At 38.4% G+C, this 144,179-nt stretch overlaps 1 protein-coding gene, 1 non-coding gene and 1 pseudogene across 4 annotated transcripts; 1 reads left to right on the top strand and 2 right to left on the bottom strand.

Moving 5' to 3' along the window:
• The first annotated feature begins 71,632 nt into the window (after window positions 1-71,632).
• Window positions 71,633-143,147, top strand: CLINT1 (clathrin interactor 1). 3 transcript variants are annotated; one of them, XM_053566597.1, is made up of 12 exons: window positions 71,633-71,878; window positions 110,862-110,966; window positions 111,528-111,624; window positions 114,451-114,559; window positions 115,510-115,674; window positions 119,298-119,475; window positions 123,491-123,734; window positions 126,192-126,261; window positions 133,955-134,032; window positions 137,753-138,045; window positions 139,609-139,813; window positions 141,410-143,147. In XM_053566597.1, the coding sequence occupies exons 1-12, from the start codon at window positions 71,838-71,840 to the stop codon at window positions 141,754-141,756; spliced, it is 1,932 nt and encodes a 643-aa protein (XP_053422572.1). In that variant the 5' UTR covers window positions 71,633-71,837; the 3' UTR covers window positions 141,757-143,147. The 3 variants fall into 3 exon arrangements, with proteins under 3 accessions (XP_053422572.1, XP_053422573.1, XP_053422574.1); XM_053566598.1 differs by having other exon boundaries at window positions 71,651-71,878; window positions 139,663-139,813; XM_053566599.1 differs by lacking the exon at window positions 133,955-134,032 and having other exon boundaries at window positions 71,668-71,878.
• LOC128568749 (chromosome transmission fidelity protein 8 homolog) lies at window positions 104,626-105,055 on the bottom strand (annotated as a pseudogene).
• LOC128569385 (U6 spliceosomal RNA) lies at window positions 119,881-119,986 on the bottom strand. The gene has a single exon (XR_008375346.1). It is a non-coding gene; the product is annotated as a U6 spliceosomal RNA (small nuclear RNA).
• Window positions 143,148-144,179: the final 1,032 nt, after the last annotated feature.

The following is a 144,179-nucleotide window of genomic DNA, read 5'->3' as shown; positions in this document are numbered from 1 at the left end:
TCAGCAAATTTAAAAGAATAGAAATTATTCCTTCCATCTTCTCAACCACCATGGAATAAAAGTTGAACTCAGTAACAAGAGGAATCTGCATACTCATACAAAAACGTGGAAGCTAAATAACCTTATGCTGAATGATAGCTGGGTCAGAGATGAGATTAAGAAGAAAATTGCCAAATTTTTGGAAAAAATGATAAAGAAGACACAAATTAGCACCTCTGGGATACCGAAAAGGCAGTCCAAAGAGGGAAATTTATAGCACTGCAAGCCTTCCTCAAGAGAACGGAAAGAGAGGAAGTTAACAACTTAATGGGACATCTCAAGCCACTGGAAAAGGAAGAGCATTCAAATACCAAACCCAGCAGAAGAAATGAAATAACCAAAATTAGAGCAGAATTAAATGAAATTGAAAATAAAAGGATTATACAACAGATCAGTAAATCAAAAAGTTGGTTTTTTGAAAAAGTCAATAAAATAGATAAACCTTTGGCTAACCTAACCAGGAAAAAAAGAGTAAAATCTCTAATTCCATCAGTCAGAAATGGTAATGATGAAATAACAACAGACTCCTCAGAAATTCTAAAAGTCCTTAATGAATATTACAAGAAACTTTGTTCTCAGCAATACGAAAATCTGAAGGAAATTGACCAATACTTGGAAGCACATCACCTTCCAAGACTTAGCCATAATCAATGGAAATGTTGAACAGGCCTATATCAAGTTCTGAAATAGCATCAACCATACAAAATCTCCCTAAAAAGAAAAGCCCAGGACCAGACGGCTTCACGTCAGAATTCTACCAAACCTATAAAGAGGAACTAGTACCTATATTACTCAACCTTTTCCAAAGTATAAAACAAGAAGGAATACTACCCAACACATTCTATGAAGCAAACATCACCTTGATCCTCAAACCAGGAAAAGACCCAAAAAGGAAAGAAAATTATAGACCAATATCACTAACGAATACTGATGCAAAAATATTCAACATGATCATAACAGAATCCAGCAACACATCAAGCAAATTATACACCATGACCAAGTGGGTTTTATCCCAGGGTCTCAAGGTTGGTTCAATACATGTAAATCTATAAATACAATTCAGCACATAAACAAATTAAAAAACAAACACCATGTGATTCTCTCAATTTATGCAGAAAAAGGTTTTGATAATATCCAGCACCCATTCTTGATCAGAACACTTAAGAAAATTGATATAGAAGGGACATTTCTTAAACTGATAGAGGCCATCTACAGCAAACCCACAGCCAATATTGTATTGAATGGAGTTAAATTGAAATCATTTTCACTCAGACCAGGAACCAGGCAAAATTACCCATTGTCTCCACTGCTTTTTAATATTGTAATGGAAGTCTTAGCCATCGCAATTAGGGAAGAAAAGGAGATCAAGGGTATCCATATAGGATTAGAAGAGATCAAACTTTCACTCTTCACAGATGATATGATTGTATATCTGGAAAACACCAGGGATTCTACTACAGAACTCTTAGAAGTGATCAAGGAATACAGCAGTGTCTCAGGTTACAAAATCAACAGTCATAAATCTGTAGCCTTTATATATACCAACAATAGCCAAGCTGAAAAAACAGTCAAGGACTCTATTCCATTCACAGTAGCGACAAAGAAGAAGAAATACTTGGGAGTTGACCTAACAAAGGACATGAAAGATCTCTATAAAGAGAACTATGAAACTCTAAGAAAAGAAATAGCTGATGATGTTAACAAATGGAAAAACATACCATGCTCATGGCTGGGAAGAATCAACGTTGTTAAAAATGTCCGTATTACCCAAAGCAATATACAATTTTAGTGCAATCCCTATTAAAGTTCCACTGTCATATTTCAAAGATCTCGAAAAAATAATACTTCATTTTATATGGAATCAGAAAAAAAACTCAAATAGCCAAGACATTACTCAGAAATAAAAACAAAGCAGGAGGAATCACGCCACCAGACCTCAGACTATACTATAAATCGATAGTGATCAAAACAGCATGGTACTGGCACAAAAACAGAGAGGTAGATGTATGGAACAGAATAGAGAACCAAGAGATAAACCCAGTTACTTACCATTACTTGATCTTTGACAAGCCAATTAAAAACATTCAGTGAGGAAAAGATTCCCTATTTAACAAATGGTGCTGTGTGAACTGGCTGGCAACCTATAGAAGACTGAAACTGGACCCGCACCTCTCACCATTAACTAAGATAGACTCTCACTGGATTAAAGATTTAAACTTAAGACATGAAACTATAAAAATACTAGAAGAAAGTGCAGGGAAAACTCTTGAAGAAATCAGACTGGGCGAGTATTTTATGAGGACAACCCCCCGGGCAATTGAAGCAACATCAAAAATACACTACTGGGACCTGATCAAACTAAAAAGCTTCTGCACAGCCAAGAACACAGTAAGTGAAACAAGCAGACAGCCCTCAGAATGGGAGAAGATATTTGCAGGTTATGTCTCCTGACAAAGGTTTAATAACCAGAATCCACAGAGAACTCAAATGTATTACAAGAAAAGAATAACTGATCCCATCTCAGGGTGGGGAAGGGACTTGAACAGAAACTTCTCTGAAGAAGACAGGTGCACAGCCTACAGACACATGAAAAAATGCTTATCATCCTTAATCATCAGAGAAATGCAAGTCAAAACTACTTTAAGATATCATTTAACTCCAGTAAGATTAGCCCACATCACAAAATCCCCAAACCAGAGATGTTGGCATGGATGTGGAGGAAAGGGAACACTTCTACATTTCTGGTGGGAATGCAAACTAATACATTCCTTTTGGAAAGATGTTTGGAGAACACTTAGAGATCTAAAAATAGACCTGCCATTCGATCCTACAATTCCTCTACTAGGTATATATCCAGAAGACCAAAAATCACATTACAACAAAGATATATGTACCAGAATGTTTTTTATAGTTCAATTCATAATTGCTAAGTCATGGAAGAAACCCAAGTGCCGACTGACCCATGAATGGATCAATAAATTGTGGTATATGTACACCATGGAATATTATGCAGCCTTAAAGAAAAATGGAGACTTTACCTCTTACACGTTTACACGGATGGAGCGGGAACATATTCTTCTTAGTAAAGAATGGAAGAAAAATTATTCAATGTACTCAGTCCTACTATGAAACCAATTTATAGCTTTCGTATGAAAGCTATAACTCAATTATAGCCAAAAAAGAAGGGGAAAGGGAGGGCAGGGGAGGGAGGAAGATGGGTGGAGGGAGAGTAAATGGTGGCACCACACCTATGGTGCATATTACAAGGGTAAGTGTGAAATTTACTAGGTGTAGAATATAAATGTCTTTACATAATAACTAAGAAAATGCTGTATAGGCTATGTTAAACAGTTTGATGAAAACAGTTCAAATTGTATATAAAACCAGCACATTGTACCCCGTGATTGCATTAATGTACACCACTATGATTTAATTAAAAAAAAAATAATATTGAAAAAAATTGGTATAGATGTAGAGCAATCAGAGCTTGCTTACACTGCTGGTTATAGTATTAAAGGGTACAACCACTTTGGGAAAAGTTTTGGCAATTTCTTATAAAACTAAATATGCCCCTCCCCTATGACCCAGAAATTCTATTCCTAGGTATTTACTCTAGAGAAATAAAAACATATGTTCACAAAAAGACTTGTATAAGAACATTTATAACGGGCAGTGCCCATAACTCAGTGGGTAGGGCACTAGCCACATACACCAAGGCTGGCTGGTTTGAACCCACCCCAGGACAGCTAAACAACAATGACAACTGCAACAAAAAATAGCCGGGTGTTGTGGTGGGTGCTATAATCCCAGCTACTTGGGAGGCTGAGGCAAGAGAATCACTTAAGCTGAAGTGTTTGAGGTTGCTGTGAGCTGTGACATGATGGCACTCTACTGAGGGTGACATAGTGAGACTCTGTCTCAAAAAAAAAAGAAGAAGAAGAAGAATGTTTATAACAGCTTTAGTAAAATAGCCCAGATATACATCCATAGGAGAACAAAAATACAAACTGTGGTGGACATTTAAACCACCCTCAGCCCATTACTGGTATGTGCAACAGCCTAGAAAAATCTCAAAAACATTATGTTGAGTAAAAGAAGGCTTGCACAAGAAACTACACACTATATAATTGCAATTACATGTCGTTGTTTAACAGGCAAAACTAATCTATGCTGGAAAAAGAATGAGAATATAAGATGCCTCAGGAACAGGAACTCACTGGTCTGAGGGAATTTACTGGGGCGACTACAATGTTCTGTACACATACCTTTATAGGGTTTAGGCTGCACAAGCGGATACATTTATCAAAACCCACTAAATAGAAGCTAGGATTTGCGCATTTCATTGTAAGTAAATCTTACCTCAAAAGAAAAATAGTATATAAATACTGAATTTTAATAATACACATGATGAGGTATTTGGGGAAAAGCATACTGATATCTACAACTTACTTTGAGATGCATCAAAAAATGAGATGAATAGGCCAGGTACAGTGGCTCACACCTGTAATCCTACCCAGCACTTTGGAGGCCAAGGTGGGAGGATCACTTGAGCCCAGGAGTTTAAGGTTGCTGTGAGCTATGATAATGCCACTGCACTCTAGCCTGGGCAACAGAGCGAGACTCTGACTAAAACATAAATATATACATACATACATAAGATGGATAAAGAGAGGAATGGATAGAGGGATGATAAAGGAAGGGTTGTGAAATGTTAATTGAAGAATCAAGGTAATGGTTATACGTATTTACTGTAAAAGTCTTTCCAATTTTCTGTGTGTTTGAAAATTGTCATAATAAAATGTCCAAAGGAAAAGTGAAAAAGAAGTATAAAATATAGAAATCTCAGAAATTTCAAAAAAATAAAACTCAAAGCACAATAAAAACTGCCCAACAACAAAAACTTAACATTTTAGGGATTTATATCTTTCTATTATGAAGTAGCATTTTATCATTTTCCCAGCTTGTTAAGTATTCTTTAAAAATATTGTGTTATAATTTGTTTAAGCATGTTTTGGCTATTTCAGGTTCTTTTTCCCTGCTATAAATAACGCCGTGACAAATATTCACAAATACGCATTTTCACCTTCAGGCTTACAGCCACCTAATTCCTTTACCAAGAGGAAGTACTTTTCAAGGCAGTATGGCATCGTGGTTTGATGACTATACTCTGAGGATTTAATAAGACAGCACCTTGGAGGTGCCCACCTGCATCTGGCACATAGCAAACTCCCAAGATGTGGCAGCTAACCTTATGTCACTCAGTCAAGTACTTTCACACTGTGACCGCTAGTCCAGAGTATCTCTGCCAAAGGAAATACTCAAGGAGACATAGCAAGTCCACAGGCATAATGAGAAGTATGTCTAATTTGACTCACAATCACTACTTGTTGCACACTTTAATCATGTAAGATGTACTCAATAAGAGTGAGCTGAATAGACCAGGCATGGCGGCTCACGCCTGTAATCTTAGCACTCTGGGAGGCTGAGGCAGGAGGATCACTTGAGGTCAGGCATCTAAGACCAGCCTGAGCAAGAGTGAGACACCCATCTCTACCAAAAATAGAAAGATTAGCTAGGAATGGTGGCAGGCACCTATAGTCCCAGCTACTCAGGAAACCAAGGTAGGAAGATTGCTTGAACCTCAGGGGTCTGAGGTTGCTGTGAGATAGGATGACACCACCACACTCTGCGCAGAGTGACAAGAATCTGCCTTAAAAATAAGTAAATAATAAATAAATAAATGTGAGCAGAAAAACTGAGTGAATATATAAATGACAGAGTAACTACCTAGCTTTAATTCATCCATGCATAAGGCCAGCCACAACCTCCATTGTAAGCTTGGCCTGCCCTTATCCCTCTGGAAGCAGCTGATTAGCAGGAATTATAATGAAACACCTCAACTGGGAGACCAGGGTTCAAAGTCTGGTTCTATTTCTAACTAGCTGTGTGTCTTTTCAAGGGACATAGCATGTCATTATCTCCCTGTTTCAGATGAGGAAACTGAGGCCCAAAGAAGTGAAATGATGTTTAAATTCCCTCTTCCAGACCAAGAAGCCGTCCAGCAGACTCCCTCCACAGTTCTTCCAGCTCTAAGGGTCTTGGTCTACAACGTTTCCTTCCCACCCCGTCCGGGCTACACAGCATCCTCCATTCTTTCCTCTGGGTTCATTCTCTGCCCTGCTCTCTTCCCCTCGTTCCGCTAGGCTGAGGTACACATTTTTGACAGCAGAGGGGGCTGCTGAGCCAAACGGAGGTTTCTCCAAATAAGGAAGAGCGCACTATTGCCTGTCTGCCCCGATGCGGATTCAGAAGAAATGATAATATTTTAGATAGTGGTTTAAATAAAATATATTATTAAAATTAATTTTACCCATTTCCTTGACTTTTTTTAAATGGCTACTAGAAAATGTAAAATTCTTTGCGTGGCTTGCATTAGTGTCTTTTAAATCCTCAGTTCTGTGCAATAGTACTAAGTTTTCTAGGATTCTGTAGCATAAAATATAAACCAGGAGGAGTATGTGGTCGGGTTCTAGCTTCTTCCGATAACAACTTGTCACCCCAGGCAAGTTCCTTCATTGAAATGTGAAAATTTTTAGCTTAGAGGCTGTCAAATCTGGTAGCACATAGGAAACCCAAGGGCTGCTTATTAATAATACACAATGGGGAGGGAATCCAGACCAATGGGCATTAAACTTGAATCCCAAGGGTAGAACCTAGAAAGCTATAATTTTATATTTTAAAATCCCAGGAGTTTCTAATGAACTCTATGTTTACAAAACACTGAAACTAGATAAAATGAAATTTCTTTTTTTATTCTAAGATTGAAAACTCAACGTGTTGATCCCTCTCCGACTCCCATGAAATACTAGTGCTTTTGTTTCTGTTTTACTAATGTCTGCTGTCTACAGAATTATCTTATGCAGGATTTAAAAGACACTAATGCAAGCCACGCATAGAATTTTACATTTTCTGGTAGCCATTTAAAGAAAATTAAAGAAATGGGTAAAATTAATTTTAATATATTTTATTTAAATGAGCATATCCAAAATATTTCGAGTTGTAATTGATACAAAAAAAAAACTACTAATGAGATATTTTACATTCTTTTCTTGTGTGCTGAGTCTTCATAAGCTGGTGTAGATTTCACCTACACAGCACACCTGAATTTGGACTAGCCACATTTCAAATGTTTAATAGCCACGTGTGAGCAGTGGTTAACACAGCACTGTTAGGCCGTATCAATAGGACAGTGCAATCATCCATTGGCAATGATGAGCAGAGAGTTGGAATGGAGATATGTGTGCCACACAGTTGTCACCAGTGGATAGTGAATACCAGATGACCTAGTTTCTAGTTCTCTAGAGATTAGACAAAAAACAGTTCAAAAGTAACTTGGCTTAGGACTCATTCGACATGCAGAGGAGACAGGAAAACCACACTAGTAGTTAGTGGTTAATAACACTCCAATTGAGTGTGACATATTTAAAATAAATTTTAAAAAGATTTATACAGAGATGGTGGTAGAATAGGTCTAAGCATTGGCAAAGAATATAAGTTGAATTTATTCTAAGAAAATAACCTTCCTAACTCAAGGTCAATATAATGAGCCTACTGAAAGACTACTGATTGATTTATAAGGCGTCATTCATGATATGGTTGAATCTCCACTATGAGAGATAGCCAGCTGATACATCGCAGAAGTGGGAGGAGGGTACTTATGGCCACTAAAATAATAATGTGATCTGCAATAATAATAGACCACATTTAAAATTTATGACTTTAAAAAGCACTTCATTATCCATTCTCATTTGTACTTCCAAGTAATTCTGTGAGGCAGGCAGATGGAATGCATGTCTCTGTTTTAGACTAGGGAACTGAGGTTTATTGAGGTTGAGTTAGCTTAAATTTCATAGCCAGTGAGTGAACAGCATAGTTTCTCCACATGAAACTCTCTGATGCATATGGGAATTCAACCTTGGCCTCATTACCAGCAAGCTTTTGCTAGCTACTTACCTGATGCAGCTATAAATATCATTAATTCACTTTTCAAAGGCCTTTCCTTTTCTAATAGATTAAGTTCCAGTTAGCCTCCTATCCACTCCCTCCACTGCAGCTGCCTTTTCTAATCATGTGTTTCCCTGGAAGGTGTAAATGCCTTTGCCTCGGGCAAGGATGCCTTTTCCACAGCACCGTGTGGAGCTGCAAGCAGCTTTTAAAGTGGGAGTCACGCTTTTTTGCTGGATGAGTGGGAAGAACAACTTGCAATGTCTCTCAGAAAGACATGCAAGGGTTTTGAGTGGGAAATGTGATGTGATTTGATGTGATGAGATGGTGTGTAAGACAGGAGAACAACTGAAGTGGAAAGAGAGAGAAGGAGAAGATAATAATAATAGAATAACAAATATCAGCTGCTCTTGTCACTCACACTGTTACCAGTTCAGCCGACCTAAGTAGTCACCCTATTACTGTTAGATTACCTACCACCCTTTCATTTCTGCATAGCACGTCAGTATCAAATGTTTTTGGTTGTTTTTACCTGTCCCCACCCCATGTTGAATATAAGCTTCACAAATGCACAAACCGTTTGTCTGGTTCACTGTTCTATTTGTAGATCTTACAACTATACCAGGGTCCATAGTAAATACACAATAAACATTAGGTGAATGAATAAGTCAGTGAGCATTTTTCTCTGTGTTAGTGGATAGGCCAATTATTTAACACAAGTTACAAGTTATACCACTGAATCTTCACACTAATCCAAGGAAGTAAGTTTCTTCATCTACATTTTACAGGTTCTCATGATCTAGGTGTGGGGTGATAAATTTCTAATCTGCATATTGCAAAGTCACTAATGATTTCCTAATCCCCAAATCCAAAACCCTTTTCCCAGTGAAATCTTCATTCTTTCCAGCCTTGCTTTAACATTGGAGACTATTGACCCTGGGTTCCTCTTAGAAAATCCATCTGGAATTCCATTCAGTCACCCAACGAAGGTTTGTTGAGCACTAACCATGTGCCAGTCACTGTCCTGAGTGTGCAAAGGTTTGCTGGCCATGCAAAAATTGGAAAGGGTCACAATACACTGATGCTGGTTTTCTCCCCACCATTTCTTCTCAACCCCCTAACTGGTTCATTCCCATCTTTCCTCAATTCTCCAAATATGAGTGCCCTAACGTTCCCTGTAGGCCTCTCCCTGTGTACAGTTCCATCTGAAGGTTTCAACTATCATTCCTTCTTAAGCAGGTACCGATATGCAGATGCCTTACTAATCTATATATATTTTTTTTTTATTGTTGAGGATTCATTGAGGTTACAAAGAACCAGGCTATACTGATTGCATTTTTTGGGTAAAGTCCCTCTTATAATTGTGTCCTGCCTCCAAGAGCTGTGTCACACACTGTGACTAATCTATATATTTTTTTATGCTAACTTTTCACCTAAGTGCCAAACTTGCATGTCTTTTCCACCAATACATACCACTACCACTTCATTTCAACTCAACAGTTCTAAAATGAAATCCATCATGTACCCCACCCTCCCAAATGAGTCTGAATTCAGGGCACCTATTTCTCAAAGGAATTTAGAGGAGAAATCAAAGATACACAATTGTCAGCTCATCTAAGCCTGTAATAACCAATTGAAGCATCTGTTTTCTACCAGGCCACTGTCCCTGTCCTCCTTTCCTTTAAATGTCATTGCAATCCTTAAAAAAATAAGTTTTCTACAGTTCAGCAAGGAGAAAGTACATGGGATCAGCCCAATGGGTCTGAAACAGCTGAAACAGCAACCTAGTGGTGAGAGAACTGAACTCACAGGGTGACCAGCAGATGGGAGAAGTAGTAGAGTGGATTGGAAATAAGGAGGTTTATTCTCAACTCCTAATTCTTCTACTTAACTATGTGACCTTAGACAAGGTGCCACCTATTTGAACTTTGGTTACATCACTTGTGAAAGGGGAAAAGGGTAATTTCAGTCCCACCTATTATAGCAAATAAGTAATAATATATTGAATAACTAGCATGGATGACAAAGTTATTTGGAATGGAAAATTTAGGAATTATTATCAACATTGATCTGGTTGTAACTGTTCTTGGAATTGTAAATATTGGCTCCCTCTGAATGGGTCCCCTCTGAGCAGAGGATGAGTTCACTGTAGGTTATGCAGCCATGGCTTCAGCATCAGGGCTGTCAGTACGGTGGATACACTCTCAGCCTCACCTACCTGAAGTGCAGCAAAGGGCTTGGGGTAACTGCTACCTAAATGTTAAAACACTTTCAACTAAGTTATTATAGTCTGTTTAAAGCCCGTATTATACTGATTTTAATTTGATCCCCTATCAGAGATGGACTAGAGTCCATCAGGAAAGCTTCTTAACACTTTATTCTTACACAAATTCAGAAGTTGTCCATTAAACTTGAGTTGAAAAAACAAATGGAAAGTCCTTGACCTTTTGTATTCAGGTGGAAGGAATACAGAGATTGACATATTTTAAGAAGAAGAATGTTGCAAACCAACTCAACCCCAGAATCATAGGTGGAGGAATTCTCCCTATGGGAGGAAAGAGGAACTGAATTCATTCAGGGCCACTGCTAACAAAAAAACCAGTACCTGTACGTATGTTATTTGAGAAAGAATGATGTAATTGATTAGTGATTTCTGCCAAGGTGGGGAGAGAGACAAATGCAAGGTAATAATGGGAGTATTTGCCATCTCAAGTGTTCAGTCAGTTTTTAGATGTGGTCTACTAATCATAGCCGACAAAGATCAGCATTTTCTTTTTGTACTATTCAAAAATATGGATTTAATTCTGCCCAAACAAATTTACTTGAATCAAGCTAAAGAGAAACTGCTTCCAATACTATATTTCTAATGTCAAAGCTATGAGTTCAATACCTCTGGGCCAGTGAACTTTGATCTGTTGAGCAATTCTTGATTTCCTCCTTTGTCAAAGTCATACATTTACTTATAAATGTGCGCTACTCAGTTATGTAGAAACCAAATCAAAATGGAATGCATTCTCAATATTAAGCTGTCAATTCTCCCCAAAATTCATCTATAGATTTAACTCAATCCCCATCAAAATCCAAGTGGATTTCTTTATAGAAATTGACAAACTGATTTTATTTGTATAGAAATGCAAAGAATACAAAAAATAATTTTGGAAAAGAAGAACATATTAAGAAAATTCACACTGCCTGATTTCAGGAGTTGTCATAAAGCTATCATAAACAAGAAAATGTGATACCATTGAAAAGACATGATTGTAGATCAGTAGAACAAAATAGAGAATCCAAAAACTGGTCCACTATTACATGCTCAATTCACTTATGATAAGTAAGTCAAGGTAATTAAATGGGGAAAAGATTATCTTTTCAACAAATGGTGCAACAAAATAAATCTCACCTTTACTTTATACCATAAACAAAAAAGTACTTAAAATTAAACATAGAGTGAAACATAAGAACCAAAACTATAAAATTTCTAAAAGAAAACATAGGACACTTTGTGTAATAGTTAATTTTAGGTGTCAGCCTGACTGGATTATGGCATACCTAGAGAACTGGGGAAGTGTTATTTTTGTGTGTATATGTGAGGATGTTCCCAGGGGATGTGGGTTTTGGAAGAAGTGGTGAAGATCTGCCCTCAATGTGGGCGAGCACCATCCAATTGACTGGGGACACAGAACAGAAAGGCAGAGAAAAGACAAATTATTCTTTCTCTCCCTCTCTCTTTCTCTATATCTTTATTTCTTTCTCTTTCTCTATCTCTCTCTTCTGGCGTTAAGACACTCTTTTCCTGCCCTTAAACACCAGAACTCCAGGCTCTCTGGCTTTGAAATTCAAGACTTACACCAATGATTCCCCAGGCTCTCAGGCCTTTGGCCTGAAACTGAAATTTACACCATCAGCTTTCAGACTTGGACTGAGCCAAGATACCAGTTTCCCTGTGTCTCCAGCTTGCAGATGGCCTTTTGTGGACTTCTCAGCCTCCATGATCATTGACACAGTTCCCCTAAAAAATTCCCTTTCACGTATCTGTATGAGTATATATGTACATATCCTACTGGTTCTGTCTCTCTGGAGAACCTTGACTAATGCTCTTTGAGATAGGCAAACATTTCTTAAATGAAACCCATGAATTCAATAAATTAGACCTCATCAAAATTAAAACCTTTTGTTCTACAATAAAACACTATTACGAAAATGAAAAGATAAGTCCCAGAGTGGGAGAAAATGATGGCAAAAATAGAAATATGACTAAATATTGTAATTAGAATATGTAAAAGACAATTTTTTTAATTTTTAGATTAATATACAAGTACAAACAATTAGGTTACATTGTTTGCATTTGTTAGGTAAAGTCCAAGTTGCAGATGAGTCCTTCACCCAGTAGGTGTGCCATATACCCCCAAATTGCACCTATTGAGAGCTTACCAAGCCTCTTCCCTAAAAGACACTTAAAACTCAATAATAACAAAACAAACAAACAAAATATAAAATAAGCAAAATACTTGAACAGACACTTCATCAAAAAAAGATATACTGATGGCAAGCACACAAAAACATACTCATCATTATTGGTAATTAAGGATGTGCAAATTACACCACAATAAGACATCATTACACAATTCTTAGAATGGCTAAAATTAAAAAGGCTGACCATACCAAGTATTGATAAAGATGTATAGCAGCGGATATAGACTACTGGTAGAAGTACATAATGATAGAACGACTTGGAAAACAATTCGTCTGTTTCCTAAAAAGCCAAATATACACCTACCATACAATTCAGGCATTCCTCTCCTAGGTATATACCCAAGAGAAAGAAAGCATAGGTGTGTACAAAGACTTGTATACAAATGTTCATGATAGCTTTATTTATAATAGCCAAAAACTAGAAACATCTCAAATGTCCATCAATAGGTGAATGGATAAGCAAATTGGAAATTCATACAATGGAATGCTACTCAGCAATAAAAAGGAACAATCTATTTGTACACACAACAACATGGATAAATTTCAGAATAATTACACTGAGTAAAAGAAATCAGACAAAAAAAAGACTACGTACTATACAATCCCATTTATATAAAATTCTAGAAAACATAAAATATTTTGTAGTGAAAGAAAGCTTTCACTTTCTCCTGGGGAATGTAGTGAGGAGAGAAAAGAGGGCATTATAAAGGGCCTATTTAATGAAGTCATTGTTGATGCTCTGACCAGAAGCATTCCTGACTCTTTTTTTTTTGTTTGTTTTTTTAAGGGAAGCATGGAAACGAGGTTTATTGAGGAAGAGAAAGAGAAGTTTACAGAGTTAAGAAAGTTTATAAAACAGGATTTATTCATCACAGATAGCAAACAGGTCCCTGTTGCAAAGGACAGTAAGCAAAGAAGCCCCTCACTCCTACTGAGAACTCTAGTCCAAAAGAAACTAAAGTTGTGAATCTCTGCAATTCCTCCAGAAATTAAATATTGCTTTTGGTTTACTACTGTGGATAGATGCAATTACATGTACTTCCACCTGGTCTCCTATCATAATAACTCCTATTCCACAGTCAGAAAATCAATGTGGGCGTTCTTACAGTTGCCTTTAAGGGCAAAGGAGACAACCAAAGGGTAGTTTTGGAGACTACTGCACACTAATTCTTGGAGATACCAATTGTCACTGTGATATACCAGTTAGGAAGGTTGGCTTAGGGCTTATGTTCATCTCACAGAGTCCGGTGGTTCCCCAGTTCTACCCCAGGTGGAATACAAAAATTTCTGCCTTGTGTACCCAAACAAATGTTTGGCTGAATCTTGTGAAATATTTCTTTTACTCTCACCCACTTGGATTCATTCCTTTATATATTCCCTAGGTTTCTGTCAATATAGATTGGCAAAATAGTGTGAAATTTTTGGAATGTATAGTAATCCACCTCATGAATTATACTTTGTGCTTGACCCCCTGAAGCCAGGACTGAGTCTGGCTTAAGTCTGTAAGCAGAGAGAATGAATAGTGGGTGGTAGGTGTTGAGGAGGAGCAGCATTCCACGGTAAGAATGTAGGTCTAAGTGTAAAATGCTACCACCTCAAGGAAGGCCATTCTCAAACATAAAAGCACACTGCTGCTTTGGCCAAAGAGATTCAGCAAAATTTGGTGGTTCAAGGTTTCAGCTTCATTGGAATCTGACCATATATCCCCATTCTAATTTTAAGGATGGCACGTCTACCCACTCAATGCCTAAATTTAATGTAAAAGACCCAGTGAATCTCAGAATTCCATTTGTGTTGTATTTTATCTACCTATAGGATTAGATGTTGGCCTTGATTTTCAAAAATATAGAAGTAGCTAGCCAACTCTACAGTCCTCATTTCTCTAATTCCTCCAGAAATTAGATATTGCTTTTGGTTTACTACTGTGGTAGCTAGATGCAATTATATACACTTACACCTGGTCTTCTTATCATAATAACCCCCATTCCACAGTCATTATTATTGTCCCCCCATTCTTTATTTCTAACACACTGTTCCATGGCAGCAGCTCCTTGGTTACAATGTGGACCATAGATACCCAGCTCTAGGTAACTACAGGTGGTGATTTAAGTAAGTGATTTGCCACTCCTATATATTACCATTGTACTATTTACCAACAGCAATGGGGTTATTTATGCCTTAAAATTAAATCACATCAAATAACCAATTTCAGATGCCCAATTTTTTTTTGTTCTATTCCCTGGCACCATTTCCAGTACCAAAACTGTGTCAGAGAGGGTTCAGTCATGAAAAAGAATCACCATAAATATATGAAATAAAGGATTTAATTTAGAAATTGGACCTTACAGGATTATGTAAAGAGCTGGGAAATAAAGGGAAATTAGGGAAATCTAGAAGATCAGAGGAGCCACTAATCTATCCACCTGAGAAGCCAAGCACAATTAGCCACTGAAGTAGAACCACAAAAAGGAGCTTGTGGGTGGTCCGGAGCTGTGGCTCACACTTGTAATCCTAGAACTCTGGGAGGTTCTGAGCTCAGGCAATCCACTAACCTCAACCTCCCAGAGTTCTAGGCTCAGAAGCTCAGAAACAGCCTGAACAAGAGTGAGACCCCTGTCTCTAGTTAAAAATAGAAAAACTAGTCCAGTGTTGTGTCAAGCATCTATAGTCCCAGCTACACGGGAGCCTGAGGCAAAAGGATTACTCAAACCCAGGAGTTTGAGGTTACTGTAAGCTATGACTCCAGAGCACTACTATCCAGGGTGGCAGAGTGAGACTGTGTCTCACTAAATAAATAAATAAATAAATAAATAAATAAATAAATAAAATATTAAAATTAAAATTAAATAAGTAAAAGAAAATAAAAAGGAGCTAGTGGAAAGGTCTATGGAAACCTATTGCTCTGTGTTACTACCATCTCTGTGGATCCACAGCCAAGCAGCTGGTGTGGGTCTGGGACCCACGTTTAGGAAGACCTGAGGAGAGTACCATGGACTAATTGGAACACACTGGACATTTCTGCATCTGTCTGTCATCAAAACTGACCACAACAGCCCTCTGAGAGTAACAGCCACTTCTTTTCTTTCACCCTCCCAATCTCCAAAAATATCCTCTTGTGATCAACTTCAGCACAAATCCATACAGGGAGGGAACTCTGGGAAACAATTCCCAGCTGAACCAAGTTGTCCCAACACAATCTCAAAGGTGCTGTGTACTATTATATAGGTGTACCATGCTTTAGTTCTTTATTCCTTTGTTGATTATATGTATTTAATTTGCTTTCATGCATTTGCTATTTAAAATTATTGGAATAAATATACTTGACTGTGTGTGTGTGTGTGTGTGTGTTAGATCTTTGCACATTTGCACCAGTATTTTTCTTAAGATAAATTCCTAGATATAAAATGTGGGATCAAAGGTTATACGCATTTGAAGCTTTTATAGATGACTCCAAATTGACCTCCAAAATAGTTGCATAAATTTACACCCTTTTTTTCTGCCTTGCATCTTTGTCAACACTGAAAAGCATTTGCCAATATGATAGAGAGAAAATAGTGTCCTGCTTCCTTTTGCATTTCCTCGATTATAAAAAGATTTAATCCTTCATATTTTTCAAATGTCTAATGGGGGTTACATGTCTTCTTCCTTGGGTTGCCTGTTCATATTCTTTACTCTTTTTCTACAGATTTGTTTGCCTTTCCTTGTTGATTTTAGTAGTTCTTTATCTTTTAAGGGTGTGTGTTAGGTAAATATTTGCAAACATTTTCACCCAACCTGTGGTTTTCTTTTTAACTTGGTTTTCCTTTTAATTTGATTTATAGTACTTAGCTGTTTTGTTTGGTTTTTGAGACAGAATTTCACTCTGTTCCTCGGGCACAGAGTGCAGTGGCAACATCACACCTCACTGCAACCTCAAACTCCTGAGCTCAAGCCATCCTCCTGCTTCAGACTCCCAAGTAGCTGGGACTACAGTAGGCACCATCACACTCTCTGCTAATTTTTTTCTATTTTTAGTAGGCATGGGGTCTTGCTCTTGCTTATGCTGGTCTCAAACTCCTGACCTCAAGCAAATTTCACACCTTAGGTTCCCAGAGTGCCAGGATTACAGATGCAAGTACCTGGCTTTGTTTGGCTTTTGTTTCATTGTGTTTTGTTTTGGGTCATAGCACCTTATTTTATAACCAAAATTTTCAGTGAGTGTTGTGTTACTGGTCATAGTAAGGACTTAGTGACAGCGTGAATTTATCAGTATAAGAATCTCCTACTTCTAAGGCCTGGTGCGGTGGCTCACGCCTGTAATCCTAGCACTTTGGGAGGCTGAGGTGGGTAGATTGCCCTGAGCTCACATGTTTGAGACCAGCCTGAGCTAGAGCAAGACTTCATCTCTAAAAATAGCCAGGCATTGTGGTGGGCACCTGTAGTCCCAGCTACTTGAGAGGTTGAGGCAAGAGAATAGCTTGAGCACAAGAGTCTGAGGTTGCTGTGAGCTATGATGCCACAGCACTCTACCAAGAGTGACAAAGTAAGACTCTGTCTCAAAAAAAAGAAAAAGAATCCCCACTTCGAGGAAAACCACAAATTGTGTATCTCAATGAGACAGGTCAGAAGCAAAGCCATCCTATATAAAGTAAAGAATTATAGCTATTTTCCTGCTCGGGAAAAGTCTACAGAATCCTAATTTTTGAGAACATTTCACTGACATTCACATTGAGCATAAGGGGTTTTTGTTTGTTTGTTTAGAGATAGAGTCTCACTTTGTCACCCTTGGTAGAATTCCGTGGCATCACAGCTCACAGCAACCTCCAGCTCTTGGGCTTAGGTGATTGTCTTGCCTCAGCCTCCTGAGTAGCTGGGACTACAGGCACCCACCACAACGCCCGGCTATTTTCTGTTGCAGTTTGGCCAGGGCCGGGTTCGAACCCACCACCCTCGGTATATGGGGCCAGCACCCTACTCACTGAGCCACAGGCACCACCCCAAGCATAAGGATTTTGATTGCAATTTCTTAGAGCTCGCCTACTCAAGCAAGGGATGCAAGAACGAAGCACCCAAGCCATCATCACCACCATTACCCTTTTTCTTCACCCGTGGTAGACGTTGCTAGTGTCATTCTTTCTTCCACAGCCCAGATGTGATCTAAAAAGTGTTCTCTATGGGTCAGTCCAGGGAGCTGTTACCAACCCATCAACACCAGCATGTAAGATAAAACCTGTTTTGTTATCCTGGTTCTAGTCCAACCTCCTACATTTAGAGGAAGAAATGAGGGCCGGTTGAGAACGTGATTTACACGAAAGTATACAGTGAGGTAGTTTTAAAACTAGAGCTCCAACCAGCCTCCTGCCTCTCGGTCTAAGGCTTCTTCCTCAACAGCACTGCTTCCTGCCTCTGCCACCACCACTAGAGGTGGCCCTCTATAGAACATGTGGACAAGACCCTTTCAAAGAGTGAATAATACATACAAATGTTTTATGTTTTAATCATACAAATGTTTTATATGTGTCAATAACATCTTGATAGGCTTAGAGCTGGATTAAGAAGGGCTCTTGCAGGGCGAAGCCTATGGCTCAGTCGGTAAGGCGCCGGCCCCATATACCGAGGGTGGCGGGTTCAAACCCAGCCCCGGCCAAACTGCAACCAAAAAATAGCCAGGCGTTGTGGCGGGCGCCTGTAGTCCCAGCTACTCGGGAGGCTGAGGCAAGAGAATCGCTTAAGCCCAGGAGTTGGAGGTTGCTGTGAGCTGTATGACGCCACGGCACTCTACCGAGGGCCATAAAGTGAGACTCAGTCTCTACAAAAAAAAAAAAAAAAAAGAAGGGCTCTTGCTGGGCCATCAATGGGAGTAAAAATCTGTAAGAGGCACTGAAACACAATGACAAGAAATTATCTCAAGATAACCCTCAATGGCATTGAATGAAATATCAAATAAAGTGCTTGCAGAGTGGGAAGGAAAGGCTGCTTCAAGGAGCAGACCCAGTACTAATACAGTCTCTAAGCTGGTGGTCTGATTAACTTTTGTTTGCAGAGTGGAGTAATAATAAATTTGGGGGGGAAATAAAGGAGAAACTAAAGGCTGAAAAAAGCCAGCCTCTTCTTCTGTTTGTCCCCTGTCTCTATACCAACACTGGCAAATATCTAAGGACTATAAATTTAAAAGATCATCATATTATTGGCATGTTCTGAGCACCAAATTATTCATCCTCAGCAGGTTCTCACATGTCTCCAAGCAGCTTATCTACCCCCACCTCGAATGGCACTCATCCTTCCATTTCACCTACTCTAGAAAGACTTCTCTGACCCTTACCTGCCCACAGCTACCTGTTTCTTTTCTTTTCTCTTCTGTACCCTGATTAGGCTCCAGGAATGTGCTAGATGTTATCAGCAAGTATATCTCTACAGAAGTACAACCTGCTTCTTCTTCTTAGGCACAAACTGTGCCTTTTCCTTATTTATATGCCATGCAGCACCAGGTTGACACATCATTGCCAAAAAACATTTGTTGATTAAGTAGCAAAAAGAAAAATTACAGTAATTTCTGGACTTGACTTTCAAGGGATTCAGGGAGACCTTTGAAGCACACAGAATTTCTTTTCCTCAAAGATCTATCTGATAGGTCCTATGCTATTCATAGAAGGATTCTGCTTACAGAGGCATCTTTTTGAATTGCTGCTGTGGTTTGAATGTGTTCCCCTAAGTTCATGTGTTGAACAATTAATCCTCAGTGCAACAATGCTTAGACGTAGAACCTTTAAGAGGCGATTAGGTCATGAGAGCTCTGCCCTAGTGAGTGGATTAATGTCCTGATAAAATGCCCTTCCTCCACCCCATCTTTCTCTGTCTCTTTCTCTCTCTCTCTTTTTTTTAAACACAGAGTCTCACTTTGTCACCCTTGGTAGAGTGCCATTGTGTCACAGCTCATAGCAACCTCAAACTCTTGGGGCTGAAGCAATTCTCTTGCCTCAGCCTCCCAAGTAACTGGGACTACAGGCACCCGCCACATCGCCCGGCTATTTTTAGGGATGGGGTCTTGCTCTTGTTCAGGCTGGTCTCCAACTCCTGAGCTCAAGCAATCCACCTACCTCAGCTTCCCAGAGTGCTGGGATTACAGACGTGAGCCACCTTTCCTGGCCTGTCTCTTTCTCTCTTGCACAGGCCTGCACCACCTCTCTCTTGCTCTTCAGCCTTATGCCGTGGAATGACGTAGCAGGAAGGAGCTCACCAGGTACCTGCACATTGATAGTGGACTTTCCAGCCTCTGGAACTGTAAGACAGGAATTTCTTTGCTTTATAAATTACCCAGTCTGTGATATTATGTTATAGTGGCACAAAATGGAATAAAATAATTGCCTTAGTAATTTTATTTTGTAACTGACTGCCATTTTATCAGGGTATTATGCATATAGTAACAGTGTGTTTCTACTTCCTCTCACGCCTAAGGCTAGTAACAATTTGTGGTGAGACCTGCATGGAATTTACGAAGGCTGGAATTAGGGAGAGAGGTTGGAAAGAAGAAAAGTGGGGCAGGAATAAGAGAAAAATGAAGTCCTTGATAATGTGAGTTCACTAATAAGTACAAATCTTTATCTAGAAGCATAGTTCCTAACTGTGGGGGAAGAGTCCCCCCCAACCCACTCCATATATTGGCAGATTTTATGTAGTTTATGTAGTAAATTCATACACTAAAAAATTATTCATTGTTTCTCTAAAATTCAAATTTAAGACATCTTATATTTTTATTTGCTAAATCTGGCAAACCCCCCCCCCCAGGGGGCATGTGGCATGTCTGGAGACATTTTTTTTTTTTTTGGCCAGGGCTGGGTTTGAACCTGCCATCTCCAGCATATGGGATCAGTGCCCTACTCCTTTGAGCCACAGGCACCACCCTGGAGACATTTTTAATTGTCACAACTTGAGGGTTCTACTGGCATCTAATAGGTAGAGGCCAAGGATGCTTCAATGCACAGGAGAGGCTCCCCACAGCAAAGAATGATCTGGTCTGAAATGCTCATAGTACTACTGTTCAGAAAGCTGATTTAGAAAGATAATTGTATCACTACAAAGTACCTAGTATCACAGTAGGAAAACAGTACACATATACATGTTTAAGCACGTACTTGAGAAAATGTGTTTGCAAAATTTCTTTCTTTTAAACCTACAAGTTATTATGAACAGAGTTTTATGATGCTAATTTCCACTATCCTGAGGAAATATGACAAAATTCACATCACATTTGGAAGGGCGGGGGGAACCTCCGAAATATTAAGTGATTTTCCATGATCCCACAGAGCCCCAAGGAAAACAGAATTAAAACTCATACCTGCTAAACACATTGTTCATTTCAATAAAGCCAACCTATCTCTACCTCTGCTACTCAGCTCTCACCATGCTTGGAATAAGGCAATTGCAAAGGGTTATAGTTTTCAAGAGGCGATCAAAAGTTTTCACAACTGATTAGCATCCAGACAGCACAGCCTCCTTTAACCTTGAGATGCAAATAGCCCAAGATTGTCAAGGGATCCAAGGGCTGGAGGATTTGATGGAAGATCAAATTCCTGACATTTCCAGGGCAATTAGTTTCACATGCAAAGTCACAGGAAGGTGCTGCGTGTTCTCCACAAGCAGTAAAGCTGTAACAAGACTCTGAGCTTTACGAACTCGGACTAATTGGCCTGCACCCACCCAGCACATTTTATTATCATTATCCCCATTTCATAAAACAGAGAAGGTGAGTAGAAATCTTTTCACTTCACCACTAGGTAGGCCTGGACCTCTTGAATATTTCCCACTTCAAATCACTAAACATAAACTCCAGGTACCAAAAGTTGAGTTTGTTGTGCTAATTATTCATGTGAGTGGCAGGGAAACATCTGGAATTAAGTCAAATCTCTTTGCAGGCACCTATTAAAATTCCACTTGAAAGTTAAGTCTTGTCTTCAAAATATTTAAAATGGCTCAGCACTTTTATCTAATGGTTAAGGAAACCAGGGAGAAAGTTGCTGTCAATTCTAGCCAGGACTATGGAGCATGAGCTAAATTGATTTTGAAAGATTTGATTGATAAACCGCTTTCCTCCCACTGGCGGCCCAGGCTGCAGCCACGGCTGACTTCTCCAGATATGCTGTGGAGGTCAAGTTCTAGCCAGGTGGCAGAGTACATTTGGTGACTCAAATGCAGCCCATTGTCACAAAGGATTTTCCACTTGGCAAATGTACAGCCGTGCATGTCCTTTGTCATTGCATGAGCTCTCTGAGGGGCAGCATGAGTCAGGATCCTCCAGGGTCCCTCAGTGCTGGGAAATCTTTAGGAGGCTCTGCCTGACTGATAAGTTGTATGCAACTCCAGACACTAGGGTTTTCACCTCCATGTTCCTATTGGCTAGCACTGACAAGGTTTGCTCTTATTTGAGCTGGCAGCCTGCTTTGTCACATCGACCAGAGGACACTGGCTGCAAAGACTTGCCCCAAAAGAAGGCAGCTGACCAGAGATGCTGGTTGAATCCCACCTGGCAGGACCAATTCCCAACTGAAAGGTTCGGCACAGGCTTTCCCCTCTTCAGGCTGTTCACTAACCTTTCCTGGAAAAGATGGGGCTGATCACAGGCAGCCCAGGCCCTACAAAACTTTCTGAACCCCTTTCATCTTTGGAGCAATTGTAAGCAATAATAAGGTGTGGTGATTAAGAACCAGGGTCTAGGCAGCACCTGTAGCTCATTGGGTAGGGTGTCAGCCACATACACCCGGGCTTATGGGTTTGAACCCAGCCCCAATCAGCTAAAACAATGACAACAGCAACAAAAAATGGCCAGGCAATGTGGTGGGCACCTGTAGTTTCAGCTACTTGGGAGGCTGAGGTAAGAGACTCACTTAAGCCAAGAGTTTGAGGTTGCTGTGAGTTGTGACACCACAGCACTCTACCCAGGGCAACATAGTGAGACTCTGTCTCTCTCAAAAAAAAAAAAGAACGAGGATCTAGTCTCTTCCACTTTACTAGCTTTGTAACCTTCCACAAAGTTATTTTTTAACCATAGTTTCCTCATCTATGAATGTAGGATAATGATTCTTAGACTGTGTAGAGTTGTAAGAAGCAATAAATGAACCACCAGTGCATGGTAAGGGTTCAATAAATGTGACCCCACCTACTGGTGTTGGTGTGGTGTGTTCTTCCCCTGTCAAAGTCAGGGGCAAATTCAAGCCTTCAGCCTATTCTGTGTTATGCCCAAACTAAATACCAAAAGAAACCCATATGAAGAAATAAAATCCAAGTTGCCTCATTCTCTTGTTTGCTTTCTGTTGCATTTTAAAACCTTTATCTCCACCCAATTTCAGGGCCCTCCTGCTGCTGTTTTTACCAAAATCTGCACCACCCCATTGACCTTGATGCAGACAGCCCTCCCACATGCACCCTGGCACACAACATTAAAGTCCTGCCGCTCATTACATTGAAATTCCCACTGTCTCTGTTGCATTGGTCTCTTCTGCCCGGCACAGCAGACATGCTAGACCAGCCCTGGGCACGAGCAGATCACACTGCTACCTTCAGAGGATGATTCAGGGAGGCCAAGAAGGCCATGCACATCCAAGGATTCCCCCCACTGGTCTGCTGCAGAGCCTTTCTTTGATTCGTACTGGCTTAAAATGCCCAGTGTGAAACCGCCAGTTTAAGCAACAATGTCCCCCATAGGCTACTATAGAGATGTTCATTTATTACATGGGCAGCAAAGGAAAACCACTTTCCTTACTAGAGACCCAATAAACCATTAGTTTCCCCAAATTGATTAGATGAAAGCACTGAACAGACAGCCATGTGAGAGAACTGGGCTTGCGATGGTGAAGTTTTGATGGAACTGCAGGGAGAAAACATTGCATGGAAATCAGGCAGTTCTGGGAGCCATAATTATTGGGGAAAGAATGAAGCCAGGAACTCAGGGAGTGACATGTCCAAGGTTGTATGGCACAGCTTTAGAAAGGTCAACTCCTACTTCCCCTTCTTGCAACCTGGGCCCTGCCTTCCTAAACCAGAAGGCTACAGCTGTCAGCTGAACATACATATTCATGGCTGCTGCAGACACAGCAGCATGACTATTTTAAACCTACATTTTCTGTTTCTGTCATAAGCTTGAAAACTTTTGCAATCAAACTGTGGAAGGCAGGAAGTTCAGGGAAGAAATCATTACCTTCTTGGGCTTAAAGAGCCATAAAAGTTTTCATTTGCAGGGACTGTTGGGCAACTGATATCAAGGGTAGGGAGTGTCCCGTGTGAGGCTTTATCATGCCCCCACAGTGGGTCACCTTATATGGGAAAAGAACCAACGGTAGAAAGAGCAATAATAAAGGCAGAGCAGAACAGCCCAGGCTTCTAAAGTGTCTCAATTTATAAAGGTATTACTTTAAGTTAGCTGAAGCACTTGAAGTATCAACTGCAATTTGTATTGACTTCCATGAATGCCATTAGCATTTGGTATATACCTTCTCGGTGCGTCCACACTACAAATAAAAAGAAAGAAGAAAATAAGGTAGGCAGATATATTCAGATAACAACTTTCCCCCCTCCCAAATCTCAGTTGCTTGAGAGATAAAGGTTTATTTCTCATTCTATTGAAGTCCAATGTGGGACAAAATTGTTCAGGTGCCCAGATCTTCCTTGTGGGTTCTCTGTATAGAACCAGTCAATAGGGAGGAAAAAGGGAACACAACGAAAGCTCTCTTGCACTTAACAACAGGTGACTCGCCTCACTCCAGCTGACATTTTCATTGATGGTACCTAGTCTGTTGCCCAAACTTTAGCACAGTGTCTGGAAAAACATTTAGTCCAGCATGTGCTGAAAATGGGTTGTGGAAGAGAACATGGACTGATGAGGACCTGACCTCTCCTACAGCAAGCAGGATTGACTGTGGCATCTAGTTGGTTTCACATTTGGTTTTTCTCTTCATTGGCACAACGTACAATGCAGACATGGCTGAGCTGAGCAAGATTGATATTCCTGTGAGCCAAAGAATCATCTTTCCCTAGATTGGCACGTCTTTGGCAGGCTTGTTGTCACTTCCTATTTCCTAATCATGGCAGACATAGCTAATTTTTTTTTTATTATTATTGTTGGGGATTCATTGAGGGTACAATAAGCCAGGTTACACTGATTGCATTTGTTAGGTAAAGTCCCTCTTGTAATCATGTCTTGCCCCCAGAAGGGATGGCACACACCAAGGCCCCGCCCCCTCCCTCCTTCCCTCTCTCTGCTTTTCTTCCCCTCCCCATAACCTTAATTGTCATTAATTGTCTTCATATCAAAATTGAGTACACAGGATTCATGCTTCTCCGTTCTTGTGATGCTTTACTAAGAATAATGTCTTCCACTTCCATCCAGGTTAATACGAAGGATGTAAAGTCTCCATTTTTTTTAATAGCTGATCATGACATTCCTTCCCTACACTGTCACACAATCCTTCTCGGCATAACTAGAGACACTTGAGATCAATGGATCAGAGTCAGCCTGTAAAACAAAACATCTTTGCATCCCAGATTCTTTTTACCCCTTACATTTTATAGATGAGAAAACAGAAACTCAGAGAAGTAGAATGACTTCATTCATTCACTGACAAAGTTATACTGAGTTCCTATTGTACACTAGACCCTATGCTAAGCTCAGGCAATGTTGCTTCAAACGAGATACAGGCCTGCTGTCAGGAACTTAAAGGAAAGTAAGAAGTCAAATGAGTGCTCAGAATATAGTATAACAAGGACTAAGAAGCAATAAGAGAAGAATACTATGGGAAAGCACAACAGCATAAAAGAATAAAATTATTCTGATTCTGGTAAGGAGGACATCGTTCAATAGACTATTTTTAAAGGGCTTTGCAATAGGGAAGAGAAACTGGGCACAACTCCAAATACAACAAGGAAAAGTGGAGATTTATAGCCAAGAAGCTGGGTGGAGGCATCAATGGATGGGAAATTACTAAGAGGGTAGGATAATTCTTACTACACTGACCTAACAGGATTCTTACTGAAGGTAGGCCAGGGTAATCAGACAGCAAGAGGAGAGATTATTTCTAAACTGACTATCTTAGTCCATTTTGTGTTGCTATGACAGAATACCACTGACCAGGTGATTTATAAAGAGAACAGGCCAGGCACAGTGATTCATGGTTGTAATCATAGCACTTTGGGAGGCCGAGGCAGGAGGATCACTTGAGGTCAGGAGTTCAAAACAAGCCTGAGCAAAAGTGAGATCCCCATCTCTACTAAAAACAGAAACATTAGCCAGGCATGGTGGTGGGTCTCTGAAGTCCCAGTTACTGGGGAGACTGAGGCAGGAGGATTGTTGCTTCAGCCCAGGAGTTTGAGATTGCAGTAAGCTATGATGATATTAAGAAAGAAAGAAAGAAGGAAGGAAGGAAGGAAGGAAGGAAGAAAGCCTAGTTTCTTACAGGTCTAGAAGCTGGGAAGTTCAAGGTGAAGGAGCCCACATCTGGTGAAAACCTTCCTGCTGGGTCATTCCATGGTGGAAGGCAGAAGGGCAAGAAAGCATGAATAGGAGAGAGTAAGAGGAGGCCAAATTCACTTCTATAGTGAATCCATTGCAAAGATAATGGCAGTAATCCATTCATGAGGACAAAGCCATCATGACCTAATCACCTCTTGTCAGGCCCCATTGCCCAACACTGTTCCATTGGGGATGAAATTTCCAAAACATGAACTTTGGGAGACACATTCAAACCATATCACTGACTTGAGATTCTTGCTAAAACTGGACAATTAAGGCCTAACGAGGATGAGCATTAGAGGTCAAGGCCTAGTGGGCTAGAGCAGCCTGAGTAGAGTTAGGTCAAAGAATGAGTCTTTACTAGTGGTAACAGCTAACCTAGTCATAATAAGAGGTTAAGCAAAACCTTCTGGGGAAAGACATATTTATGCTGAGTCATAAAAAATGAACAGGATTTAGCCAACCAAAGGGTGAAACTGGAAGATAAGAGCATCTCAGCCTTAAAGAAAGATGGAGACTTTACCTCTTTCATGTTTACATGGATGGAGCTGGAACATATTCTTCTTAGTAAAGTATCTCAAGAATGGAAGAAAAAGTACCCAATGTACTCAGCCCTACTATGAAACTAATTTAGGGTTTTCACATGAAAGCTATAACCCAGTTACAACCTAAGAATAGGGGGAAGGGGGAAAGGGAGGGGAGGGACGGTGGAGGGAAGGGGATGGGTGGGATTACACCAGCAGTGCATCTTACAAGGGTATATGTGAAACTTGGTAAACAGTCTGTGAAGCTAGTGAATGATGCCCCATGATTATATTAATGTACACAGCTATGATTTAATAAAAAAAAAAAAAAAGAGCATCTCAGGCAGAAGAACCAACCTGTGCAAAATCTAAAAGGTGAAAACGAAAATGGCATATACAAAAAAACAGCAAGAAATTTAGACAACCAGAGCTAAATAGATAGAATCAAGGGTGTACCGATTAGCTACTGCTGTGTAACAAACCACCCCCAAATTCAGTGGTTTAACATAATAACTGCATTCTTACTACTCATGAGTCTATGAGTCAGCTGAGAAGTTTCAGCAAGACTCATTCATGTATGGGCAGTCAGCTGAGTGCTGGACAGGGAGCTTTCTCTTACATGTCTGGGCTTCAGCTAGCTATTGACTAGTCTAGTATAGCTTTGGCTGTGACAACTGGGCTGTCTTTCAAATAGACTCCCATTCTCCAGCTGGCTAGCGTGGCCCTGTCCACATGGCAGTGGCTAGATTCCAAGGGAAAGCAGAAGTCCTCCAGACCTCTTGAGGCTTAAACTCAGAACAGACATAGTGCCACTCCCAATGTATTCAATAAGTCATAGCAAGTCACAAAGCCAGCCCAGAGTCACAGCATAGGGAAAAAGACTCCACTTCTTGATGAGAGAAGCTCCACAGTCTTTTTGCAAATCATGTAAACTCAAGGAGGGAGAATTTGGCCTTTTTTTTTTTTCCTAAATCAATCTACCACAGAGGCAAGGACGAAACCTGGAGAGACAGATAGGCCCAAATCGTGAAAAGTCTTGTTTGCCAAACTCAGGAGTCTGGAGAGGCAATGAGAAGCTGGGGAAGAGTGACATGATCAAATATAAACTCTAAAAAGGTTTTGCTTTAACCCAAAGATAGTTGATAAAAGCTTCAAAAATGGCAGGAGAGATGGAATGCAAGACTCCAGAGATCACCATGGACATACTACCTATTGTGGGAAAGAAGGGAAACACCTAAGGTTACACAGCTGGTGAATAGCAGAGCTCAAGTAAAACAAAGTCTTCTACATCCCAATATGATGTCATTCCCATTCCTCTTCTGGGTATAGTATGGTAAGTCTAGGGATTTTTTCCACTCCTCCCCTGCTAGTTGCAATGTTTCCTGAATCCATACCAGGAAACAGATATACCAAGTCCATTCTAAGTAAACCCCATCAAGATATAAGGCCTGCTTTATCACAGCTAGCAGTCAGAGACCTAAAGCCTTTAGAGATAAAGGAAATAACCAAAGACCTAATGACTAGCATGTTTACCTCGTGTGCCTTGGACAATCTTTAACTATTGTTAGATAAATAAATCATGGCTGTGGCTCATCCAGGAGCATGCTTCTCAACGTTGTTTATGTGAGAAGCAGCTCAGTTGCCAATCAACACCTGCCATTATTAGCAGCATCACCCTTTTGACTTTCAGTTTGGGCTCCTATTTGAAACCAGTTTATTCTGTCTGCCCACAGCATCTTAATCCTTTGGCACATTCTGCCAGCCAGAAGTCTGTGGGCCTCATTTCAATTTCAGCTGCTCTACTGAATGATTCTCCAGAGCTCCACACAGTGAACCACATGTATGCCAAACAAATATTGCCTGTGTTGTGTCTGACCATTGCAAACACACTTCTAAGTCACATTAAATCTACCCAATTGATTGTGTGCATCATGGTGACAAACAAAACTACTTGTTTATTTACAGTGGAAATTTGCACCTCTGCTTTCACTGTACCCTGCCCTTTTCTGCAAAGTGGCTCAAAACACTTCATGACTATTATTTCATTTATCATTGCATCCTTGGAGTTAGGTCTGAGCCAGATCTCATTATTCCTTTTTATTCAGGTTCAGTGTGGTAGTTGGTTTGCAAAGATGGCCTCAATAATTCCACCCAGCTCTTACATGCACGCAGGTACAATCTCTTTGCCTATCTCTTGAATCTAGTTTGGCCTCTTCACTTGCTTGAAACAATAGAATATGACGTAAGTGATAATCAGGCAACTCAACAGGCCTTGCAGTTTCTGCTGTGGCCCTCCTGGAACTGCTGCTATGTTAATTAATGAGAACCTGCCAGATAACAGTGACAACCTGTCCAAGCCAGTCTTCTGGAGAATTAAAGGAGTGTGTGTGTGTGTGTGTGTGTGTGTGTGTGTGTGTGTGTACTGAGACCCCAGCACATAGTAGGTATTACAGTAAATGTTAGTTTCTTGCCTCACTTTCTATCACAATCAGTTTCTATCTAGGGAAGGCTGAAATTAAATTAATAACTTTTGTATTTTTTTTTACAAGAGTAAGAGAATAGTTTCTCCCTTTCCCTTGTTCAGAAACGTATTTAGAATCTGACGTGATGATGGCCAGTTGAAGTGTGTCAAATATGATTACCATCTGAAGGACAGCAGCAGGGTTCTTCAAAACCCCTGTGCCCCTTACCGGGAGAAAGAGTTCACTTTGTAATACATTCGCAAGCAATGAGAACAGAGAGTACTTTGAGTTCTGAATACTAAGTATAGTTCAAAAATCCAACTCATTGGAAAGGAGAAAGGAAAATCACAGGTTTTACAACAAAGTCACTTTTCAGGTTCTCAGAATCACTTGAAAGACCTATTTTACTGTTTGCCTGCCACACTTGAGTTTTTGTCCTGTGACTGCTAACCATACAGGTCTCCAGGGCCTCTTAAGCAGCGGAGGCTGGGACTGGGCTGCAGGAAAAACCAGTTAAACTAGTGGAGGATAGTGCAGCATGTGGCAACTTGCTCCTTCCTGGGAAGTCCCTTGAGGTTTACAAGGAGAAAGGGCTGTGAGGGGTAGAGGGGGTGGCAGAAGGGGTGCAGTGACATTCTTTTGCCAAGACGATGTGTGATGGTAGCAGCGACAGCAGAGCTGATAACAGTCCAAAATCTGGATAGCCATTAATAGAAAAAGATATGGGGCCTGCTAAAATATCCTGACTACCACCAGGAAATCAATAATCTAGGGGTTGGCAGCCTTTCAAAGCACCCATCAGAGACTCAGATACATGCCCTTCCATTCTCTGGAATTTAGGTACCAGGGACTGAGAATAGAGAAGGGAGGAAGTGAGAAAGTCCGATGTTTTAGCTGGGGTGATAGGGTGGGAAGGTTACTCTTACTCTAGTTTTCTTTGGCATATGAATTGGAATTTGCCACTATGTGCACTGTATAAATGGAGGCCTGTGTAAAAGTTTCGTTAGGCTCATGTAATCCTAGCCCTCTGGGAGGCAGGTGGATCACTTGAGCTCAGGAGTTTGAAATCAGCCTAGGCAAGAGTGAGACCCCATCTCCACTAAAAACAGAAAAACTAGCCAGGCTTTGTGGTGGGCACCTGTAGTCCCAGCCACTCAGGAGGCTTAGGCAGAAGGACCACTTGAGCTAGGAGCTTGAGGTTGCTGTGAGCTATGATGACATCACAGCACTCTAGCCTGGGCAACAGAGTGACACTCTGTCTCAAAAAAAAAAAAAAAATATATATATATATATATATCTTTAATGAGTAAAAGTTGTGACTCAGTACTCTTGATTTGAGCAATGTCACATTTTTATTTTTCTAAAGCCATCTTCCAGCCCCACACAGTGAGGCCATGAAGAAACCTAATGGCTTTCACGTTTGTGGCTTCTTCTTTCAGAATGTGGGTGCCAATGCAGTCTGGGAAAAGTGGAAATGAGAGTTCTAGACCTCAGTCCCTTACCACCTCTGTTATCACCACTGCTCCCTCTAATGCAGGTGCCGTGGTTGAAGGCGGCTCCCTCCACGTGCTCATGTGGCTACTCCCTGTTCTCTCTCCCCCATCCTCCCTCGCCCTCCTCCTGAGGCCTCAGGAGCTGAGACACTCTTTCCAAATCACAGGATCCACACAACCACCCTTTAACCAAGTGCTGGAATGCTTCATACCAAAAGCAGCCTAGATGATGTTGGACACCCTCCCCAGAGTCTACAATCCCTCTCCCTTTTCAGTTTCCAGGAAGGAACTTCAACACAACCCTCCTTTTTTTTTTTGAGACAGAGCCTTAAGCTGTCGCCCTTGGTAGAGTGCTGTGGCATCACAGCTCACAGCAACCTCCAACTCCTAGGCTTAAGCAATTCTCCTGCCTTAGTCTCTCAAGTAGCTGGGACTACAGGCGCCTGTCACAATGCCTGGCTATTTTTTGGTTATAGTTGTCATTGTTGTTTGGCAGGCCCAGGCTGGATTTGAACCCCCAAGCTCTGGTGTATGTGACTGGTGCCTTAGCTGCTTGAGCTACAGGCCCTGAGCCAACAACCCTCCTTCTCGCATCTGGAAAACAATGAAAGTTGTCATTCACTCATGGAATAGGGAAACCTCAAACTCCAGGTAGCCTGCCCTTCCTCAGATACACACAAAATATTTACCTATTTGTTCTTTGGCCCTGATTCTACCACAATTAAAGCAAAGCGTGGACTAAATAATTATTAATGACAACCTGCCACATACAGATTGTTTCTCCCCCCTCATCCACTTTTGGTAAATAACAGTAAATTATCTTATTTATTGGTAGCCATAGAAATGCAAAGTTGCTTACACAAGTTGTTTGTGCTTTCTTTGTATAAACCAACATTATCTCGAAGATGGTAAATTCCCAGAGAGTCATCATCACATGTTGACTTTTAAATATAATTACAGTATGATGTACAAGTAAGCTGTTATTTATGATAATCCCTTCTAACGATCACTGTCATTATCATATATTACCATTTATTAGAAGTTTATTTTGTGGTCAGCATTGTGTCAAGAGCTGTACATGCATTACCTTGTTTATCTCAACAACCCATGGAAGTAGACATTATTAGCTTCATTTTCCAGTTGTAGAAATCAACTTCAGTGGGATTAAATTGCCCAAGATCACCAGGTAATATGCAAAAAATTGAAGTTAAAGATACATTGTCTAGCCTGGGTGCAATGGATCACACTTAAAATCCTAGCACTCTGGGAGGCCAAGGCAGGAGGATCCCTTGGGATCAAGAGTTCGAGACCTGAGCAAGAGCAGGACCCCATCTCTACTAAAAATAAAAAAATTATCCAGGTGTTGTGATGGGCATCTGTAGTGCCAGCCACTTGGAAGCTGAGGTAGAAGGATCACTTGAGCCCAGGAATTTGAGATTGCTGTGACCTAGGTTAACACCATGCACTCTAGCCTGGGCAAAAGAGCAAGACTCTGTCTTAAAAAAAAAAAAAAAAAAGAAAGAAAGAAAAAAACACATTGTCTGACTCCAAAGCATAAACTTTGAACCTCTTTGTGTCCTACCACATAGAGAACACATCTAAATGTGTCTCACCAGGATCTCAGGACCTAGCCCCTGCCTATCTCTCCAGGCTCATGTACCGATTTTTTCTTTATCAAACAACTTACACCCTGCTTTTTTACACTTGAAGTCTTATTTTATACAATTCCCTAGGACAAGAACACCTGATCCCTAGCATGTTTGCTATGTAAATGCTTCATCTTGCACGAATCAGCTAAGCCAGAGATCCCCTGGGAAACCTTCGCCAGTCCTTTCCCTGGGCTGAGTTTGTATCCTCACTCTATAGCCCCCTAGAACACTCTTAAATTATTGTTCTTACCACGTTTTATTGTACTATTGAATTTCCTATTTATGTATGTGTCCTACTAGACTTTAAACCCCTTCGAAGAGAGGAGCTATATATATATATTTTTTGCTCTTGCTGTTTTTTGAGAAGAGCTATATTAAATATATATATACATATATATAAATCTCCAAACTTAGTGTATCACAATTACATTATCTACTCAAATTTGCAACTTTATATATATAAATATATATTTTATATATACTTATACTATATATAAATCTATATATTTATACTATATATATATAAATCTCCTAACTTAGTGTCTCACGATCACATTATCTACTCAAATTTGCAACTTTTATTGCTGATGATGTTAAATGAGTTTCCAAAGCTTATCTAAATGTAGTATCCAGTGCTTTGGAACAATGGGTTAAAAAAAGGACCATTTAGCTTACCCAATATTTATGACAAAGAACAGAAAGGAAACTTAGAGAAAATTAAGTTGACAATGTATATAGATGAAAGTCTAGAATATGAAGCAAGGAACTGAGTCTAAGTCCTTCTTGGCTTCTTTTTAGCTCAGGTAGACCTTTTCACCTCTTTGTGGTTTAGTTGGTTCATCTGTGGAACAGGTTTAATCATATCTTATTCACCACAAATAGTTGGTGTGAGGCTCAATTAAGGTAATACCTATAGATATACTGTACTTTGCATACTGAAATCATTATATAATGATTTTTTTCTTTTTGCTTTTCGTGAAGACTAGGACATAGTAAATGTTCATTAATTGTCATGAAAATAAATTGCAGTATAATCTCTGTACACTGACTACCCAAGAGACTGTAACAAACTGATCAACATATTGAGGTAGTCAACATAAGGAACGAGGCCTACTGTATTGGCACATACATGTACTTTACTTTCTTGTACAGCTTCTATTAGAGAATATCATATGAAATCACACGTAATCTGAACAGTAAAATTATACATACAGTATCATACAAAATCAATATATTCACTTTTTCTCATGGTTTAACCATACTTTTTATTTTTCTTCAGAGTCTCACTTTGTTACCCCCTACTAGAATGCTATCACATCATAGCTCACAGCAACCTCAAACTCTTGGTCTCAAGCAGTCTTCTTGCCTCAGCCTCCAAAGTAGCTGGGACTACAGTCACTTTTTTTTTTTTTTTTTTTTTGTAGAGACAGAGTCTCACTTTATGGCCCTCGGTAGAGTGCCGTGGCCTCACACAGCTGACAGCAACCTCCAACTCCTGGGCTTAAGCGATTCTCTTGCCTCAGCCTCCCGAGCAGCTGGGACTACAGGCGCCCGCCACAACGCCCGGCTATTTTTTTGGTTGCAGTTTGGCCGGGGCTGGGTTTGAACCCGCCACCCTCGGTATATGGGGCTGGCGCCTTATCGACTGAGCCACAGGCGCTGCCCAAGGGACTACACTCACTTTAACTACATTATCACCTGGCTACTTTTAGAGACAAGAGTCTCGCTCTAGATCAGGCTGGTCTCAAACTGGTGAGCTCAGGCCTCAGCCTCCAAGAGTGCTAGGATTACAGGCATAAGCCACTACCCCCAGCCCCAACCATTCTAGCTGATAAAAAAATAATAGAGAGTCGGGTGGCACCTGTGGCTCAAAGGAGTAGGGCGCCGGCCCCATATGCCAGAGGGCAGGAGTAGGGCGGGTTCTAACCCAGCTCTGGCAAAAAAAAAGAAAATCTGAACTTAGTACATAGTAAAATAATAAATAAATAAAGAGTCTATCTTGGTCTGTTTCTTATTCTTATTATAAATAGTTGAGAAAGTACTCTCAACTCTCGCTACACCATTTGGCATGCTTGGGCATTTCACCACAGTAAATGACTTTAACTACATTATCAGATGCCTGACATCTTCTTCTTTTGGAGTTTCTGCAATTTCTGGGTCATTCTCACTTGCTTCTTTCACTTAATCAGCTATTTCATGCACTATTACCCTGGTCTATACTTAGGTCCATATGGCTTGGAAAATTGCTTCTGGGTGAGGTTCATTACAAGTTGCCACCTCATCATCCAATGCAACAAAATGTTCAAAATTTGCCAAATTAAAAAAAAAAAAAATGTTCAAAATTTACTCCTTTAAGTTCTGCCTTGGGAGATGGACTGTCTGATGGGGCCAAAACATCATGCTTTTGGGTTCTGACAAATCCAACTTTCTTAAAACACTTCTGTACAATTTTGTTGAGCTTTATTCCAAGAATAACTGATCCAGAAGACAGCACCAGACTGTTAACTGATGCAGCAGATGAAGTTGCTTCCACAGGTGGACCAGAGGTTTGTGTTTTAGTAATGACCTCTGCGGGAGCTGGGCTCAGTAGTGCATATTGAATGTTTTGACAATGACTTGGTCAAGAGGTTGGATTTTTGAGGTCATGTTTGGAGACAGAAATTGTAGTGTCGGGGATTGGATTAAAGATGGTGACCGAGTAACAGCTTCCCTGCAACTGGGCACGGTGAGTCTGGGGAGATAAGACTCCAGACATCTCTGGCTGGTGATATCTGCCTATAATCATCCCTTTGAGGATACAGGGAGTCAGCAAGGGACTTCTGGACCCCAAGAGGAGGACAAAAGCAGTGGGAAACTGGCAAGTGGTTGTGTGCGTTTGATGGACCTAATCACACCAGCAACCGTGAGTACAAGCAGCAATGAGACTGCAAACTGGAAAAGCCTTACCTGTGAACTGTTTCAGTGTTTTTGGACTTGGCACTCAGTTGAACTGCCTTGGGGAGAGCTTAGGCAGGAGTGCGGAGAACTTTGGGCATTGTCTGGGGCCCCAGACAGAGCAACTGAGCTGGGCTGCAGGGAGCCATTGTGTGAGAGAACTGCCCCAGCAAGCTCCACCTTCTGGGTCCGAGAGCAAGGAGTGTGGGGGACCCAGTAGCCTACCAACTGAGCAGCCTAAAGGCGGGGACTGAGCTGCCTTACAGCCTTAACCCTGGGGGGCAGAGTAAGATAGTTTTGGCTCTGGAGGCTCAGGCTGTTGCCCTGGGTAGAGTGCTGTGGTGTCACAGCCCATAGCAACCTCAAATTCCTGGGCGTGGTGCTGCCTGGACCTCCATAAGATCTGTGCCACGACCTGCACCAACCAGGCCTCTGCATGCCCTGACCAGGAACTGTGGGAGCCATACAACCCTGTGTCCTCCTTCCTGTGTCCTCCCAGCCTCCACACTGGCCCACTTATCTGGCCAGGGATACTGGTAGCTGCGTGCCCTCTGGAGCCCTCCCTGCCTCTACTCAGAGCCCTTCTCCTGGCCAGAGACTGCTGGAGCCTTGGGCTCTCTGTGCCAAAGTCACTGGGGGCTAGGCACTCCCAGAACCGTGCGCACCACCTCCTGCCCTGTTGCTGGATCTGGGTGTGTCACATGCCGGAGCTGCTTCCACAACCACAACTCCCTAGCTAGAGCAGCCCCAGAGGAACTACAAAGGGTCACTCCATACAAAGATCAAGCAACAATAGAGTGATCCGCTGGGATCTAATCTTGGAGAGACACCTCCCCAACTCTGAGGACAGCCAGAGGCAATGGTGAAAAACAATCATGAGGCAAAATCAACAGAAAAACTCTGGCGATATGAATAATCACAGTAGATAAACTCCCCCAAGGATCAATGGGGCAGACACAGCACAAGATCCCATGCACAAACAAATAGCTGAGATGTCAGAAATCGAATTCAGAATCTGGATAGCAAATAAGACTGAATTAGAACTCCAAGCAGTAACCCAAAAGATATCTCAAGAATTCAACAAATTCAAAGACCAAATGACCAAAGATTTCGACACATTGAGACAAGAAGTTGCAGCCCTCAAAGATCTGAGAAACACAGTAGAATCCCTCAGTAACAGAATGGACCGAGCAGAAGAAAGGATTTCTGACATTGAACACAAAGTTTTTGAAGGCTCCCAAACTCTCAAAGAGGATGAGAAATGGAGGGCAAAAACAGATCAATCTCTCAGAGAGCTCTGGGATAATTCGAAGAAAACTAATATTTGTCTTATAGGGATCCCTGAAAGTGACGAAGTGGCTTCACAAGGCACAGAGTCTCTTCTCCATGAGATTATGAAGGAGAACTTTCCAGACATGCCAAGAGATTCCGAAATTCAGATAACAGACAGTTTCAGAACTCCAGCACAACTCAACCCGAATAAGACACCCCCCAGACACATCATAATCAATTTCACTAAAGTTAATATGAAGGACAAAATTCTGAAAGCTGCCAGACGAAAGAAAACCATTACCTACAAGGGGAAGAATATTAGAATAACTGCAGATCTCTCTGCTGAAACCTTTTAAGCTAGAAGAGGATGGTCATCGACTTTTAATCTCCTAAAACAAAATAACTTTCAACCCAGGATCCTATACCCAGCTAAACTGAGTTTCATTTATGATGGAGAAATTAAACACTTCAATGACATTCACATGTTGAAGAAATTTGCGATAACTAAACCAGCTCTCCAGGATATTCTCAGACCTATCCTCCATAAAGACCAGCGTAATCCTCCACCACAAAAGTAAACTCACCCAGAAAATTCTGATCAAATTCCAACTTCCACAGTTGCAAAAGGATTAAAAATGTCCACTGGACTCTCGAAAGGCTTATCAATATTCTCAATTAATGTGAATGGTTTAAACTGTCCTCTAAAGAGGCACAGGTTGGCTCACTGCATACAAAAACTCAAGCCAGATATCTGCTGCATCTAAGAATCGCATCTCACATTAAAAGACAGATATAGACTCAAGGTGAAGGGATGGTCATCTATATTCCAGGCAAATGGAAAGCAGAAAAAAGCAGGCATTGCAATCCTGTTTGCAGACACAATAGGCTTTAAACCAACCAAAATAATTAAGGATAAGGATGGACACTTCATATTTGTTAAAGGTAATAGTCAATATGATGAGATCTCAATTATTAATATTTATGGACCCAACCACAATGCACCTCAATTTATAAGAGAAACTCTAACAGACATGAGCAAGTCAATTTCCTCCACTTCCATAGTAGTTGGAGATTTTAACACCCCTTTAGCATTCCTAGATAGATCCTCCAAAAAGAAGCTAAGCAAAGAAATTTTAGATTTAAACTCAACCATTCAACATCTGGACATAACAGACATCTACAGAACATTTCATCCCAACAAAACTGAATACATATTCTTCTCATCAGCCCACAGAACATACTCCAAAATCGACCACATCCTAGGCCACAAATCTAACCTCAGCAAATTTAAAAACATAGAAATTATTCCTTGCATCTTCTCATACCATCATGGAATAAAAGTTAAACTCAATAACAACAGGAACCTGTATACCCATACAAGAATGGAAGCTATACATACCCATGGAAGCTAAACAACCTTATGCTGAAGGATAGATGGGTTATAGATGAGATTAAGAAGGAAATCACCAAATTTTTGGAACTAAACAACAATCAAGACACGAATTACCAGAATCTCTGGGATACAGCAAAGGCAGTCCTAAGAGGGAAATTTATAGCACAGCAAGCCTTCCTCAAGAAACCGGAAAAGAGGAAGTTAATAACTTAATGGGACATCTCAAGCAACTGGAGAAGGAATAACATTCCAAGCCCAAACCCAGCAGAAGAAAAGAAATAACCAAAATCAAAGCAGAGCTAAATGAAATTGAAAACAAAAGAATTATACAACAGATCAATAAATCCAAAAGTTGCTTTTTTTAAAAGATCAATAAAATAGATAAACCTTTGGCCAACCTCACTAGGAAAAAAAGAGTAAAATCTCTAATTTCATCAATCAGAAATGGTAATGATGAAATAACAACAGACCCCTCAGAAATTCAAAAAATCCTTAACGAATACTACAAGAAACTCCACTCTCAGAAATATGAAAATCTGAAAGAAATCGACCAATACCTGGAAGTACGCCACCTACCAAGACTTAGCCAGAACAAAGTGGAAATGTTGAACAGGCCTATATCAAGTTCTGAAATAGCATCAACTATACAAAATCTTCCTAAAAAGAAAAGCCCAGGACCAGATGGCTTTACGTCAGAATTCTACCAAACCTTTAAAGAAGAACTTGTACCTATACTACTAAACCTCTTCCAAAATATAGAAAAAGAAGGAATATTACCCAACACATTTTACAAAGCAAACATCACCTTGATCCCCAAACCAGGGAAAGACCCAACAAGAAAAGAAAATTATAGACCAATATCACTAATGAATATTGAAGCTAAAATACTCGATAAGATCCTAACAAACAGAATCCAACAACACATCAAAAAAATTATACACCATGACCAAGTGGGATTTATCCCAGGGTCTCAAGGCTGGTTCAATATACGTAAATCTATAAATGTAATTCAACACATAAACAAACTAAAAAATAAGGATCATATGATTCTTTCAATTGATGCAGAAAAAGCTTTTGATAATATCCAGCATCCCTTCATGATCAGAACACTTAAAAAAATTGGTATAGAAGGAACATTTCTTAAACTAATAGAGGCCATCTACAGCAAACCCACAGCCAATATCGTATTGAATAGAGTTAAATTGAAATCATTTCCACTTAGATCAGGAACCAGGCAAGGTTGCCCATTGTCTCCATTGCTCTTTAACATTGTAATGGAAGTTTTAGCCATTGCAATTAGGGAAGAAAAGGCGATCAAGGGTATCCACATAGGGTCAGAAGAGATCAAACTTTCACTCTTCACAGATGATATGATCGTATATCTGGAAAACACTAGGGATTCTACTACAAAACTTTTAGAAGTGATCAAGAAATACAGCAATGTCTCAGGCTACAAAATCAACACCCGTAAATCTGTAGCCTTTATATATACATACAATAACCAAGCCGAAAAAACAGTCAAGGACTATTCCTTTCACAGTAGTGCCAAAGAAGATGAAATATTTGGGAGTATACCTAACAAAGGATGTGAAAGATCTATACAAAGAGAACTATGAAACCCTAAGAAAAGAAATAGCTGAAGATGTTAACAGATGGAAAAACATACCATGCTCATGGCTGGGAAGAATCAACATTGTTAAAATGTCCATACTACCCAAAGCAATATACAATTTTAATGCAATTCCTATTAAAACTCCATTGTCATATTTTAAAGATCTTGAAAAAATAATACTTTGTTTTATATGGAATCAGAAAAAAACCTCGAATAGCCAAAACATTACTCAGCAATAAAAACAAAGCAGGAGGAATCATGCTACCAGACCTGAGACTGTACTATAAATCCATAGTGATCAAAACAGCATGGTACTGGCACAAAAGCAGAGAAGTAGATGTCTGGAACCGAATAGAGAATCAAGAGATGAATCCAGCTACTTAACGTTATTTGATCTTTGACAAGCCAATTAAAAACATTCAGTGGGGAAAAGATTCCCAATTTAACAAATGGTGCTGGGTAAACTGACTGGCAACCTGTAGAAGATCGAAACTGGACCCACACCTTTCACCATTAACTAAGATAGACTCTCACTGGATAAAAGATTTGAACTTAAGACATGAAACTATAAAAATACTTGAAGAAAGTGCAGGGAAAACTCTTGAAGGAATCGGCCTGGGTGAATATTTTATGAGGAGGTCTCCCTAGGCAATTGAATCAGTGTCAAAAATACACTACTAGGACCTGATCAAACTAAAAAGCTTCTGCACAGCCAAGAACACAGTAAGTAAAGCAAGCAGACAGCCCTCAGAATGGGAGAAAATGTTTGCAGGTTATACCTCTGATAAAGGTCTAATAACCAGAATCCACAGAGAACTCAAACGTATTAGCAAGAAAAGAACACGTGATCCCATCTCAGGGTGGGAAAGGGACTTGAAAAGAAACTTGTCTGAAGAAGACAGATGCACAATATACAAACACACGAAAAAAAGCTCATCATCCTTAATCATCAGAGAAATGCAAATCAAAACTACTTTGAGATACCACCTAACCCCAGTAAGAAAAGCCCACATAACAAAATCCCAAAACCAGAGATGTTGGCGTAGATGTGGAGAAAAGGGCACACTTCTACACTGCTGGTGGGAATGCACACTAATACGTTCCTTCTGGAGGGATATTTGGGGAATACTTAGGCACCTAAAAATAGACCTGCCATTCGATCCTATAATTCCTTTACTAGGTTTATACCCCAAAGACCAAAAGTCACAATATAACAAAGACATCTGTACCAGAATGTTTATTGCAGCCCAATTTATAATCGCTAAGTCATGGAAGAAGCCCAAGTGTCCATCCACCCACAAATGGACTAGCAAATTGTGGTACATGTATACCATGGAATATTATGCAGCCTTAAAGAACAATGGAGACTTTACCTCTTTCATGTTTACATGGATGGAGCTGGAACATATTCTTCTTAGCAAAGTATCTCAGGAATGGAAGAAAAAGTATCCTTTGTACTCAGCTCTGCTATGAAGCTAAATTATAGCTTTTACATGAAGGCTATAACCCAACTATAGCACAAGACTATGGAGAAAGGGCCAAGGAAGGGGAAGGGAGGCGGGAGGTTTTGGTGGAGAGAGGGTAATGGGTGGGGCCATATCTACGGTGCATATTAGAATGAGTACAGGCAAATCTTACTAAATGCAGAATACAAATGCCTACATACAGTAACTAAGAAAATGCCATGAAGGCTATGTCGAACGGTTTGATGAGAATATTTCAGATTGTATATGAAACCCGCACATTGTACCCCTTGACTGCACTAATGTACACAGCTATGATTTAACAATAAAAAAATTAAAAAAAAAAAGAAAGAAATTGTAGTGTCATGTTTGTGAGATGATTAATTTATGAGTGGCCAGGACAGTTGTCTACTGTCAATAGAACACAGCATTTCTTCTTCATTTCTTAGTCAGTACTCCTTACCCACTTCTCACATAGGGCACCAGTCATCCATGTGCCTTTGTTTGATTTCCAAGTGACAGGGAGGTCTTAGGGCTTCAAGTTCTTGAACACTCATTGCTTTACCATTTCATCATGTACCAAGGACTTTAGTTTCTCTCCAGTTAAGCTAGCCCAAAGGAGAACTGTGAAATGTTCTTTGCAAAGTTCTCCATTCTTACATTTGTCGCTCTTTTTTTTTTGGCGGGGGCAGGGTATGAACCCGCCACCTCCAGCATATGGGACCGGCACCCTACTCCGTGAGCCACAGGTGCTGCCCACATTCGTCACTCTTCATGATGAGGCTCTTGTCAGGCATCACCTGAAAAAAGAGTCAGAGATTTTTTGATGAATTCTTCCAGAATTTCTACTGGAACTTCATTGAATCCATCACAAGACTTTCTGGGAGATCTCATGTCACAGTTTTAATTTCTCGGTGCTTGGAAATCTCCCACCCTGATTTTCTGTGCAATTTTTTTGAGCAACTTCTTAGATCATGGTCCCAGATTGGGTGTTAACTGCCCTCGTTTGTTTGAACCAGTTTAACATGGCTTCACTGACTTCATCAAGGGATGTTTTCTTCCTTTTCTGCTGCAGGTCTCTGCTTTCCTTACCATATCTCTCCAAGTATGCAAATTTGGATGTTGCTAACTGTGGTCTTGCTAACATCAAAATGTTCTGCTGTCTTTCCTCGGTTGCTACTTTCCAGAAAATGTAGAAGCTCAACCTTTTCCTTCAATGTCAGTTCTTTGAATTCTTTTCTTTGGGCTACCATGTCTCAATTAACAGTAAAATTTTTCAGTAATTATAGGATGTACCTACAGTTCAGATCAGTTCCTTCACGTTGAAAATATCTTCTGCAACACATGATAAACAATAGGACATTAGGCCTAACCCAAAATGTGATAATAATAAAACACAAAAAAAGAACTTATACTAAAGAAAAAAATAATACAACTAAAGGGCACAGCCCACATCTTCTACCCCTTGGTGTAAAGTGAGCCCAACTGGCCAAGTTTTATAAAGGGTAAATTAATATTGTGTGTCATCCAGGTCATCAAGATACAATTTACAGAGATGGTCAATATACAGAGGTCAGTTTTCCATTGAGTACATGTGGTATATGTCTGGTCTATGAAAATTAGGTCAGCTTAAGGAGGTGATCGAGGTAGGGAGGTGGTCAACTATGGAAGTTCTATTCTAATGATTAAACTCTGTATTTCCTATTTAAGCTATTAAAGAGCAGATTAAGTAATCTGCCAAAGATTCCTCCTACACTATAAATTCTTGGAGAGCAAAAATTTGTTATTCCAAAAATATTTTATTCCAAGATCCCACAGTGCCTGGCCCATGCTAGGTGCCCCATCTATGTTTGTGAAAGGAAGAAAGAGAAGGAGAGAAATATCACACAGCTGGTGTGACTGAAAGCCCAGGGGTGCTGATTTCCTGGCCATAGGTCTTGCCTGTCATCACAGCATTAGGTACTGTAAATCAGTGGCTCACAAAGTGTGGTCTTGAACCTGCAGCAGCAGCAGCAGTTGGCAATTTCTTGGACATGCAAATTCTCCAGGCTCCACTCTGGATGTACTGAATTAGAATCTCTAGGATAAGGCCCAGCAATCTGGATTTTAATCAGACCTCCAAGTGATTCTGATGAATGTCAAAAGTTTGATGGCATTCCTAGAAAAGAACTCTTCATTCTCTGCTTATATTTGATAGCAAATAGGCGGGGGGGGGGGGGAAGGTGAATTTATTAATAGCTTTTAAATAATTTATTCTAGGTACCTATTATTTTTATTGTCATTTTCTGCTAACCAAATATTATGATACAAGGGGGATATATTTCTGAAAAGATTGCATCAATAATGCAATATGTTTTTGGTTAAAAATAACATTTACTGAATTGTTTTCTAAGGATAGAAGACTACATATTCATTGCTAATAATATGGATAATACTGGAAATTATAATGACACTTATATAGTGTTTGCTATGTGCCAGGTGCTATTCTAAGCACTTTTCTTGTTTTAACTATGTTATTACTTAAAACAATTCTATAAGGCAGGTACAATTTTTATCCTCTCCCTTTTACAAAGAGGAATTGAGGCACATAGAAGTAATATAATTTGAAAAAGATCACAGAGCCAACAAATAGTGGAACCAGGATTTGTATTCAAGTGATCTAGCTTCAGGATCCATGGGATTAATCACTATAATACACAGTATTCTACAAATCACACAAAATTTAGGGATAATAACTGCAATTAATATTTATAAAGAATTTAGTATTTTCCTTTAGGTTTGTTAATATATATAAATATAAAGATAAATGCATATATAAAATATATAGGTGATATAAAATATATAGGTGAAGATGTCTATTTATAAGTAAAAAAATTATGTTTTTATATTTTGTACTTTTTTCTTTTGTTTTATGTTTTTTACATTTTTTTCTTTTAAAAAAATTTTTTCAGAGTTTTGAAATGCTGCTCAGGATGAAATGCAATGGCCCTGACAATCACAGCTCACTGTAGCTTTGAACTCCTGGCCTCAAGCATTACTCTTGTCTCAGCCTCCTAAGCAGCTGGGATTACAGGCACATATCACCATGCCTAGCTTTTTTTTTTTTTTAACATATTTTTTACAAATATATTTATTTATATTAAAAAAGAAAATCAGATTATATACTGCTGGAGCCTAGTTCTTTTATTTAATAGTATAGTGTAAGCACGTTCCAATATTTTTATAATTCTAAAATAATTGTGATGCCTGTCTTCTAATTTACTTAATTCTCTATTGTTGTATTATCAGATTATATCCAAGGTTTTGTGTGGTAAATAGCACTGTAATGAACATCCGTGAACTTAAAGCACAATGATTATGCACTTTATTAGTTAAATCCTGCATCATCCTTTAACACAAGCCACTTAAATAATAAAAATAACTCTCTCCAAACAGTACATGCAGTCTATAAACTTTCTCATTGTAATATCTTATGACAGTGAAACCAAATTATACCCCACTGTCCAACAGTATTTCTTCTGATAACAATACAGGTCATTTAAAAATACTTTGGGTGGCAATTTTATGAGCTTTGTATTAAGGAAACCATTGGCACTATGTCATCAGAGATTCAAAAATGTTGTAATGGAAGAACTGGGTAGGAATATAAGGTCAAAATATTTTTGAAGAAAAACAAAACATTTCCTTGAATGTAGACTAATTGCATGGGCAAGACAGTTTCTAAAACATTGCAAATATTTTGGAAGAAATGAATATAAAGGCCCAGTAAACAGATGAAAATATGAGGGAAAAGGGAGGAAAAAGGCCCCCTTTCCTGACCTCGATGAGAAAGGCTATTCATTCCATTGTGGCAAATAATTTCTATATGATTCACATACCAACTACAGCGAGAAATATAAATAGCAAAGCAATTTGTTTACATGCTTCCACGTCCCTGGTGTAGCCTTCTAGGGCCTTAGAATGTTTGGATTTGGCCTGTCTGTGTCCTAAATACAGCTCCCAGATAATTTGAAGGAAACCATATGATTTAAGCCAAATTGAAGGGGCCCATGACATCTGCCTCAAGCTAAAAATAATAAGGTTTCTGTGTCCACACGCACTACAGCCGGATGGAAAGGTGTATGTTTAATCCTCCAGATCCAACCAGAGTGTCAACACTGGGGAAAACATTTCAGGGAGGAGATGCATTGGCAGTGCTCAAACTTTCAGGCAACTCCCTCTTTCTCTGTGTGCTGTGTGAACAGGAAATCTGGAAAATGAAACACCCAGCAGTTCCCAAAGTCAAAAGACAATGCAGTACAGAAGTAGGGCCTTATATTCACAGCAGAGGTGAAACACGAAATTAGGGAACAAAAAAATAATTGTTGAAATAGATGTATTCGTATACTGCTGGGAGCCAGCAGGTCCCAGGTGCCAGAATCTAAGGAAAACTTTTCCCCATAATTATCTCATTCGTTTTCTTGCCAAAGACTTCATATTGCAGAGAGACAGGTTCCTCTGGATCTCGTAACTAAACTTAAAGCCATGCCAAATGTTGACTTACATGTTTGAGAATCCCAAAGTGCTAAAGCTGACAGGACTTTAGCGTTCAACAAATCTCATTCTAGTATTTCTCAGTTGAAGAAATTAAGGCCCAAGGAGATGAAAGAATTTTTCCAGAATCACAGATCCAAGATGAGGACCAAAAGAGCATCCCCTAGTCAACATCCCTGTTTAGTGAATGGCGCTGCCACCCACCCACTGCCTCCTCTGCAGTATAATTACCTTCCTCCGGGATCAGCCAATAAACACTATTGCACTTAATGCTGCTTCATCCCATTCCTTAACTCAACATGGACTTACAGGGGACTTTCTACATGTCAATGTTCTAAATGCAGGTAAGAAAATAATTAGCAAGACAGGAGCTTGCCTTCATTTGGGGGGTGGAGAGAAATTGACAAGAAGCAAGTAAGCATGTAAACAAGATAAATTCAAGTAGTGACAAATGCCGTGAACAGGGTTGTGTGGCAAGAGCTGTCTCAGTTGGAGAAAGCCCACTGCAGGGAAGGTAGCTGGGAAGGAAAAACCTGAAGTAGGAGTAGGAGTTGGACAATCAAAAAAATCCAGGTGTAAAGCATGTGAAGCAGGGAAGAATGTAAGTACAATCTCCCTGAGCTCCAGCTAAGATGGAATAAGCATATTCCATCCTGTCTCTCTCACTGGAAGTAACTCTGAAACCTGGGCAGAAAGCATGGAGCTTTCTTCATTTAAATGCTAGAATGTAAATTGCAGAAGACCAGAATTTGAAGCACCATTGAACCATCTGTGAAATTTCTTTATTTATTTTTTTTTTTTTGCTGTCCCCAACCTGGTTTCACTCTGAGCTGGGCACTGAGCACAGAGAAGGAGAAATCCAGGGGAAGACCTCAAGTTCTGGTTTTAGGAGCAGAAAAGGGAAGTCCTAATGCTAAGAAGAATGGAAAAATTCTTTGGGCTTATTCACTTCCCTATTCTCTCACATACTGGCCCAAAGCAATCCAGTGGTTGCAGTGTGGAAATTACAGCAACTGTAACAGCCTGGGGGCTCACTTGTGCCCTACATTCTGGGGAGGGAACCTTCCTCTCTAATCGAAGGGCTATGGTCACAAGATGGGAAGAGCACCTGCTGCTTTTGTTTCTCTTGCTGTCCTCCCACCACCTGGCCATGGAGGAAGGCACAGTTGCAGGAAGTGCACTGCTGGGCTTTTGTGTCTAAAAACCTAGGGACTGAGCAGGGGACACCCTGCTGGGAGGACCTGAAAGGACCTGAAAGGACTGGGAGGAACCAGGAAAGGCCCCTTGAAAAGTTGTTTATAATGGAGCCCGGTTTGTTTGTCATTCACATATAAAGAGCTAAATACAGAGAATAGACCAACCCTATAGAAAAGTGGGTGATAAATATGAACATAGGTTACAAAAAGAAAAGAAATGTGAGGCCAGGCACCGTGGCTCACACCTATAATCCTAGCATTCTGGGAGATTGAGGCAGGTGGATTGCCCTGAGCTCACAGGTTGGAGACCAGCCTTGTCTCTTAAAATAGCCAGTGTTGTGGCTGATGCCTATACTCCCAGCTACTTGGGAGACTGAGGCAAGAGAATTAAAATTCACATTTCTCTTACTATGAGCAACACTGATATTTTTGTGTGTTTAAAATCATTCACATTTCTTTTCTCTTTTTCTGAGGCCTTTCTTCTTCTTCTTCTTCTTTTTTTTTTTTTGTAGAGACAGAGTCTTATTTTATCACCCTCCGTAGAGTGCTGTGCATCACACAGCTCACAGGAATCTCCAACTCCTGGGCTTAGGCGATTCTCTTGCCTCAGCCCCTCCCCAAGTAGCTGGGACCACAGGCGCCCGCCGCCACAACACCCAGCTACTTTTTTGTTCTTGCAGTTTGGCCGGGGCCAAGTTTGAACCCGCCACCCTCAGTATATGGGACTGGCGCCCTATCGACTGAGCCACAGGCGCTGTGGAGGCCTCTCTTCTTTGCTTGTGAATGGCCATCGTCCCCCCATGTCTTCATATGAGCTACCTTTTATAACAACTGTTCCTGCCTAATTTCCTCTTGCAAGGATACCAGTCATATTGGAGTAAGGCCTATCCTAATGACTTCATTTTAACTAAATTACCTCTTAAAAGAGGTATATAGTTACAAATCTCTATGGCATTCTCTATGTATAGTTACAAATCTCTATGGCATTCCATACATTCCTGGAGCAGGGAGGAAATGGGGTCATTTACATTATACAAATAGGGGACCCAAGACTCAGATGCCTCAGACCACAAGCTGGTAAGGCCCTGAAATAAAGCAGCACCTAGGACTTTGTCCTACAATGTCCATGACCTTCCCTTACCTCTTTCAACCTCTGTGGCCCAAAAAGGGAATGAAATAAAAGGCAGATCCTTGACTAAATGAGAGAGTTGCTTCAAACTGGAAATAAACCTTTTGATTTTCTTTGTTTTTAAGGAGTTTGTTTTAAGGGTTTGCCTGGCCTTGTCTTCTATTTAGTGCTATTTATTTATTTATTTTTTAAACCCCTTAAAAATGGTCCTCATCCAAGAGAAATGCTTCCTCACATTTCCTCTGCAGGTTCACTTCTACAGCAATGAATGCCAAACCTTCTCTTTGTCCCTCCTTTGACACATTTTATGACGCTGACGTGAGAGTGTGAAGGAAACACAGACAGTGTGGGAAAACACGTGTGACATGTGCATTCTTTATCTTCCGCTGTGAGTTTCCAGATACACCTCCGGGGAAGAATGAAACTCCTCAGCATGAGTCACATGCATAGGGTACCTCAAACAGAATAACACTGATGTTCTTCATTTGTCGAGTATGTTTTGGCCCGATTTTTTTTTTCTTCACTCTGCTCTTTTTCTTTTTTTTTTTTTTTTTTTGTAGAGACAGAGTCTCACTTTATGGCCCTCAGTAGAGTGCCGTGGCCTCACACAGCTCCCAGCAACCTCCAACTCCTGGGCTTCAGCGATTCTCTTGCCTCAGCCTCCCGAGTAGCTGGGACTACAGGCGCCCGCCACAACGCCCGGCTATTTTTTGGTTGCAGTTTGGCCGGGGCCGGGTTTGAACCTGCCACCCTCGGTATATGGGGCCGGCGCCTTACTGACTGAGCCATAGGTGCCGCCCCACTCTGCTCTTTTTAATGATGTAGGGAAGTAGACTCCATTTTAGAAAGATTTCCTCCAAACAGGTAACAATGAAAGTTTCAGCGCAGGAGGCTAAAGCTCAGATCTCCTGTGATACTCCACAAGGAGGCTACTAGGATGTTTGTACTCCCTTCCCTCCAGATTTTTACCTCCCTCATGAATTTTAGGATAAGAACCTGCTCTTTCCAGGATCATCTTCTGGATGCTGCCCCTTCAAGCCGCCACTTCTCCCCCATTACTGTCTGGGACCTGAGGAAGGGTGAATGAGAGTATAAAGGTTCAGGTCTTCCAGTTCCGCCACAGTATAAATAAGGTCACCTGAGATTTTATTAAACACTCTTGCTCTGCATTCTAAGTAATCAGTAAAAACTGGGGTTAATATTCTTCAGTCACATTCTACCACAGCACCAAAACTATTTTTCTAGTGTTCCCCGAGGGCCTGGTTGTTATTAAACACTGTAGAACTACTTTCTTTGAGCCAAGCATCAGGCTCTGGCCTTTATCCAAAGAAGTGGTGAGAAATCTCATGTTAATGTTCTATTGTGGTAAACATTACTTAAGGCTGGCCTTAAGGAAAGGAATAAATCGGGCATTATAGATAGTTCAAAGGTAATTTTTAAAATGAAAGCAAGAGATTCTATGAATTGTTCCCAATGCCCAGAATGGCAAGTGTTCCAAAGCACTTGCTTTGATCTCACAATAACCTAGAAAGGTCATTAGACTTGGCATCATTACCTACATTCAATAGACCAGGAAATTGAGACTTAGACAGTTTAAGTGATTGGGCAAGGTCACCCAGCTAATTAATCACAGAGCAAAGCTTGCTTTCTGCAATCCTAGTCCAACTCTTGCCAAAGCATTGAAGTTTGCCTTCTCTGTATCTGTAAAGCATTTTGCAATTATTCCCGCTAATGCATAGTTCTACTGACATTTGTTTAAAATCACTTAATCCCCACAACCACCCTTTGGGTAAGTAATCTCATTATCCTTATTCTATAGATGAGGAAAACTTACAAAGTTATTTATTTACACACCACCCACCCCTGTATAATTATACTTGGAGTGCCCTTCTAGCATTTTAATATGTTCACTGTTGCATTAATCAAGATTACCCTATCCTGGAGAGGTTGGCCTCTATGAATTGTATCACCCAGGCGCTCTTGTACTACCAGGAGTTTAGACAGCAGGAAGAGGTCAGGGTATTTCTTCTGCCATTCCGTCCCCTCCCTCCTTTGCCACTACATTTCTGGCAGTAGCTTTCTTTTTTTTTTTTTTTGTAGAGACAGAGTCTCACTTTATAGCCCTCGGCACCGTGGCATCACACAGCTCACAGCAACCTCCAACTCCTGGGCTTCAGCGATTCTCTTGCCTCAGCCTCCCGATAGCTGGGACTACAGGCGCCCGCCACAACACCCGGATATTTTTTGGTTGCAGTTCAGCCGGGGCTGGGTTTGAATCCGCCACCCTCGGTATATGGGGCCGGCGCCCTACCCACTGAGCCACAGGCACCGCCCCTGGCAGTAGCTTTCAACCACTGTATCTGCCCTTCATAGTTCCAGCCCTTACTGTTAATTCTGTTTTCTTCCTTTGCCTTTTCTTATCTAGGCATGTGTGGTAGAGTATCTGCAAAGATAGCCACTAGTGATTCATTTCAGCCCTACATGTATATGCCGCTCTCTCCTCAATAGGTAGTACAGATTTCCCCTCCCCTCGAATGTGGGCTTGTCTTATGACTTGCTTTGATCAGTAGAATATGGCAAATGTGATGCCCTGTCAGTTCTGGAACAAGTCTGTAAGAGGTCTGGCAGCTCCCACATTGACTTTCCTGGAGTACAGCCTTTATCACAAGTTTGGGCTAAATTATTAAATAATAAGAGGTCACACACAAAGAAAGAGAGAAAAGCCAAGCCCACCCCTTGCCATTCCAACCAGCTGAGGCACAAGATGTGTGAGTGGGGGCGGCGCCTGTGGCTCAGTCGGTAAGGCGCGGGCCCCATATACCGAGGGTGGCGGGTTCAAACCCGGCCCTGGCTGAACTGCAACCAAAAAATAGCTGGGCGTTGTGGTGGGCGCCTGTAGTCCCAGCTACTCGGGAGGCTGAGGCAGGAGAATCGCTTAAGCCCAGGAGTTGGAGGTTGCTGTGAGCTGTGTGATGCCACGCCACTCTACCGAGAGCCATAAAGTGAGACAATGTCTCTACAAAAAAAAAAAAAAAAAGATGTGTGAGTGAACCCATCTTGGATCCTGCAACTCTAGTCTGGTTGTTCCCACCAACTCCCTGAAGAGTAGAGTCAAGATGAGCCATTTCTGGCCCCGCACAGTGGCTCGTGCCTACAGCCCTAGCACTCTGGGAAGCCAAAGCCAGTGTATTGCGTGAGCTCAGGAGTTAGAGATCAGACTGAGCAAGAGCAAGACCCCATCTCTAAAATAAATAAATAAATAAAAAGATGAGTCATTTCCAGCAAGTCTTTGCTCAAATTTAAAAATTGTGAGCACATAAACTATGGTTGTTTTTAAAAGTGGTCTGTTACAGGCGCCGGCCCCATATACCGAGGGTGGCGGGTTCAAACCCAGCCCCGGCCAAACTGCAACAAAAAAATAGCCGGGCGCTGTGGCGGGCGCCTGTAGTCCCAGCTGCTTGGGAGGCTGAGGCAAGAGAATCCCGTAAGCCCAAGAGTTAGAGGTTGCTGTGAGCCGTGTGACGCCACGGCACTCTACCGAGGGCGGTACAAAAAAAAAAAAAAGTGGTCTGTTACACAGCAATTGGGAAGAAACAAGTGGTAACGGCCTCTCACCACTACAAGTCCCAGGTGCCTCCATATCCTGGTTAATTCCCTTCACTCTAACCTTGACTCCATAAATGGTCTCTTCACTTCATTCTGTTCAACCCTTTTGACTTCTGTTTTCTGCCATGACTCTGCCTACTACCACAAGTAAATAAATAAATAAAACAACCAAAGGTTGTTGTAGATGCAAGGATTAAAAATAAATTGGATGCTGTGATAGGAAATGATAGAGAGAACCAGACTCAGGCAGGGTGGATACAGAAGGCCTTTCTGACTCACTTTGTCCAAGCCAGTTAGCATCCACAACCAAACAGGAAGAACACACTCTATCTGGGTGATGAGCACATCTGTAACTTCAACTCAAAGCAATATATGGAAATCAAAGGTTTATATTCCCCATAATAGTGTAAAACAAAACAACGTAAAATAAAGTGAAATTAAACTAAATAAGATAAAATAAAATAAAAACATCTACAGTAAAGAGGCTGATGGAAATATGATGCTGGAGGAAGTAAGGAGGTGGCAAACTCAGCAGAGGAATCCACTTCAAGTGCAAGCCATTCTTTTTTCAGTCTCTCTGCCATGGACCACTGAGCTAGGACTTGCAACTGCTTTTGAAATCTCTGAGCATATCGCTCATTTCATTCTTTCTACTAGGCTAAATATTTGAAGTAGAAGGAAAATAAACAATGGGAAGGACACCTTGGTCACCTTCCTTTCATCTCCCAATACACCCGAAGGGGCGGTTTTGAGGGGTCTGTGCCATATCCACCAAGAAGAAAGAATTGAAAAATGAGAGAGTTGTTAAAAAGGGACTTTTACACAAGGTATGGAAACATAGCTTTACTTCAATTATAAGTAAATAATTGCTTTGGAATTTGAATTGCTTCAAATTCAAGGCAACGTATCTTCATCAATCCAATTGGCAAAAATTCAAAAGAGCAATAGCATCTAGTACTGGTGAGGATGTGACAAAATGAGCTCTTCAATATGTTGCTTGCTGAGAGTGAGAACCACTCTATAACCTTTTTGGTGTACAATCTGCCAACATCCAATTGAGCAAAAAGTGCATATTCTTCCCTATACCCACTTTTGAGAATCTACTCTAAATATAATGCTATACATAAAGATAAATATACAACGATCTATTTTATCACAAAATTGTTTATAGTGGCAAAGACAAAAATAGGAATAACCTAGCCATCAGCAGGAGATAAATTATGGTACATTTGGCTGGGTGCTGTGGCTCATGTCTATAATCCCAGCACTTGAGGAGGCCAATGTGGGAGGATTGCTTCAGGCCAGAAGTTTGTGACCAGACTGAGCAAGAGCAAGACCCTATTCTCTACAAGAAATATTTTTAAAAGTTAGCTAGGCCTAGTTAGAACTAGGCCTGTGCTCCTGTAGTTTCAGCTACTTAGGAGGCTGAGGCAGGAGGATCACTTGAGCCCAGGAATTTGAGGTTGCAGTGAACTATGATGATGCAACTGTACTCTAGCCCAAGTGACAGAGCAAGACACTATCAAAAATAAAAAGGTTCATTCATATTAAGATATTATATCATGATTTAAAGGAACGAGTTAAATTTATATTTACTGAACTGAAGGGATAGCCATGACATATTATTGAGTATTTTTTAAAGTAAGCATCATATATAACATGATCCCAAAAACAAAGCCTATATATGTGCATGTATTTTTATTTATATTTGTCTGAGCATGGATAAAATGTTGAAAAATATACATCGAGCTTTTTAACAAAATCACATTAGCTTTTTCTTTTATAGTTGTAGAATATTTCTTGTTAGAAGGAGGGTGTATTACTTTTTTTGAGTATATATTACTTTTAATTTTAATTCTCCTGTTTCCACCCCTCCCACCTCAAGCAAGCATGGCTCTAAATATTTACACCTCGGACTAGTTTTTCCCGTTCTAGAATTTTTTTTTTTTTTTTATTGTTGGGGATTCATTGAGGGTACAATAAGCCAGGTTACACTGATTGCAATTGTTAGATAATGTCCCTCTTGCAATCATGTCTTGCCCCCATAAAGTGTGACACACACCAAGGTCCCACCCCCCTCCCTTTGTCCTAGAATTTTATATAAATGTGCTCATAACTTTCTGTGTTGGGCTTCTTTTGCTCACTCTGATGCCTATGAGATTCATCCAGGTTGTTGCATACATTAGTAATTCATTCTTTTTTGTTTCTGAGTCCTATTCCATTCCAATATATGTCATGATTTATTTATCTATACCATGTTAACGGACATTTGGGTGGTTTCTAGTTTTTGGTTATTTTAAATAAAGTTGCTATGACCATTCTGGCATAAGAATTTTGATACAGCTTTTTATTTCTCTTGGATAAATACCTGGGAATTGAATGGCTGGGTCAAAGCATATATAGATTAGGATGTATGAACAGATTTTACTTTTATGATAAAAAAAACCTATGGCTTGGTGCCTGTAGCTCAAGTGGCTAAGGCACCAGCCACACACACCAGAGCTTGCGGTTTTGATCCAGCCCAGGCCTGCCAAACAACAATGACAACTACAACCAAAAATAGCTGGGTGTTGTGGCGAGCATTTGTAGTCCCAGCTACTTGGGAGGCTGAGGCAAGAGAATCACTTAAGCCCAGGAGTTGGAGGTTGCTTTGAGCTGTGATGCCACAGCACTCTACCCAGGGCGACAGCCTGAGGCTCTGTCTCAAAGAACAAAACAAAATTAGTAAGAACATTTTAAAGAAAAAATGTTGAAGAAAGAGAATAAATTTATATTAAAAATAATAATTCTGGCTACCTTTTTCTCTACTTCTTCCTCTCCTGACATGCATTTAAATCTGTCAAATTTTGGACTTTCCAAGTCAGGTCAGATCAACAACTTTCTACTTTTCAGGTTGAATCATCAAGCATGGGGAAATTCTAGGTTAAACCTGCCCAAGAGAAACTAGATTTTGATACCACCCACCAGAAGGCACAAAACTAAAGTGACAATTTAAGAGAATTGCTAACACGTAGGAAACTCAGCTTCCATGCAGACACTGCTTGCAAACAAAATGAAACTCAAGACACTTGTATTCTATAATAACAGGGTGTCACCAGAATAGATGCGTAGCATTAAAAAGAAGAAAGGAATATGTTCTGAAACTAATCAAATCAACATAGTGAGAACCAGAGTAGCAGAAGTAATCTCATCTTGGTGAGGGTTTATAAATAAATTGGGAACCAAACCTAATCCAATCAGTACCATGAAGGCATGTTCTCAGGGAGAATTCCTAAGATTGGCTAGAATAGAAATATGATATAAAAGAAGAGCGTACAGTAGTTCCCCCTTATCCATGGTTTCCCTTTCTGTAGTTTCAGTTACCCATGCTCAACCACAGTTAGAAAATATTAAGCAGGGAATTCCAGAAATAAATAATTCAGAAGTTTTAAATTGTCTACTGTTCTGAGTAGCATGATGAAATCTCATGCTGTCCCCTTCCAACTCACCTGGGAGGAGAATTGCTCCTTTGTCTAGTGGGTCTGTGCTGTCTTCACTACCCACCTGTTACTCATGGTCACTGTCTGCTCCTGCCTTCTAACCATCAACATCGTCATGCCTTGATTATCCAGGATCACCTGAAGCAGATGATTGTTCTTCTGACTGATTGTCAGAAAGTCAATAGCAGCCAAACACTGCATCACAATATCTAATGCAATTCGCCTCACTTCATCTCATCACTTAGGCATTTTATCATCTCACATCATCACAAGAAGAGCCAGTATAATACATTAAGATATTCAAGAGAGAAATAGTACATTCACATAACTTTTATTACAGTTATTGTTTTAATTGCTCTATTGTATTATCATTGTTGATCTGTTGCTGTGCCTGATTTATAAATTAAACTTTATACCTCTATATATGTATGTACAGGTGAAAACAGAGTTTGATACTATCTGTGATTACAGGTATCTACGGGGACTCTTGGAAGGTATCCTCCTCCAATAAGGGGGGGACTATTATACTGCCACACTGTCAATGAAAGATTTTTACCAGAAACTGCTGAGCCCATGGCTGCCACCACCCCTTTTTCTGAGAACTGGCCTGGAGACCTAACACACACAGGATGGTCATAGTATCACTTTTTCCTCCTGGCCACAGCTGTTTGGACCAGGGATAGGCACCTAGTAGATTAGGTTTGAATTTTAAGTATCATGGGATACTACTTAAGAATTTTGTGCAGGTAGTAACAGGGTCCAATTTGTGATTTGAAAAGTTTTTGGAATATCTAAAGAGATGACTATGGTTGATATTGGCAGTGAAGAAGGAGAAAAGTAAGGCATAGAGACCCCACTCTGTCAACATCTGGAAGCTGAAAGAGGAAGAACACGTTTTCTACAGAGCTTGAAATATAGGAAGAACCAGGAAACTATGGTGTCACAAAAAGTAAGGAAGAGATTTAGAAAAGGGAGAAGTAGTCAACCACGGCTTAAGAAACAAGGAAGAGGCTGGGCACAGTAACTCACGCCTGTAATCCTTGAGGCAGGAGGATCCCTTGAGCTCAGGGGTTCCAGAACAGCCTGAGCAAGACCAAGACCCCCCTCTCTACTAAAAATGGAAAAAATTAGCTGGCATTGTGGCAGTCCCAGCTACTCAGAAGGCTAAGCCAGGAGGATCACTGGAGCCCTAGAGTTTGAGGTTGCTGTGACCTAGGCTGAGGCCAGGGTACTCTAGCCTGGGCAACAGAGCAAACATAAAAAAAAAAAAAAAAAAAGAAGGAAGGAAGGAAGAAAGGAAGGATGGAAGGACGGAAGGACAAGAAGGAAATAATGAAGGGGAGTCCATTTGTGAAGAGGCCCTTCTGCTACCAGGAGCAGAGAACTGGGGCTGTAGCCGGCAGAAGATGAAGTGACAAGGAAGTGTCTCAAGTATGTTTGTAGCTATTTTTTTTATAAGACAGCCTGCCATTTATAGCTTCTTGCCACACTCAAGGTAACAATCTAAAAAGGCCACATCCTTAACTTGAAGTACATGTCCCTCTGTGTTTTATCAGTCACGGTCCCAGCAGCAAACACTGGCCCATTCAGGGAGTGCAGCTAAAAACAGTGTAACAAAGCGACAACTTACCACCCTGCAGGTGAGACAAGGCAAACAACAGCATTTGGGGCGGTGTCCAGGAGTTGGTGTCAGGGTGAAGACACTGCCATCCAAGCCTAAGGAGGCCAGGGAAGGAGACAGAGGGACCTAGAGCCAGAGAGAGGGACCAGACACCAGGTCCCAGCAGGTGGCCATAGGATGCCTACTGCCAGAAGCACGTGCCAAAGCAGGAACAAGAGACAAGAAATATCACGACTTCCTCTCTCTCTTCCATCTTCTGATCGCCCCTCACAAAACTGGAAGAACCCAGAAGCCATGAGACTGAGATCATAAAGTCTACAAAAGGGCCTGGAGCAGGGCAGAGAGGATAGAGAATGGCTTGAACAGCCAAATAGCCAGCATGTCCCTGCTCACCTCCCAGGCTCACCCCTGCCATTCTCCTCCTCTCGCTCCAGCCTCAGGTTCTGAAACTTACTGAGCTGCATACTTCCTTAGGCCTTGGCACAGGATCTGGAACATTCTGCCTCAGCAACTCAAAATAATCCTTCCACCTTCACCTTAAATGTCACTTTCTCACAGAAGTCGTTCCTGGCCCTCCTTCTACCCAGTCTAAATGAAATGTCACTGCCATATTATCTCAGAGCACTCCATTCTTTCCTTTCCCCGCATTTGCCATAAGTACCACTTACAGATTTATCACGTGTTATTTGTTCAGTATCTATCTCTTCCATCAATGACCATAAGCTCCCTGAAAACAGGAATAGAACCTCTTTTTCACAATGTAAGTCTTGGCAATGGGTAAATACCCAAGTACATATCTGTTGAAAGACTTAATGAGCTGCTCTGACACTCTCTCCCCATTGCCTGAGATCTCTAGATATAAGCAGTTCAGCAATAATATATCTTATTCAATGAGTCTTTTGTACCCTCCAGGTGCTTTGTTAGAAATTTAGCTGTCCTCTCATTTACTCTTCACAACAACCTATGAAAACAGGGACCCTTATCAGCTCCATTTTTCTAGTGAGGGATCTGAGACAAGAGAGGTCAGGTCATTTAGCCAAGGTCACACAGATCTGGCAGAGCTTCGGTTTGAACTAAGGTCTTGCTGCCATTAAAGCTCATGCTCGGAACTCCTCCTGCACATCGCGCTGCCTCCTTATATATCTTACTGTGGTTGTTGTTTATTTGTTTATATGCCTCTCTTCCATAGTAGACTATGTGGGGACCTACTTGGAATCTCAAAGTTGGTATGGGGATTGTTTTAAGCTGAAGACATTTGAGATTCAACCGATGTAGATAAAAGCCTTCTCTCAGAGATTCCTTTATCTGACTCAGGGCAGAAATTTCTGAGACATGAAACTACCATAAATTCCATCTTCAGGGCACCTGCAATCCCCAGAGAGACCAAGAATAAATCTATCATAAATCCTCTCTCTGGGAAATTTCATGACCCTAAAGAAGAGAGAAAGAACCATACATACCTGTATAGAAAAAAATATCACCAACTTTCTTATCTCTCATATGTTCTTCTAAAAAATGTGCTTGTCTTTCCTAAAGAAACTCATGGGGCCAGGTGCAGTGGCTCACGCCTATAATCTCAGCACTCTGGGAGGCTGAAGCAGGTGGATTACCTGAGCTCCTGGGTTCAAGACCAGCCTGAGCCAGAGGGAGACCCCGTCTCTAAAATAGCCAGGCATTGTGGTAGGTGCCTGTAGTCCCAGCTACTTGGGAGGCTGAGGCAAGAGAATCGCTTGAGCCCAAGAGTTTGAGATTGCTGTGAGCTATGACAGTACAGCACTCTACTGAGAGTGACAAAGTGAGACTGTCTCAAAAAAAAAAAGAAACTCATTTGTTCTTCCTATAGGAGCCTTTCTCCCTACTCCTCTGCCCCTATTAAGGTAGGTATATAAGCCCCAAACTCTAACCACCCCTTTATATTACTCATCACTGAGCATTCCCACAGTATGCACATTGCACACATAAACAAACTCTCCTTTATCTGTTATTTGTTGGTTTATTTCACAGGCCCCTAAGTAAAGATGTAAGAGAGTAGAGGAAGAATTTTTCCTCTCTTACAATGATAAGTTCTTTGGGTAATATTAGCTATGTTTCTATTTAACCCCACATTGCTGGTGACCACTAAATGTTAAATGTTGACTCCCACCCCCAGCTCTTGAATTCCTGGCTTCAAGGGATCCTCCTGCCTTGGCCTCCCAAAGTGCTAAGATTACAGGGGAGAGCCAGTATGCCTGGCCATCCTAACTCCAAGTCTTTAACAACATACATTCTGTTTAATAAAGAGCAGTGGTCTTTCTATAAACTCTTTTGAACTCTTCCTCTAGAGCACAATTCTTTTGATGAACTGATAGATTCAGGAACCCGTGGAGCCTCAGTTTGAACTCTGGACACTCAGGGGCTTTCTCAGGACACTTGAACCTGTCTAGGAAGACCCTGCCTCAGAACCAGCCAGCCCATCCTTTCTGACATCCATCCTGCTCACTCTGAATCTGACTTGATTTTGCAGGATCAGTTCTCATAGTCACAAGTAGCCTACTTGCTTCATGACAGCACCTTGGCTTCCTGTTAATAGTTTCGAGAGGCCTAGACACGGGGAGCTGCATGGCTACTCTGGGCTCATGAGCTTCAGGAGACAGAAGGAGAGAAAGCGCCTGGAGAGGCAGGGAAATGATTCCAAGAACACGTCTGCCTGTGCCTGCCCCTCCTCACAGAAGGAGCACAAAACGTGTTAGCCCTTTAGAGCACCTACCAGGCTTTCTGAATTGGCCCACCTGAGTCCCACTGATAGCCCTGAAAGGGGATTGAATTTCAGCCAAGAAAAGCTCAACTACCTGCAAAACAGAGAGTTAGCAAGGGCATGCCCTGGTGTCAGATTACCTGCTGCACAGTGCTGGCAACCCAAGGCAGCCTCAGACCACTTAACTCCTTCTTTCTTCATTGTTTCTTTTCCTTTTTAGTCATTCCCTAAGGTAGTCTTTTCTGTTTCACTTCTCCCAACCCAGCTACTTTTGTGGAATTTGAAGAGCTAGAAAAGATCTGTGCCATGGAACCCACAGCATTACAACATGGTAAAAATCCCTTACCTGGTTTTTTCACAATACAATTCCTAGACTCCACCTTACACTTTAGTAAACAACTGCTTTTGTCTGCCAGGGCATAGCTTTCTTCAGAATTCCTTGAGAGAACTCTTCCTTCTCAATTCCACACGAAACTACTTGAGGCGATTGGCCCTAAAATAGGCATATGGCCCCAACTGAGCCCATGGGAGCTGCTCCCTGTGATGTTAGATTCAGGGGATGAAATATTTTAGTTTCTCTTCCTCTGAGATACCTAACTGAGAAAACGGTACCTATTTACTGCAAGATGGTAGCCTTGTTTCCTGGCAACTAGGAGAAACCTGTCTGTAATAAGAGGAAATGAAAATCAAAATTTGCTAAGTTCTGAGGCAAACTCCCCTGTTTCCTATGTTGATAAATTCCTTTGCTTGGTTTAAACTTGTTGTAATCAAATGTCTGCCACCTGCAGCCCAGAGTATAGGGAATAAACTGAAGAAGGAAATTTCAAGGGTTGGTCAAGAGCATCTGAAATTTTTAAAGATGTCCATGAATTTCTGATGTGTGGCTAGGTTTAGGATACTCTGATAGACCAACCCCTCAGTTTATGGGGAAAAACCTGAGATCTACATAAGGACTTTGATATTAATGCGGTAAAATTATTTAGTGAGCATTTACTGCACACAGGTCCCAATGGAAAGAGAGTTATACATATTATTTCCCTTGATCCTCAGCATATCAGTTTGAGTTTATTGTGTTTACTACATACATTTACTTGTTAACTGTGCCAGTTTTATCTACAGTTGTATCACCTGTCACAGTGCCCAGAACATATTAAATAATAGGAGCTAACTAAATACTTGTTGAATATTGAATAAAATTCATAGGTTAACATAACTATTATTATTAGTGGTAGAATAGTAATAGTAGCAGTGTCACTAACCTTCACAAAGTGTTCCTTCTGTGCTAGATACTGTTTCAAGTTCTTTTTAAATATTATTAGATTTATTTATCTGAATAAACCTATCATGTAGATTTCTATTGTCCTCCATTATAATGAAAAAAACAGAGAAACAATAATTTCCCAAGGTCACACAGCTAGTAAATAGCAAAACAAAGATTCAAATTCAAACACTCTGGGTCTAGAGTCCCAGTGCACAGCTATTATCCTACACTGGTTTAAAGAACTTATTCACAGCAACCAATCTTCTGAACAGCAGATGCAGAATTTGGGCCTAGGTCTATCTGACTGCAGAGTCTTTAGCCACTACCCTAGGTTTCCTCTCTGTGGTTAACTGTCTGGCAGTTCACACTAGTCCTCATAAATGGTGCCCCCAGGCTTGCATAATAATCTGCATGGCTCTTTGTATCAACCTTCATACTATGATTACAAACCAAGGATCCTGACTTTTAGAGATGAGCGCTCAGGTGTAAAACAAGACTCATGGGTCCAGATACTCAAATTAAGGTGCAAACATTAGCTGGCTATGTCAGGGTGGGTCCTACAGGAAGCAGATGCTGAGATGGAATTAGAAGTGGAAGATTTGGAGGCGGAGCAAGATGGCAGCCGAGTAACAGCTTCCTTGCATCTGGGCACCGTGAGTCTGGGGAGATAAGACTCCAGGCATCTCTGGCTGGTGGGATCTGCCTATCATCACCCCTGAGAGGATACAGGGAGTCAGCGAGAGACTTCTGGACCCCAAGAGGAGGACTAAAACAGTGGAAAACCGGCAAGTGGTCGCGTGTGTTCAATCCGTCTAAACCCGCCTGCAACTGTAAGTTCAGTAGCAGCGAGACTGCAAACCAGAAAGGCCTTACCTGTGAACTGTTTTTGGTGTCTCTGGACTTGGCACTCAGCTCAACTGCCTTGGGGAGAGCCTGAGCGGGAGTGCGGAGAGCTTTGGCCATTGTCTAGGGCCCCAGTCTGAGCCGCTGAGCCAGACGGAGCTAATACTGTTTGGCTCTGGGTCACAGGCAGCCATTGAGAGCCATCTGCCCCGGCAAGCTCCGCCCTCAGGATCGCAGAGCTAGAATTGGGTGGGAGCTGGTAAGCCAGCGACCAAGTAGCCTAAGGGCGGGGTCTGAGCCGCCTTGCAGCCCTAACCCTCCGGGGCAGAGGGAGACCAGTTTTGGCACACAGGGTAAGTGGATAGCCACTTCAGCAGTGATTCCAGCGACAAGCACTTCCCCTGGGAAAGCTTCTGCTCAGCAAGTGAACAAGTTCAAAGTGCCTTTTAAGTGGGCTGAAGAGAGATTTAGGGTGTCTACCTGCTGGGGTTTGAGAAACTAGCAGCCTTCAGTCATATCAGAACTGTAATTAACATCTCATACCGCAGAAGACCACATGTTGCCCAGACAATATTCAATAACATATACATACTGCTTTGTTTTTGGTCGTGTTTTTTTTTTTTTTTTTTTGGTTTGGTTGTTTTTTTTGTTTATTTTGATGTTGTTGATTGTTGTTTTGTTTTTTAAGTTCAACCTTTTCCATACAGATCCTTTTTCTTTCTCAATTTTTCTAGTTTAATTATAATTTCCCATTGCTGCCTATTTCAATAATTAGAACTTCATTTTTGTTAGTGCTTCTGCCGCTATTATTTGGTTTTCCCAGCCAATTTTATCCCGTAAAGTTTTCTGTTTGCTTGTTTTGGTTTGATTTATAGCATTTTTGTCTTTCCTCTCTACTTGGTGAAGGTGGGGTACTGTGTCTGATCAGGTTAGCAAAGAGCTGCTGACCTCAAGGGAACCACCCAACTGGGTACCCCCAGAAGGTGGGTTTTCTTTTAAGGTTGTATCAAAGTACCCTACTGTACACCTATATTGCTCTGTCTCCCTCTTTCTGTGCCTCTCTTCTTTTTGTCAATATTCCTTTTACCCACCCCCTCTCCTTTCTCTATTTTTCTTTTTTTTTTTCTTATCACTCGGTCCTCCTTTCTTTCATCCCTTTTTTGCTCTTCAACCTTCTCACCCTTCTGGTCCTGTAACCCTTAGTCCACAGGCACGAGAACTTAAAGAGCAAGAGGAAGTGAAAGGAAAATTAGGGCAAGGAAACAGATAAAAGAAATCACTCATGAGGAAGAATCAGCAGAAAACTCCAGGCAACATGAAGAACCAGTCCAGAACAACCCCGCCAAGGGACCATGAGGTAGCTACTGCAGAGGATTACACCTATACAGAAATGTTAGGAATGACAGAAAGGGAATTTAGAATACACACATTGAAAACAATGAAAGAAATGATGGAAACAATGAAGGAAACTGCTAATAAAGTGGAAATTAACCAAAAGGAAATTCAAAAACAGAATCAAATAAGAGATGAACGATATGAAGAATATAAAAAGGATATAGCAGAGCTGAAGGAAATGAAACAGTCAATCAGGGAACTTAAACATGCAATGGAAAGTATCAGCAACAGGTTAGACCATGCAGAAGAAAGAATTTCAGAGGTAGAAGACAAAGTTTTTGAGATAACTCAGATAGTAAAAGAGGCAGAAAAGAGGAGAGAGAAAGCAGAACGTTCACTGTCAGAATTATGGGACTTTATGAAGCATTCCAACATACGAGTTATAGGAATTCCAGAAGGGGAAAAAGAATGCCCCAGAGGAATGGAAGCCATACTAGAGAATATTATAAAAGAAAATTTCCCGAATATCACCAAAGATTCTGACACACTGCTTTCAGAGGGCTATCGGACCCCAGGTCGCCTCAACTCTAACCGAGCTTCTCCAAGACACATTGTGATGAACCTGTCCAAAGTCAAGACAAAAGAAAAGATTCTGCAAGCTGCCAGGAGTAAGCTCCAGTTGACCTACAGGGGCACATCCATCAGAGTGACCGCAGACTTCTCTAATGAAACTTTCCAAGCAAGAAGACAATGGTCATCTACCTTTAATCTACTTAAACAGAACAATTTCCAGCCCAGAATTCTGTACCCTGCTAAGCTAAGCTTCAAAATTGACGGAGAAACCAAATCATTTACGGATATACAAACATTGAGGAAATTCGCCACAACAAGACCAGCTCTACAGGAAATACTTCAACCTGTTCTGCACACTGACCACCACAATGGATCAGCAGCAAAGTAAGAACTCAGAAATTAAAGGACAGAACCTAACCTTCACACTGTTGCAAAAGATAAAACTAAGCAATGGACTCTCACCAAACAAGACGAATAGAATACTACCACAGTTATCAATTATCTCAATAAATGTTAATGGCTTGAATTCCCCACTGAAGAGACATACATTGGTTGACTGGATTAAAAAACACAAGCTGACTGCAAGAAACACACCTGGCTTCAAAAGACAAATTAAAGCTCCGAGTCAAGGGTTGGAAGACAATTTTTCAGGCAAATGGAATTCAGAAGAAAAGAGGAGTTGCAAACTTATTTTCAGATACATGTGGATTTAAAGCAACTAAAGTCAAAAAAGACAAAGATGCTCACTTTATATTGGTCAAGGGAAAAATACAACAAGAAGACATTTCAATTCTAAATATTTATGCACCCAATTTCAGTGCTCCCAGATTCTTGAAACAGACCTTACTCAGTCTGAGCAATATGATATCTGATAATACCATAATAACAGGGGACCTTAACACTCCTCTTACAGAGCTGGACAGATCCTCTAAACAGAAATTAAGCAAGGATATAAGAGATTTAAATGAGACCCTAGAACAACTGTGCTTGATAGACGCATATAGAACACTCCATCCCAAAGATAAAGAATATACATTCTTCTCATCACCCCATGGAACATTCTCCAAAATTGATCATATCCTGGGACACAAAACAAATATCAACAGAATCAAAAGAATTGAAATTTTACCTTGTATCTTCTCAGACCATAAGGCACTAAAGGTGGAACTCAACTCTAACAAAAATGCTCAACCCCACCCAAAGGCATGGAAATTAAACAATCTTCTGTTGAATAACAGATGGGTGAAGGAAGAAATAAAACAGGAAATCATTAACTTCCTTGAGCATAACAACAATGAAGACACAAGCTACCAAAACCTGTGGGATACTGCAAAAGCAGTTTTGAGAGGAAAATTCATCGCTTTAGATGCCTACATTCGAAAAACAGAAAGAGAGCACATTAACAATCTCACAAGAGATCTTCTGGAATTGGAAAAAGAAGAACAATCTAAGCCTAAACTCAGTAGAAGAAAAGAAATCTCCAAAATCAAATCAGAGATCAATGAAATTGAAAACAAAAGAATCATTCAGAAAATTAATGAAACAAGGAGTTGGTTTTTTGAAAAAATAAATAAAATAGATAAACCATTGGCCAGACTAACTAGAAATAGAAAGGTAAAATCTCTAGTAACTCAATCAGAAATGATAAAGGGGAAATAACAACTGATCCCACAGAGATACAAGAGATCATTTCTGAATACTACCAGAAACTCTATGCCCAGAAATTTGACAATGTGAAAGAAATGGATCAATATTTGGAATCACACCCTCTCCCTAGACTCAGCCAGGAAGAAATAGAGCTCCTGAACAGACCAATTTCAAGCACTGAGATCAAAGAAACAATAAAAAATCTTCCAACCAAAAAATGCCCTGGTCCAGATGGCTTCACTCCAGAATTCTATCAAACCTTTAAGGAAGAGCTTATTCCTGTACTGCAGAAATTATTCCAAAAAACTGAGGAAGAAGGAATCTTCCCCAACACATTCTATGAAGCAAACATCACCCTGATACCAAAACCAGGAAAAGACCCAAACAAAAAGGAGAATTTCAGACCAATCTCACTCATGAATATAGACGCAAAAATTCTCATCAAAATCCTAGCCAATAGATTACAGCTTATCATCAAAAAGTCATTCACCATGATCAAGTGGGCTTTATCCCAGGGATGCAAGGCTGGTTTAACATACGCAAGTCCATAAACGTTATCCACCATATTAACAGAGGCAAAAATAAAGATCACATGATCCTCTCAATAGATGTAGAAAAAGCATTTGATAAAATCCAGCATCCTTTTCTAATTAGAACACTGAAGAGTATAGGCATAGGTGGCACATTTCTAAAACTGATTGAAGCTATCTATGACAAACCCACAGCCAATATTTTACTGAATGGAGTAAAACTGAAAGCTTTTCCTCTCAGAACTGGAACCAGACAAGGTTGTCCTCTGTCACCTTTACTATTCAACGTAGTGCTGGAAGTTCTAGCCAATACAATTAGGTAAGACAAGGAAATAAAGGGAATCCAAATGAGAGCAGAGGAGGTCAAACTCTCCCTCTTTGCTGACGACATGATCTTATACTTAGAGAACCCCAAAGACTCAACTACAAGACTCCTAGAAGTCATCAAAAAATACAGTAATGTTTCAGGATATAAAATCAATGTCCACAAGTCAGTAGCCTTTGTGTACACCAATAACAGTCAAGATGAGAAGCTAATTAAGGACACAACTCCCTTCACCATAGTTTCAAAGAAAATGAAATACCTAGGAGTATACCTAACGAAGGAGGTGAAGGACCTCTACAAAGAAAAGTATGAAATCCTCAGAAAGGAAATAGCAGAGGATATTAACAAATGGAATAACATACCATGCTCATGGATGGGAAGAATCAACATTGTTAAAATGTCTATACTTTCCAAAGCAATCTACCTATTCAATGCCATTCCTATCAAAATACCAACATCGTACTTTCAAGATTTGGAAAAAATGATTCTGCATTTTGTATGGAACCGGAAAAAATCCCGTATAGCTAAGGCAGTTCTCTGTAACAAAAATAAAGCTGGGGGCATCAGCATACCAGATTTTAGTCTGTACTACAAAGCCATAGTGCTCAAGACAGCATGGTACTGGCACAAAAACAGAGACATAGACACTTGGAATCGAATTGAAAACCAAGAAATGAAACTAACATCTTACAACCACCTAATCTTTGATAAACCAAACAAGAACATACCTTGGGGGAAAGACTCCCTATTCAATAAATGGTGTTGGGAGAACTGAATGTCTACATGTAAAAGACTGAAACTGGACCCACACCTTTCCCCACTCACAAAAATTGATTCAAGATGGATAAAGGACTTAAATTTAAGGCATGAAACAATAAAAATTCTCAAAGAAAGCATAGGAAAAACACTGGAAGATATTGGCCTGGGGAAAGACTTCTTGAAGAAGACTGCCATGGCAATTGAAACAACAACAAGGGCGGCGCCTGTGGCTCAGTCGGTAAGGCGCCGGCCCCATATACCGAGGGTGGCGGGTTCAAGCCCGGCCCCGGCCAAACTGCAACCAAAAAAATAGCCGGGCGTTGTGGCGGGCGCCTGTAGTCCCAGCCACTCGGGAGGCTGAGGCAAGAGAATCGCTTAAGCCCGGGAGTTGGAGGTTGCTGTGAGCTGTGTGAGGCCACGGCACTCTACCAAGGGCCATAAAGTGAGACTCTGTCTCTACAAAAAAAAAAAAAAAAAGAAACAACAACAAAAATAAACAAATGGGACTTCATTAAACTGAAAAGCTTCTGTATAGCTAAGGAGACAATAACCAAAGCAAAGAGACAGCCTACACAATGGGAAAGGATATTTGCATATTTTCAATCAGGCAAAAGCTTGATAACTAGGATCTATACAGAACTCAAACTAATCCACATGAAAAAAGCCAACAATCCCATATATCAATGGGCAAGAGACATGAATAGAAGTTTCTCTAAAGACGACAGAGGAATGGCTAACAAACACATGAAAAAATGTTCCTCATCTCTATATATTAGAGAAATGCAAATCAAAACAACCCTGAGATATCATCTAACCCCAGTGAGAATGGCCCACATCACAAAATCTCAAAACTGCAGAGCTGGTGTGGATGTGGAGAGAAGGGAACACTTTTACACTGCTGGTGGGACTGCAAACTAGTACAACCTTTCTGGAAGGAAGTATGGAGAAACCTCAAAGCACTCAAGCTAGACCTCCCATTTGATCCTGCAATCCCATTACTGGGCATCTACCCAGAAGGAAAAAAACCCTTTTATCATAAGGACACTTGTACTAGACTGTTTATTGCAGCTCAATTTACAATCGCCAAAATGTGGAAACAGCCTAAATGCCCACCAACCCAGGAATGGATTAACAAGCTGTGGTATATGTATACCATGGAATACTATTCAGCCATTAAAAAAAATGGAGACTTTACATCCTTCGTATTAACCTGGATGGACGTGGAAGACATTGTTCTTAGTAAAGCATTACAAGAATGGAGAAGCATGAATCCTATGTACTCAATTTTGATATGAGGACAATTAATGACAATTATGGTTATGGGGGGGAAAGAAAGAGGGAAGGAGTGAGGGGGGTGGGGCCTTGGTGTGTGTCACACTTTATGGGGGCAAGACATGATTGCAAGAGGGACTTTACGTACCAATTGCAATCAGTGTAACCTGGCTTATTGTACCCTCAATGAATCTCCAACAATAAAAAAAAAAAAAGAAGTGGAAGATTTGTTAGGGGAAATATCTATTAAGGAAAAAAGGAAAAGAGAGCAAGATTAGATGGGCAGTTCTGATACCCGTGGAGAGAGAGAGCTAAGGAAGGAAGATGAGGTAGGAGGAGTGTCCAATTGCAGCAAAGCTCCAAGGAAATTTGGGTGAAGTTGACAGAAAGTCCAGGTCAGTAATTGTCAGTAGAGGAGTCCAGCCAACACTGGGCAGAAATGGGCCAGCCCCATAATACCTTGCTCACTCATTGCTAGGAGTAGCCCAGAGAGACAATGGCCTTGGCATAAAGGATCCCAGAATCGGACAGCTGTGAGCAGTCAGCCACCCACACTTCTTGCAACTGGTTCCCTTAAAAGGAGGTTTAGTCTGTGAATTAAACTGCTCCTAAGGAAACACCAGGGAACCAACAACAGGAGGTAAGTAGTAAGTGTCTACAGTCTGCATTGCTTCTCACAGGTAATGAACACAGTTGAGTATGTTTTTTTTTTTTCTCCCCAAAATATGTTGGCTTGGCTTTACTAAAAGTGTCAGCTCATTTAGTGGAAAATTATTTTTTTACTGAAGAGGGGTAGGTGGGGCGTTTTCTCATTTATTTTTCTGCCACGTATTTGCCACAAAGAAATTACTAAGGAAACTGCTCTCAAACTTGCAGGATAAAAGGTAAAAATGGAACACTTTGTTGACATGCAAATGGTTAGTCTCTGGAGACCACTTTTTAACAAACTCTCCTGGTCTGGTTTTTCTTAGTTCTCTTGAATTGAAGGTAGAGGTTTTTTGGTATTACATTCTAGATGGCCCCAGCTAACTATGAAAATGCCAAATTTGGTGTTGGAATGAGCAAAGTAGACAATAATATGGTATTCTTTGGATAACTCTGGTGAAGCTGACTGTGAACTGCTGTGAACACATAAACAGGACAGGACAGGGAAGGTGGTTGTTTTGGCGTCAGGCCCGTTCTGCAGGTGTACTGTATACTCCCTTGTTTGAAAGATAAGTCGCTGAGCTCTTATTTATGCAAAATAGTTTCTCTTTCTGGTCTCCACTGGCCACATTACATCCTTTGAATCTAGGGCTGGACAGTTCTTTGAATCTAAAACACAAACTTTTCATTTGAGAGCCCTTCTCCTCTACTTATCTCTGCTTATCTTTATCTGTTCTTCCCCAGCCACCTCTCCTTCTCACTTTGGGTCAGCCTAAGGACTCCTATCTTAAGAAAGCTCTGAGATAACTTTGTCTTGATTTCTGCTCTTTGTACTTTTCCGCCTGTCAATTCCTTTCACTTGCTTCTCTTGGGGCCTTAACCCCAAAGCTTTACAGAAACACCTTTCAAAACTGCTTTCAGTAACTATTTGAAGTGGCTTGATGTGAGGCATCAGAGGTTCTGAGTTTTTTTTGTTGTTTGTCTGTTTTGTTTTTATGAAACTTGGTCTCCCTATGTTGTTCAGGCTGGTCTTAAGCTCCTTGAGCTATCCAAGTAGCTGAGATTATAGGCCTTGGCCTTCCAAGTAGCTGAGATTATAGGCAAGTGCCCCTGCACCCAGCTCCTTCCCAGGTTCTTCTTCTTCTTCTTTTTTTTTTTTTTTGATTTTTTTTAATTAAATAATAGCTGTGTACATTAATGCAATCATGGGGCACCATACACCGGTTTTATATACAATTTGACATATTTTCATCACACTGGTTAATATAGCCTTCCTGGCATTTTCTTAGTTATTGTGTTAAGACATTTATATTCTACATCCAGGTTCTTTTTTTTTTTTTGAGACGGTCTCACTCTGTTCCCTTGGGTAGAGTGCTGTGGCATCAGTGTAGCTCACAGCAACCTCAAACCCTTAGGCTTGAGCAATCCTCTTGCTTTGCCCTCCAAAGTAGCTGGGACTACAGGTGCCTGCCACAATGCCCAGCTAGTAGTTTTTTGTTTTCTATTTTTAGTAGGGTCTCATTTTTGCTCAGGTTGGTCTCGAACTCCTGACTTCAAACAATCCACCCCCTCAGCCTCCCAGAGTGTTAGGATTACAGGTGTGAGCCACCCGGCTTGGCCAGCTCCCAGGTTCTTGATTTGGGATTATTACTACCTAGCTTCATGACTAGCAACCATAATTTTCACCTCTTTGGGATATAGGGTCTTCATCTCTTCATCTGTTCTCTCTACCAAGCTTTTTTTTTTTGAGACAGAGTCTCACTTGTCACCCTTGGTAGAGTGCTCTGGCATCATAGCTCACAGCAAGCTCAAACTCCTGGGCTCAAGCAATTCTCTAGTCTCTGCCTCCCGAGTAGCTGGGAGGACAGGCGCCTGCCACAACACCTGGCTATTTTTAGAGATAGGGTCTTGCTTTTGCTCAGGCTGGTCTCAAACCTGTGAGCTCAGCCAATCCACCTGCCTTGGTCTGCCAGAGTGCTAAGATTATAGGCATGAACCCCCAAGCCCAGCCTTTTCAAGAATTCTTTTCTTGGAGATCTCTTCTTATGGTCAGCTCATTTTTATCATTTAAGTTTCAGTTTAGCTGTAATATCCTCAAAGAGGCCTTACACATTTCTTGTGTTATTTTCCTCTAACATCATTTTCTATAACATCTTGTTTTCTGCCAGCACTTACTATGGGCAATTGTCTCAAGCATTTCCTTGATTATTGTTTCCTCCAGTGATCTTTCCCCTTCAAAAGAACTAAGGCCCTAGCTGTTTTCCTTACTTCTGGCACATAGAAGATGCTGGATAAATATTTGTAGGATGAAAAGACTTGTAAGATTTAAGCAATTGGACCACATAAAATTTAAGTTTGCTCAAAGGTTTAACATGAACATTGACAAAAATGAGTAAGTGAAAAACAAAGTGATGGCAGCCATTGCAATAAACACTGAAACCAGAGTGTGTAACGTGTAGAACCTAAACTTGCCAAGTTCTTGGGTGTATCATATACAGTGTGTGTGTGTGTGTGTGTATTTTATTGTCTTTCTAGTTTCCCATGGAGTGTGAACTGAGTTTGTGAGGTTTATAATAAAGTATCTAACAAGAATATCAAGTAGGGGGTTGGCGCCGTAGCACAGTGGTTATGGCACCGGCCACATGCACCGAGGGTGGCGTGTTCGAACCGGCCTGGGCCTGCTAAACAGCAATGACAACTGTAGCAACAACAAAAAACAGCCTTACGTTGTGGTGGGTGCCTGTAGTCCCAGCTACTTGGGAGGCTGAGGCAAGAGAATCGCTTAAGCCCAAGAATTGGAGGTCTCACCAGAATGAGACTCTGTCTCCAAAAAAAAAAAAAAAAAAAAAAATCAAATCAATGTAGGGGGATCTATAAAATCATTGTATTAGAATCAGAAAGGAAAAGGATTTAGAATACAATTTATTCGATATAGAGGATGGAAACTAAGGCTGAGAGATTTAAGTGTATTTGTACATTTGGAACTAAATACAACGTTGTTATCTGTCAATGGACATATGCCAATCACACTTTCCGTGTAATCATGACTAATAACATAATAATACATGACTTTTGAAAAGAATGTTTGGGGGTGGCTAGATCCTACACCAGCGATCCTGAAACTTGTGCGTGATCATAATCTCTTGGAAAATTTGTTGAAGCATAGATCGGTGGGCCCCGACCCTGAGTTTCTGGCTTAGTAGTTCTGGTGTACCGACTCCGAGATCTTAAGAGAAACCATCCCAGGTTGGCTGAGCACATCCGCTCTGGCTACTTGACCGGAACGCTCGGAGACCATAGAAAACTACAAATCCCGGCGTGCCCTGCGCGCAGCAGCGGAAGACCGGGCACTTCCGCTCCACGCAGCGCTTCTGCCGCCGCGTCTCGACGTGTCACCGGCGGCTGGCGGCTGTGGCAGGGGAAGGAGCTGAGTGGGAGAGTTCGAGGCGACGGGCGGCAGCTGATCCCGGCCTGGACTTGCCCCGGCACGGAAGTGTCCCGGGGTCTGTGGGGACCAGGAGAGGGAGGTGACAGCCTGGCCCGCGCGGGGCAAGATGTTGAACATGTGGAAGGTGCGAGAGCTGGTGGACAAAGCGTGAGTATCGGGGGGCAGTTGTGGCCAAGGCCCACGCTGGGGCGGGGGATAAGAGGTGAAAGGGAACTGGCCCTGAGCAGGGGGTTGTCCGCGTCACGCCCCCCCGTTCAGCGAGCCGCATCATGGCGGCTGTCGACTCCCTCCGCGACCACGGGCCTCGTCCCCACTGGCGAGGCTGGGGAGGGACCCCTCCTTTGCTCCCTCCTTCGTTTCAAAACGGCCTTTTAGTTCCTTTCTCTCCTCTCCAGGTCTTCCTGTTCCTTCTACCTTCACCCCTGAGTGCGGACGTTGTGGTCAGAGAAGGGGTGGGTTCTCTGGAGTTGGGTCACTGCCCTGGCCAGAGGACTGTCTTGGCCTCTGGTTATGAGCTTTGCCTTCTGGGCAGGTGGGAAGGTTTGGAGGTGGGGGACCCAATGCCTTGTTCCTCAGTGTCCTCGGGGTGTGGTACGGAGAGACTTTAGGCCTGGTTGGAGTATGTCTTTTATCTTCCTGGGCTCTTTTTAGTTCCCAGTGAACCTGAAGTGTTGGAGTGGGTGGTAGGTGTAACAAGTGGCCATTGTGGTCAGGCTAAAGTTACTGAAGAGGAGACTCATTCTATGCTTTTCTAACACTAGTGAAAGTAAATCATACAACTTCTTGTGATTCTTTTCCTCTGTTTCGTACATTTTATTTTTGGTGGGCTACTTGCTCCATTAGTTTAATTAAGAAGTCATTATGAAATTTTCTTGAAAGAAGAAAAGCCAGGTTTACATCCTGTTGATCTGCTTTTAATTTCCTTGACAGGTAAAATGTCCAGTGCCTAGTTGATTTCCTTTAAGACTAAAATAATTTTAGTGTCTTACTACACTAGGAAAACCTTAACATTTAAATTGATAAGATCAGATATAACAGTGATTAAATAAGATCTCCTAGGTCAGCAGGAAATAAAGTTTAAAAATGTAACCAGTCCTCTTCCTTTTGGGTTTGAGTGATTATGCAATAAGTGTGGTGAGAAAAAGAGTTCAGTTATGCCACCCACCTTAACCTAAAATCAGGAAGTGTAGATGGCAAACTGTCTCCTTGACACCAGAAAACTAAATAATTCCTAATGGCTTGGATAATACATCGGATAGAACTTAGTATTTGACTGTATTTTCAAATTTTCTGTGCTACTGAGAAAGCAGTAGAGTGCCTTAAGGAGCATAGGTTTCAGAACCTGCAGACCTCGGTTCAAGCTTTGTAACCTTGGACAAGTTACTTGACCGCTCAGTACCCTAGTTTTCTCTGGTGCAAAATGAAAATACGGTAATAATACCTTAGTATTTTGTTGTGAAGATTAAGGGCTAAGGGTTTAGCTTGCATATAAAGTTATTAACACAGTATATTTAGATCAATATACTTTCAGAACTATAGCAAGTGTTCTGCATTTAGAGTGGGATAAACTTCATCAAGGGAGGAGCTCTAAGTTTAAAAAATGATTTGCTTTAATAATTTTCCAACTATTCATTTGGCCATGAAACCCACAGATTTTGGGGGCATGTTTGCTGTTTCCTTACCAAAGATGAAATAAATAATGATTCTTTCCCACATTCAGGTTCATTGGATATTGTTTTCATGTATTGTATAAAGACTAGGATACTGACTTAAGTAGTTTTTAAAAGTCCATCAGAAGACCTTAGGAAACTACCTCTTTGTCTCTAAATCAGAGAACAGCTAAAGAAAACTACTAAGAAACACCTTGTCATTTTAGAGGACTAAATTTGTGATACTCAAGAATTTGAAGAGGCTGACATTTTTCAGAAGATAGAAATAAGGCAATATTGGGTGGCGCCTGTGGCTCAAGGACTAGGGCGCCGGTCCCATATGCCGGAGGTGGTGGGTTCAAACCCAGCCCTGGCCAAAAAAAAAAAAAAAAACCACAAAAAAAAAAAAAAGAAATAAGGCAATATTTTCTTGCTGTTGTTTTTCCTTTCATATTTGTTTGGTTTTATCATCTATATTATAATCCTATTCTTCAAATACTTCACCAGTTGAATTTGTCATGTGAGTAGTTACCAAGTCATCTAATGGAAGAGTGTTGAAAAATAACGTGTTTTCTTTTTTACTACGCAATTTAGGATGTAGATTTGAGCCAAGTTTTTCAAGAACATAATAAGAATGTTACCACCAAGGACTTTTTAAAGCTTTCGTGGGTGTCTGACACACATTAAGATTAGAACATGAGGTTATTTTACTGATGAATATTCAGGATTTGCTTTTTATCTTTTACTGGCAGGAAGAGAAGAAATTCTCTAAACTGTAAGCATCTTGCAGAACCATGTACCTGTGGCATTATGTCCCTTTAGACTCTGCACCTGAAAATGCCATAATGGGGAGGAAGCAGATTCATAAGAATGGCTGCTATGATATCAGAGGGGTAACATAATGAGGGAACTTGTAAATGAAGAAAACAGTGAAGTGATTAAGGACTGCTCTGATAGGTGTATTAATAGAAGGAGGACTTGTATAACAGGAGGGGCACTGGTTAGGCGGTTTGGATGTCTGGGTTCAAATTCTGACACTGCCTTTTAAACTTAGCCATAGATATGATTTTAGGCAGTATCACAGATCTCCAGACTTTGCGTTCCTTATCTATAAATCAGAAGACTGAGCTAGAATAAGACTTTTTCCAGCTTTGCTGGCTATTTGAAGAAACGTTTCCATCAAGGAGAAATATTTGGAACTAGTATTTAACAGTAGCAGACAAATTTTGGAAAGTCATTATCCTCCAGAGACCATTTAGACTGGAAAGGGAAATTTTCTTAAGTAGAGATCAATAAATGTTATATTTAAGTATTTTATGCAGTAAGTATAGCCCATGACTCAGGGAAACTAAGACTTTGAGTATATATTCCTACCCAGTACTTCAGAAAGAAAAATGTACTCTTTCAAAATATGTTTCTTGGAGCCACGCTTAGATTCAGTATGTTATCATTTCTTAAGAATATATAATAGTATATTTCAAACATTGGCTTTTGAAACCTTGAAGACTTTCTGGAAGTGGGGGAATATTTTCTGTAATTGTTGCACCTCCTGGTGGTATTAAATGAATCTGTTTTGCAGAACAATGTGGAACTACAGGAAAGCAGATAAGTAAAGCCATAGGGCATCCAGAGTTTGTAGTGCTAGTTTCCTCCTACTTGTAGTTAAGTTATATAGAAGGCAGTTGTGGCAGGAAAGGATAAGTGACACCACTCCCACCAACTAGGACTAGCTTGACCATTGTCATCCTGTGACCTGTCTCCCTTAATTGTTTTTGTAATAAAATTGGACATGTTTATATTTTGTCATCTCATACATGGTACAAATTGAAAGTTGCAGTTCTGCCACGTTTTCTCTTCAAATTTGGGGGGTGTAGTGAAGATGACATGTAGCAATAGATTAAAACTACTTATTGTTCAAACTCAACTAACCCTTCCCTCTTCTTGCAGGGAGTAGTATTAATGGTAAATCTATTTTATCAGTGGCCCTTTTTTCTTAGTATTATAGTGATTGAAACAGCTCTGGCTAGGTTCCTGAGGCACCTGTTATAAATAGTACATTTTAGGTTATTCTGTTAAGCATAGCTTACATTTTTTTCTGTAATAAATTGATTTTTGTTGGTGTATATTTGCTTGTTTTTACTCAATATTTAGATAATGTAGAAGAACTGTACAAACTACCATTCTGGTCTATCTGACCTCATAGGGAGAATGTTTTGCTTTTATAGAGAATAGTACATTCAGTTCTTTTAACACTGATGCACTTAGTTATTGGATTAGTATACTGTTTTCTGAACTTGAAAAGTATACTTCCTTCAAGAACCATGCTATTACAAATATACCACACTTTGGACTTACTATTCGTTTTACTTTTACTCCTCAAATATATTTCCCTTATGTTACCAATAAATCTGTTAGTTTGTTTCTTGGAACTTGAAAGCAAAGATGATGAGATGATTGTCAGCTTTTTGATCTTCCCATATCAACTTTTCTCTGAATCAATTGTATATAATTGTTATTGCTGAAACAGTGAATTAATTATTCTCCCTTTTCGTTTTTCTTTTCTTTCTTTCTTTTCTTTTTCTTTTTTTTTGAGACAGAGTCTCACTATGTCACCCACTGTATGGGGCCATGGTGCCACAGCTCACAGCAACCCTGAACTCTTGGGCTTGAGTGATTCTCTTGCCTCAGCCTCCAAAGTAGCTGGGACTACAGGAGCCTGCCACAGCACCCAGCTATTTTTTGGTTGTAGTTGTCGTCGTTTGGCAGGCCCAGGCTGGATTCGAACCCACCAGCTCCAGTGTATGTGGCTGGCGCCCTAGACGCTGAGCTACAGGCGCTGAGCCAATTCTCCTTTTCTAGTAACGAGACACAAGTAGATATTAAGAATTTAATTCCAAATCTGTGTAACCTGGTTTATTGTACCCTCAGTGAATCCCCAACAATTAAAAAAAAAAGCAAACAAAAAAAAAAATAAAATAAAAAAGAATTTAATTCCAAAGAAAGATGAGTTTGTTTATTTATTTTTTAAAGACTTTATTGTCCCCGGTAGAGTGCTGTGGCACACAACTCATAGCAACCTCCAACTCCTGGGCTTAGGTGATTCTCTTGCCTGAGCCTTCTGAGTAGCTGGGAATACAGGCACCCGCCATGATGCCTGGCTATTTTTTTGTTGCAGTTTTGCCAGGGCTGGGTTCGAACCTGCCACCCTCAGTATATGGGGCTGGCGCCCTACCCACTGAGCCACAGGCGCTGCCTGAGTTTATTTTTGCCGACATTTCTGAAGGGTGTTTTTGTCTGTAGTTCATAGTAGTCTATTTAGAACTACTGTCAAGGTGCTTTTAAAAAGTACTTTGCTGCCTCTTGTGTTTTCTTGTTTACTTTAGCATTAGTTTCCAAGTAGTATTTCATCTGTTTACTGATATGTCCATTAAATACTTAGCTTTTTTTAAGTATGACTTACTAGTACTTTTAATTTTTTTTTTTTTTTGTAGAGACAGAGTCTCACTGTACTGCCCTCGGGTAGAGTGCTGTGGCGTCACACAGCTCACAGCAACCTCTTAACTCTTGGGCTTACGCGATTCTCTTGCCTCAGCCTCCCGAGTAGCTGGGACTACAGGCACCCGCCACAACGCCCGGCTATTTTTTGGTTGCAGTTTGGCTGGGGCTGGGTTTGAACCCGCCACCCTCGGCATATGGGGCTGGCGCCCTACTCACTGAGCCACAGGCGCCGCCCCAGTACTTTTAATTTTTACAGCATGACTCCATGGTTGAATCTTTTTCTGAACTATTGTATTATTTTTCTACTCATTTTCAATGTCTATTTAATAGTTTATTTAAGAGAAAAGAAAGCAACTATTATATTTTATTCTTTTGGCAGCTTTGTTGTTTTGCTTTTCATATTTAGATCTACTGTCTAGCTGGAATTTATTTAGTTTTCATTATGCAGGATTTCAAATATATCCAAAAATTATTGTAATGAATTTTTGTGGACACATGACCTAACTTCAACAATTTAGCTAATCTTGCATGAACTGTACTTCCCACCTACCATGCCCATTCCATACTTTGAAGTAAATCCCAGAAACCTATCATTTCATCTATTAAATGTATCCATCCCTAAAAAGTAAAGAGTTGTCTTTTTTTGCCATAACCACAATACCATTATGATTTCTTAAGTAACAGGTAGATCCCTTGATATCAAGATATCCTGTCAGTATTTCTTTTTCTTGTCTCATATTTCATTTTTGCTATTTCTGACATACATCTCTGGATTCCCTCAATCTGTAGGTTCAATCTTTATCCTCTTCTTTCTTCCCCCTCATTGTTTACTTGTTGAAGAAACTTGGGTTATTGGCATTTTCTTTCAGTATGGATTTTTCTTTTCTTTTTCTTTTTTTTTTTTTTTTTTTGAGACAGAGCCTCAAGCTGTTGCCCTGGGTAGAGTGCTGTGGCATCACAGCACACAGCAACCTCCAACTCCTGGGCTTAAGCGATGCTCTTGCCTCAGCCTCCCAAGTAGCTGGGACTACAGGCATCTGCTACAATGTCTGGCTATTTTTTGGTTGTAGTTGTCGTCGTCGTTTGGTGGGTCCGCGTTGGATTCGAACCTGCCAGCTCTGGTGTATGTGGCTGGCGCCTTAGCCACTTGAGCTATAGGCACCGAGCCGGTATGGATTTTTCTTTTTTCTTTCTTTTCTTTTTTTTTTTTTGTAGAGACAGAGTCTCACTTTATGGCCCTGGGTAGAGTGCCATGGCCTCACACAGCTCACAGCAACCTCCAACTCCTGGGCTTAAGCGATTCTCTTGCCTCAGCCTCCCGAGTAGCTGGGACTACAGGTGCCCGCCACAACGCCCGGCTATTTTTTGGTTGCAGTTTGGCCGGGGCCGGGTTTGAACACCCTTGGTATATGGGGCCGGCCCATTGTGGATTTTTCTCATTGCAGCCCCATGGTGTTATATTTATTTGTTCTTCTGTACTCAGTATTTCCTGTAAATTAGTAATTGTATCTAGTTACTTAATCAAATTCTACTTCCAGTCTTGGGGAGCAAGACTACACAGTACATTCTGAGTATTTCTCATAGTTATTTTATAGGAAGAGTTAACTCCTTTTGGTCTCTACAGGTCATTATCTTCTGGGGCAGCATATTTTACTATTTATTCCTTGTTTTTTTAAAGTGTTGCCTCATATGTGCTTTATTTAGGTTCATTACGACTGTTTTTCCATCTTTGCATTTTTATGGTAATTTACTAGTCAAATGCTTTGGTTAGGCAACTCTGGTTGGTACTTAATGGATCTGGAAGACAGTGGTATATGGTTGAGAATTGGGTAAAAATCTTAGGTCCCCTACTGAGAAATAGGCATTAGAGTGGTGTCTCTGAATTTCCCTGTCTATAAAATGGAGATGATAATATTTATTTTACATGTCATAAGGATTAAATGTGAAACAGGATAGTACTTGACATACAAGAAACTTGTGAAACATGTATTACTATTATTATTATTATGCACAAAATCGAACACTAGAAAAATCAAAGGAATACACTGTTTGAGAAAGTATATTGTCAGACTAGATTATTTGCAAGCACGTAAGAACTGTGTCTTCATCCCCTGAATTCATTTTCAGTGAGTGCTCTTTTTTGGGGCGGGGAGTGGTATTTTTGTGGAGTCAGGGTCTCACTTTTGCTCAGACAAGTCTCAACTCCTGAGCTCAAGCAATCCTCCCGCCTCACTCTCCCACAGTGCTAGGATTACAGGCACAAGCCACCCCACCGGGCTGAGTGGTCTCTCTTAAAACTGTTCAGCTAAACAGACAAACTACATATATGAAAACTCATTTAAATACCTCTGTAGTATGTGCCATGTATTATTTTTGCCAAATAATAAATGGCTTTTACTTTAATACCGGGTGTCCCCAAGGTCACCCATTAAGTTGCCATACATAAGGAAAATGGGAAATTTTAGCTAAACGTACCTTTTTACCCAGTACCCTGACAGGCTGAGGTGGGAGGATTGCTTGAACATAGGAGTTCAAGATCAGCCTGAACAAAGCAAGACCCTGTCTCTACTAAAAATAGAAAAAATTAACTGGGCATGGTTGTGCTTTCCTGTAGTCTCAGCTACTTGGGAGGCTGAGGCAAAAGGATTGCTTGAGCCTAAGAAGTTGAGGTTGCTGTGAGCTGTGACGACACCACAACACTCTAGCCTGGATAACAGAGTGAGACTCTGTCTCAAGAAAAAATAAAAGTACCTTTATTACAAAATATTCATCACAGAATTGTACAAAATATTTTCAAAATATTCTCTATGTGTTGGCACCTCTTTGTAAAATTTTGCAATGAATACTTTGTACGTAAAGGTACATTTAGCTACAGTTTCCTATCTTCCCTATGTATGGTGACTTTTATAGGTAACCTTGGGGACACCCTGTATTATAAAGCAGTATTATTGCAGAAATAACTCTTTCAAAAGACATGTTGAAGAATAAAGTCTTTGGAAAGACATATTGCTATTTCCATCTGCCACTTCTTAATATTTTGTCCAGCTTGCTTTATGTTTTCTTAGGATTATAAAGTAACTGTTAATGTAAAACATTTCTTCTAAAACATAAAAAGATTTACTTTATGAGTGAAAATTGAAGCTGATAGTTTATCCTTAAGAGACTGAACAATATCAAGAAAACGAATCCACTAAAATATGCTATGCCAAATTCATCTCATGACAATACATGTGCAGTAAGTATATACAAGGAACACCTTCCAGAAAGAGCTTTCCAGTTATTTAACCCATTCTTCCAAACTGGTAAGAAATGCTTTTTTGCTTATCATGGCCCTTTGCAAATTAAATATAGGTAAAGGAATATAGCATATTCTCATGTTGGAGCCAATTTATAGCTATTTATGGCTTATGGATAGGTTTGAATTTGACTTATTAAATATGAGTGGTTTTTGGTAGTGTGCAATAATAGACATACATGCTTTTTTTTTTTTGAGACAGAGTCTCACTATGTCACCCTCAGTAGAGTGCTGTGGCGTCACAGCTCACAGCAACTTCAAACTTGGGTTAAAGAGATTCTCTTGCCTCAGCCTTCCAGCTGTAGTCCCAGCTACCTGCCACAACGCCTGGCTATTTTTTGTTACAGATGTTATTGTTTAGCTGGCCCAGGCTGGGTTCGAACCCGCCCGCCTCTGTGTATGTGGCTGGCACCATAACCCCTGTGCTACGGGTGCTGTGCCTTTTTTTTTTTTTTTTTTTTTTTTTTGAGACAGAGTCTGACTCTTTTGTCCAGACTAGAGTGTCATGGCCTCAGCCTAGCCCACACAGCAGCCTCAAACTCCTGGGCTCAAGCAATCCCCCTGCCTCAGCCTCCTGAGTAGCTGGGACTAAAGGTGACCACTACAACACCCGGCACATTATTTTCTGTTTTTAGTAGAGGTGTGGTCTTGCTCTTGTTGAGGCTGGTCTCAAACTCCTGAGCTCAAACAATCCTCCTGCTTCAGCCTCCCAGAGTGCTAGGATTACAGGTGTGAGCCAGGATGCCCAGCCTGACGTACTTGCTTTGTACTTCACTTAAGCCAGGTTTAGTGCCTATAGTCCTAGGTATTTGGGAGACTGAGGCAGGAGGATTGCTTGAATCCAGGAGTTGAGACTAGCCTAGGCAACTTCATGAAGCCTCGTCTCTTTAAAAAAATTAAAAATACAGGGCGGCGCCTGTGGCTCAGTGAGTAGGGCGCCGGCCCCATATACCGCGGGTGTGGGTTCAAACCCAGCCCCGGCCGAACTGCAACAACAAAAAAAATATCCGGGCGTTGTGGCGGGCACCTGTAGTCCCAGCTGCTTGGGAGGCTGAGGCAAGAGAATCACATAAGCCCAAGAGCTGGAGGTTGCTGTGAGCCGTGTGACGCCACGGCACTCTACCGAGGGCAGTAAAGTGAGACTCTGTCTCTACAAAAAAAAAAAAAAATTAAAAATACAAGTACAGTTAGTTATTTAAGAATGTTTTTTGACATTTTGTTTAGGACAGTTATTTAAGTTCTACTCGGTTCTAATAGGTATAAATAATTTTCTTTGTAACTTTTGCCTAAATTCACCATTATGTAGTAAATGTGCATTCTTGCTTTTGAAATGTTTCACTCAAGAATTCTCGTTCAGATAGTCTATATTTTTATAATAGAAAAATGACATGTATTTGCAATTCAGTTTTTTATTTATCTTGCTGTTTGTTTTCATACATTTTTAATAAATCATTAATGAATTATGCAGATGATTCACACAGCTTTTTCTATTATTTTTTCTCATTCATTCTTCATTTGTCATTTTTTAAAGTGATTTAAGTTGTGTGGGTAAAACTATGTGTTCTAATTTGCAGTTGAAGTACAGTGGTTAAATAACATAGTTTGATGTGGTTGGCTTATAGTTGTAAATTAGCACTGAATGGACTTTGAAGTATGGCTTATTTCTTGTGAGACCATATAAAGTGTTTAACCTTATAATCTCCTCTCCTCACAGCTGTAGGTGATCTGGCTCTTCATCTCCTGCCTTTCTCTCTTACTCTCTGTAGTTTAGTTACCTTGTACAATACATAGCATGTACTCAGACACCTTAGTCTTTTCCTGTGCCTGCCTGCCTGCCTGCCTCTGTTTACAGTGTATCCTCTGATGCCTCTGGTATATAAATTCCTTGAGGGCAGGAACTTTGTTTTGTTTATTGCTGTTACTCACTCTTAGAACAGTTATGATTATATAGTAGATGGTCAACAAATATTTTTGAACAAATGTTAAATTTAGTAAGTTGATATTCTAATTACTCTGGTATATCCTTTATACTCTGGTATATACTTTATTTTATTTTTATTTTTTTATTTTTTTTTGGTTTTTGGCCGGGGCTGGGTTTGAACCCGCCACCTCCGGCATATGGGACCGGCGCCCTATCCCTTGAGCCACAGGCGCCGCCCAATACTCTGGTATATACTTTAAATCCAGGTATTCTAATAATAAAAGCTAGTAGTCATTGAGTATTTGCTATGTGCCAAGAACAGTGGAGACAACACTGTTATTGCCTTTAATTTTCTGACAAGGAAACTGAGCACAGAGAAATCTAAGAACTTGCTACTGGAGACACATTTGGAAAATAGTCTAGATTTAAATCTAAATGATCCGCTCTCAATATATATTTACCAGTGATTGGTAATTCTTTGCAAGGCATTATTTAACAATTTTTTGTTAAACAAGCATTGGTGGTATTGCAGGTTCAGTTCCAGATCACTGCAGTAAAATGGATATTGTAAATAAAAGGAGTTGCACAAAACTTTCAGTTTTCCAGTGCATGTAAAAGTTATGTTTATACTATAATGTAGTCTATTAATTGTGCAGTAGTGTTATGTATAAAAATTTTAATTTTAAAATACTGCTAAAAAATGCTGACAATCATCTTGGCCTTAAGCAAGTCATAATCTTTTTGTTGGTGGAGGATCTTGACGCTCTGTTGATGGCTGCTTACAGATTAGGGATGTGGTTATCCAAGGTTGGGGTGACAGTAGCCGTTTCTTTTTTTTTTTTTTATTGTTGGGGATTCATTGAGGGTATAATAAGCCAGGTTACACTGATTGCAATTGTTAGGTAAAGTCCCTCTTGCAATCATGTCTTGCCCCCATAAAGTGTGACACACACCAAGGCCCCACCCACCTCCCTCCTTCCCTCTTTCTGTTTCTCCCCCCATAACCATAATTGTCATTATGTCCTCATATCAAAATTGAGTACATAGGATTCATGCTTCTCCATTCTTGTGATGCTTTACTAAGAATAATGTCTTCCACGTCCATCCAGGTTAATATGAAGGATGTAAAGTCTCCATTTTTTTTAATGGCTGAATAGTATTCCATGGTATACATATATACAGCTTGTTAATCCATTCCTGGGTTGGTGGGCATTTAGGCTGTTTCCACATTTTGGCGATTGTAAATTGAGCTGCAATAAACAGTCTAGTACAAGTGTCCTTATGATAAAAGGGTTTTTTTCCTTCTGGGTAGATGCCCAGTAATGGGATTGAAGGATCAAATGGGATGTCTAGCTTGAGTGCTTTGAGGTTTCTCCATACTTCCTTCCAGAAAGGTTGTACTAGTTTGCAGTCCCACCAGCAGTGTAAAAGTGTTCCCTTCTCTCCACATCCACACCAGCTCTGCAGTTTTGAGATTTTGTTATGTGGGCCATTCTCACTGGGGTTAGATGATATCTCAGGGTTGTTTTGATTTGCATTTCTCTAATATATAGAGATGAGGAACATTTTTTCATGTGTTTGTTAGCCATTCGTCTGTCATCTTTAGAGAAGGTTCTATTCATGTCTCTTGCCCATTGATATATGGGATTGTTGGCTTTTTTCATGTGGATTAATTTGAGTTCTGTATAGATCCTAGTTATCAAGCTTTTGTCTGATTGAAAATATGCAAATATCCTTTCCCATTGTGTAGATTGTCTCTTTGCTTTGGTTATTGTCTCCTTAGCTGTACAGAAGCTTTTCAGTTTCATGAAGTCCCATTTGTTTATTTTTGTTGTTGTTGCAATTGCCATGGCAGTCTTCTTCATGAAGTCTTTCCCCAGGCCAATATCTTCCAGTGTTTTTCCTGTGCTTTCTTGGAGGATTTTTATTGTTTCATGCCTTAAATTTAAGTCCTTTATCCATCTTGAATCAATTTTTGTGAGTGGGTCCAGTTCAGTTCATGATCAAGTCCAGAAAGGTGTGGGTCCAGTTCAGTCTTTTATATGTAGACATCCAGTTCTCCCAACACCATTTATTGAATAGGGAGTCTTTCCCCCAAGGTATGTTCTTGTTTGGTTTATCGAAGATTAGGTGGTTGTAAGATGTTAGTTTTATTTCTTGGTTTTCAATTCGGTTCCAAGTGTCTATGTCTCTGTTTTTGTGCCAGTACCATGCTGTCTTGCCACTGTGGCTTTGTAGTACAGACTAAAGTCGGTTTGCTGATGCCCCCAGCTTTATTTTGAATATAGATGCAAAAATTCTCAGCAAAATCCTAGCCAATAGATTACAGCTTATCATCAAAAAAGTCATTCATCATGATCAAGTAGGCGTCATCCCAGGGATGCAAGGCTGGTTTAACATATGCAAGTCCATAAATGTTATCCACCATATTAACAGAGGCAAAAATAAAGATCACATGATCCTCTCAATAGATGCAGAAAAGCATTTGATAAAATCCAGCATCCTTTTCTTATTAGAACACTGAAGAGTATAGGCATAGGTGGCACATTTCTAAAACTGATTGAAGCTATCTATGACAAACCCACAGCCAATATTTTACTGAATGGAGTAAAACTGAAAGCTTTCCCTCTTAGAACTGGAACCAGACAAGGTTGTCCTCTGTCACCTTTACTATTCAACATAGTGCTGGAAGTTCTAGCCAATACAATTAGGCAAGACAAGGAAATAAAGGGAATCCAAATGGGAGCAGAGGAGGTCAAACTCTCCTCTTTGCTGATGACATGATCTTATACTTAGAGAACCCCAAAGACTCAACCACAAGACTCCTAGAAGTCATCAAAAAATACAGTAATGTTTCAGGATATAAAATCAGTGTCCACAAGTCAGTAGCCTTTGTGTACACCAATAACAGTCAAGATGAGAAGCTAATTAAGGACACAACTCCCTTCACCATAGTTTCAAAGAAAATGAAATACCTAGGAATATACCTAACGAAGGAGGTGAAGGACCTGTATAAAGAAAACTATGAACTCCTCAGAAAGGAAATAGCAGAGGATATTAACAAATGGAAGAACATACCATGCTCATGGATGGGAAGAATCAACATTGTTAAAATGTCCATACTTCCCAAAGCAATCTACCTATTCAATGCCATTCCTATCACAATACCAACATCGTACTTTCAAGATTTGGAGAAAATGACTCTGCGTTTTGTGTGGAACTGGAAAAAACTCCGTATAGCTAAGGCAGTTCTCTGTAACAAAAATAAAGCTGGGGGCATCAGTAGCCGTTTCTTAAAACAAGACAGCAGTGAAGATTGCGGCATTGATCAACTTGTTTCATGACAGATTCCTTGGTAGCATCCAGTGCTGTTGATAGCATTTTACGCACAGTTTACTCCAATTTTGAAGTCAGTTCTCTCAAATTCTGCTGCTTCTTTATCAAGTATGTTTATGTAATATTCTAAATCCTTTGTTGTCATTTCAACAATGTTGACAGCATCTTCTTTGGGAATGGATTTTATCTCAAGAAACCACTTCCTTGCTCATCCAGAAGAAGCAGCTCTTCCTTCCGGTTTTACTGGATTGCGCAGTTCTGTCGTCTTTTCAGCCTCCACTTGCAGTTCTAGTTCTCTTGCCACTTCTGCAGTTACTTCTTCCACTGAAGTCTTGAACCCTTCAGAGACATTCACGAGGATTGGAATCAATTTCTTCCAAACTCCTATTAATGATATTTTGAACTCTTCCATGAATCCTGAGCGTTCTTAATGGCATCTAGTAAAGTGAATCCTTTCCAGAAGATTTCCAATTTATGTTGCCCAGATGTGTCAAAGGAATCACTCTATGGCCCCTATAGCCTTACGGAATGTATTTCTTAATGAGATTTGAAAGTCTAAGCAACTCCTGGATCAGTGGGCTGCAGAATGGATGTTTAGCAGGCATGAAGACATTAATCTCCTTGTGTGTGTCCATCAGCACTCTTGAGTGACTCATTGTGAATGAGCAATAGTATTTTGAAAGAAATTTCTTTTTCTAAGCAGGTCTCAGCCATAGGCTTAAGCTATTCAGTAAACCCTGCTATTAACAAATGTGGTGTCATCCAGGTTTTGTTGCTCCATTTATAAAGCATAGAGTAAGGTTTAGCATATTATTATTATTATTTTTTTTTTTTGAGACAGAATTTCACTTTGTCCTTCTTGGTAGAGTGCTATGATGTCATAGCTCACAGCAACCTCAAACTCCTGGGCTCAAGTGATTCTCTTGTCCCAGCCTCCCAAGTAACTGGTATTATAGGCACCTACTACAGCGCCCAGGTATTTTTAGAGACAGGGTCTCGCTCTTGCTCAGGCTGGTTTTGAACTTGTGAGCTCAAGCAATCCTCCTGCCTCAGCCTCCCAGAGTGCTAAGATTACAGTGTGAACCACCGCATTCGGCTAGCCCGTGCGTGGAAGTGTTGAAGTCAGGCATTGACTTCTCTCTACCTAGGAAAGTCCTAGATGGCATCTTCCAGTAGAAGACTGTTCCCTTTACGTTAATAATCTGTTGTTTGGTTAGCCTTCTTCCTTAGTTATCTTTGCCTCCTATACCTGGATAACTTGCTTCAGCTTCTACATCAGCACTTACTGCTTCTTGAACTTTTGTGTTATGGTTTCTTTTCTTAAACTCATGAATTAACCTCTGTTAGCTTTAAACTTTTTTCTTTCTTTCTTTTTTTTTTTTTTTTTGGCCAGGGCTGGGTTTGAACCTGCCACATCTGGCATATGGGACTGGCGCCCTACTCCTTGAATCACAGGCGCCACCCAGCTTTAAACATTTTTTATGTAGCTTCCTGATTTCTTTTAGCCTTCATAAAATTAAAGGGAGTTAAGATCTTGTGTATTAGGCTTTGTCTTAAGGGAATGTTGTAGCTAGTTTGATGTTCTGTCCACTCAAACTTCCCCTTATCAGCAATAAGCCTGTTTTGCTTTCTTATAATTTGTATGTTCACTGGAATAGCACCCTTAATTTCTTACAAGAATTTTTCCTTTGCATTCACACCTTGGCTGTTTAACACAAGAGGCCTGGCATTCAACATGCCTTCCTCACTAAGTTTAATCATTTCTAGCTTTTGATATAAAGTAAAAGATGTGTAACTTTTTTCATTTGAATAAATAGGGTTATTAATAGTATTTCAGGGAATAGGGAAGCCTGAGGTGAGGGAAAGAGATGGGGGAATGGCTGGTCAGTCAATGGAGCAGTCAGAATCACAACATTTATCTATTAATTTTGTTATCCTATAGTGCAGCAGTTCTCAACCTATGGGTCACGACCCACAGGAACTTTATTAAAGGGCTGCAGCAATAGGAAGGTTGAGAACCACTGCTGTATTGGAATGGGTACTGGTACCCCAAAATGATTATAGTAGTAACATGAAAGAGAGCCGATCATAGGTCATCTTAACCAATATAATAATAAAGAAAAAATTTTAAATATGTGATGGTTACCAAAATGTGACACATGAAGTAAATATATAAATAGACTTGCTCCATCAAAGTTGCCACAAACCTTTGTTTTTATTTATTTATTTGTCCGTTTGTTTGAGACAGAGTCTCACTATGTCGCCCTGGGTAGAGTACTGTGGCATCAGCTCACAGCAACCTCAAACTCTTGGGCTTAAGCGATTCTCTTGTCTCAGCCTCCCAAGTAGCTGGGACTACAGGTGCTTGACACAACGTCCGGCTATTTTTTGTTGCAGTTGTCATTGTTGTTTAGCCGGCCCAGGTTGGGTTCGAACCTACCATGCTCAGTGTATGTGGCCAGAGCCGTAACCACTGTGCTACAGGCGCCAAGCCCTTTAGTTGTTTTTTAAACAAGAAAAAAGCAGTATCTGCAAAGCACAGTAAAAGCAAAGTACAATAAATTGAGGTGTGCTTGTATTTCATTATCATAAAGGTGAATTACTAGTGCATACTTGATGCAAATAAAAAATTGCTTGGAAAAAATTTATAGTACTTAAGATTCTGAACCAAATTCATTGAGAATTTTTACTTTTTCCCCATATGTACCTATCATACGGGAGTTTTTCTGACCTCTTTGTACTCTGAAAATATCTGTAAGTTGGATGATCCTCAATGAAAAAGAAGCAAACAGATGCTTCAGTAGGGGAAAAGGAAAGTCTTTACTGTTGTTACAAAGATGCCCTCTGCACAATCAACCCTAAAAATGTAACATTCATAAGCTGTATTAGATGTTTAAGGTATCTTAAAGCCTGGGCATGCACCTGTAATTCTAGCACTTTGGGAGGCCAACAGTGAGGATTGCTTGAGGCTAGGAGTTCGAGACCAGTCGGAGCAAGAGGGAGACCAGGTCTCTACAAAAAAATTTAAAAAATTAGCCAAGCCTGGTGTTGCATACCTGTAGTCCCAGCTGCTTGGGAGGTTGAGACAGGAGGATCGCTTGAGTCCAAGAATTTGAGTTGCACTGAGCTATGATGAAGTTGTACTCTATCCTGGGGGACAGAGTAAGACCTTGTCTCAAAAAAAAAAAAAAAAAATTAGTCTTCTGAAACCATCTTTTACAACTTTTAAAAGTTTTGTAATCCTATGATCTTTATGTTATGGTCAGTTTGATATCCCTGTAGCTCTATGTTGTATGAATCTTTGGTTTATGTACAACTTTTTCCAGTTTTTTTAATGTTTTAAAATGGATCATGTAGTTCCTTTAGTTCCTTATATACCTATCCAATTACTATATTTTTGGCATAAGTTGTAAATATTTAAATGCTACACAGAAACTTGATATCTTTATTAATTTTAGTTGTATCTTGTAAGGGTCCTTAGGGAGTGCTTCTTAAATACTTGGCATGAACCTTGAAGTGTACCACAGCCAATGTGATTGGCTGCCCAACTAGAAAGTGCGCAGCTTATAGATTTATAAAGCAAATGCATGTGAAAAGCACATGAAAAAGAAATGGAGAATGATACAAGATGATAAAATATCCAAATTTGGATGCTGTAAATACTGTAGGAATTCAGAGACTAGAAAAGATTATTATGGCTAAAATAAAAATGTTAAGGATATATTATAGATCCTGGTATTTAAAAAAATGTATACTTTCTGGGAGGAAGGTGAGGTAGCTAAATAAGATATCAAATATGGAATGAAAAAACTGAAGCACAGATCAAGTGATGTAGCCTCACTAATTAGAACCACTCCCAAAGGGTTCCAAGCATAGAATGACATCAATGAATATTTTCTTAGAAGCTAATTCTGTTGCAAAAGAAAAGTATTCTACCTCAGTCACATATTATAAATTATTTGAAATCTCAGTGTTTCTTTTTTTGAGAATTTGAAAGGAAAATAAATGGTAAAGGTTTTCAAAATTCTGGTAGTTAGGTTCTGGAAATAGTTTCCTTCATGTCGGAAAAGTTGAGTCTTGTTTTGGGGATTTGGTAGTGCATCTAAGTTAAATCACTCTTGAAAATTAAAAAGAACTGTAGCCTACTTAATTTAAAACATGTTTGTCCAACCTTTTTTTACTGCACACTGGAAAAATTAAGTTGGCGGCGCACATAGCTAGGGTGGGTAGGGCGCTGGCTATATACAGCGAGGCTGGCGGGTTCTAACTGGGTTGGGCCAGCTGAAACAACAATGACAACTGCAACAACAACAAAAAATAGCTGGGTGTTGTGGCAGGAGCGTATAGTCCCAGCTAGTTGGGAGGCTGAGGCAAAAGAATAGCTTAAGCCCAAGAGTTTGAGGTTGCTGTGAGTAGTGATGCCACAGCACTCTACCCAGGGCGACAGCTTTGAGACACTATCTCAAAAAAAAAAAAAGAAAAGAAAAAATAAACCGTGTCTAAGGCCACATTAAATTACACAAACACTAAGGAAAGTTGATTAGCAAAAAAAAAAAAGTCTGTATACTTTCTGTGATATCAGATACCACAGAGAAGCAAAAAAAAAATCCTTACAGGATCAGCATGTGGTCCATGCAACACAGGTTGGACACCGCTGATTTAAATAAAACATCAAGTATTTGAGTTTGCACAGAGGTGGTGTCACAAACTGATCACTTATTGGGTATAGGATTTCTCATTTTACCATTTTGTTGGTAGGATTTTTTAGAGTTACATTCTTTCAATCAGTGTTTGATGTTTGGTAACACATCTGAATTTAATTAGGTTGAAATAAAAAAATCTACAAATGATATAATCAAATTGCAATAGCAAGCCTTTTTGTCTGCAAAGATATAATTTTCCACATATTGTGCTAGTGTTTTGTTATTCTCTTGGAAGATTTTATGCCTTTTTAAAAAATGTTAACTGAGTTTAGTACTTTGTTTTAGATTTTTCTCCTGAAAGAGAAAGATAATACATTTGATAGAATTACCTTAATAGAGTGTTTAAAATAGAATACCACCTATCTAAAAGGATAACTGATTATGAATGTGCTAAACTTGATCACATTTCGTTGAATTTCTATTTTATTTTTAAATGAGGAGTAGGCTGGGGTAATTGGAGGGGAGACATGAGGCAAGATACTTCCTCCACTCCTGCCATATAAAATGAAGACTTTTAAGAGAATTAAGTGAGCTAACATATTGTGAAGACGTTTACTACTTTGGTTACTAAATTATTGCTTTTTACTTTTAGTTTTGTCATTGTTAGATAACTTCAAAAGTGTAATCCAAAAGTTAAAAGTTACAGATGAAAAATATTTTTTAGGTTAGTTTTAATTAATAGGAATTTAAAAGTTGGCAAATACATTTTTATAAAATGTTAAACTCCTTTAATATTAAGATTTTTACTTAGCTAAATACTCCAATGTGCATTTCCTAAGCACAAGGATTATTTTAGTGGCTAGAAAACTAGAATTGGGATCTATAATGCAAATAAAACTCATATGCTGTATTAATTTCCGAATACCTTGTACATTTAATCTTCTGGTGAAACTAGTCCAACACATAATATTTCTTGGCAAGAAAAATAGTCCACTGTCCTTTTCTTTTTTAAAACAAAATTGATCTACTAAAATGCAAATAACCTGTGTAAGTGGCCTTAAGCAACTGCCAGCAGTAGGAAAAAATGTTTCACTTAAACTTATACACAAAACAATATGAGTCTGAAGCTCCTTTTCAAGTGTGAAATAGGAATGTTTTGGTTTGGGCTGTGAGTTACTGAATAGAAATAATACTACTATACTTTTAAGAAAATTCACCTTGGGAGCTTAGTTTTTTTAAATGTATTAGAAGTTGCATCTAATACATTTTAAAAATGTATTAGAATGTATTAGAAGTTTGAGGGACTTTACTTGACTTGATAATTTGTACCATAGGATATACAGTTGAATTTGTAATGACTAGTGCTTACAAAGTAACTCTCAGATAAATATTTTATGCTAAATATTTGACTAAAAGTTTTTCTAGCAAGTGAGACTGGTTATTTTGAGTCATAAATATTCTATTACCTTTGTATCTAAATATAGCTTTCTGCTAGCTTTTATTAATTTTTGTTATTAATTAGAATAATTGTAAGAACTTTGCAAATTTTAAGTCTCATGCCTGGTGGTGTTGGCCTATTTATATGTTGAGTAAAATCACTTAAGATTTTTTACTTACAAATATTTAAGGTTGCTTGACCAACTAACATGGTTTTTGGGGATGTATTCCAAAAGAATAAAATTTGCATAATTTACACAATACTGATTGTGATTGTTCATTTTGCTATACCCTAACTATTAAATAAGATGTTAATTATAAAAATCAGGAAAGCTTAAATTTTAAAATAAATGTGTCTTTGATAAACTTTCCTTTATGTTAAAACTTACCCATTCTGCATCTAGAAATGTAATGCTTATGCTGCCTCTTAATTCTTTAGTGTTTTAATGGAGGAATGATTGCACTTGAGAGGTAGTTATTGCCTAGTTCAAATCTAAATAAATATTCTTCAAATTTTAAAATCTAGAAAGAAAATGACAGCTCAGAAAGAAAAGGAAATACCAACCAATCCTTTTCATGAAGTTTGACTTTATTCCAAATTCTGTATGTTACTTATTGAGGCAGATTTTTAAAATAATTTTTTTGTATTGAGATGAAAGTCACATTACATAAAATTAACCGTTTTATATGTTCAATTCAGTAGCTTTTAGAACATTCACAATGTTGTGCAATGAGGCAAATTTTTTAAATAACTTTTCTTTTTTTTTGAGACAGTTTCACTCTGTCACTCTGGGTAGAGTGCTTTGGCATCATAGTTAACAGCAACCTCAAATGCCTGGGTTTGTGCAATCCTCTTGCTTCAGCCTCCTGAGTAGCTAGAAGTATGGGTACCTACCACAACACCAGGCTAGTTTTTTTCTTTTTCTATTTTTAGTTAGAGATGGGGTCTCGCTCTTGCTCAGGCTGATCTAGAACTCCTGAGCTCAAGCAGTCTACACACCTTGGTCTCCCACAGTGCTAGGATTACAGGTATGAGCAACTATGCCCAGCCAATAACTTTCTATTTTAAAATTAAAGTTTCAAGAGTAATACACAGAATACTTGTATATTGTATATCCTTGAACCACATTCATCAGTTTGTAAGGTTTTGCCATACTAGCTTGTCATTCTTCTCCCCATACCCCAGTCTTTTTCTATTTACACACACATATTTCTCTGATCCATTTGAAAGTTATGCATATCCTGCCTCTTTTGCTTCAGTACTGCAATGTGCATTTCCTAAGCACAAGGATTTTCTCTTACATAGACATAATATAGTTACTAAGTTCATACAGTTTAACATTGAAACAATAGTTTTATCTCTCTATAGTCTGTATTCTAATTTTGTTAGTTGTTCGATGCATTCTATTCAGGATCATGTAATGCATTGAATTGCTATGATTCTTTAGTCTCCTTTAATGAAAAGTTCCTTAACCTTTCTTTGTCTTTCATTACATAGGCATTTTTGAAAACTATAAGTCAGTCTTATAGAATGTTTCTCAGTTTAGGTTTAGCTGATGTTTCCTCAGGTTATATATTCCAAGTGCAATACTGCATTTAGTGATTGAGTCCTTTTTCAGAATGGACACAGTGTCTATATGCATCTAATTGATGATGTTAATTTTGGTCACTAGGTCAAAATGTTTGGTTTCTCTACCCATGTAGTTACTGTTTTTCTCATTGCAATTAGACTGCACAGGCAGTCTGTGAGGAGACTCTCTGAGACCTCTCATCATCAAACTGCCCCATCTAGATTTTTCATCTCTGACGCTTCTTGCTTGAACCAGTCTTTACTATGATTACAAAATGGTAATGCTCACCCCTCTGCTCCCAACTCCACCACTTTTTTTTCCCCCTGAGACTGTCTTACTCTGTCACCCTGGGTAGAGTGCTATGGTGTGAGCTCACAGCAACCTCATACTCTTAGGCTCGAGTGACCCTCTTGCCTCAACCTCCCATGTAGTTGGGACTATAGGTGCCTGCCACAATGCCTGGCTAGTTTTTCTGTTTTTAGTATAGATGGGGTCTCGTTCTTGCTCAGGCTGGTCTCAAACTCCTGAGCTGAGGCTATCCACCTGCCTCAGCCTTCCAAAGGGCTAGGATTACAGGCATGAACCACCAAGCTTGGCCCCAATTCTACCATTCTTTCTAAATTTATTAGTTTACTGTAAGCAGGAGGCCTCATTGTTTTCTTCCCTTCCTTCCTGCTTGAATTTTTATTTTATTCAATGGTTTATAATTTATTCACTGCCTGTAATTATTTTGATACTCAGATTGTCACAGATTTGGCCAGTGGGAGCCCAGGAAAGCCAACCTGTGTCTTTTTGACATGGCCCACCTTCTTTTTCTTGTGAATGCTTTTTCAGTTTCTGGCACAAGGTCTTTAAAGGCTTATCCTGTATTCTCACTGCTTCAGTTCTGGAATCAGCCATTTCTCCAAGCACCCCTGGTTTTGGTTTCATTTAGTGATAAAGCAGATTTTTAAAATACAGATTATATATACATATATGTGTAGAGAGAGATTTTTGTTGTGAGTATGATATTGCAAGAACCCCTTAGTACACAAGATCACCTGTAGTTCAAAGAGTTGGCATGGAGGACAGAGCTCTTTGGAAGTGTGGTGATGGTTTTGTTTTTGTATTTTTAAGTCTTAAGAGAATAAGTTTTGTAAAGAATGCTATATTTCCCGTGCTTCCAGTAATGTAATTTGCTTTTCTTAGATCAATTAAGTATGAACAGACAAAATTAAAGCATGTGCTACACAAGTGTATGTACTGTAGATACTTGGTCTGATTATATCAATAACATTCACCCATAGAATATATTCTTCCTAATGGTGTTTCCCGTTATAGCCTTCCACTTATAATTCATACTTCTGTTATATTGCAACCCCATTTGCCTTTTGAATTGTTTATACTAGTAGCTGATTGCTGAGTAATTTAAGAGTGTCACTTATGGCAGCACTGTTATAAATGTTGGCACTTAATTTAGCAAGCTGAAGTATAAAATAACTACGTGTGCAAAATTTGGAGAAATAAGTATTGAGGATTAATTTATTTGTGGATTTTTAAAAAAATTGAGATGGGATCTGTGTTACTCAGGATGTTCTTGAACTCCTGGGCCAAGTCATCTTACCCCTCCACCTCCCAAATAGCTAGAATTTATAGATAACTTTAGCATATATATCTTTAGTTTGGACTTATGCTAGCTTTACCCTCAAAATAAATATATAATTCATTTGGAATATGAATCCATAAGTCTTTTGACTTAAATTAGGAAAAAAAGGGCCATTATGTTTCTTCGTACTCATTCTTGCTATCAACAGTGGATTTGGGCGCCATCATGGATTTCACTTCTAAAGATGGAGTAATTCTTTTTTTCTTTTTTTTTTTTTTGAGACAGAGTCTCAAGCTGTCGCCCTGGGCAGAGTGCTGTGGCAACATAGCTCACAGCAGCTTCAAACTCTTGGGCAGGTTTAAGCAGTTCTCTTGCCTCAGCCTCCCAAGTAGCTGGGACTATAGGCGCCCACCACAACGCCTGGCTATTTTTTGGTTGTAGTTGTCATTGATGTTTGGCAGGCCCAGGCTGGATTCGAACCCGCCAGCTCCTGTGTATGTGGCTGGTGCCCTAGCCTCTGAGCTACGGGTGCTGAGCCGGAATAATTCTTTATACAAGCAGTTTTCACTTTACATGACATGTTAACTAAAACATGTATATACTGGAACTCACAGCAACCTCACGCTCTTGTGCTTAAACGATCGTCTTGCCTCAGTTTTTCTATTTTTAGTAGAGATGGGGTCTCACTTTTGCTTAGGCTGGTCTCAGACTCCTGAGCTCACACAATCCACCCGCCTCAGCCTCCCAGAGTGCCAGAGTTACAGGCGTAAGCCACCCATAACTCTGTTGGGCCAGCCATGGTCTCAGCCACTAACATACAATTCATTTAATCCAACAATTCTTTGAGGATACTGTTATTATCCTCATTTTACAGATGAGGAAACTGAGGCAGAAAGAGCTTAAGCATCTCACTTAAGGTATCACAATCATTAAGGGTGTTCTCGGGATTTGGATCTAGGCAGTCTGACCCCAGAGATGAAGTTGCAGAGATCATGCTCTTAATTGCTATGTTATAATCATGATTTCAACCACTATCCCCTGCTACACTCCTTTTTCCCTTCCATCCACTGTCCAACTGAGCACCAAAGATAAGCTATCTTAATGGGATTGTTTCACTGTCTTTTTTTTTTTTTTTTTTTTTTGAGACAGTCTCACTTTGTCTGCCATGGCGTCACAGCTCACAGCAACCTCAAACACCCAACTAATTTTATATTTTTTTGTAGAGATGGGATGTCACCAGGCTGAGGCAGTAAATTAATATAGCTTTCTAGCCATGTCCCCAAAATACCTGGGATTGAAACATTTTTCCATGATAGCCTCTAAAAATTTTTTGTGTGTATGGGTAATGCTTATTATGTCATTTTCTCTGTGTGTTTGTTGGGTAGGGGGCATTTATATATTCACTAGTTTTTAAGTACCCCTTTTATGTGAGGCATTCATTGTTAGGGACTGAGAAGGAAACAAGTGCATGAGATACAGTCATTTCTTGTTATTTGAAGTAGTTATGTTTTTAAAAGCCACTATAAAACAGAATTAGTGAAAATGAACCATTGCATTTAGGGGGATACATAGGATTAGGTTCCTGTGAGCCTCTGGTCACAACAGTTTGTCAGCTGATCATTACGTCACCTTATTTTATGTGTGTTTTTGTTTAAATACATCTTATTTAATGTATATAAATATATATTACTGATTCACTGATGTTGAACTGACTGCCAGTAGGACTGTAACTTAGGCCTGAACAAAGTTAATCTGACACATATTTTCTGTGTAAGGCACATTACAACCTTCTTGGGTTTAGGAACACTAGTTACCATTTGAACACTAAGCTTGGTTGGGAGCCATATAATATAGCAAAATCACCAACGTAAACCACAAAAAATGTGAAAAGCATTGTACAAGATAGACTACAAAAAGTGTGCTTGTGTATAGTATGACGACTGAAACAAAAAGGCAAATTGTCACTTTGTTTGACCTTAGCTGGAAATATGTATGATGAATGACTCATCTTTTGCTCCTTTGTACATACTCATGAATAACCATGAAAGTATCATGACTGTTGATTTTGGGGTTACAAATATATTTTAGTAAGTATGCAAAATTGCACAGATATAGTCCACAAATAGCATACTTATTAAAAACTTTGCACTGTATTAAGGGAATTTCATACAGTTGTAGAAGGAATAATATAAGTACATAAGAGTTATAAATGTTATGTTAGATTTCATCATAGGCAGGGGAGACTGGTTTGGAAAGAACAGGAAAGCTTAATTTTTGCATCTTTGTTAAAAACTAGGTTTGAAAGGTGGGGTGAGGATTCGAGGAGCACAGAGTCACTGTGATTAAGAAAGTAAAAGGCATGTTGTTGATGTAGTAATGCACTTAGTTAGCTAGGATAAAAGCAGCATAATTATTCTATAAAGGAAATGAAACAGAAGCAATGGGAGAAAGGCTAGGTAGGTAGGTTGAGGTCAGAGCATGCAGGTTCCTTTAGAACTTTTTAATCTCTAAATAATTTATTTAAGAAAGAAGCCTTTTAAGAATTTGTCTTTTGGCTCAATTACTTGAGACATGTTTATTAATTATCTCCTATCTTTGAGCCTATTTCAGGCATTGGGATCTCTAAATGAGCAAGATATTTTGTGTCCTTTAGGTGTATTCAATCCAGAGTGGGGGACAGTCAAGGAAATAAACATGGCTGTATACACTGGGTTTAGTTTGAGTTCAAATAGTAGAAAGCACAGGGTGCTATGAAGAACATATACACAGACTCCCAGCTGCTTTGGGAATTGAAGGAGGGAGTGGAATTCAAGTTAAAATCTGATGATGAATGGAGTTAGCTGGGGAGCAAGGAATGAAAGAATAGCTTGTGCAAAAGGCCTAGAGGTGAGAATGACGTGCTGATGAGACTGAAGAAGTAAACTGGAATCTCACATTAAGGATCTTTTATGCCAAATTAAGGAATTTGAACTTCATCTTGAAGGCAATAAGAGAGTCTTTGGCTGGATTTAAAATTGAGGCTCAGTTAGGTAGAATGTATTTCGCCAAGCGTTCTCTTTGTAGCCTGGTGGCCATGGAAGGAAAGGAATTTGCTTGTGGTAGGTGCCTCTACTTGTTCTGTTGCTTACATTGTTCTGTACCATTGCTGCCACATTTGGAAGCTGCTTTTCATCCTACTTCCCTTAACCACACAGTTTATTCTTTCCTTTTGCTTTCATAAAACACCTCCCCCAATCTTACTCCTTCCAGAGTGCCTCTCTAGGAAATAATAACTACTTAGTGTCATGGGACTAGCCTTTGTTGAGACAGCTTTTTTGTAAACCTGGGGTCCTGCTGCCCAGACCCTGTGCTAGAAAGGGAGCAGAAGCACTTCCAAGTAAACCACCAAGACCCAGTGAATATCCAGACATTTCCTAGTATAATGGCTTTTGTTTTGCAGAGGAAACATCGTACTGAAACTATTCATAAATATCATGACCTTCCTCCCTCTTTTCAGCCAGACAGCGCACAGAATAAATTACATGAATCTTTCAGAATGTTGAAAACTTAGAATCCTGCTTTTCCATACTAAATAGTAAATACAAGCTTTCGGCTAATTTCCCATCTTATTTTAATAATTTAAAAATAATGGAAGAACACTATATGTGATAAATGCTTTACATATACCATTTTATCTAATCTCTATGATAGTAGTAGTATTACTACATGGAGAGACCTTTCAGATGAGGAAACTGAGGCACACAGTCACTCTATGCCAGAGACAAGATTCAGGCCCTAATGGTCTCTGATAAATTATTGCTCTTTTAATATGCATGCAACTCTGTTTTCATGCTAGACAGTCATTAACAGATGAAGCAGCTTATGAAAATACATAAATGTGCAATATTTTTCTTTAGTGTAGTCTTGTGTTTTGGAACAGTTCCTGGGGTCTAGGCCCATTTTAATATCTGAAAATAGGCTGCTATCAAACAGGTTATTTTATCTGGTATTGCTAACCACTGAAATTGTAAGAAAGAAGAAATAGTTTTGTATAGTTTCTACTCCCATAGGTCATAGTTTAGTTGTGGACATCAGGATGTTTTTCTTGCTTATCTGATTCATGTAGTTTTTTCCTTGCACATCTGTTACATAAATTACTAAACTATTTCCTTGAAAAGTTGCCAGGTTAAGTCACTTTTAATAGGGATTTAAGAGGTTGGTACCTTTTGGAAAGAAGAATTAAAAGATTGACTCAATGAGTTATTTTAGTTCCTCCTTCTATAATTTTATGCTTTTTCAGTGATCAATTTATGTATGCATTCTTTTTTTGTTGTTGTTGTTGTTTTTTTTTTTTTTTTTTTGGCCGGGGCTGGGTTTGAACCCGCCACCTCCGGCACTGCCCTTATGTATGCATCCTAATCCTGATACATTATCATTTGAAACTAAATTTGGAGTTTTGACTTCTTTAATGGTTGTTTATTGAATATAATCTCTTCTGACCTTGAATTCTATGTAAACTTTAAAATAATGATTGTCTGTGGTGTTTTTTAGGAAAAAATTCTCAAGATTTATTATTTCCGCTAGTTAAATTTTAGGACAGTTTTGTATTTATGACAAACACACCAGTTGTTAGTAATCTCAGAAATTTTAGGTATGAGTTTGGTTAATTTTGCTCCATCCAAACTAATACTGAATCAATATTGGAAATTTTCCTGGAATGTTATGTAAACTCTGACATAAATAAGAGACAAGGTATTTCTTGAAGGTACAGTTTGAAATTATAGGAATTTGGAATGCTGGTTTTTAAGCTTGAAATTTTTAGATGGAGAATAATTATACTGATAATCTATAATGGAAATTTTTAGAGATTAGAAGAAAAAGTATGGTAAAAAAATCATTTATCATCAGCTACTGATCCAAGTTTTCAGATTAAAATTTTTGCATTACATTTTCTATTGTTTAGCCATTCTTTCTAAAGCAGTAGTTTCTCTATAGATTTTTCTGTTAGAAGTTTTGACTTTTTAAAAATAGATCCAGAAGGTTTTTAACTGGAAGTAATTTGTAATTTTGTTATGATCGAAATCTGATATGTATATATTGGGAACAAATCACTTAGCTAAGCCGGTCACTGGCACGTACTTTATAATTCAGCTTTGTTTTCTAGCTTTGGGGCTGTGGTAACAACTTACTTCTTATGAAAAAAATGATTCAAAGAAAGCCAAACTTTAGTCATAGTAGTAAATATGGTAGAGTAAGAAAATGAGATACAAAGGAAAAAAATACGTATTTTATATATACATGTACTTAGAAGGGAACACATCAAGTTTGGCAATAGCTTGACCCAATCAAATCTATGCGGAATCAGTAATTATTGCAAAGTGTTCTGCTTTGTAAAGGTTTCTTACCTGAGAAATAAAATTTGGAAATACAATATGCACAGGATACTTTTGATTGATTCTTGGAGATTTTCAGGAGTCTCTGCTGCAGACATTTCTATTTTCTTATTTTTGAGGATAGACAAGGATCTTTAATCTCTCAAGAATGTTGCCAGTCCTGGTGGCTCACACCTGTAATCCTAGCACTCTGGGAGGCTGAGCCAGGTGTATAGCTTGAACTCAAACAGTTTGAGACCAGCTGAGCAAAAGCAAGACCCCCGTCTCTACTAAAAATAGAAAATAGGAGGCAAGAGGATCGCTTGAGCGAGTTGGAGGTTGCTGTGAGCTGTGATGCCACAGCACTCTACCCAGTCCAACAGCTTGAGACTGTCTCAAAAAAAAAAAAAAAAATCCAAAAACCAAGAATATCACAGGTTCTTCCTTATTAGCTTTATTGTTTTCCTACTTGTAGGGTATTGTTCAGTGTTTGATTTGCTTACACCAAAACTGAAAAATACTTTTCTAGAAAATAGGTTTGTAGTATTTGCCTTTCCACTTTATCTGTAAGTAGTACAAATACAGTCTTAAACTGAGTTAAGATTATAAGAATATTAAGCCATATCAATCAATAATTGAGTAGTAGGAAAATACCAGAGTGATTAAAAATCTTTGGTTCACTTCTTTGCCTTTATGATTACATCGAACTATTCTTGAAATTGAAGGCTGGCATTTATCAGAATGAAGCAAAGAATTTTGTAGTAGATTGATAGGAGAGTGTTTGGCTTAGAAAAAGTACAGTCCTCAATTGTTTTAAAACTCCAAAACAGTTACAATTTCAAAAATAGTATTTGGGTGTATTTTTCTGTTATATTACATCTTGTAGGGATGGAACAATTGGAAGTGATGTTTTTGAATATTAATGCACTTTCTGTGGTTTTACTGTCAGGCCCCCATCTTGAGTTTGGAGGTAGGCAGTTTTTTGTCTGTGCCATGTTTTTAAGATGTTTTAGGTACTCGGTTATAGTAACTAGCCTGGTCTTTCTTTGACTTTACAGAATTATTTTAAAAGGACCATGAGTCTCCCCTTCTTCCTCAAACCCTGGCAGTAAACTGCTCTTTCATTTATTTGATCTTGTGTTTTTGTTTGTTTGTTCGTTTTGCTAACCAAAGGATGAGGTATAATATTTCAGTGTAAATTCTTGATGGTTGTTTTAAAAAGCACAAAGGTTCATGTTTTGAGTATTTAGGATTTTAATGTTCCCTCTTGAAAAGTAAAGAAGGAATCAGGTGCAAATCTAGCATAGTTCTTTGTGTAAATAATTGAAATCATAAATAATATGCACATGAGCAACCCACATACATACTGATGATGTCATTGGATATGTGTTTTAAGGAATTAAGTTACTCTTTTCTAAAATCTTACATTGCAGAACAGATAAGAGAGTCGCAAGATTTTAGATGTCTCAGATTTTGGTTTTTCCCTGATCAAACAGATGTTTACTTTCGTTTTTAACTGTACATGTGTAAGGTTAGAATGTTGGTTTCCTCCATTTCTATTTTTTTGTTGTTGTTGCAGTTTTTGGCCAGAGCCGAGTTTGAACCCACCAGCTCCAGTATGTGGGGCCAGCGCCCTACTCCTTGAGCCACAGGTGCTACCCGGTTTCCTCCATTTCATTTGGATGGTTTATCTTTAGTATTTACTAAAACTCCCAAATATAATTTCCATGAGTGAGAAAATACCTTTTTTCTTAACATTAATTCAATATTTAACTCTTTTAATAGCATAATTTTTAGGGATGTTGCATTTGATGTCCTCTTACATATTAATTAATAGGTTTTAAAATTTAGATCAGATAATACTACTTGCTTTTTAATTTTATGGCAATGTGGCATAATAGAATGGGCTTTGGAATTAAAAGACCTAACAAAAGTTTTAACATCTGCCATTTACTAGTTGTGGGCTTCTAAGTAAGTTTTTTTACTTCTCTACTAAAGAGTTGTTAAATATATTTTTCCTCTCTGCTCACTTTTTATTCACATATATATGAATATATATATACACACATGTATGTATGTGTATGTATGTGTATAAATATATATATACACTTTTTTTTTTTTGTAGAGAGGGCAGTATTAGAAATCAGCCAGGTTTAGGGTTATATTTTGTTCTTCGGCCCTTTTCTGAAATTTATTTTATTGGCTTTCTTCTTATGATATGGAGGGAATACTATAGTTTGTTTTTTGCCCTCATCCCATTTATTAAAGAAATAGGAAGAAAAGATACAATGCAGGAAAAACACTATCCTTTTACGTCAGGCTGAATGAAGCACAGGGATTACATCCCTTCATCCTCCCACCCTAGACCCTCCACCCCCCATTCCCATCTATATCATTTTAAACTTTTTTTTTTTTTTTTTTGCAGTTTTTGCAGGTTTTTTTTGGCCAGGGCTAGGTTTGAACATGCCACCTCCGGCATATGGGACCAGTGCCCTACCCCTTTGAGCCACAGGCTCCACCCCATGTTAAACTTTGAAGTTCTTTGATTGGGAGTATCATGGGTGAGGGAGTTGGATGCGTACAGGAGCCTTAACTCTGGCCATCTCTTAAGTCCCAGCAGACAGGAGCTGTGGGCCCAGTCAGGCAGAGATTGCATTTGGTGGGTCTTAGATGTGGTTGTCCACCTCCCTGTTCTGTATGTAGGCCCCCAGGGAAAGGTGTGGCAGTAGAAGTTGACCAGGTCCAAGTTGCCCAGGTAGAGCTACTGGAGCATGGTCCGTTCACCAATGCAACATTTCTAGAAAGCAGTGAGCTAATTCTCCAGTGCTGAGCAAGGGACTACTGCATATGAATTGGGACCTGCAGGCCAATATATCCCCAGAGGAAAAGTCCACGAGAACAATTCAAGGAGCTAGTAAAGGGCAGAAAGCTGTGGGACAAAAGCACAGCAGGCTTCTGGAATGCTAGAGATCTTTTCTCTCAAGGCTAGGATTATTCCCACCTGCCATAGTCCATATCCCACAAATAACATTTCACCTTCAGTCAAGAAAAAAGTGGAAAAGATGGCTCATTTGAACTTCAGCCCCAGCTGTGTTCTTTAGATTGTAGCTCTGTATCTACTACCCTTTTACATAATGGACAGTCCCTGCCTAGAACCACAATGCTGGGAAACCAAGGTGAGATGGAAAGGTATTTAAGGAGGTAGGTAACATTCCATTTGGGTACATTGCAGCTATGAGACCAAACTTTTCCCTGCAGAGCCATTTATCCTTGGAAAGGAATATGGGTTTAGAACCAGGGTCCCAGTTGGCCTTGCAAAAGAAGCTGGGTTGATACCCACAGGGCCTACTGGAGAAGAGCCCAGGTGCCCAGCAGCTGACCTGGGGAAAACAACTTGACCAGGGCCTGCTGGGCCAGTAGATCATGGGAAAGTAGCTGGACTTGGACCCTGCAGGCCAGTGGCCCTCGGGAAGTTAGCTGGGTTGGGGCCTAGTGGCCCAGAGACCCTTGGGAAAACTGCTGGACTTGGGCCCTGGAGGCCAGCAGACCTTTGGAAGGTAGCTGGGTTTGAAGCCAATATGCCAAAAGACTGAGAGAAGGCAGCTGGGTTCAGTCACCATGAACCTTCCCCCCTTGGAAATGGATTGGCATTTATCCCCATAGGGCCACCTGGCCTTGAGAAACAAGCCGAATTGGAGCCCTTGACATGGGAAATGGATTTGTACTTGGAAGGCCAATTTCCTGAGAGCCTGGACCCGAGGTTGGACCTGTGGGACCAGGTACTCTTGCCATAGAAGATGGGCTTATACCCATGTTTCCAGAAGCCTGTGAGAAAGAAGCTGAGTTTGCTCCAAAAAAACTTGCTGCTCTTAGAATGGGGGCAAGATCTAGGCCTTGAGGAGCAGCCATTCTTAAGTTCAGACTAGATCCTGTGCCCATGAGGCCACCTGCTCTGGCATCCACATTAGGACTTGGGTCCAGGCCACCTGCCGTTGGGTTGGGACGAGGGCCTGGACCTGGAAACATACCTGACCTCGGGGCAGGGTTTGCACCTATCTCAGATTGAGACTTGGTCTGTGGGGCCCAGGCCAACTGGGAGGACCATTCCCAGAGGGCAACAGGACACCTGTTCTCAGGTTGGGTCTAGATCCAGGGCCCATGAGGCCACCACTTCCAGGGTTAGGACCTGCTCCCAAGAGACCACCTGCCCTAGGATTGGGCATAGGACCAGGTCCTGGGAGACCTAACCTGGGGTGAGACAAAGGCCCTGAGCCTTGGAAAAGAACTGTGCCTGTGCCAGTGGGATTTATCCCTCTTGGAAAAGAAGCCATGCATGGGTCATGGGCACCAGTGGTGAAAGGTGCTAGATTTGAAGCCAGGGAACCTGATGAAGTTGAAAACGGAGATGGATTCCTTGGAGATGGGACCAGATTTCCACAAAGAGAACCAGCTGCCATGAGAAAGGGATCTGAGTTCATACCCAATAGGTGGGCTGTATTCAGAACAGGACCTCCTGTTGTGCCAGGGAACTGTCCAACAGTCCTCGAGGTGGCAGTGGGGCATGAGTCCAAGGAGTAGGCTGCTCTCGGGGAAAAACCTGGGGTTCTGTCATACTTTCTTGGGGACATTGGTGATAATGGGCTTGGGCAGGTTTTGAAAAGATCTTGTTTTTGATAAGTGATGTCACCAGGTACCTGGTGCAAGTCTTGCTATCAAGCTCATCACAGCCCTGCTGCCAGGAGTATGTTTGAGAAGGACTGCAGAAGGTTTCTCCAGGTGGATGATTTTCCCATACAAGATTTGGGAAATGCCCTATTGTGGTCTCCCAGGAGGTTTCCAGCTAATCCAATGCTGTAGCCAGCTTGGATCTCCTGCTGTAGCTTCATCAGCACCCATTTTGCCAGGCCTCCAGCTCCTGCTCTAGAAATAACAGTTTTCACCATGAATGTTCTGTCTTTAAAAAGCAACTGAAAATAATCTGCTATGATGGCTGCCAAACGCGGTGCTGTGTTGCCAAGGGGCGACAACCGAACCTCCTGCCGCTGCCACCACCTGTGGGAGCGCTACCTCCAAAGTACTGTAGTTTATTACTGCTTTAGCAGTATACCTGTTTTATAACTAAGTTACTATATAATCAACTACAACATTTGCTGTAGCAGAATTAACTTCTAGTGAACCATGTCCTCACTTGTGTTAAGATATTTTTCATTGCTTTGTGTTTCGTTTTAGATCAATAAGCCTTTTTTTGATGGGTGATAAATATTTACCTCCTCACAGTATTTCTGTAGAGTTTCAGATTTTCTGCTAACAGCAAAAGTAATATATTTGTTGAATTTAAGAATAGTAGATTTCTTATCTGTTGACCCTAAATTTGATACTGTTCACAGGACTGTAATGACATGTATGTAATTTGGTTTTGAAATATGAATATTAAGCTGAAAATGTTCATCTTATAGATAAGAGTAATGTGGTGAAGGTCATCCCCTGATGAAAAATAATTATCACAGGGTTCATTATTAAACCTTTGTAGTTTTCTTGAAACGATTTCTCTGATGTTTTGGCAAGAAATATAAAAGAAAGAAAGTATTTCCTGCTTAAGTGACTTGTTACCTGAGGAAACTTTTTTCCTTGGTGTCATTTTATGGGTTTTTAAAAAATCCTTACTTATCAGGGAGCATAATTGTTTTATAAAACTTCATTATAAAAGTATCTTTTCTGAAACCTTTGTGGCATCCAGGTTAATAGATGACTTAAATATATATAGGTTTTGTGAATCATTCTTCCCTAGTACAGTTTTTAAAAAATCATATTAATTTGAAAATTAGGTTAAATTATTCCCTGTAGTTTTATACACATAGCACTTGGTATATATATTTTAGTACATATGCATATATTTTAGTTAGCAGTTTGCCATACTTATTAGCCTAATAAAACAAGATATTGGAAGTACAGATAATATTCAGACGTCTATCATGATGCTTACTTGCTTGTGAAATAGTTAAAATCTAGCTAATGATTATATAGTACTTGATTTTATATTTTTAATGGCTTTTAATAGTTTTCCCTTGGTTGCAGTATGATACCCATGAGGGAGAAATTTGGAAAATACAAAAAAATAAAAAATAAAGAAAAAATACCATTATTTAAAAACTATTGCTTGGAACTAAGTTACATTTGTGTCACATCTCGTTGTCCCTGTCTGAGTGTGAATGTGTATATGCATATGAATGACAAAATACATTTAAAGGTTATAAAGAAAATATTCCTGATAGCAGGGTACATGAAGTCTATGTAATAAGCTTAAAAGAAAGGAAGAAATTGTATGAAAAATATGTACTTACTGGACTTCATTTTTTTTTTGAGACAGAGTCTTATTATGTTGCCCTCAGTAGAGTGCTGTGGCATCACAGCTCACAGCAACCTCAAACTCTTGGGCTTCAGTGATTCTCTTGCCTTGCCTCAGCCTCCCAAGTAGTTGGGACTATAGGTGCCCACCACAGTGCCCAGCTGTTTTTTTGGTTGTAGTTTTCATTGTTGTTTGGCAGGCCTGGGCTGGGTTCGAACCCGCCAGCTCTTGTGTATGTGGTTGGTGCCCTAGCTGCCGAGTTACAGGCGCTGAGCCTGAACTTCGTTTTTTAACAAAAGAAAATTAAAGAGGCAAGCTGGGAAAAATACTTATTACATTTTCAATTTACTCATTCCTTTGTTAGCAGTTAAGACCATGTTATATTATACTATAACTCCTGTACTTTACCTTTTTTCTTGGTGCATAGTTTCATTTTAGCAAAGTTACAAGCTCAAACATATTCTTGAGCTTTTAAAAGGGAAAAATATCAGTAATAAGAACTCAAGTTTTTTCCCGTGACTCGTTTTACTGATTATGCTTAATGTAGAAGCAGCCTTGACTATCATAACCAATTCTGACTAAAAAACTGGATCCAACTTTTCAAGTAAAATATCTTGGTATTTTATCAATATTATATGGTCAAATAAGCAGAAAATAAGGAATAAAGAGGAGGGCCACGAAGAACAACTGTAGCTTACTGAATTAGCCAACTGTAGCTTGGCTAACTGAGTGTTCACTGTGTTCAGAAGCATATGTGTAGAACTTAAGAATGGTAATTTTTAACAGTTGGCATTAAATATCCAGTGAGTGTAGTGCTTGGTTGTGCAGTTCTGTCTTAGGCCTGTTGCTGGTCATGTTGTGAGGAGCAAATGTGAAAGTGGTTAAAAGCACTGTGGAACCAGTGAATGCATTTACAAATAAAAGTAGTAATGATTGTATTTGTGGATTTTTCCCTTGTATTTTTCACTCTTTCACTATTTTTCATGTTCCCTCAGTATTTCTCCCTTTCTTGTTGACTGAACATTAAAGGTCCCTTAAACTTTGGTATTTGTTACCAGTCTTAGTATTTAAACTACCCAGCAGTAGTTACTTTACCTTTAAACAGTATAGTTTTTAATCATCTTCATCAGGACAGAGAAACTTACCCTTTTGTTTGCCCATTTTCAAGACTTCTGTTTTAAGCAAAGAGAACATTTATATATTGAATAAAAAAAATCCATGTGAGGATGGCTCATTTTGTGCTTTCTGGTGACTTAGTGAAGCAATGTCAAAAATATAGCCACATTTATTAAAATTATTTTTCTTTTACTCCCCCCCCAATTTGTACATTCTCATGTCTGTTTATGTTAAAGGAAAAAACGTGGGTGATAAAAGGTAGTTCTTGGTGGTGACAATCAGATCTTTGTGGGTCAAGCTCTCTTTTTGTATCACTGCCAGCCTGGTTTAAAATAATACACAGAATTTTTTTTTGGTTCTGGTCAGAGTATTCTTGATTGCTTTCTTATGATAATTATGTGAAAGGAAATGTAAGTAGAAAAGCCTATATCCAAGGCCTTTTAAAACTGAGTGTAAGGGGATAATTTTAAAAATTTTCAAGTCAGGAATTTCAGTCTAGGATTGGTGAGAGTCCAGAAGTCGTTTGTTTGACTGTAGTATTAATAATAAACGGTGTGAAACTTATTGGTCTTTTTCTATAGTTTTGTTTGCATAACAGATTCTAGACCTTTGTCTGGATTTTGTGTCTGTTTAAAAGCCTGTTGAGAGAGCTCCCTCTAACGTCTGAAATGACTGTTCAATCATAGGAACCTTTAGGAATTAAACTAGCTGTCTTTTTCCTTCCACATCTGCACATAATTTTTTTTTCTTTTTCTTTTCTTTTCTCTTTTTTTTTTTGAGGGGAAGAAGAGGATTACTTTCCCTTTTTAAAAAAGGTCACTGAAATAGGGAGGGGTAGGGCATGGATTAAGGGTAATAGAAACATGAGAAAGGAAGGGCCAAAATGCCATTTCAACCTTTTTAGAAATAGTTACTTTTAAAATGACTATAAGGTCACACTGTACAGTGTTGTTTTGTTTTGTTTTAGTTTACATTTGTTTCTGAATTAAGTGAAACTTAAAAAATACTTTGCTTTGGAATTCTTTGCCATCAGATCTAATCTTGAAAATTTCTTATTTCTGAAACCAACAATTTCACAAGAAATTGCCTTAAAGTAAAGCCTGATTGTTCTCATGGAAGTGTTCTGTTATTTTTGTTATTGTAGTAGTATCCTTCTATAGATACACTTTAGAACTATGATTTGAGTATGTTTTGATGGCTCCCCCCCCCCTTTTTTTTTCAATCAAAGAAATAAGGAGAATCTTAAATGTTTGGCTCTTTGCCATCTCTCCCTCTAAACACACAGCACTCAGATCCACAGGCCTTCTGCTAAGAATCTTGTGAAGGGTTATAGAAACAAGACCTTTCTTATTTGACCCGTGGGCCATTGTAGCTGGAACAAGGAAAGTAGTGTTCTGAAAGCTACAGCATTTATGTGTATGAGGCTCTGGCAAAAATACTTCATGTATGCGGGCTGAAGATTAACTCCTTTCATCTTGTTCTCCAACAAATTAAACAATGCAAAGAGATTTCAAGTGCATTCTTGGTAATGAAATGCTTGGGTGAATTGTAATCCTAATTGCTATTGTTCATTTTCACAGCTGCATTTTGACACTTTTAACTGCGTTAGCCACACATTCTTCAGCCACCAAGATAAACAAAATCATTCTGAAATCCATCATTTTGTGGCATCCTAAATGGCAAATCTGTTACTGGCTGCTTTGATTTTATTTTGGTTCCAGTGTTGATAAAATAAGGGAGGAAATTATTCTTATACATTTATTTATAAAATTGTTGTCAGTAGAGCCATTACTCCGTTTTTATGAAAATTTGTTATTTGTGGTCTTAAATTTTGAAGGGGGCAGTGGAGATTATGTATTTATTTTAGTCGCAGGGAAAGAATTTATATTCATTTTATCAAATCAGTTGATATTTTTAAGGGGCAGCTTTCTCTAACATTTGAAAGAAAATCATAGGATTTCACTTTTCCTTAGTAAAACAGTGTTCTGAAGTTAAATCTAGGAGCCAGATTTATTCAGTGATTCGGCAAGTCACATTTACATGAATAACGGTTCTTTAGTTTGATCCAAACCTGTGTATTGGTCTCTTCTTTAAAGGGGAAGAAATTGAAGTGTTTGCAATAACTTTGAAATTTATACTTATTTATATTTAAGAGATTTGAGTGCCAATTTCAACTAAATCTTCTCTATTTAAAAAACAGAACTTTTTGACGGCTAAAAAACTTTATAGCAACAGTAAGATATGTGTAAGTAATAGTTATCTATTTCTAAGACTTAATTTTAAGTGGAAGTATTCACAGGCATCTGTTATAAGAGTTATTCAGTAATAATTAGAATTTTAGATATCAAATGAACACTATTTTTCCAGTATTAATTTACTCTCAGAATGTCTTTGAATTCTTAAATTAATATAAACATGAGAAATTTCATTTTAACAAACAGATATTTAGCTCTCTCACATATTTAAGGTATTTTTCTAAAGATAATCGTTTCTTATAGAAATACTATTTAGTGTTTACAATTCTCCTAATAAGTGGTTGTTATATTTAATAATAGCTAACATTTATTGAGCACTTCCTATATGTCAGAAACTGAGCCAAACACCATTTGATATGCAATTTTGTGAAGTAGTAGTCTAACTTAGTCTCATTTTATGTTTGAGGGACCTGAGATTTAAGGTAATTAAAATACTTTTGCTAAAGGTCACAAAGTAAATGATTGGAATCAGATCTTTCTGACTCCTGGAGCTCATGTTTTTGATTGTTGCTGAAATCTTATGGGAAAGTTAAAGACATTATACAGTCTACTAATGGAATATTATATGGCCAATAAGAGTGAGCATTACAGTGATTATATAAAGACAGGGAAATTTCTATGATATAGGAAGTGAAAAAAGACTAGATTACAATTAAATGTTCATAGTGGCTCTTATCATTCTCCTTTAAGTGTGATGGATATATGGATAGTGTTCAGCTGTTACATAATTTTACTTAATTTACAGAATTTCTGTAAACAGAAACATAAGCCTGCATGTAAACCAGGTCTGGTCAGGAAACTGACACCTTAGTTTTATAATAGACTGTAACATGTTCAGTTTCTTTTTAATTTGACCCAAAGCCATCTTTTACTGGACTTAAGCCTGCTTTAATGTATTTTCTCATCTGTATTCTTGAAGACTGATAGAATAATAAAATTTTCTTAAAGATAAAGTGTGTTATATACGGTCTTTGGGGTAGGTTGTGCACAAAAGATGTTTTCTTTCTCACTCTGTAGAGGTAGCTCATTAGGACACCCAGTAGTGTCATTATTAAGTTTTCATGTGTTTCTCAGTTTTGATGCTAATCTTTGTGCGTATGTGCATGCGTTTTTTTTTTCCTCTGCAGCACCAATGTGGTTATGAATTATTCAGAGATTGAGTCTAAGGTTCGAGAAGCAACGAATGATGATCCTTGGGGACCTTCTGGGCAACTCATGGGAGAGATTGCCAAGTAAGTGATAATTTGAGTCAGCAGTGCAGAAAAAAATCAAAGTATCTTTACATAGAAATCTAAAATCTGCATTCAGTTTTAAACTATTTAGGTGCCAGATATAAATTTTGCATAAACATTTTAATAATAATGTGGAAAGTTTTATGCAAAGTCCTTTCCCCTTTAAAATTACCTCAAAAAACAAAAAAAAAATTCTTTATTTTTAGTGATGTTTTGAGTCTTACTATAGCTTACCATGTAAAATTTTGATGAATGTATGTAAAATAACTTAAAGCAAAATTACAAATTTTTTTCCCTGTTGAACATCTGGACCATTGTGTCAATGAACCAAAAGTTTGCAAAGCATGATATTAACCCGTGGGGCTTACAGATGCATTAGGTAGTGTGCAAAATACAGGAAAATATTTTTAAGAAAGTGTATCATCTAAATGTGTTAAGTGTATTCATTTTTTAAAATTCTTTGGAGAAACTCAGTAAATTAGAACAAGCCTGCCATCTACTGTCAAAATTAATAATTACAAATTCTTAAGGAAAATTGCTCTTTTTTTTTTTTTTTTTGAGGGCTACATTTATGTATGAACAATTTCCAGAACTTATGAACATGCTTTGGTCACGAATGTTAAAAGACAACAAAAAATATTGGAGACGAGTGTATAAGGTATGAACATAAGTCTGTTTTAATTACTTGACATGTTGAAAACAAATGTTTGAATTTTAAGGTATATGTACATAAATAATTTTTAAGCACATTAAATTCTAGAGTATCCTAAAATAGATAAAATAAGTAGATTTGTTACTTGTGTTCTCTTTTCTAGTCATCACAATGATTCCTAATGGAAAATGCTTAAAATTAATAATACTTCTAAATATTGAGCATTTTTATTTTATTTAAGATTTTTCTTAAGGCTCGGTGCCTATAGTTTAGTGAGTAGGGCGTCAGCCACATACAATGAAGCTGGCGGGTTTGAGCCTGGTTCAGGCCTGCTAAACAAAAATGACAACTGTAGCCAAAAAAATAGCCAGGTGTTGTGGGCGGGCGCCTGTGGTCCCAGCTACTTGGGAGGCTGAGGTAAGAGAATCGCTTAAACCCTAGAGTTTGAGGTTGCTGTGAGCTGTGATGCTATGGCACTCTACCGAGAGTAACATAGTGAGACTGTCAAAAAGAATGAATCAATAATAGTATATAGTATACCCACTATATGGGTAGTGTGAGCAGTTAAAACCTACAGTCAAATATGGTTTGTCATCTCTATATTATATATACGATAGAGAATGTATATAGTGTATAATATAAACTATATTTTATAGTATTATCACAGTAGTCTGCACTAAAAGGTGTTATTTCAGGATATAATTAGAGATGTTAAAACATTAGACTTAAATTCTAACGTTTTTAGTTTATGATTATGTGCTCTTCATCAGATTTCTTTTTTTTTTTTTTTTTTTGTTTGCAGTTTTTGGCCGGGGCTAGGTTTGAACCCGCCACCTCCAGCATATGGGGCCAGTGCCCTACTCCATTGAGCCACAGGCGCCACCCCATCAGATTTCTTTCATTTAGTTTTGATCTCATATAATGCAGAATTCTAGAATGGATAGTTATCTGTTCTATACTCAATATATTTTCTTGCTACTCAACAAGTTTTCCAAAATGACATAAAACATTTATATGTGAAACTTTGAAAGCAGTGTTTTGGCTTTCAGGATTGAAAGTCTGTGCTTTAGTTCCATGCTTTTTATGTTGTTTGTTTCTAAAAACATTTGTTATTATTCCCTCAGCTTATATAATAGATGTGATGAAATCATTGAAATTTCTGTAAATTACATTTGCTTTTTTAAATTACAGTTTTTTAAAAGAAAATTTTGGGCAAATTACTTTATAAAAGAATAGAATCAAGCACCATCTAAGGATATTTTGGTTAACAATGGACTCCATATATGATAGTGGTCCTGTAAGAGTATACTGTATTTCTACTCTACTTTTTCTGTGCTTAAATATGTTTAGATACATAACACTTCCCACTGTGTTACAGTTGCATACAGTGTTCCATACAGTAACATGCTATACAGGTTGTAGCCCAGGTATATAGAAGGTTTTGTAGGTTTGTGTAAGTACACTCTGTGATGTTAGTTCAACAACAGAATCATCTAATAATGCGTTACTTAGAACATATCTCCATTGTTAAGCAATACCTGACTGTAAATTACTGGTATGATAAAGTTTTGTGCCCCTCAATTTCATCATCCTAACTATAGAGTTTCATATGCCTAATCTTTAAGTGAGTTTTATTCCAAGCAAGGTTTAGTCAAAATGCACAATTCGTGGTTTCTAGCATATTCTTTGAGTTGTGCAGGAGTAACTACTGTCTGATTCCAGAACATTTTTATCACCCGCAAAAGAAACCCCATGCCTATTGACAATCACTCAAAATTCACTTTTTTTTTTTTTTGAGACAGAACCTCACTGTGTTGCCCTAGTTAGAGCTTGCCATGGTGTAATTGCAGCTCAGAGCGACTTCAAACTCCTGGGCTCAAGCATTCCTTTTGCTTCAGCCTCCCAAGTAGCTGGGACTATAGGTGCCCACCATGACACTTGGCTAGTTTTTCTATTTTTAGTAGAAATGGGGGTCTTACTCTTGCTCGGGCTGGTTTCGAACTCCTGAGCTCAGGCAATCTATCCACCTCAGCCTCCCAGACTGCTAGGATTACAGGCATGAGCAAAATTCACATTTCAACAAAAATTTTTTTTTTGAGACAGAGTCTCAGTATGTCTCCCTCAGTAGAATGCTATGGCATTGCAGCTCACAGCAACCTCCAGCTCTTGGGCTGAAGCGATTCTCTTGCCTCAGCCTCCCGAGTAGCTGGGACTGCCTCAGCACCTGGCTATTTTTTTGTTGCAGTTGTCATGTTGTTTAGCAGGCCTAGGTCAGGTACAGACCCACCACCCTCAGTGCACGTGGCCAGCGCTGTAACCACTGTGCTATGGGTGCCGAGCCAACAAAAACTTTTTAAACACTAGGTTTTTTTTCAAACAAAAGCCACATCATTAATCTCAAAATTAAATTTTATCTGGGGAAAATGCTATGGGATCGTGTAATTACCAAATAATATTTCTGATGCTCTAACAATTTGCAGTTCCGTGTTGCTCAGGTAAACTGAGCCAATTTCCTAAAACTTTATTGTTCATTTATATCATAGATCCAAATATTTTTGAACATCAGAAGTCTTGATTTTTAAAAATCTTTTTACACATAGTATCCAGTGAACAGTTTATAATTATGTACTATGCTCAGTATAAGAGGAATTTCTGTATAAGTGTATAAAATCTAGACAGTGTATTTAAAGTCTAAGGTAAAGTAAAGAAACTCTCCCTTTCGACCATGAAGATTATTTATTTGCTAATGTTGGGATTAGTTTTTTTAACCATTTACCAAAACTCTATTAGAATTTATTTTGTTTAATCATCTGGTGCTTTGTATTTCTACAGTCGTTGCTGCTCCTAGCTTACCTCATAAGGAATGGATCAGAGCGTGTTGTTACAAGTGCCAGAGAACACATTTATGATTTGCGATCCCTGGAAAATTACCACTTTGTAGGTGAGCAATAGAAAAACCTTATAAGCAAATTAAAACAGTAGTTGGAGTTGTCAGTCACCTGAACCAGCTTAGAAGCTTCTCTGCTCTAATTAGAATGTGACTGTTGCTGGTTGTGTGACGAGTGCAGAATCCAAGACATGGGGCCCTAGAGTATTAATTAGTGAAGACAAGAACTTGCAGAAAAGACTGGCTAATAACAACAGAACCAACACAACATGAGTGTTCGGGTTTATATTAAAATATGCACTGGAGACTGGTCCCCTGTGGTGTCCATAAAGGAATAGCTTTAATCATATGGGAAGAAAAGGTTAGAGCTCCAAAACACACACATCTGTTTGAAGCTGTTTTTTTTCCCCTCCCACCAAATAATATTTACTGTGCAAAGGCAGCAAGGCCAAAGTGTGTTTTGAATGTGAAAGAGGCTAGATAGCAAATGAAGCACATTTCATTTGTAGTATACCCCAGTTGTAAGCACTTGAAAAATTCAGGTTTTGAGCCTCACTAAAGCTTATTAGTAGTAATTAGTGCTCCCAGACTCATACTGGGGAAAGCAAGTATGCTTTTCAGTCATGAAAATTTTAAGATGGTTTTTATATGTTAAAATATGATGGAAAAAGAAAGTAACATTTATGAATCTGTCCATTTCCTATGGTTATCATCATTGATCCTTTTTAGTGGATCTTTAATTGATCTTTCATAGTGCTATTATCTGTGGTCCTTTTGAGTCCTTTTGATATGCTTTTGTTAGTGAAAATTTCATTTTAGAACTTAGTTTCCTGAAGAGGAAATGCAAAGTTAAATAGCACAATTCGGCTCTTTTTATTATTTGTTAAATATTGAAGTTGGTTTCTTACGTTTAAGTTTTTATGTGTGTGTTTTTGTCTTATAGATGCAATTATTACATATTAAGTGAATTCTTAGGTTTTGTTTCTCCCTTACCATCCTCACAGATGAGCATGGCAAGGATCAAGGTATAAATATTCGCCAGAAGGTGAAGGAATTGGTTGAATTTGCCCAGGATGACGACAGGCTTCGTGAAGAGCGAAAGAAAGCAAAGAAGAACAAAGACAAATATGTTGGGGTTTCCTCAGACAGTGTTGGAGGATTCAGATACAGTGAGTATCAGAGACAGGCTGACACCTAACCATCAGTGTAGCTTCCTGGGTGTATTTTAAAAACCATTTAAATACCAGAAACTAAAATGTTATTTTTTTTCCAGAAATACATTGAATACTAAAATACACAATAGTCATTTGGCTTCTATCACAAGTCTAGGGGATGTTTAATTTTAACTTTTGTGGATTTAAGAATATAATTTTAACCATTATTAGCTAATTAAATGACTATCAACTTTGATGTAATATGGAGAATAAAACAAATATATGTACGCTTCCCTCTTAGGGTTATCATTCTTTTAAAAGGAAGGGGAAAAAAGCTTTCTGTAACTCATAGTTTAGAACAGCAGTTCTCAACCTGTGGATGGCAACCCACAGGAACTGTATTAAAGGGTTGCAGCGTTAGGAAGGTTGAGAACCAATAGTTTACAGCATGAAAATATAGTTTGATTAAGAGATTAATCTTTCTAACTTGAAATCAATTTCATCTCTATTTTTGACTAAAACCAGATAAGCTTCTTTTTTTTTTTTTTTTTTGTAGAGACAAGAGTCTCACTTTATGGCCCTTGGTAGAGTGCCATGGCATCACACAGCTCACAGCAACCTCCAACTACTGGGCTGAAGCGATTCTCTTGCCACAGCCTCCCGAGTAGCTGGGACTACAGGCGCCCGCCACAATGCCCAGCTATTTTTTGGTTGCAGTTCAGCCGGGGCCGGGTTTGAACCCGCCACCCTCGGTATATGGGGCCGGCGCCCTACCGACTGAGCCACAGGCGCCGCCCCCAGATAAGCTTCTTATAAGTCAGACGTCCAGTCTCTTCCCTTACTTAAGCAGTGCATAATTTAACATAGAAAAAGGTGACAGATGATACCGTCAGTTTTTCGTCTCTGCCTATCGCTTTATTGGTCCTAACACATTTAAGATTAACTAGCACATTCATCTCTTATGTTTATTTTTAATGTAATAGTAGAATGTAGTTTTTTCAAAATAGGGCAGTAGGTGCTTGAAGCAAATACATAAAACAAGAACTCTCTTTCTCAGCATGTCCTGGAGTCGTTCTGTCTTCTCTGAGTTCTGATGTCTCCTGGTCTTTTTGTGTAGATGCTGACAGTCCAGTGTTGTGTATCTTAGCAGCTGTGAATTGGGGTTCCCCAGACCTCCCCACTCATAGCTAAGTTTGTTTATATTTGAATTATATTGAGACCTGTTACTTCTCAGTGGAACCATGTAAAAATCTTATTTTATAATTACCTATAAAATATCTTTATACTCATTTGCTCCTGCTTTCCTGCCCTGAAAGAAAAAATTATTGCCTTTAATTAGCTGTTTAAGGATATTTCTTTTTTTTTTTAATTTAGTAAATTTTTTCAAATTTCAAATGGGGGATATATGATTAGGTTACATATTTTGCTTTTGTATTAAAATCTGAGCTGTAGGTATGTCCTTCACCCGGGAAGTGTGCTATATGCTCATATAATGTACCTGTTGGGTGGTATGTTGAAGTATCACATAAAAGTCAGGTTTTGTATTGGGTAGGACTATTTCTCTTAAAACATACAAATATGTTTAGGGTTTTTACTTGTTTGAGGGAGTGAAAACCTTAAAACGTATTTGGATTATTTACCAACGTAGTTGTTTAACTTTTTCAGTGTACCTATGGCAATTTAATGTGTTTTTGAATAGACATTGCTGTTTGCAACTTATTTCCCCATTCAACTTAATCGTATCCTTCTTTTTCCCAGTACAATATTTAATTATACATGTTATGAGATAAATTTATAATTTTTTTTTTTTCTTTTTTTTAGAGACAGAGTCTCATTTTATCTCCTTGGTAGAGTGCTGTGGCGTCACAGCTCACAGCAATTGCCAGCTCTTGGGCTTAGGTGATTCTCTTGCCTCAGCCTCCCAAGTAGATGGGACTACAGGCGCCCGCCAACGCCCGGCTATTTTTGTTGTTGGTGGTGTTACAGTTTGGGCGGGGCTGGGTTTAAACCTGCCATCCTCAGCATATGGGGCCAGCGCCCTACTCACTGAGCCACAGGAACCGCCCAAATTTAGAAAATTGAGTAGGTTTTCAGTCTTCAGTCATGGCAAACTCACTATACCACCTACATTAGAGGTAGAGTTGAACATTCTGTGTGTTTATATCACATTCTTTGCTAAATTATTATTTATGTTTATATTAGTCAGACTTAAATAAGCAGTGTTAATGATTTTGTAGGTTTTCTCATTCTAACACTCATAACATCTTACCAATATCCAGTATCTTTAGCACTTACTGTGATGTCCACCACTCTAAATATGTGCCTTTCATCCACTTTTATTTTTCTATAAGTTTCTTTTCAAAGTCTAGTTCATCATGTTGTTAATGTATATATACACATTGTTGGAAAATCATTTATTTTGAAAGACTATCCTTGCTTAAATTTTGTCTAGAAAATTTGATTTTGCCATGTGTTCTTTAAGTGTGTTCATTTCCAGATTCAATAGATATATTTTAAAATCCTTTAACTTTACAGAAAATTTTAACCTTGCAGTTTTAAGAAGCAGTTCAGTAAAATGGTTTTGTTCAGTCTCCAGATGCCTTGTGTGCCATCAGAACTTGTTAACAAAAGTTCAAAACAAAAGCTGTTTGCCACCTTTTGATTTTATTGTTTGTCATTGTCCTTTTCTTCTCAACTTGCCTTCATTTTCAACATTTTCTTTAAAAAAAAACAACAAAACAAAACCTCAGGTGATTTCTCTGTACCTTCCACTCTTGCTCCTGAAGTTGAATTTGGACATGGAAATGGAAGGGCTTTGTTTGTGTCCTTAATTCCTCTCTCTCTTTATATTCCTAAAGGTAAGAATGAAAACAAATCTTGACATTTTGGTTTTTTTGTTCACTGCCATGATCTGTTGTCTTCATAACCAAATTGACACAGAGGCTCTGGTTTTGCCAGTCTTAGCATGTATTTTATGTTGATGTTTGAGTAGGTTTTGAACCAGCATGAACATTCTTCATTACTCCATCTTGTGTAGTTTTTGGTAGACTGTTCTTTTCTTTTTACAGTAATTTCCCATTTCCTGAAAAATCATTGAATTATTTTTCTAATTGGATGCTGAAGAATGACAGTTACTGAGTCCTTTGAGCTTCTTGGGACATGTAGCTTTCAAAGTGGAGTTCCTTTTGTTTGTGTTTTTAAAAACACTGTTGCTGTCTAATATTTTTTCTACAAACTAAAAAGCTGTTAAGGGACAAGAATGATATATATGAAATGACTTCTATAAAAACACAAGTATTTTCATTTTTCTCTTGCTTATATAACTTAGGTTGGTTTTTGTGTTTTCCATTGCTACTTGGAGTAGCCTCTAAGATCTTCCTGATATGCAGTGCTGTGCATTAAGGTTGTGGAAGTTTTCATAAACAAAAACCTTTGAATCTTGCACTCTTGCCGCTTAATGACTGGCATTACATGCTGTGCCTTGCTGTAATTGTGTTGATTCAGCACTGTGGGAGCTTTCTGTTTTCCTGTGAAAACAATTTTATTATGAGGAATAACTTCAGAAATAAGGACTGTAGACACCTTTTGAATTTAATGTCCTCAGAGTTCCTTCTTCTTTTTTTTTTTAATGTTTATAGGTGAAAGGTATGATCCTGAGCCCAAATCGAAATGGGATGAGGAGTGGGATAAAAACAAGAGTGCTTTTCCATTCAGTGATAAATTAGGCGAACTGAGTGATAAAATTGGAAGCACAATTGATGACACCATCAGCAAGTTTCGGAGGAAAGATAGAGAAGACTCTCCAGAAAGATGCAGGTATTAACACTTTGTCTCCTGGGTTGCTTAGAAAGGGTGCTAAATTTATGCAGCTGGATTTTGGCGGGTGGGGATGGGGGGGTTGTTGTTTTTGTTTGGGGTATTGGCATTACCTAAAGTTTGGCTGTTTCTTTAGAACAATTTTAGGTTCACAGAAAAATTGTGGGTAAAGTACAGGGAGTTGCCTTGTACCCATCTCTCCTTCTTCACAGGTTCTCTTGTTATTAACATCTTACTTAACATCTTACATTGTTATGGTATATTCATTAGCAATGGAGAAACCCAAGTCATAGTTTACATTTGGTCTCACTGTGTTGTATAGTTCTGTAGGTTTTTACAGACGTGTAATATACACCATTACAGTGTCATATAGAATAGCTTTACCGCCATAAAAATGCCCTGTGTGAAAGTATGAAGCAGTTCGTGAATTTGCAAATCATCCTTACACAAGGCTGTGCTAATCTTCTCTGTCTCATTCCAGTTTTAGTACATGTGCTGCCAAAGCGAGCACTGTGCAGCTTCTTTTAAGATGCTAAGTCAAACATTATTTACAGTTAGTATTGATATATCTTCCTTCATATTGTCTGTGTCCACTTATTTCTGAAGTTGATCATGTGTCCTGTACATTTTTATTCAAGCTATGTAATTTTGGGGGGAACATTTCTCTTTCTTTTTTTGAGACAGAGTCTCTCTTGTCTCTCAGGCTTGAGTGCCATAGCATCAGCCTAGCACATAGGAACTTCAGACTTCTGGATTCAGGCGATCTTCTTGCCTCAGCTTCCTGAGCACATGCCACAACACCTGACTAATATTTTCTGTTAGGCTGGTCTCAAACTTTGTAATATTTTTCCCCAGTAAAAACTTTTACAGGTTATTTTGTATTTGGACATCAGATCAAGAGATGTAAGATATTCTTGAGGCATAATGAAGTTTATATATGTAAGCAAAAGTTAAAGGATTTGATTTAAAATTTAATTCTTCCCATGATATTTCATTATGAGTCTGTGCTGGTGTGTGCCAGGAAAATAATACCAGTGGATTTTGAACTAAAATTTTTAAGTGTAGACCTATATTTTTATAAACTACATTTTCTGATGGCAGGCATTTATATTTAGTTTTACATAAAACAATACTTGGAACTTTGTAGCATTAACCTTTCGTTCTTACCTACCAGTATAGCTATAAACTGATTTTTCTGTCAGTTTAAAGGGCAATGTGTATAACACTTAATTTGCAAAGCAAGTTTTACAATGCCTTTATCATTTGTGCCTTACAATATTTCTATTAAACAGGGCAGAGCAAGAATTTACCCTTCTGTTTTAGAAGCAAAACTAGAGACGTAGTCAGACCCTGTGGACTTACCTAAAGTAACACAGTTAGTGATGGAACCAAGCCTTCAAGTGAATTCTTATGACTAAATATCCCCCACCCCCAAAGTCTTAATAGTTAAGATTTAGAGATCACTAGAAAAGAACAATACATATTTTTTATTTTCTGAAAGTTTCAATGTTTATTAAATTCCTATAATGCCTCTTTTTTCAAGACTTTTTCTGGAATGTAATCTTTGAAGAGCCAGAACTTACTTTTTAGCACTTTGGATACTTTTATTTAATAACTACATTTGTTGCTTTTTTAAATACTGAAACAGTATGAATATGAAAATTATAAATACTAAAAAAAAAAAAAGAAAAGAAAGTTATAAATACTAAATATAGGTTGGGAAGGATAGTGTCTACTTCAAACATTCTACTGTTTTTTTCTCATTTTTGTTTTTGTTGTCTTTTTGTGTAAGTTTTTGGCCTGGTTTGGAAAACACAGTAGCCCTGTATTCTGCCATATATTTCTTACAGAAGTATGAAAATCGGGTAGTTGTAGGCTGGTTGGAGATCTACTGTGTGTATTCGTATATTGTTACTTTCTTTCCTTTGTCCCACCATCCTCAGTTTTGCTTTTCTTGCTTTGTCTATCTCTTTATTTTTCTGTTTCTCCCTTAATTTCTTCTATGTTACCTCTCAGATAGGATCTCTTAGAGTTTCCGAATTTTTTTTTTTTTTTTTTTTTTTGCAGTTTTATGCTGGGGCTGGACTTGAACCCCCCGCCTCTGGCATATGGGGCGGGTGCCCTTCTCCTTTGAGTCACAGGCACTGCCCCGAGTTGCTGAATCTTTTATGTAGAGTATTAGGTTTAAAAAATTGAAGATATGGTGAATATGATTTATTATAGTAAGAACGGGAACACACTAGGGACTTTTCATCTGAGAGTGTTTGTGAGAAAAGAGTAAATTTTTAGACAAAGTTGCATGTTACCTCCGCATATTACCAGAATTTCAGACTTTTTAGTTCATTATTAGATTCAGGAATTCTTGATTGGATATGAAGCTTCCATTTCATTGGATATGAAGCTTCCATTTCATTCTGTGCTGGTCAGATTTATATTTTCAACTTGTAAATACATTACCTTGCACAGAAATAAAATTGGGTACAAAAAGGTAAAAATTTCAGTTTTACAAAAAGAGCTGATAATGGGAATCTAGATCATTTGTTGTTGAGAAATTAGTAAGAGCTCGTGAACATTTATAGAACTTATAGGTTCCTTAAAATGCTTACATGTAAAAATGTGTTTAACCCCTTTGCTCTGTGTGGGAAGTCATTCTTTTTGATCCTGATTTATGCAAATTCCAAATAGGTTTGTATTTAAGTAAAAATTGCTTTAGATTAGTCTGAGTTAAACTGCATTAGTAATAGTCATGGTTTAAAGGAGAATTTTAAGCATTTTACTCCAGGATATTTATAAATTAAACCACCTACTCTAAAATTAAGTAATAGAGGTAATGGAACATATTTCAAGTAATTTTTCTCTGTCCTATTTGCACCAGGAAAAAACCCAGTGCCTTATTACTAGTGAACAGACAAGTGCTGATATTTTCATTCCTAGCATATGAAAAACTCAGTTTTTTACTTTTTAGTTTTCTTTTTTCTTTTTTGTCTTTTTTGCAGTTTTGGCCAGGAGTTTTATTTTTTCTTTTGTACTATTATTAAAAAGAAAAAAAAAAATTTCTGAATGTGCCTGAAAGGGAATTACTTTAAATACAGATAAGTTTTTTGTTTTTTTTTTTTTGTAGAGACAGAGTCTCACTTTGCCACACCCTCAGTAGAGTGCCATGGTGTCACAGGACTCACAGCAACCTCTATCTCTTGGGCTTAGGCGATTCCCTTGCCTCAGCCTCCCAAGTAGCAGGGACTACAGGCGCCCAACACAACGCCCGGCTGTTTTTTGGTTGCAGTTCAGCCGGGGCTGGGTTAGAACCCGCCACCCTCGGTGTATGGGGCCGGCGCCCTACTCACTGAGCCACAGGCGCCACCCTACAGATAAGTTTTTTATAAAGTAATTTCCATACTTATGTAAAAGTTTGATCTCTTGATACTATAGTAAAATAGAGCTCAGTTGTAAAGTGTATTACCTCATGTTTTTCTTCACTTGCAGATGAGAATTTAATCATTTAAAGTCAGGATAGTATTTAAAAAGTATCTATTGATATTATAGATATGTGCATGAGTATATGAAAGTTATGACAGAATTGTGTTATTAAAGCAACTATAGCCATTTGCATTTCAAGAAAATGTTCATCAAATGCAGATATTTGAACTACTGGGGTCTCATCAGTTGATTATGACCTAATCCTGCAATTTTATTTTTAATTAATCTTTATGTCTATAATAAACAAAAACTCGAGTTATTTCAGACATTCTATTTGCACACATTTAGGTAAATGCTTTTTTTGTAGCAGCGTTTTAGACTTACCTAAAAGAGGCTTCTGTGTGTTCCCACTTCCCCTCCCCAGCATACACATACCATTATTTGGATAGCTTAGTAACATTCTGTTGATCCCTGTCAAATAGTCAAAGTATGGAATTTTGGAGTTACTTCATTTGAAATTCTTTAGTTCAAATCACTGAGGACTCTATTTTTTAAAATCCCAAGTCTTATTACTTACTTTATCTCTAATATCTTTTAGTGACAGCGATGAGGAAAAGAAAGCAAGAAGAGGCCGATCTCCCAAAGGTGAATTCAAAGATGAAGAGGAGACTGTGACGACAAAGCATATTCATATCACACAGGCCACAGAGACTACCACAACCAGACACAAACGTACAGCAAATCCTTCCAAAACCATTGATCTTGGAGCAGCAGCACATTACACAGGGGACAAAAGTCCAGATCAGAATCCTTCAACCCATACACCTCAGTCTTCAGTTAAGGTGGGAATGGCAGGAGTTTACACATTATACATGGTTTTATTTTTATAAACTACTTTTAGCATCCTTGCATTTCTAGGCAGTCATATTAATTATATATCATCTGGCATGAATATTACTCAGAGTCATTAATAATAAGAAATCTCTTTGGGGGAAGAAACCTGTCCAATTGCTGAGTGGTTGTCTATGCACTTTCTATGAAAGTGGAAATGACACTCTTGATTCATTCAGGGAAGGTTATGAATCAGAAGCATCTCTTTCCTCCTTGACACCACTAGTTGTTATCAAGCATAAGTAGATTCACTAAGGAAAACATTGGGAGTACTTCCAAGTTTTAAGAAATGACAAAAGAGGGACTAAGAAGGTATATAGGGGAAATGATCTCATTTAACATAAGAGATGATGCCTCTAAAGGAAGGCTTATTTGCCTTGAGGTCATTGCTGATAAGTATCAGGGAGCACTGCCTCTATATCTTTGTTTTTATTTACCATAGAAATTACTTACTAGGTAGCTACCCGAACAGTGGTCTTTTAGACTGAAACCTGCCAAAGACGAAGATTTGTTCTAGAAGACTAAATTGTTATTTGTGTCATGTTTTTTTTTCTTTTTCTTTTTTTCTTAAGAGATAAGATCCTGATGTGTCACTGAGGCTAGAGTGCAGTGGCATGCTCATGGCTTACTGCAGCCTTGAACTCCTATGCTCAAAGTGATCCTAGTACCTCAGTTTCCCATTTGACCAGAACTATGGAAGTGTACTATCACACACAGCTAATTTTAAAGATTTTTTGTAGGGACCAAGTCTTGCTGTGTTGCCCATGTTGCTCTCAAACTCCTGGGTTCAAGCAGTCCTCTGGCCTTGGCCTCCTAGAGCTCTCTGATTATAGTTGTGAGCTGCCACACCCAGCCATAATGCAATCTTTCTAGTTTTAATGAAAATCTCAAAATTATAACTCAATTTTAGCTGTAAAGAGGGAAAATGGCTTTGTTATTTCTTTATGGTCTTAGATTTTCTCTCCTGTGGATACACTTAGCTTACGGATAGCAGAATGTGGTAGATAGTTATAATAATTAGAACCCAAATACGTAATGACTGTCATGGAGAACTCATTTAAGGTTGTATAAGGAAAATCATTCTAACTCTAATTTTTTAAAAAATAAATTGTGATTTGTATTTCATATCTTAAAGGATTTAAATTAGCAATTTGTAGTATAGTTTGAAAATATTTCACTCTACCATAAATATTTTATATATGTAGTATAAAGTTTTGTTTTTTATTGTGGAAGAAATATATCTAGAAGGCTGACATTTTTTAAAAGATAGCTACCTACTTTGGATCTCTTAGTATAGAGGTCTTTTTGGACCACAATGTAATATTTTAATCAAAGCTTAAGGTAACATGCCCAAGAATTTACAGTATTTTTCTGTCACCTAATAATTGAATTCTAACTTAACATGCATGTTTTGAACATTTAAGACATAGATATCCAGGGAGCTTAGTACTATGGAGAAGACAATAATATTATTACAAGTACACAGTTTAGTTTGGGAACTAAATATGAAATAGCCAGGCACGTTGGCTCATGCCTGTAATTCCAGCACTCTGGGAGGCTGAGGTGGGTGGATCACTTGAGCTCACAAGTTCGAGACAAGCCTGAGCAAAAGCAAGACTCCCATCTCTAAGAAACTAGCTGGGTATTGTAGTGGGTGCCTGTAGTCCCAGCTATTCCGGAGGCTGAGGCAAGAGGATCACTTTAGTGCAAGAGTTTATGAGGTTGGTGTAAGCTGTGACGCCATGGCACTTTACCAGGGGCAATAAATAGAGACTGTCTCAAAAAAAAAAAATACGAAATAGATGTCAAGGTGTATCATACAACACTAATACAGAAGTTAGAATTATGCTAATTTCTGTGGTATATAAACAAGAAGTATTACTAAAGTTTATGAAATTTTAGAGCTGGATAAGATCTTGGCCTTTAATCCAGTGGATCTCAATCCTTGGACTGGTTTGGGGAGTTCTCTTAAGGTGTTAACAGACCAGGGTCTCGCTCTGGGCAGTTATGAGTCAATATTTTGCATCCGGCTAAGACATGTTTATTTTTGAATGCTAGGGCATTTTTTTCTTAAATGATTCTGATAGAAAGCATAAAGATTTGAGTGGGATCTGAGAGGTATGCGAGTGAAATTCAGTAAGAAAAGAAATGAGTTAGGAGAAAAGACAATGGATGTTAGGCACTTTTATACCACTGGGAATAGGATGACTTAAAATTGCTTACTGGCTCTCCGTAATGACTCAAGATCAGTACTCTTTTTTTTTTTAACCCCTCTGGAAAACCAAATCTATCCTTACTAAGGTAATTATAGGTATTTGTGTCTACACTAGAAGTTAGAGATGGGTAGAGCTGATTTTGGAAAAAAATGATAGGAATGTTCCTAAGCTTATTAGTTATGTTGTTTTCAGACTTCAGTGCCTGGCAGCAAGTCATCTGGTGACCTTGTTGATCTGTTTGATGGCACCAGCCAGTCAACTGGTAAGCTTCTACTTTGGCTCTTTTCCTTTTAGTGATGTTGGTTTCAGTCATTTTTTTAAATGCCAGATAAAAGATATAATGAAAAATAAAATTATTTATTTACACTAGATTTATTTTTTACGTGAACTAAGTTAGCATTATTTGGGGAGGGAATTGCTTAATTGCCTAAAATAAGGGAGAAGAGTGCTTAAAAATTTGGTGATCTCTTCTCTTTCTCTCTCTCTTTTTCTCTTAATTTCTTTAGTACCCATGGCTTTTACCACTCTTTGGAACTGTTGTTATTTTTGTTTATCTTTTTATATATGCATTAATTTCTGTAAGTTATTCTTTAACAGAAATTATACTCTGTTTATACCTTTTTCTGAACCTCAGACCTAGCAAAACCTTGTTTGTGGTAGATAGTCAATAAATATTGGAGAATATTGGAGACATCACTAAAATACATATGTTTTAATGACTCCTTATATGTAACGTGTGCTTCCTCTCTAATTAACAAGAAGTGGTATTTTAAGGTATTACATACTTATGAAATTTTCCACAATCAAAGATTTTGGAGTCTATAGTTCCGATTTTTGCTTTCTTTAGATTAACTTGGAGAAACAACAAATTGCTCTAAAACTGCCTCATTTGCTTTTTTTATAAGCAGAATGTACTGCTGTGCACATTTTACTGTTTTTTCCTAAATCTTTATTCTGGGCAACATGGGCATACCTAAGTTCATTTAACTTTCCATTCATTTATTCATCAATTATTTGTGGAGCCAGGCTGTAGTTCAGGTGATTGTAAAACAGAACTCCTGCCTTCATGGAAAGGTCAAGTGGAGGAAGTAATCATTAATCAAGAATCAGAAATAGTTACTTATTTTTCAATATACGTAATGCTTTGGACTTCCTGTGAAAAGTGTATAACTACCTACCAAACATGTTTTAAGATGGTTACAGCAAAGGAAACAATATTTTCTTTTAGATGAGATTTGATGATTTCCAATATATAGTATTTAACACTTCATAAATTGTTTCCAAGAAAATTGGTATTTTTAGGGTTGTATTGGATGATTATGGAGTTCTAATAAACTACTGTGTTACATGTCAAAGCAGCTCAAGAAATACAGCTTCCATTTAAAGACAGTCTTTCCAAGCCTCATTTCACATTAAAATGTAGACAGTAAGATGGAGGTATAACTAATGTGCAAAGTAAATATGTTATTCTCACTTATGTGTGATTTTTCAAAGCTGAATTGTTTCTAAGCTTCTAAAATTAGCATTTTATGTCAATGATGAAAATAAGTTTTCATTGATAGTTTAGTACATTTAATGTAATATATAAGTCTCCTATTATTTTCTTTTTCTTGCCTAGCATAAAATTCTTGGACTGGGAGTGAACATAGGACATCTGGATTGACCTACTTTCTGAGACTCAATTTCTTTCCCTTTTTTCTATAACTGTAACTGTTTCTAAAATTATTCTGTAAACTTTATTGGTTTGTAATGCCTAAGGTTACGTACAACGACATTAGTTGTTTAACAGTTTCTGTGATGTCTTTTTGTATGTTTAAGATTTGAACTGTAGAATTAACTGGTAGGCAGCTTGTAGTCATGTAATATAGACATGATGTCACAGAATATCAATTATTTTGGACTTACAGTATGAAATATTAAAGCACCCCTTTTGTGCATTGTGGAAAGTTCTAATGGAGCAATCAGAGAAGAATTAACTAGGAAAGTCAGATGATGTAACTTTTTTCCTCAGTGATCTCGAGATTGCTTTGAGCAAACAGAGAGAATTATTAAATACCAATATGCTTTCTTTACGTGGCAAGAAACCTTTGAGTGGTTTTTCTTCTCCAGTGCAAACAGTAGATTGACTAATTGATAGAAGTAGTAATTGTTATTACTATAATAATTGAGACAAAGTTTGAATGAAATCTGGAAGGTCTCTTGACTTAAGGTTTATTTTATCTTAATAAAAAGCAATTGAATGTGGACTGACATCAAAAGTGGTTTTAAAGTTGTCTTCTATTTGAAACAGTGTATTTAACTAAAGTTTTTTTAGATCTCCCTCCAGTCAGAACATAAATTAGTTACCCCCAATCTCTTTAAATTTCTTAATGATATATTTTAAATTAAATTCAGCAGTGAAAGAAAATTAGATATTAAATCAGTAGCACCTACACATGAGAAGTGTAAGAATCCACCACATTAACATTGCTATTTGGTATCTCATTTGGGTGTCATTTACCAGATGTGCCCATATTTATAATAGTACCATCCTGTGAGTACTATGAACATGAACTGTAAAGCTAAGCAGATACTGCGTCTGTACCACTCAACAGATAAATACATCCTCTTAGAAAATGCTCAGATTTTCTTCTTTTGTGTTTGGGTTAGTACATTTTTCTTATTAGCGTCTTCAAAAGTATATATGATAAAATCTTTCTGAAATATCTTACCAAGTTTAAAAATACATATGTGAATACCAGAGAAAAGAGTGCTTAGGCAAAAAAATATACATATGGGAAAACTAATCATTTATCAAGATTTACTTCAGACTATCTCGATAAATGTCCCATTGTTGGTGATATTCTTTTAAAATCTATACTCAAATGCTGTTTTGGTGGCTTTTACATGTACTACATTTCTAAATAAACATTTTAAGAAATGAGTAACAATTTAAAGTACAGTTGTGCGCTGCGTAATGGTGTTTCGGTGAAGGATAGACCACCTATGTAGCCATAATCCTATTAGAATCTAATACTGTACTTTTTTACCTTTTTTATGTTTAGTTAATGTTCAGATACAGAAATACTTCCTATTTTGACACAGTTGCTTACAGTATTTAGTACAGTAACATGCTGTAGCCTAGGCTATGCTATATAGGTGTGTAGTAGGCTATGCTATCTAGGTTTGTGTAAGTACACTCGTGTTGTTCTTACAATGACAAAATCACCTTGTGTATCTCTCAGAACTTATCCTCATCATTAAGGGATGCATGACTATATTTGGAAAAGAAGCCAATTAGTAATAGAATGCCAAAAGCTATTTTGTTTCTTTTTTTAGTATATCTCACTCCTCTAAAAAGAAGTCCAAGTTGCCTCCTTTGTCTCTTTGTAATTAAGAAATTTAGGAAAAAAAACAAAAAGAAATTTAGGTTTAATTATCATACTATTATACAAGATATTTCTAGTAAAATAAAGGAAGAAAAGTACACCATAATCAGTGCAAATAAAAAGACTTTATTTGCAATATATTTTGAATTCTTTTTTTAAGTTAAAAAAACATTTGAAAGAATTAAGGTATATTAATCCACAATGTTTATTATATTTATATTAAAACCTGTTACTTTGTACCCATCACTCTCTTGTTGAAGATATTTACATAACTAAGGTGGAACAGTATATTTATATAAATATGTAAATATTCACCTTGATATATCCTCAGTATACCAAATTATATATCAGAATTGGATGGGAGTGTCTCTAGTTTTAAGCCAAATTTACTAAAAATAAAAATTTTTAAATATATTCTCCTTTTCACTTATGAAAAGTAAAGCATGAAAAAAAAGTAAAGCATGCTCAAATAGGTGTAAAAAAATTCATAGACATACAAATTATTTTAGTGAATATTCTTTTTTAAATACATTTGCTGCATATTCAGTCAATACATTAAGTATTTATTATGTGGCAAGTCTTTTTCAGTCTTTTGGGTAGGGGCTTTTCTTTTCTTTTCTTAACTTTTTTTTTTTTTTTTGGTAACTTTTCACCCCAAATCTCATGACCATTTGCTTATGAGAACTGGTATTATTTTTCAAAAGTTTTTACTCCTTTATAATCTTATAACCTATACTATAATTTTTTTAACCAATCAGTCCTTTGTTTTCTAGAGATTAGGTTTTGGATTTTTTCCAAATTTTTCTCTGTTATAAAGTAGCATAACAGCACCCTTATAAACCTCCCACTTTGGTAAGGAGAAGATAGTATTTCATCTTATTCTGCAACTGATTGATGACTGAGTTTGAACTTTTCATATTTTTTATAGATTAGTTGCGAATTGTCTATTCATGCCCTTTGTCCATTTATTTCTATTGAGGGTATTCATCCTTACTAATTTTTCAAACCTCTTATATATTACAGATGGTAATTCTTTACCATGTATTTATAAATTTTTTGCACTTTATATTTCATTAATTTTATTTATATTAGAATTCTTCTTGCAAAATTCAGGGTTTTTGTTAATGTAATCTGTATTAAATTCTTTGTTGAAGAAATTTTTCATTTGTAGTTTAAGCACTGTCTAGGTTAGCTATATTTTCTTGTTCACAGTATTGCTTTGGAAAATACATGTTCCCAGCTGGTGATTGTACATAACCTCCTTGCTGCCCTGAAAAGGCAGATGGAAATGGTTCATTTATAATGATAGCTCTCATGTGGGAATCTTGAAGGATAGCTGTTGTGAAAATTAGCAGTCTTCCGAAGCATGTAGCAATTTTTGGTAGACTCTTTTATTTACATTCCCTTAGAAATTAGCTCATAAAATGCATAAGTATAGAAAATTTCTTTGGAATTTGTTATGAATATCATACATAAGAGATATGGATAGTCCTAGGAGAGCAAAACTTTTCCTAAATAAAATAAAATTAATTTAAATTTTTGAGACAGTTTTCAAAGCTGATGGTCACATTGTATAAAGTACTTTAAAAAATTAGAGAAAAAAATTAAATCCATTTCAAGAAAGGTGGCTTTTATTTGTAAAATAGCTATGTGTTAGGTTTCTGTTCTTCAGTCTGAATATTCTTAAATTAGATATTTTAAAATCAAACTCCCTGTAGTATGGATAAAGAGGAGTGCATATTTGCTGTAGATAAATTATGAACATCATGCAATTTCAGTTTAGGTGGTAGGAGAGTTGGAGCAGCAAAATCACCAAATTGGATATTTATTTGAAATGTTAAATTTAGGATACTTCAAAAAACAAAAGTTTTTAACCCATTTTGAAGACGTGATCTACAATATTCAGTGCTTTTATTCCCAACATGAATTTCTTTGTAGTCTAGACTGGATAAGAATTGAAAATCTTGGGCGGCTCCTGTGGCTCAAAGGAGTAGGGTGCTGGCCCCATATGCTGAAGGTGGCAGGTTCAAACCCAGCCCCGGCCAAAAACTGCAAATAAATAACTAAATAAATAAATAAATAAAAAGAATTGAAAATCTCTAACTTGTTCGGCATAAAAAATTACATATTGATGTTTATTCACTGCTTGGGTGAAGCAAATTAAAATAATCCCCGGTTTTCAAATCTCTTAATGTTATAGTTAATTAACTATTAATATCATTCTATTACTCAACATTATATTTTGGCCAATATTTTTAAAACAGACATTATAGAAAACAGCTTATGAATATTAGTAACTATTAGCAACATTCCAGCAACATTCATTTCCTTGCTAGATTTTTATTAATATTCGTGCTTGTTTATATATTTTAAAATGATAGTTCATTGATCTTCTCTGCTCCCTGTCACATTTTATCACAATACATGTACTTAACGGAAGAAAAGCCAAATTACTGGGGTATTATTACCTTTTGAGATGAAGTAAAAATTTGATTCATAAGCTGTAGTATTGGTAGAATTGGAGAACTGTTGCTATGGTTGGCATTAGTTCTCAGGTGAGTGAGGATATATGTATATGTGAACATGTTCATCTATAATATGGTAAAGAATGAGGAATTATGCCTGCTGATAGCTGACTATATAGTAAATGTGCATTAAAAAGAAATACCAGGTACACATGTATGAGGAACTGATTTGTTCCTTTTATTACTGCTGGCCATTTATTAAGAATGGGCGATGGTTCTCGTTTAATTAACCCAGTTAAGTGTAGCAGATGGGGCAGAATGTCTTGCAGTGATAAGGCAATTCAGAAATGGCACCAGATGTTGGAAGCTGTCCCTAGTGGTGTTTGAGTGCAGCCCAGATGTTCCAGTCCCACCTGGCTAGTTTCTAAGCACTGCAGGCTAAGCATCTGTGATGTAACCTATATAATGTTCGCATAACACTAAAAGCACCATAATTGAACTGCTACTGTAGACTTCTAAGGTGGTGACTCTTAAGAGGTGAAATCTTTAAGGACAGACAAAAAATAAGGACACCTATTTAAGGTTTTATAGATCTTTGGCTATTTCATTGATAATTGAGTTGGAGAAAATGGAATATTAAAGCTTGTTCTGTTATTCAAATTCTAAACAAAAGTAAATCTTCTTACCTATGTAGGATTTACAAATACAAATGTAAAAATGTGATGTTAGACACAGAAAATAATTTGTAGACTTAACGATTTGGATCTAACCCCTTTAAAGACGTCAGTCTAGAAGTAGCAGGAAGCTATTAGTTTTCCATGCATTTAACATACAAATGCTGTATTTATTCTTTTATGGAGTAAACAATAGAAAAATAGTCCCCCTAAGTCATCACGTTGATTTTTCTCCCCATGTCTGTTTAAATTGATTGTTTTACAAATCAACTTAAAAGTTTTTCCTCTACTTTTACTTTTAAACAGAAAATCTGTCCCGTTTTATTTATCTCTTGCTTTCTAATTCTTTTTTTGTTGTTTATTTACTGTGTATTTGGTTTATTCTGTGCCTTTTTTGAGGAAGTTATAAATATCTTGACATTTTCTTTCAAAAATACCACTTCATATATCTCCTTAAAGGGATATCCTCCTTTATAATCATAATATAATTATACTTGAGATTTATTATTAAAAGAATGTCTAGTATACAGACTATATTCAGATTTCTCCAGTGTCTCAATTCTGTCAGGGTAGCACTTAAAAATCTCAAGTCTTATCAAGGATTATGCCTTTCATTTATTCGTCTTGTGAATATCTTATTCCACAGCAAATTTTACTCATTGGTATCCATTAAAAATTCTTATAAAGAATATAATTGGATAAACTGTACATGGGTCACTACAAAAGTTTTAAAACAGACTGTGGTATGGTCTATTATTTCATTTCCAAGAAGCAGAGTTGACAAAGAATCAAATCAGCATCCTTTCTGATTTGCCGGTGCAAGTTTCAATGTGCTCAGAGTGATTTCCACGATGCGACATAGATGTCTGTGGCTTCAGGTGGCAGGTGCGGTGCTGCAGGGAGCACTGTCGGCAGTCCCCGCTCCGTCAGAGAACTGGCTTAGCTCACTGCCACATAGCATGGCACGCAGAGGATGTGCACGTGGGGCAGGGAGATCACACTCAGTCTGGAACGTGGAGGTCACTGTGTGCAAGTAAATGTCATGGGCAGGAAGACCAAGTGTTCTGTCAGCACAGATGGCCCAAAGCAGACTCAACAAGGGCAAAATCCTTACAGATTTTGTTTCTTGATTTTTATCTATTTCAAAACTTTCATAATGGCTCACATAAATCCATGTCATATTTGTGAAATATTAGGGAGAGCTAACAGTAACTTTAACTACAGATGTAGTGTCATTTGTTTTATTAGATACAGAGCTAGAGATCTAAGTCTGTAGTAGCTTACAGGTGTACAGTGACATGAAAATCTAGGTCAATAAGCTTTTGTGAGGTGCATAGGACTTCTAATGTTGGTTATTTTTTGCGCATGCTAAAATGGCTTCCTGAAATTGTTACAATTGTTTTCTAGTTTTAACAGTTTAACTTTTTCCTCATTTTTAACTTTTCTAGGAGGATCAACTGATTTATTTGGGGGATTTGCTGACTTTGGCTCAGCTGCTGCGTCAGGCAATAATTTCCCTTCCCAAGGTACGATGCGATTTGATTAGCCAGAAAGTGGAAGGTTATCAAAACAACAAAACTCAATGCCCCTCAAACTGGCTTTTTAAATCTTTCTCCCTATAGAATTTATAATTCATAATTCCTAAAGAATTTATTCACAATGTAGTTTATTAGCCAACTGTCTTAAATGTATTAAATGAGTTAATATGGTTGCCAACGACACAGGTGCAATCTAAAGAAAATTGTATTCATAAATGACTTTTCTTTAGCTTTTGGAAGTGGAGGATGTTAATAAATAGAAATAACCTCAATTTAGTAGCAAGAATATTAATGGTTTATGTTTAGTTTTTGGCTTATGTGATTTTCATGAATGAAAGTTAGGGACATTGGAATTGAGAAAACTATCTTACTAAAATTTATTCCTTTGCAATTTAGATATCTTGAGAGCATTGTTTTTCCTGAAAAATAGCTTCATTTTGACATACCTTAAAATAGTGAGCATTTAAGCCTCAGACAAAACTTTCTCACTCTTAGATTAGAATAGAAATTTTTTAAAAATACTAACATCCAAGCAGAGTGTAGACTTAAACATCAAAGATTGAGGTGAAGGATTTATCTTTTTTCCTTTCTTAATTAATATTTTTTACCTTATTACCTCTGCCATATACTATAGAAGCTGTTTAACTTTATGAAAATACTTTTCACTATTCTTTATGAGGGTAAAGCAATGTCTATAGAAGAATGTAGAATAGGGCTAAAGTTCATTATTAATTTTTTTTTCATTTTTAGACTGTAGTTTTTTAAAATTTAGCTATGAGAATCTGAATTAGTGTTTTTTTCATTTAAAATAAAATCTATTGCTGTTATATTAATCTAGATTAAAATTTATATTTAGTAATGTCTGCTTTAGGTTTGTAAGGAGCTAGGAAAAAAGATGCAAAGCTTTTAATGTGGTTAGAGGTAATTTTGACAGCCTACTTTTATAAATTCCAAGTATTTCCCAGAAACCAGAATTGTTGAGTAATTAACTGCTTCATTTTGAAAGTATGATTATGCCTTCTAAGGGTTGATAACTAACTTTAGGCAAATCAAAATGGAAGATAAACATTGCCCTAATTTTACAGACTCCCTGTGTAATTCTCAAGAGTTTTTATGTGTGTAAAGTTGCCTACTATGCAAATAATTTGAATATGTTAATGTTGCCTAAATAATACATCTCTCCATCTGTATGCATGTGATTAATATAACCTGATCACCATTATACAGAGGGTTGAAACTGTTGCTACCGTGATTAATCATTGCTAAACAATATATGCTCTACTAGAAATCTCTTCCTCCCATGATTAATCATCTCAGATGCTAAGTTTTCAGATGGTGTAACACATTTTGCCACAGTTTCCATTCATATTCTGCTTAATAGATCAAGCAAGTAGAAAATCAGCATGAAGTTTACCTTTATCCAGCAGCCTTACTTAAATTAATTTAAATTGTTTGAGATACAGAACTAACTGTAAAACTCCTCCTTGAGCCACAGGTGCTGCCCCATAAAACTCCTAATGTACTCTCTTTTGTAAAAAAGATCAAAAGTAGGTTTTAGTAAAACCCTGAGGTAATGAATATTAGACTAATTTTTATATTAAATTGTTCATGGAGCTTGGGGTTTCTAAGTGAATTAATTTTCCTTTTTGAGGGTGCTTACATTTTAATATGGTAATGGAAGAATATAATTTTAAAGACTTCATGTTATTCTCTTTTGATATTTAGCATAAGAAGACACTGTATTGCAGCAGTTGGTTACCTTTTAGGCTAGACAAAATGTATTTTCAAGTTGTAAACAAACATGGAGTGCAAAGAGATGGTGTTAATTAACTTGGAAATCAATACTATTTGCTTTCAGATGATAGTTTTTTTTGGTAGCTCTTTACCTTTTGCTTTTTCAACTTCCATTTATTCATATTTATCTGTTTGTTTCTTAAGCAAAGGTTTATTTACTTAGATATGGGTATAGTCTAGCAAAAATTTTTTTACAAAGTATCACTTGCCTTTATAATCATTGGGTTCCTCATGGTTAATATTACGTATACAAAATATATAGAAGCTTGACTTACACTTTTTTGTGGCATACCTAAAGGAAAGAAGAGTGTAATGCTGTGGCTCTCACCTGGGTTTTCTCAATTAATTCAAAGTAACAATAACAAACCTTACGTGGTACTTGCTACGTATTATATTATTTAATTTTCACAACTTAAATTTTAAAAGTTAGGTACAGAGGTTAAATAATTTGCTTATGCTTACAAAACTAGCATCGTGGCTCATGCCTGTAATCCTAGCACTTGGGAGGCTGAGGTGGGTGAATTACCTGAGCTCATGGGTTTGAGACCAGCCTAACACAGAGCAAGACCTCGTTTCTAAAAATAGCTGGGAGTTGTGGCGAGCGCCTGTAGTCCTAGCTACTCCGGAGACTGAGGCAAGAGAATAACTTGAGCCCAAGAGTTTGAGGTTGTTGTGAGCTATGATGCCATGACAATGCTAAGGGCAATAAAGTGAGAGTCTGTCTCCCAAAAAAAAAAAAAAAACAAACCCAAAAAACAACAGGCTGGTCACAGTGGCTCATGCCTGTAATCCTAGCACTTGAGAGGCCGAGACAGGTGGATCGCCTGTGCTCACAGGGTCAAGACCAGCCTGAGCAAGATGAGACCTCGTCTCTAAGAATAGCCAGGCGTGGTGGCAGGCGCCTGTAGTACCAGCTACTTGGGAGGTTGAGGCAAGAGAATCACTTAAGCCCAGGAGTTTGCAGTTGCTGTGAGCTATGATGTCACTGCACTCTGCCAAGGGCAACAAATGAGACTCTGTCTCAAAAAAACAAAACTAGTAAGATATAAAATCTATACTTTAAATCAGTACAAACTCTGGATTAATTATCAATTTTTATATTGAATGCATGTAATATAAAATATAATCGCAATTATACCTTAAAGTATAATGATAGGCTTTTGTTTCTCTTTTGGTTTTTTTCATTTTCAGTTTACTTTACCTTTTCAATGTATATATATTGAACAGTCTTAGTTGAAGCAACCAGTGTACTACGGTTATGCCATGACTATAGCCATTGTGTTGTAAAGGGAAGCATGGCCAAAATCAGCAAGAGCTCCTTAACCCTACTCTTAATTTTATTAGGTCTTTTCCTCCATGCTTTTCTGTTTTGTTTTGTTTTGTTTTTTTTAAATAACTTTAACCTTGTGATTTAGGGGTTCTAAAAATTATATGAGATAGTATAAGTTGTAATTTGATTTCTCCTAAACCAAATAATGAATGAACTAAATGAGTTGAATTCTCTAATTTTACTGAGTTTCTTCTTACATGAGGATTCTGGAGCTCTCAGCAAAAAATTTAACTAGTTTAGAGTTTCCTCTTTGCTTTTCAGAGTCTCAGGCTAGATCATATTTATTCAGGTGGAAGCATATTTGATGTACAAGCTTGGCTGAAGGGAAGTTTTTATGGTAATTTCTGTGTGTTACCTACAGACCTGCCAAGAGATGGGTTTTACTTTATAATTAAGAAGGTTGTTTTTCCCTTTGTCAACTTCTTAAGCTGTGTAATATTCATGAGAAAGAATAATGTCCAGATGGAAATTGTACCTGCAGATGTTAATCTGGGTCGACTCAGATCAACTCTGATTTGTTTCAGTTCATAGATTATTATATTTATTTTGTGCATTTCAGAATGTTTCTTACTCTCTGTCTTTAGTAACAGCAACAAGTGGGAATGGAGACTTTGGTGACTGGAGTGCCTTCAACCAAGCCCCATCAGGCCCTGTTGCTTCCAGTGGCGAGCTCTTTGGCAGTGCCTCACAGTCAGCTCTAGAACTTGTTAGTAGCTCACAACCAACTTTAGGCCCAACTGCAGCTGCCTCAAATTCTTCAGACCTATTTGATCTTATGGGCTCATCCCAGGCAACTATGACATCTTCCCAGAGTATGAATTTCTCTATGATGAGCACTAATGCTGTAGGGCTTGGTTTGCCCGTGTCAAGATCACAAGTAAGTTGTCTGCTTCCCTTGGAAATTGTGGTTCATAACTTTCAGGTGCCCTAACTCATCTGATGATAGACAAGCATAAAACAGAAAGTAAGCAAGCAAGCCATGTGTGTACCACTTTAGCACTTTGCATTTACTTTATTCTCTTTCCACCAGGGTAGTCATTTTGAGTTTTAGAAGGCAACGCTTGCCATTTTGTAGTCACTGTAAAGCCAAGTACAGTGCCTTATACAGTGGAGGGATATGCTGAAAATTTATTTAATTGTAAAAAATTGGTGTTAGTTTTTTTTTTTTTTTTTTATTGTTGGGGATTCATGGAGGGTACAATAAGCCAGGTTACACTGATTGCATTTTTTAGGTAAAGTCCCTCTTGCAATCATGTCTGGTATTTAATAGTTTTTAAAAATTGTTTTAAAGAAAAGGAATAGAGATATTGCTTTACCCATGTTAACCATTTCACTCAGTAAAGTTTCTGGTTATATCCCAAGAAATGTCACTCATTGGTTGTAAACAGTTGTTGATACAGAAAATCATTCTTTCAAATGGTAAATGTTCTTCCCCTTTATGGGCGTACTCTGCATTATGTAGGCTATTCTTTGTACTATTATTTTCATAAAGGAGAACAACTAAAATGGGAGTTCTTTATTCATTTTTTTATAGCTAAGTCCAGATTACCTAATACTAATTTAGAATTAGAACAAGTGCAGGGTTGGAAAATATGTTTCAAAATGTACCAGGAACTTGCTATTTTTGACTCAGGATACTGAGAATATTTATTGATGATGATAATTACTCATTTTAATATGTAGATTCTGTTCTTTGAGGTGTTAGGATGAAGGAAGAGAAGAAAGAAGCAGAAAGGTGACTGCTTTATATAACAGAAATTAGGCCTAACCTGCAATTTAAGCTTTCTAAAGCCATTTTACTTTATTTGTGGTCTTAATTGTAGCTGTTGGTTTCTTTGCATTGCTGCATTTGTAGCTACTCTTCCTGTTTCTATTCCTTTTTTCTGTCCTTTTCACAGTCATTCTTTGTAACCACCAGGAACCTCTGCTTCTTTCTTCTGAATTTCTTTTTTCCCCTTACTTGGTTCATCAAGTTCCACTAATATTGCTCACATTAGGCAGAAGTGTGCACAGAGCAGGGAAATGTCAGTCAGGGTATGTGAAATATAATCTGCTATTTGATAGTTTGCCCTTCTATAATTTGAGAAGTCATATCCCGAATTTTGTTTTGTAAGAATAAATTTCCATTTGTCTGTCTTCTAAAACCTGTACCAAATTGATGTTGGTAGTTTGGGCATTTGCCAGGAGTGGTGGCTTCAAGACTTTGGGTGGTGGGAGAATTATTATTAGTGTAGAAACGTCGTTGATATTTTCCATCTCAAACCTGATTGGGACTTCAGAGGAAGCTCTTTGGGAAGCTTATGACTCAGAATATTAAAGATTTTAACATAGAACATTTGTTGTTCTTTTTGGTCTTGAAAGTTCATTACTCTGATTAATTTGCCATGTAAATCTTTATGGAACAGATGCTTAATTTTTAGAGCATTTTTCTATTTTTCAGCCTTTGCAAAATGTTAGCACAGTGCTGCAGAAGCCTAATCCTCTCTATAATCAGAATACAGATATGGTCCAGAAATCAGTCAGCAAAACCCTGCCCTCTACTTGGTCTGACCCCAGTGTGAACATCAGCCTAGACAACTTACTACCTGGTATGCAGCCTTCCAAACCCCAGCAGCCATCGCTCAATACAATGATTCAGCAACAGAGTAAGTTACCTTAAGACATCCCACTTTTTTTGTGTATCGTAATCTTTTGCCCTGGTGCCAGCGCTACTACAGCCTATGGGGTAAAATACTTACTATAAATTGTAAATAACTATTAACTAAACGTATGTTTACTTATGATCTTTTCACATAATACTTTATATCCTTCCTGGCACATTGAATTACTTTGTGAGCTACCCTTGACATGGTAACATTTATTGTATTGTGAGTTTTGGGGCTGCGATTAATAAAATAAGAATAGGGCGGCGCCTGTGGCTCAGCGGGTGGGGCGCCGGTCCCATATGCCGGAGGTGGCGGGTTCAAACCCAGCCCCGGCCAAAAAAAAAAATATATATATATAAAATAAAATAAGAATATTTGCCATAGCAAGTTTTTAAACATACGGTAAAGAAACAAAAAGCATCCAAATTCCACAGGTGAGGGGTAATTAATACATTTTTATTTCCATCTTCTCTAAGCATATTTTTAATACTTATCGTCCTGTCTCAATTATTTTGTTTCTTGCTGTTCTTATTCAACATTAAATCATGAGGCCAGGTGGCGGTAACTCATGCCTGTAATCCTAGCACTTGGGAGAATAAGGCTTGAGGTCAGATGTTTTAGACCATACTGAGCAAGAATGAGATCCCATCTCTACTGAAAATAGAAAAAATTATCTGGGCATGGTGGTATGCGTCTGTAGTCTCAGCTACTTGGGGCGGGGGGGTGGGAGGAACTGAGGGAGAAGGATCACTTGAGGCCAGGAATTTGAGGTTGCAGTGAAGTAGATTGTGTCAGTGCACTTTAGCCTGGGCGGCACAGTAAAACTATCTGTCTGAAAAACAAACAAACAAAACATTACATTGTGATCCTTTCTCCTGTGTTGGGTATTCTTAGAAAAAAGTGATTTTTAGATCTTCATAGTTACCTATCATATCAGCGTATAATTCCTCTTGCCAGTTATTTAAGTTGTTTCCAGCTTTTTGTTATTATTCTGCATAAATAACTTCAGGATTTTTTTTTTTTTAGGATTTTTAAATAAAACTTTGTACTTACGTTTTTTTCTTAATGTGTAATGTTCTAAAAATAATAGTGAATCAAACGATGTAAACTTTTTAAAGGCTTTTGATACATACCAGCTCTTGACAGCTTGTTAGGTAGGGTTTAACAATTGAATTTGGAAGAATATTTTATTTATTTATTTATTTTTTATAATATTGTCCCAGACTCTTTCAGAACTTTATTTATTTATTTATGCAGTTTTTGGCTGGGGCTGGGTTTGAACCCACCACCTCCGGTATATGGGACTGGTGCCCTACTCCTTTGAGCCACAGACGCCAACCTGTAAGAATATTTTAAGTGGGCTCATGTTTTTACCCTTACCCTCTCTTAACTGCTTCTGCATCTCTGGAAAACCAGAGCCAAGAGCCACTGAATATTTCTCAAGAGTCACCAGTGCAAATTAATTGACTTCTCTTATAAAATCACTATATAGGAATTTTACTGGGGCTAAAAGTATTGATAGGAAAATTATATTAGTTTTCTGTTCTATAAATCTAAGGACTCATTGTGGTAAAGTTGTCTGTTTTCTTCTGTTAGATATGCAACAGCCTATGAATGTGATAACTCAAAGTTTTGGCGCCGTGAACCTCAGTTCTCCATCGAACATGCTTCCTGTCCGGCCCCAAACTAACACTTTGATGGGAGGACCCATGCCTATGAGCATGCCCAATGTGATGACTGGCACCATGGGAATGGCCCCTCTTGGAAATACTCCGATGATGAACCAGAGCTTGATGGGCATGAACATGAACATAGGGATGTCAGCTGCTGGGATGGGCTTGACAGGCACAATGGGAATGGGCATGCCCAACATAGCCATGACTTCTGGAACTGTGCAACCCAAGCAAGATGCCTTTGCAAATTTTGCCAGCTTTAGCAAATAAGAGATTATTAAGAAGCAGATTGAATGAAGAATTTTTAGTGTGCAGATAGGAGATATTGGGATGAAAAATGCTAATCAACTCCCCTTTTATCAATTAATTAAAATAAACCTACATAAAGAACCCCAAAGTCTGTTTTATAAAAAATGAACTATATTTCAGGCAGGCAAGAGAGCTTCAGATGAGGCAGTCAGAATTATTTTTTCCTTTGAGGATAAGACCACAATGAGGTGGTGAGATCATTCAAGCCTTTATAAATTGAAGAACCAATTTAACACCATAATTTGTGGGAAGACTGAAATAGGGCTGAATAAATGTGTTTGAATCTCTAATTTTATACTTTCTTTTCCTGAGGAACTTGATTTTTCTGTCCCTGAATTGCCTTGTCATAATTGGGTCTGTTCCTTTTACTACCACTCTTTTGAGTCCATATATGATGAAATCATTAAAGTTGGATGATCAGTTTTTTATAAAAATATATATTTTTGTCCAAAAAAGGCATACATATGTGATTATGGCTAAATCAAAGGTAACTGGAATGTATATACTTTTGCTAATGTTCCAGCAACACTGCTATTGTAACTATCCAAATTTTTATTGTAACAAAAGTTCTTTAAACAATTGGTGATAGCTATGGGACTTTCCCCATGTCTTCTGCTATAGTTATCCTGTGCAAAACTAGGAAAAAAATATGGTTTTTTTGTTTGTTTGTTTGTTTTTCAGGACTGCTCTATGGTTTCCTTTAAAAGAGAAAAAGCCTCCAGTATTTTTGTTTGTTTTCAGCAGTCATTATTTACAATTTGCAGTGATTAACTTGGCAAGGCTTCCTTCCGTGTTTCTCCCTGTAGCCATCATTTAATAAGTCAGGAACAGTCAAAAGAGAAAAATATTTATTTTATTATTTTTTGTTTGGTGTCTAAAAAGGTAAAAATCCATTAAAACCTTAAGTTAAATATAAATGTTAGAACTCAATGTTCACTTTTAGATTTTATACAGTATTCTGTTTTGGTTTCGAGTGTATATAATATGGCATTAGCAGTATGGTTCCAATAGAGAGGAGTTAAATATATATTATTAAAGGAGACCTGTAGCAGTCAAAGATTTTATTGATTTAATGACAAATAAAGGAAATTAATTAAAATGTTTTTGTTTTTCTGCTGTAATTCTGCATTAAGCTCACATGAAAATCATGATTCTAGAGTTTGGAATGCAAAATTAATTGTTTCTCCCTCAAGCTGGGAATATTTTTCAAAAATAAATACTATAATATAGATATCAAATTACCACCTCCCCACTTTATGTTGAAAATTTTTTTATTAAATTGATAAAACTTTGTTTCTGTTGTATTCATAATGTTCTGTTATACATAACATTAAAATGTTCATTAAAATCAATGTTGAACTGCTTTTTCTTTCATTCTGTTAGACATTTGAGACCATTTGGGGAAAATATAATTATGATTTGGGCAAAGTAATTTTTATAAATAATTTACAATTATTTAATGACTTCTCTATTCTTTCCTATCAGACTCTACTGTTAAGAATTAAAAATGAAGCAGCAGAGATATTCTGACCTGCTCTATTCTTGCTAATGTTCCATCTACAACATTTCTAATTAGGCAGGAATTCATGTACTTCAGCTAAGTGGTAATGAAAAGTGATTCATTTGCTGAATAAGAGATGAGAGTGTGTGTAATTAGCTGACTGCGGTTTTTAATCTTTCAACAATTCAATGTGTTTAAATTAGTTTCAAAGAATAGGAGCTTTCAAGTGTTGTTACTTCAGAGCAATCAAGCCAACCTCTGGTGGCAGCATAGTAGAATATCTTTCCTCGTAGTTAAAACCTGTAATCTTAAATAAAATTTTACTTTAAGTTAAAAAGTATATCTTCTAAATATTAGTATATGTGGTTTTTAGAGGAAGATGTTTTATATCTACACCTCTGTGTTTAAATATTCTTTTCTAATAAGATTTATCGCTAAAGCATTTTCTATATCATCCTGCCTTCCTACATTGTATCTCCTTTTTTACTAAACCTCAAACATAAAGAGTTTGTTATCAATATTTTTTGTTTCTGAGCCCATGGAAAGAGAAAAACAGTTGCTTAACTGAGGGTCTGTCCAATTTCATGATTTCTTGCTAAAGGGGCTACTAAGTGATAACTTTGAAGAAAGGCATGAGTGCCCCCAGATCATTTGGAGTTGACGAGAAAATTCTCTTCTTTACCTATTGGGTTCTCTTCTGCCTGTGCTCTGCCCTTTTTCCTTTTAAACCAGAGCTTTTCTGTTTGTATCTATGTTTTATTCTGCCTAATCTATGAGGGAAAAGTCATTGTTCCAGTAATTTTTGTATGGTGAGTGAATCTACTATCATTCCAGATTGATTTTTGTTTTCTTGTCGATTTTTTTTAACTTTTCTGATCTTCAA

The sequence above is a fragment of the Nycticebus coucang genome, chromosome 17 (genome assembly GCF_027406575.1).
Source record: "Nycticebus coucang isolate mNycCou1 chromosome 17, mNycCou1.pri, whole genome shotgun sequence".
Taxonomy (NCBI): domain Eukaryota; kingdom Metazoa; phylum Chordata; class Mammalia; order Primates; family Lorisidae; genus Nycticebus; species Nycticebus coucang.
The sequence above is the reverse complement of the archived record's forward strand: the minus strand, read 5'-3'. Positions and strand labels throughout refer to the sequence as shown.

Excerpts from the sequence above, each read along its gene's own strand:
- CLINT1 (XM_053566597.1), top strand. The coding sequence starts at position 71,838 with ATGTTGAACATGTGGAAGGTGCGAGAGCTGGTGGACAAAGC. Across the intron at positions 71,879-110,861 it reads CGAGAGCTGGTGGACAAAGC|CACCAATGTGGTTATGAATT; the intron begins GTGAGTATCGGG and ends TTTCCTCTGCAG. Across the intron at positions 139,814-141,409 it reads TACAATGATTCAGCAACAGA|ATATGCAACAGCCTATGAAT; the intron begins GTAAGTTACCTT and ends TTCTTCTGTTAG.